The sequence below is a fragment of the Oncorhynchus tshawytscha genome, linkage group LG24, assembly GCF_018296145.1.
Source record: "Oncorhynchus tshawytscha isolate Ot180627B linkage group LG24, Otsh_v2.0, whole genome shotgun sequence".
Taxonomy (NCBI): domain Eukaryota; kingdom Metazoa; phylum Chordata; class Actinopteri; order Salmoniformes; family Salmonidae; genus Oncorhynchus; species Oncorhynchus tshawytscha.
Genome location: NC_056452.1, coordinates 3,988,544 through 4,132,722, shown reverse-complemented (window position 1 = coordinate 4,132,722; position 144,179 = coordinate 3,988,544). Strand labels below are relative to the sequence as shown.

General features: G+C 41.6%; 2 protein-coding genes across 13 annotated transcripts; both read left to right on the top strand.

Moving 5' to 3' along the window:
- Nucleotides 1–2,947: 2,947 nt before the first annotated feature.
- LOC112223320 lies at nucleotides 2,948–8,224 on the top strand. Its single transcript, XM_042305199.1, has 4 exons — nucleotides 2,948–3,093; nucleotides 3,235–3,700; nucleotides 3,804–3,908; nucleotides 4,028–8,224. The coding sequence occupies exon 4, from the start codon at nucleotides 5,545–5,547 to the stop codon at nucleotides 6,919–6,921; it is 1,377 nt and encodes a 458-aa protein (XP_042161133.1). The 5' UTR covers nucleotides 2,948–3,093; nucleotides 3,235–3,700; nucleotides 3,804–3,908; nucleotides 4,028–5,544; the 3' UTR covers nucleotides 6,922–8,224.
- A 41,336-nt stretch (nucleotides 8,225–49,560) lies between these two features.
- On the top strand, nucleotides 49,561–129,697 carry LOC112223839 (eukaryotic translation initiation factor 3 subunit C-like). 12 transcript variants are annotated; one of them, XM_042305187.1, is made up of 27 exons: nucleotides 49,561–49,684; nucleotides 65,331–65,396; nucleotides 66,116–66,218; nucleotides 67,875–68,064; nucleotides 68,154–68,279; nucleotides 70,388–70,439; nucleotides 70,858–70,970; nucleotides 81,571–81,695; nucleotides 82,119–82,281; nucleotides 85,034–85,125; nucleotides 85,470–85,611; nucleotides 85,963–86,091; nucleotides 86,348–86,441; nucleotides 86,693–86,880; nucleotides 88,945–89,169; nucleotides 113,755–113,946; nucleotides 115,343–115,514; nucleotides 118,433–118,592; nucleotides 118,893–118,958; nucleotides 119,689–119,776; nucleotides 119,943–120,108; nucleotides 123,937–123,978; nucleotides 124,493–124,537; nucleotides 124,732–124,779; nucleotides 125,392–125,443; nucleotides 125,924–125,965; nucleotides 129,132–129,697. In XM_042305187.1, exons 4-27 carry the CDS (start codon nucleotides 67,918–67,920, stop codon nucleotides 129,517–129,519), a joined length of 3,057 nt encoding a protein of 1,018 aa, XP_042161121.1. In that variant the 5' UTR covers nucleotides 49,561–49,684; nucleotides 65,331–65,396; nucleotides 66,116–66,218; nucleotides 67,875–67,917; the 3' UTR covers nucleotides 129,520–129,697. The 12 variants fall into 12 exon arrangements, with proteins under 12 accessions (XP_042161121.1, XP_024242864.2, XP_042161119.1 ...); XM_024387096.2 differs by lacking the exon at nucleotides 66,116–66,218 and adding an exon at nucleotides 65,125–65,245 and having other exon boundaries at nucleotides 125,402–125,443; XM_042305185.1 differs by lacking the exon at nucleotides 66,116–66,218 and adding an exon at nucleotides 65,125–65,245.
- Nucleotides 129,698–144,179: the final 14,482 nt, after the last annotated feature.

Below are 144,179 nucleotides of genomic sequence, written 5' to 3'. Positions count from 1 at the left end.
TGGGCCTTTACTACTGTAGGCCGGAGAAACGCATTGAATAACACATTCAGAAATGGCAAAAAAAAATAGTCAAAAAATAAATAATAAGAAACAAGGATTTGAACAATCTTACCCCTTCATTCGGGTAGGATTTGTGTTTCATTCTATCATCTTTCCTCAACTCTCTTGTAGTTTTGTTCATTCAGTAATTATTGATAAACTTCTGTATGAGAAAATGTAAAGTGTAAGTGTGATATATTTAGCTCATTCCCATTCCCTTTCCGATTCTGTCTCAATGTCTCTTTTCTATTTCTGCTCTTTCACTCCATCCATCCTTTCAATATGCAACCAAACACATTTTATTATACATGCAAACCCAACCCACCCTACTCTCTCTCCCTCTACACAGATTTGGCATGCAACATAAGCCCAGTAATTTATCAGATACTTTCAAAACTCTGGCATGGGACTCTTTCCATCTGCGTTTCGATTTGTGGGAGAGGCCACCAGTTGGCCAATTGACCATTACCAACTCAGTGAGATGTATCTCCTTGTCCTGCTTGCCCACAATCCACTGTGTTAAACCAAGTCCCAAGGAGGGGACTGGTTTGTCTTTTAAGAAGACTACATATTCCTGTTTTGCCATAATTAAGCATGTGAATCAGAAAGTGCCATTACAACTCAAAATTCTTCATAAACATGCAGCTGGCGAGCTAATTCCATATGAGCTAAAACAACTGTTTCATTAAGTTATCACATAGCTAACTAGCTAACAAACACACTTTGCAATTTAGGTAGCTAACAGCAGACTTAGAAGCTATAGTTTATTATATGACAAACTTGTATTAAATCATAAACAGCGGATTTGGCCAATATAGATTAGCTGGTCACCTGGCTTGCTACATGTTTAATTACAACCATAGATACATAACTGTTCTAACTAGCTAGCTATGTCAACAACAACCAGTTAGTGGAGCTTGCTAGCTAATGGTATATCTAATGGTATATCTGTTCTGGTTTTTCTGTGGCAATGCTCAGGAGAGAGAATAAAGTAGACGGCACGGGTCAAAGTTATTGATTTATGACCCTGTGTCCATGATGACGTGTACATGTCTAAATATGGGCCTCCGGCCAGGCCATCCTGTTCCTGTGGTCACGTGTTAGAGGGTGTGTGTTATTTTATATCCATATTGCATCCTTTGAAGTAGTCATGCTGATTGATGTCTAGGGGCCTGGTTGAACTGGGGGGGGGTTCAGTGTTTGAACTTTTGAACGTGTATGGCCCCCACCCCCAGTTTTATTGCCCTTATGGTTGTTATCTGATGAAGCAGGAATGTCCGGGGTATTGGCTGTGGCATACGCATTATAAATGTCCAGAACAAGGCCTGCGATTTTTAAAATAAAGCCCAGAATATTAAACATAAAAAATATGTCTCCTAGGCCAATTCTCGGGGTGCTCTGCAGCTCATGTCATGAACCCAATGACAAAAGCCTGGAGGATGTTTTGCGTGAGGCTCCAGAATGTTTTAAAGGAGTTTTGGGTACGAGTGAGGGACATATGTCTTACATATTCCAACCTGAGGAATCTACGGTTAAGATATTCACAGACAGTGGCCCCAAACCCCTTTATCGGGCAGAACCCAGCGCTAAGGATGAGAGAATGGCTTAAAATAAGACTTGCGCTGTGTCAAATTGAACAGGCCCTGAGTGCTTCAAGTCTACCCGGATATGCGTTGGAAGAGCTGGTCTGCGGACGAAATGATCTGATGGCCCTAAGAGTCAATTCAATGGTGTATACCCCGGACTCCAGAGTGACAATTTTAGCATGTGAACAATTTGATAGTGCAAATGCGACGAAAACTGTCAGTTCATATGTATTTTCCAAAGCATGCAAGGATGTAAACTTTTTTCAAATAATGTTCAGTTTTAAATGGCGCGATTACCATATTTTCCGAACACTGATGAATAAGCTGGACAGTCTTTTCGAAAATCGTGAACAATTACAGCGATGGCCGACGTTATCGTTGAGACATACCCAGGGCCCACAAGGCCGAAGGAGGATCTTTCCCTGGAGTGAAAACGTCCGGAGCTTCGATGGCGCGGGCAAGCGACTTTGCGATGGTGAATTGGAAACGGATAATGGTCAGGGCTAACCGGGAGCCTTTATCTGTAAAAAATAGTAAAAAATGTTGAATTATAACGTGTGTTAAAATGTATGTACTAAATATTCTGAATTAAATCATTGGTTTTGAAAATGTATCTCACCATTTAACGAAAGGGGAAGCGGTCTTTTCTCTCACGCCAGGGTTTGTCGCAGAGAAATGTAATGTAATTATAGTCTTTCCTACAATGGTATGTTATAAACATTACTGGTTATTAAAGTTTGTAATAATGTACAACTGCAGGCCTCCAAGGTTTTTACATGAAACACTCATGATGCATGTTTAAATATTAGTCAAATTTGTTAATTAATTCTAACATGTCTTAAAGGTTGTACGAAATATTTTGGAATTCAATAAAAGGAATTTAAAAACTGTATCTCACCCCTTAACTATGGGAAAATGTATTTCACATCATCACCCAGCTCTGTCGCGAAGGAAAAAAGACACGGAAAATCAGGGGGCATGCGTGAGTGTGCGTGTGACGGAGCAGCAGAAGTGTGTGTGCGTTTCAGAAACAAAAAGGGTGTGTGTGTGTTCAACAGGGGACCCAAGCATTCTATCTGTAGAGAATCGTTTGAAACCAATGTTTGCACTATCATGCATACGGAATGTCCAGATATCTGCCGACCGCTCAGGGTTAAACATTGATATCTAATCAGCGCCCGGTGCCCCCACCCCGGTTGTAGACAGAATGTCTCTTTGAATTCACCGCCTTTGTTCTCTAAACCAAATATACAGGGGGGTTGCATACAGGATATCTCCCGAAAAATACCACACCTCCCTTTAAATTCATTCCGTACTTTCGCAAGTTAGGGACAGAACGTGGAGCATATATTTTAACACTGTTAGCACAGCTTTAGCGCAAACCCACAAGCCCGAATATTTAGCTGCCAGGACAGATTAAAAAATATATTCTGAATAAGTGAATCTCTCCTAATGGATATTTCTGGAGGTGAGTAAGTGAAAGATATATTTTAAGTTTTGTTTGAATATTATCGGGATATTATTGTAATATTAAACCCGAGTTATTTGTGTATTTCAGGCCAAATGCCAATATAAGTTAAAAGTGTTAATATTATCTAACGTTTGTTAGGATCCTCAACATTTACGCAGCTTTTACGAGGTTTAACGGATCTGGAACACCATGAGGGGGATTCTCAGTCTCAAAACCCCGGCAGCCAATCGCCATCATCATATTTTCGCGTTAAGTCCTTATAATTAATCACATACCCAAGAATATTTATATATAAAAAAATAGTGTGTACTATTTTAAAAGCTATTTTTTGTATTTACAGCCGACATACAGCCAAGAATGATAAAGGATTCGTTATGGACAACTGACACATCGGGTGACTTGGATGCAATTCTCCCGTTCTGTACGAAAAAAAATTCAAACACACCGCGAATCCCAGGAACCTCCACCCCCTCACGACATATTCCAGACCCCAACAAGCAACGCAAAACTGTGGCCCTAGTGCATTATTCAGAATCCACCCCTCCAGAAAAGTACTACTGGGCAGGGAACTTGCGGCTTCACGAGCCAGCGCTCCATGGACACGGTATGAGACCTTTATACATTTTGTTATTAGTTATATGTCTTTTTATTAGTTATACCTCTTTTGATAGAATATGTTAAAACAAGGACAAATAATGTTTTTTCAGACTGCCAGGAGACCGGCCCTGCAGAATCGGGAACACGAGATGAAAAAAGTCACACCCCCCCGTTTCTGCGATTCGTCAGAACAGCCAGCGCCAAAAAAAGCTGAGGTATTTTAACTATGTATTGTTAATATATAGAATTATACCTGAAATGTATTTGACATTTTATGTATCTAACATATTTTTATATTTTAATAACCTATTTTGTATGTATTATTTTCTATCAGACTCCTCCCCGGCGAAAAACGGCACAGAAGGACACATACATCTAGAGCTGGGGGATTCCGGCGCACCGAACATTCCTAATGTGACAACCAAAGCGGCGGATAGCCCGGTTTTTAATGACATTTCAGATGTTGACGACCAGTTATTCTGTGATGCGGCCAACCTTCTTGACCCCGTCAATTCTATGGCATCAGGATCTGCAATAGAACAAGCAAGGTTTTTCACATTATTTTCCAGGGCTTTGAAATCGAGGAACGTTTTGCTATACAAACGACTGGGGGTTTTAATTGAGAGACAGTACTGAGACAATATGTTATTCTGGCATAGAACAATTCCACGCATGTTAAACAGCAAACCGTAAAAAAAAAACGCAAATACAGGCGCTAAAATCATATATGTAACACGTATCATTCCAGAAATACCGCAAAACGCACATCCTTAATTATCCAAATGGCAGAACCACAGGAACAAGTTGAGACAGTTGAAAGCCTCTTAGCACAGATACCGCCAGAACTCCTAGAAATTATTAAACGTATGAACGAGTCAGGGACGCCCGATGAAAGCATATTATCCCAGATTCCAGCCGAAGCCTTCATAACCTTAATTAATCGGATGAACGAGAGTCAGACATTTTCGGCCCCCGCCACCCCAACAGCGATAGCCCAACCATTAACGCCCATGTCCGTAGAGTCTGAAACACCACATGATGTTTTTGGGGAATTGGAAAATTGTCTAATAAATCTGGAGGGAGATGGTATTGATAGATGGTCTGGGTTGTGTACCGGAATAAATTCAACAATACAGAGATTCGACAGTTTTTCAATTTCCTATGGGTGAATCAGAATCTTGACCATGCTGTGTTTTACGTAATGATAATTGACACTCTGAACGATCTGTTAGACACGGCAAGAGATTATGGCGAACCACGTGATATCTTACAGTTGGAGATTTGTGGAGATGCATAACACAGTATCTCTTATTTTACCCAATGGCGAAGCAGATCTTGAACAATTTATTGCGCTGCTAGAACGCCTTGTTCAGTCAAATTTAGCCGTCATAGCAGATCAGACCCTCGAGCTTGTAGTGCAAATAATACGTCAACCCCAGGGTGGTGGTGGGCAGAGAAGGAAGTTTGAGAGCCTAATGCAGTCAGAAATCATAAGAAATAAAAGGGCCTACCTCATAAACGTTCACAATCCAGGTAATAAGCTATGTTTTGCAATAGGCCTAGCGCATTTACTTAACCCTGGATGTACTGATCTGACGGCATTGCAAAAGGCTAGAGAGCTCCAAACGGCCGTGGGTCTCGGTATACAGGATGCTGTGGCTTTCTCTGACATAGTCAAATTTGAAAACTTTCTGAATATCAAGATTGTGGTTTTGTACCACAGTAGAGCTAATGCAGCTCTCTTGAAGGTCCAAAACAACCCCCAACCGCATCCTCAGATTCTGTACTTTTATGTGCAAAACGAACATTACTACGCCGTTACCAACATCACTGCTTTTTTAGACGCCCCATATGTGTCCATCATGCCATACCGGCTACACCCGAAAGGGGGGGCACTGGTGCCATTATAACTGTTCTGTATGTCAGGATGCAGAGTGCCCAATGCAACCCTTAAATTTGACACCCTGTGAGGATTGCCACCGCACATGTCGTTCGACCTACTGTTACAAAAAACACAAAATTGAAACATGGCACCCCAAGGCATGTAAATCTGTAAGCATTTGTGACATTAACAAGGAATGCCCAAAATGGCTTTGCAATTACAACCTTAAAATAGATAGCCCTAAACCGCATGTGTGTGGAATCATACATTGTCCAATCTGTAAAGGGCCTTTGAAAAGCAGAGACGCTGAAGTGGTTCAAGAAGTGCCACACGAGTGTTATATTCAGCCCTTGGCTGAAGATGAACATTCAGAGAAATATGTGTTCCATGATTTTGAGACAAATCAGCAATCGGAGGATCATTTGCCTATTTTTGTATCTACCATGACATTCAAGGGGGAAACGTGGTCTGCAGAAGGATCCAATTGTGCACTACTCTTTCTAAAACATTTTAGAAAGCCACAGTACAGACACTTCACGTTTATAGCCCACAATGCTAGAGCCCACGACTCTTACCTTCTTCTGAACCCCTTGATACAGCAAGGCGTGGCACCCAGTGTCATAGCTCAAGGTAGTAAAATCTTGTGTTTTGTAGACCCAGCCTTCAACCAGAGATACATTGACAGTTTAAGCTTCTTACCCATGAGATTGGCTCAAATGCCAGAGGCCTTGGGTTTTGAAAACTCTGTGAAAGGCTGGTTCCCCCACTTCTTCACATCTGAGGAGAATCTACATTATGTCGGATCATATCCCAGCCCAGAAATGTACGGGTGTGATCAAATGTCTCCCAAAGAGCATGAGAGATTCATGACGTGGTACGAGACAGTAAGACATGGCACCTTTGATTTCCATAAAGAGATGGAATCATACTGTGACAATGATGTGGTTATACATCGTGAAGGATGCCTCAGATTCAGAGAAGAGGTAATCAAAGATGCAGGCATTGACCCCTGGAGTTGTACAACTATTGCATCGGCATGCATGAAAACCTATCGTACACACTATCTGCCTACATCCTCTATAGCTATCCCCTCGCCTGAGTATATGGCCCAGGATAAAGCCATTTTTATTCAACATGCTTTGAATCGGGGGGAGAAGGCGTTTGGCTCTTACCATGTAGATGGCTACACCCAGATTGACAGGGTTGAGACCGTGTATGAGTACAACGGTTGTTTCTTCCATGGTTGTAAATCTTGCTTTGTGTCCCAGGCCATGTGTGTCCTAACCCAAAAGGGGTCAGGGGCCCTCAAGGAAAACTTTTTTTCCCCTTTGTCGCACCTGCAGTGAAAACAAACAACAAACCCCATGTGATCACTCAGATCAAGAAAGAGCCCTGACAGGGGTGTGGGTCACAGTTGAATTCTCTAAGGCTTTAGAGATGGGATATCGTGTGGCCAAAATCTTTGAAGTGTGGAACCTTTCCAAGAAATCAGACACTATTTTTAAAGAGTACATCAAGACCTTCTTGAGATGCAAGCAAATGGTTTCAGGCTATCCTGCATCGGTCACAGATCAAAAGAGCAAAGACAGGTACATTCAAGACTATCACGACAGAGAAGGCATACTTCTTGACCCTGACAGAAGAGAGGTCAACAAAACCAAACGAAATGTGTCGAAATTGTACTTAAATTCGCTTTGGGGCAAATTATCGCAGAGATGTAATATGCTAACAACGTCGATTATTAAAGACCCCGAAGAATTTTTGGAATTTGTTTTTTCGGACCAATACGAAATTTCACATTTTTCATTCTTGAGTCAAGAAATTGCCCTGGTGCAATGGCGACGTAACAAGAAGTGGGTTCTACCCCCGGGTAATGTAAATGTGTTTCCTGCAGCATTTACCACGGCCTATGGCCGACTTGAACTGTACACGCTCATGGAGCAGCTTCAGAGGCGGGTTCTTTACCACGACACAGACTCTGTGGTCTATGTAAGCAAACCGGGGGATTGGAGCCCCCCACTCAGCAACTATCTGGGTGGCTTAACGAGTGAACTCGAAGAGGGTGACCATATCACAGAATGGTCCTCCTGTGGTCCCAAAAGCTCTGCTTTTAGGACTAAAAAGAATCACGTGGTGTTGAAAGCCAAAGGCGTGACTCAAAACTATGAAAATGCCCCGCGTGTAAAACCTGGAATCAATCACACGCTTGGTCGAGGGGTTCCTAAATGACAGGAATAGTGACTTGGAGATTTTGAGCTCCTACAAAAAGATTGTTAGGGATAAAAAGGGCTTCCATCTGAGGAAGGCCCCACTTACTAAAAGATTCAGGGTAGTCTATGACAAGAGACTGCTTTTGCCTGATGGGACCACATTGCCCTTTGGCTACTGACTTATGCTACAAGCCGCAGTGTGTCATTAAAGCTTAAGATATAATGACTGCTGTAGAAGGTTTTGACACCCGGTTGCAACTACCATTTTCGGCCTTAATCGCAGGGCCGTCTAATAGTGGTAAAACTTGTTTTGTAAAAAGTATTTTAGAGGATTCTGAACATGTGTTATCTCAAAAGCCTGATAATGTTGTGTGGTGTTATTCTTGTTATCAACCTCTGTATGATGAATTGTTGAAGACAATAAAAATCAAGTTTGTTGAAGGAATCCCTGTCTGATGATGAACTTTTACCTCCTCATAAAAACAATCTGCTGGTTTTGGACGATATGCTATTTGCAGGTAGCGAACATCCCGAAATTGCCCAAGCGTTTACCCAATATACTCATCATAGAAACCTGTCCGTGCTTTACTTGGTGCAGAATGTGTTTCACCAAGGTAAAAATAGCTGCACCATCAGTTTGAATGCCAATTACATGGTTTTGTTCAAAAATCCTAGAGACAAACTACAAATTAATACTCTAGCTCAGCAGATGTACCCGGGAAGGAAATCCTACTTTATGGAAAGCTATGAGGACGCTACCAAAGCGCCATTTTCTTATTTAATCGTAGATTTAAAAGCAAATACTCCAGAACACCTGAGGCTACGAACAGGTCTGTTCCCGTGGGAGTCGCCGGCTGCGTACATTCTTAAAAAGTAACCGCTATGTCTCTGCGTTTAAAAAGAAACCTGCCCCTCTTGAGAAGCCTAGTTGTGGCTACATCTAATGAACGGAAGGCCATCTTGGGTCACTGTTCTTCAGATCTCATATTAACCCTATGTGAGATTGCTTTGAATCTTCTCAAAGGACGCATTCCACTCACCCTGACACAATTGAAAAAATTAAAGAGACAAAAGACCGTGATCAAACTCTTCGCCAATGAAAGGGTCAGTCTTCAAAAGAAACGACATAGCATACAACAGTCTGGCGGTTTTATTCTACCTTTACTAAGTATAGCCGTGCCCTTCATCACCAGCCTTATTGCTGCCAGACGTGGGGGTTGAACACAGAGGGTGATGGCCAATAAAATGTATCTGGTGCCACAACAAGAGTTGGATAGACTTAAAAAAACAAGTGTAGGGTCCTGAAAATATCAGACAAACAGCGGAAAATGATTTGGATACGACCATGAAGGATATTTTGAATCAAAAAGGATTATGGTAAGAAAACCCCGATGATAAGGTCCAAAAATACACAAACCTCTTGCAAAGGTATTTGTCCTTGGTGAAACAAGGGGAGAGAGAGACAGGCCATTTAACTATTTTCCTACAGGACCCTTTAAAAGATGACGAGCCTAGCGAGAGCCAAGCCCCTGTAATGCCTGTACCTGTGAGCTTACCATCTGAAGATCAAATGCCTGTTGAAGATAAAGTTATGCATGACTTGTTAACCCATGTTCAGGCACGTAACAGGAAAAATGTTAGATACATTATGAACAAGATAAAAGACTCAAATGGGGCAGCTACTTGGAACGACAAAGGAGAGTTTATCCTTCAGGGTTCTGTTGTCAAGGGTTCACATATGCTTGACTTGCTTAAAAGTACCACATCGGCCCACACGGTTGCTGATGACAGAAGACCTCCAGGGTGGCTTCAGTTTCTTACGGCCCTGGCCATCCTCAACATTCCCCTCTCGGGTGTACCCAACTATAAGCTTCGTCAACAGATTCACTCTTTAAAACACAAACCTTCAATGACATACAGCACCCCTAAAGATGCCCCAACACCCCCGCATCCCTATGAAATGAATGATGATAACCCATTTACCCCCCTGAACGCCTCTGGACCTTTCCCTAATCCCGATCTCTCTGGGTGGTTAGACTTTTGAATGACTTTTGAATGACTATGATTAAATTCAATCAATTTTATTTGAAAAAATAAGCAATTTAACATTTGTGGCATTCTTGAAACATTTGACGTGAGCATACGCCTTGATTACACATTCTTAAAGGATACACATTTGAACACTTTTGATATTTTCTAACAAAACAAGCTACAACGTTATCATTACTTCTTAAATCATCCTTATAAAGAGACATAACATCTTCAAAAGAAACTCTCTGGGCTCTTTGGCATAGGTAGAATACACAGTGTTGACCGCATGTAGTGGAAAGGTTATCTTGCACTTGTTTGATGTTGTAGTATATCTTTGAGCAGTTTTTGGTCAAAAATTCTTTAATAGATTTGGGGAAATGTGAAAAACCCCAAAAAAGTTGAGATTTTTCTTCTAATGTCATTCTTCTAATGTCACAGCTAGCCAATGTTCACCCGGCATGTGTTTAGGATGGGTATTGACAATAAACATGGCAGGCCGCACTGTCCATTTCTCCATAGGTAATTCATCACAAGCCAACACTCCACAAAATTGTTTTCCAATCAGTCGGCTCATGAGCCCTTCCAACTCTTGGGTATTCATGTCTTTGCTCAACGATCCTTAATAATAATCTACTAAAACCTGTCTTCGGCTATTCACTTCCAAGATTGAATCAGAGCATGTATAAACAATCATGCTAACGGCACAGGCTAAAGGTGTACGGAAACGCATTTCCAGCCTGAGGTTACCTTGGGACACCACCGAAAGATTTCCTGAGGTGTCATCATCAGGTGATAAATTGAAAGCATACATTGTGTAACCCTCTGCAAAATCACTTCTGTCAATAGGTAAAGAGAGATCTTTTAGATGCCTCCCGGTAGCCAGGAATAGATTGTACAATTCTCGCACAGATATGTTGTTATTAAATTGTGGTTGGAAAGCCTTAGCAGGGACCTGACGTCCGTCCTGACACAGAGCTACATACTCTGCATTGAAGTGTTGAAAATTAAATGTTTTTTTATTTAAGCTGCCCCTATTGGAGGCGTGATCAACCAAACCTATAACCACGTATCGCGGTTAAGGGCCTAGAAATAGGTTTTCTTGACTGCAGATTCTGCTGCCCACAGGTATGCTAAAGGTTTTCATGGTAGTTCTTTGGAGAGGGTAAAGGGCATTTCCTTTCATCAAAGCCTGTGAGTGACCCAGACGAACTGCCGGAGATACAGACACAGACAAAAAGCGTGGCCCACAACACTTTTAAACTAAAATCCCCGTCCTGTGCAGACATTAGGCAAAACTCATCCTTGGCCCTGGTTAATTTTAGTCTTAAATCAACCGCATTTAAGAGTAAACGTTCTTGAAAGAAAATGTCAGAGTATATAGGGCCTAGCAGATTAAACTCTCGAGATTCTGCACAGTAGCGAGTGCGTGCCTCCAGTCCTTTGTTTGCACCGGTGGATGGGTCTGTCAATTCCATAGAGCCTCCTGCAGTATCCTTGCTAAACAGCCCGGCGCTGAATTGGGTTTTGAGAGTGTCTTCAGAGTAGTTGAGTAAACACTCCATGATGGCCCTGTATGGGTATGTGGCACTGCTTTGACTGATTAGACGTTGCCCCAAAGTCACATCCACTTGGGAGAAGATGGTGGCCACTGGGTAATTAATGAGACTCACTTTGGCATCGTTTGCAATATTAGTACCATCTCTTTTGGTCACTTTTAGACGCAAATGCACCAGGGTGTTGTTGAGGTCCAGATAGTTGTCACCATGGCCTGGTATGAAAAACTCTATGGGACCGTTGTCTGTAATTGCAGAGAGTGGGGCCAACTCCACATAACTGGACCTCTCTACTGAATGTTGGGTTAAGGGGGCCGTGAAAAGATCGAGCTCTGTCTTTATAGCTTCAGAGGACATGCGGTGTAAAAGAGCCATGGTGCTTGTTCTTTTAGAAAATACAGAGTATTCTTTTTACCGTTTTTGGTCCAGACCTCCTCACTTTACCCCGTCTTTGACTAACTGAGTGGGGGGCTCCAATCCCCCTGAGTTTCTTTTAACCGTTAACCTCTGTTTTTTAGGCGCAAGCCTGCGCCTTATACCCGGAGGTCTCTCTTTTGATCTCCGAGACAACATCAGCCCCGAGCCTTCTTGACGCTCGACATCTGGTGACGCCCTTCTGGTCATAGCATTGGCTACAACCTCACTTACAATATTTGTTGCTGCTGATTTGAAATGCGGTTTGGCTATGCTGAGGCCTCTCTTCATAAACGGTAAAACCATCCTAAAGAGGTTACGAAATATACCTCCTATCCCCGAACCATACATGGTGGGGGAACCATAATAGCCGGGTAACCCATTACCCACTTGATCAACATAGTATGAGACAAAACGGTTAGGGTCGAGATGTCGGTGTTCCATAACCCTTTTTAATTTATATGTATTATGTATATAAAATATATAATACTAATATTATATATGTAGAGAGGTTTTGGTGGGTCTAAAGTGGATTTTTACAATCGTTTTACCATAAGTAAATTCAATGTTTTCGTTCTGATCCGTTTTAAGCTCAACAAGAATGTTTTCAATATATTTCTTGCTTACAGGTACGTAGTGTGGCTTGTCGTAGGTGACAATGACTATGTCCCCATCCCTTCCGTCTATATGTACCGTTCTCAGGAGTGGCACACAGTTGTCTCCGACCCTTTGATAGGATATGATGTCGGTATACACAAATATGTTGTAAAATCCTGCATGTATATCCGCGGGGAATAATTTATCTTTCACATACGTCCATTTATTGGGACCCATCCCCAACATGTAGGCTAAATTACCACCGGTCTTTATCCCCCAGGCAGCATCTCCTGAGATTTGTACACGTTTATGTATAGGGTTGTACATCAGGAATATTTCCATATTGTTCAGTGATAGGCATTCATTCAACTCGGAGACGATCCTGTCGACGGTTCTATAGAACCCTTTTTTAACCTTAATAAGTTTTGCAGGTTCCGATAACTTTTTGCAATAAAAATCACGGTCCTTATCTTTGATATTATACCAGCTATGGGGGTATGTAATCTCGCTGAGACCTACTTCCCAGGCCTCTGATAACTCTATAGGCTTTGGAAAATTGGTTGTATAATTCGAACTCTGATTATTACGATATATATGTGCGGACGCATTACTGGGGAGAGTCAGGTAGAAGCTGCTGTGTTCCATTATGCACTCCGGTGTACACACGAATGATGATGTATTTGATCATGCATGTGGGTCACCCCCAATGCCTCCACCACATCCTGCTCTAATACCCAACTGTTGAACTTTTGGGGCCAGTTTTTCCAGCGGACCAGCACCCATTTTTGACCCTTTTCTCTCTTTTGATCTAGAATCTCCTCCACGTGAAACACTTTGTCTTTACCCAACTGTACCTTCTGTAATTCCTTCTCATAAAAAGATCCCTCTATAAGTTCCCCGTCATAATCTTTTAATGTGTAGACCGGGGGTATGCGCGGCAGACATTCTGTAACCGTGAATAGCTCATCACTGAATCCTTGCTCATATTTTTTGTCGAAAACACCCCTCAACTTGGATATACGAACCAAGTCCCCCACAATGAATTTTAAAAAAACAACAATTCTTACGGCGAAGGGGGAACAAACCATACAGATTTTTAAAGACTTGAAAAGAGTTTTCAGAAGAGACCTCGGAGGGTTTCATCCGTATACTCTTATGATAACTATTGTTATACCCAATTACTAAATCTTGAACTATATCGATATATCTATGCGTGTTATGAGCTGTAAAATAGCGCCACATCCGCTCCTTCAGAGTTCTGTTAAAGTGTTCAACAACTGAAGCTTTCAAATCCGAGCCTGTAGCAAAATGTACTATATTGTGCTTCTTCATGAGTTTCTGAAAAGTAAAAAAGTATTTTCCGCCATCAGTCTGCACTTTCTTGTGGGCTCCTCCTTCCTTCAAGATAGAGTCAAAGGCCCGGGTCACCTCTGCCTCACTCTTATTTTTTAAGACCCTGACAAAAGCTATTTTAAAGAAAATATCTATAACCGTTAGCATGTAGCGATTTCCATCATTTTTATCTGTATGTCACATAGATCAGCCTGAAATTGGGACAATGGTTGGGTAGAAAAAACTCTATTTCTTGGAAATTGTTTTCTTACGGGTTTATGTAGAGTGTGCGCATCCTGCTCTGATAGCCACTCATTCACTTTAGCATCGCTTAACCGGCTACCTGTTTCTTCGGCTAAAGCTCTCTGTAAACGTTCCTTACCCCCATAAGACCCATGATTAGAGGGATTATAATAAATGTTTTTCAACATCTGCTCTGCCATCCTTCTTGCCTCTCTGAGGTAGAATAACGTTAATGAGCCACTTTCAAATAACGACAACATTTCATTTTCATTTTTGGGATTTTTATTTTCAAGAAAACATTATGTATTACGTATACAGACAATTCAGAATTCGTTGCAGGATATACATGTCCCCGTTTTCTTAATGATCACATCATGCAAAACCGTGTATATTTGGTTTAGATTAACAAGTTTGTGTCGCTGAATTTTTACAACACACACATCCGCTATAAAAGTATATAAACAACAAATATGATACATGTTACAATTAAATGGCGTTTCAAACAAATAAAGTAAAATCTTAGACAAGGTTGTTTCTAGTTCTTCAGAATCACCACCAAGCCGGGATACCATTTGTGTCCATTGTAGACACTCGCCCGCATGTCGTACATGATTCATGATTTGTTCCATTTTCAACACACGCTCTACATTAGTCCCGTAATTGTGGGTTGTGCTGAACGATACATTGTTCACTTTATTTTCAATAATTTGATGCATAACATTTGTAAGTTCTCTTAAAATGATTTATTTATTTATTCTCTCTAACATCGTATACACATAGGTACCCATTGCTTTACATCTAAATAACAAAACTGTCACTTGGTCTCTTGGGGTTTATTGAGCCAGAAAGTCATCACATCAGCCACCACAGCCTCCCTGTATTTGTTATCGTCCACCAGGGTGTGTCGGATTTCTTTGAGTTTCTCGTGGATGTAGATCGCCTCCTTCAGTTCATGTAGGAAAGCCTCGGTTACCCCGTAAACTCTGGGGATAGACGGCACAAGGCCCATAGACTCCAGGGCTCTGACCAGCGATGGTATAAACCTGCAGGACCAAAGTCTTTTCACCAGCGCCTCAAAACGGTTGAAGAAGTAGTATCTTGGGGGGTCGTATAGGTATGGATGTCTGCGCTGGCTGGGGTGATTAATCTCACAACCGATGCATTTTTCTCGTATATATTCTCCAATCACCACGTCTAAAAGCGTGGCTACAGAGGCCTTGATGGTGTCCACAAAAATAGTACTGACCACCCCATCAAACACGTCTTCAGGCTGTGTACATGTAGGGGGTGTCGCGGGTCTTGCCAGGGGGGAGTAGAATGTTGGGCTGTGAGGCATACAATCCTTAGGGTCGGGCCCCCATGACGTTTCGGAGTTCTGGTATGCGGTAGGAATATCCATGGTTAATGCGTAAGTGAAGAACTGTAGGTTTTAAGGACCCTCCTTTTATTGTTGAACCAGCCCTCTGGGTATCTGGGCGTGGTTAACGCAGCCGCGTACTTAGTTTTCTTCGTGGGGTGACACTTCTGACGATGTACCTTCTTGGGGCTCCTTTGAATCATAATCCTCAGGATTCGTATATATTATGCACTTCTTTAGCCGAACAATGCTCTGTCGCTGTTGGCTCTGTACAAACAGAGCGTCCAACAACTCCAACATTTTCAATTCCATTAAATCACAACTTTTAAAAGGAATAAGCATGCGCAACCTAAAATCACCGACCAAGCCTCCATCACGGATGTTTTGGTTGCGGATTTCCTTGGTGCTGATATAGAACTCCACGTAGCCACAGGGAAGTCCATTCTTTCTCTGTATTTTCACCCGGTGAAATACTCTTCCTGAGGAGTCAGGGGTACCTTTCCAACGGGTCTCGTAGCCTGTGAACAAGCTATACCCCTTGGTGATACGTCTCAGTTCGGGACACAAAACCTAGCGAAAAACCGTCCAGTCTTCAACCCCATAGTCCACCCCTAATGTCTGGTCGGTATATTCTTCTCCTTTGGCTACCGTATAGAGGTTCACTCTACAGGCCAAGTAATCAAACAGATAGCCCCATTGCTGTCCATTAGACATCAGCACTTCATCTTTCAGCGTAGTTGCGGGCGGTATCTGGGTTCTATACACACTTAGAAACCGCTTTTTTGGAGCATCGTATATTGCGGCAGTATACTTTGCCCTTTCTCTATGTTTCAGCCGCGGTCCTGCTTCCGTTTTTACAGTCATCACAGCTTTGCCACTGATTGCAAAATCCATGTTTAAAAATCTTGTTTACGGTTCTGGGATCGCACGCCTTGTTCTGGACATTTATAATGCGTATGCCACAGCCAATACCCTGGACATTCCTGCTGCATCAGATAACAACCATAAGGGCAATAAAACTGGGGGTGGGGGCCATACACGTTCAGGGGTATACACCATTGAAGCGACTCTTAGGGCCATCAGATCATTTCGTCCGCAGACCAGCTCTTCCAACGCATATCCGGGTAGACTTGAAGCACCCAGGGCCTGTTCAATTTGACACAGCGCGAGTCTTATTTTAAGCCATTCTCTCATTCTTAGCGCTGGGTTCTGCCCGATAAAGGGGTTTGGGGCCGCTGTCTGTGAATATCTTAACCGTAGATTCCTCAGGTTGGAATATGTCCCTCACTCGTACCCAAAACTCCTTTAAAACATTCTGGAGCCTCACGCAAAACATCCTCCAGGCTTTTGTCATTGGGTTCATGACATGAGCTGCAGAGCACCCTGAGAATTGGCCTAGGAGACATGTTTTTTATGTTTAATATTCTGGGTTTTATTTTAAAAATCACAGGCCTTGTTCTGGACATTTATAATGTGTATGCCACAGCCAATACCCCGGACATTCCTGCTTTATCAGATAACAACCATAAGGGCAATGAAACTGGGGGTGGGGGCCATACACGTTCAAAAGTTCAAACACTGAACCCCCCCAGTTCAACCAGGCCCCTAGACATCAATCAGCATGACTACTTCAAAGGATGCAATATAGATATAAAATAACACACAGGGTTAACACATAGGGTATAACATATAGGGTATAACACGTGACCACAGGAACAGGATGGCCTGGCCGGAGGCCCATATTTGGACATGCACACGTCATCATGGACACAGGGTCATAAATCAATAACTTTGACCCGTGCCGTCTACTTTATTCTCTCTCTCAGGCATTGGAGACTCGAAGTCAACATCCAAAATCAGATGACTCTTCATCAGCAACGTCGATTTCAAGCTCAATATGCGTTCCTCCATCCTACTCCAAATCATCTAAATTCTGCAGTGCGTCCATTTGTTTGGTTCGCCTTGCCATTGTGAACGACACACATTGTTTGTTGTACTCAGTGTCTGATTTGACTCCCCGAGGGAATTATATACCTTTTCCAGCCTTTCATAATAAAATAATTAGATCCCCCACAACTCCTACAATTCTTCATCATCATTACACTATTGTTCTAAATTCAATCATCCTCTTCACCCTCATCACCCTAATCATTCAGATCAATCAAATTCAATCACCCTATTCACCCTCCTCATCAGTCACATGCACCATTATCAATTTCTATATGTTTTCTATGGCCCATTCATCAACTGACAACAGAATAACATATTTTTATTTTATAATGTTACTGGTTTTTGCTGAGTAGCCAGAGCAATGCTGCCTGCACGAGTGGTCATGTGTTGAATGCATGGACAGCATGGATATTCTTGAAAAAAGTGAAATTTGGAAATAGAGCTGCACCTCCTGAATTCGGAGAGTTATTTAGCAAAGGTAAATGTCATAGAAATTCCAGAATATGCTCTTTCTGATACAATATAGAAATCAATATGTTTTACCTGCATGTGACTGAAAGAATATTTAATAAAGTGATCCTCTTTTCCCTGCATCTGTCAATTGCAAGATGCGCCCATCTGTACTATTTGACAACTGATAGGCCTAACATTGTCACTCATCAGATTATTGTCAATTTAATCTTGTCATAGGCTCTCTTATTATGTGTGAAATTAGTTTATGTATATTGTAGGTGTAGTTTCGATGGGCCTGCTGTGCAGGCTGACTGGCATTGTTTGTTTCCCGCTCACCAACTGGATAGAGTCAAGGATATGTTTTGCATTATTCTAAAGACCTAGAGTGTTTTTGTTTCCCTTGCAATACATTTGATTAGTAATAGAGTTACAGTAAATAAAACAGTCCTGTAACACCTTTTTACAAAGTAAAACGTAAAAGAGAATGGTATCAACCCGCCAAAGCTGGGGCTACCGAGCAACGCTCTAAGGCACAGCATCTCAGTGCTTGAGGCGTCACTACCAACACCCTGGTTTGAATCCAGGCTGTATCACAACTGGCCATGATTGGGAGTCCCATAGGGCGGTGCACAATTGGTCCAGCATCGTCTGGGTTTGGCCGGTGTAGGCCGTCATTGTAAATAAGAATTAGGTCTTAACTGACTTCCCTAGTTAAATAAAGGTTAAATATTTGTATTGTTTAAAATAAAATAGGCATCACAAACTCATTACAATAATTAAATCAACCTCTTCACCCTCATCATTCAGTTAGGCCTAATTTAAATTTGATTATGAAGTAACTTATGAAGCAATTATCGCCCATTCATCCATTTGTCATTCATTCAGTGATGAGAGAGAGTTGCATTAGTGCCTGGCTGGGTATCAACGTACCAACGTGAAAAAAAAACAAGTAAAAAAGGCTCAAAATACTTTTCTATTTGTGATTTCAAAGTTTTGACAAATGAGCACTGTAAAATACAAACATTTAGGAAATGTCAGGAAGGAGCAGGACACAGCTTTTTTGGATGCTGATATTTTTTCTTTGCAAAATCAAACATCAATGGCCGTTGGCTTATGGCGGATTCTAGTGTTAAGAAAGGTAAAAAGGCCCCTATTGTTGGAACTACTTCAGAGGTGTCCTTTATCTTCTTCAACTGTCCCGTATATGAAAAGGATCCCTCACAGATGTTACACTAAATTAAATTTTATATGAGTCTGACAAGTTACAACAACATATCAAGCTGAGACTGAGCTGAGAAAAGACGTGTTGAACAAGATAAAGCTACACAGAATGTTATATGAGAATCCCATGTAGGCCTGTCCCTGACAACAACAAAAAAAATCTTGGTTTACCGAAAGTAGTCTGGCAGAATCTACAAAAGACAGCAGGAGCGGGAGGATTGTTCGAAATTGATTGGCCCAAAATGTTTAGTGTGTATTTTTCCATATGTGATCGACGGCTCAAAATTGGTCTTATGTAGCAAAATTTGAAATTGTGTTTTTAACATTGGATAAAAGTAGAGACACAGAGCTAAAACATGTTATTGAGAGCAGTAGCAACATATTTGCAGTTCTCCATCATTAACGTTTTATCTTTCGAAACTGAAGTAGAAAGGATTATCTAGGTATAACAAGCAGTTAATTTTATAGACACAAGATCCTACACTGCTGACCAATCTCAAACTCATCTCTCGGCATATCCAGCCCACTCATTATCTCAGTCAATCATGGCTAGCGGGAAGGTTCCTGACCTTTTCTTTGGCTGAACCAACTAGGCTCGTAATTTAACAAATGTATCCGTATTTACAGATGGCATTAAAGTTTGTTATTAAGTCACATGAAAGTTCACATGTTCGAGAATACATTTCTGCCCCCAAAAAATGCATTTTGATTTTTCAATTTTAAAAAACAACAACGTTCAAACAGCTCTCCTGTGAAGTCGTGACTTGCGACATGCGCCTAGTTTTCTGAAACGGGTCACACATATACGCACCCTATGTGTTTTAATAAAATCAACTATATTCATTGAGCTTGTCTGAAGATGAAAGCTTATGGTTTGACGAAATAAGACAAATGCCTGAAGAGGGCGCCAGAGATCTAGATAACCAGAAGGAAAAAAACATTTTTAACCTTTATTTAACTAGGCAAGTCAGTTAAGAACAAATTCTTACAATGACGACCTACCCCTGCCAAATCCTCCCCTAGCCCGGATAACGCTGGGCCAATTGTGCGCCGCCCTATGGGACTCCCAATCACGGCCGGTTGTGATACAGCCCAGAATCAAACCAGGGTCTGTAGTGACACCTCTAGCACAGCGATGCAGTGCCTTAGACCACTGCACCACTCAGGAACCTTAACCTGACCCAGCTATTCTCCTCCCGCTCCTGCTGGCTTTTGCAGATTCTGCCATTACCTGAAGTTGCCGGTAATAGGCTACAGGAGGAGTCGACAACCTTTGTCATGTGGAATGCATATTTATCTTACCATTTCTACCGATCTGCGTGCCAGTTATGGTTTTCATATGCACATTTTGGAGAAAGTTTCATTTCATTTATAATAACGTCTTAATATCGCAATCATTCTCATGTTGTTAATCAAATTCTATCCAAATTTAAAAGAAAATTATACAAACCTAAAAAGTCATTTCTATTGCCATTGCCAACTATGTAAATACAGCCTACATAAAGCCAACAAATTAAAACATTGCAGCCTACAGGTAGAAAATATCCTGATTAAAAATAATTATCCTATTCGTCCGGCCCAAAGCTTGTGCTAGAGAACTTGCAACATTGTATAAAATATTCTGGGCCCTCTAAGTTCCAGTGCCAGTGAGCTTGAGACAGACACAGCTGTAGGCTATTTGCGCAAGGGATAAGAAGCAGTGCTCTCTTTGGGCAGGAGCTCACCAAAGCTGAGTACCTGAAATGTCCTATTACTTGAGCTACTGTTGCTCTAATACAGTGGTTCCCAAACTTTTTATAGTCCTGTACCCCTTCAAACATTCAACCTCCAGCTGCATGTCCCCTCTAGCACCAGGGTCAGCGCACTCTCAAATGTTGTTTTTTACCATAATTGTAAGCCTGCCACACACACACATTGTGAATTTCTGTCACAACCTGGCTCGTGGGAAGTGACAAAGAGCTCTTATCGGAGCAGGGCACATATAATAATATAGCAATAATAAATTATTTTTCTCTTTATTTAGCCATCTTACATATAAAACCTTATTTGTTCATCAATAATTGTGAATAACTCACCACAGGTTCATGAGAAAGGTGTGCTTGAAAGGATGCACATAACTCTGCAATGTTGGGTTGTATTGGAGAGAGTCTGTCTTTTAAATAATTTTCTACACACAGTCTGTGCCTGTATTTAGTTTGTATGCTAGTGAGGGCCGAGAATCCACTCTCACATACAGTTGAAGTCGGAAATTTACATACACCTTAGCCAAATACATTTAAACTCAGTTTTCTACAATTCCTGACATTTAATCCTAGTAAAAATTCACAGTTAGGTTCACCACTTTATTTTAAGAATGTGAAATGAATGTGAAATGTCTGAATAATAGTAGAGAGAATTATTTCTTTCAGATTTGATTTCTTTCATCACATTCCCAGTGGGTCAGAAGTTTACATACATTCAACTAGTATTTGGTAGCATTGCCTTTAAATTGTTTAACTTGGGTCAAACATTTCAGGTAGTCTTCCACAAGCTTTCCACAATAAGTTGGGTGAATTTTGGCCCATTCCTCCTGACAGAGCTAGTGTAACTGAGTCAGGTTTGTAGGCCTCCTTGCTCGCACACGCTTTTTCAGTTCTGCCCACAAATTTTCTATAGGATTGAGGTCAGGGCTTTGTGATGGCCACTCCAATTCCTTGATTTTGTTGTCCTTAAGCCATTTTGCCACAACTTTGGAAGTATGCTTGGGGTCATTGTCCATTTTGAAGAACCATTTGCGACCAAGCTTTAACTTTCTGACTGATGTCTTGAGATGTTGCTTCAATATATCCACATAATTTTTTTCTCTCATGATGCCATCAATTTTGTGAGGTGCACCAGTCCTCCTGCACCAAAGCACCCCCACAACATGATGCTGCCACCCTCGTGCTTCACGGTTGGGATGCTGTTCTTCGGCTTGCAAGCCTCTCCCTTTTTCCTCCTAACATAACGATGGTCATTATGGCCAAACAGTTCTATTTTTGTTTCATCAGACCAGAGGACATTTCTCCAGAAAGTACGATCTTTATCCCCATGTGCCAACCATAGTCTGGCTTTTTTATAGTGGTTTTGGGAGCAGTGTCTTCTTCCTTGCTGAGTGGCCTTTCAAGTTATGTCGATATAGGACTCGTTTTACTGTGGATATAGATACTTTTGTACCCGTTTCCCCCAGAATCTTCACAATGTCCATTGCTGCTGTTCTGGGATTGATTTGCACTTTTCGCACCAAAGTACCTTCATCTCTAGGAGACAGAACACGTCTCCCTCCTGAGCGATATTACCGACTGTGCGGTCCCACGGTGTTAATATTTGTATACTATTGTTTGTACAGATGAACATGGTACCTTCAGGCGTTTGGAAATTGCTCCCAAGGATGAACCAGACTTGTGGAGGTATACAATTTTTTTCTGAGGTCTTGGCTTATTTCTTTTGATTTCCCTCAATGTCAAGCAAAGAGGCACTGAGTTTGAAGGTAGGCCTTGAAATACATCCACAGGTACACCTCCAATTGACTCAAATGATGTCAATTAGCCTAGCAGAAGCTTCTAAATCCATTATTCATTTTCTGGAATTTTCCAAGCTGTTTAAAGGCAGAGTCAACTTAGTGTATGTAAACTTATGACCCACTGGAATTGTGATACAGTGAATTATAAGTGAAATAATCTGTCTGTAAACAATTGTTGGTAAAATTACTTGTGTCATGCACAAAGTAGATGTCCTAACCGACTTCCCAAAACTATAGTTTATTAACAAGAAATTTGTGGAGTGGTTGAAAAACGGGTTTTAATGACTCCAACCTAAGTATATGTAAACTTCCGACTTCAACTGTATATACTTCGACAGTGTTTACAAATCTTGGTCCTGGGACATCAATGGTTACACATTATAACTATCCAATAGACTAGAAATATGCTTTAACTAGGTAAAGGCTGATTTGTAATTCATATATACGGAAATAGAATTTTAAAAAACAGTACACTACACTTCCTATGCATCATGTAAATACTCAAACCGGTTCATCTCAATATCAAATTTCCTTCATCTGCATTGATCTGATAAATACAGGAAAGGTGTAGTATTTCATCAAATGAGACTAAATTTCAACAAGTAGAGAATGTGAAACGCTTAATTGAAAGAATTTCATTATCCAAGTGTTATAAATACATAATACATGCATTATAAATATTATAATTTTAATATTATAAATACAAGTTCTATCTGTACTTCAATGCACATCTGGTATGCATTATAAAATCAGAGGAAGAAAGAGGTGGCGAAAGAGGTGTAAAAGACAAAGGGTAAGAGGTAAGAACAGAGGAGCAGAGAAGGCAGCTATGATTAATGAATCATAGTGCTACCCTAATATTCTCTCAGTTCATCACAATTACATAAGTGTCTCGTGGACATAATAGTGTCTCGTGGTGTCTCCTAACCAGCCTTGGGGTCCCATTCGGCCCGGGGTTATCTTAAGAGAGGGTGAGGTGGCGATGACAGGTCTGGGGGTTGGAATCCTCTCTCACATCAAAACATACCTGCAGACAAGAGACAGATGGAGAGAGCGAGAGAGCATGTTTAAGCCATTTTTTTCTAACACTGTCAGTCATCATACTGCTCAGGAGGTGAAATGAAAAACTGACCTTGGACCATTAACTCTGGGACTACTGCATCTCTTTCTGTATTTAAATGTAAAGCATCTCTTTAATAATACTTCCTGTTGACCCATACAGGTGACTTCTCACATCTGATCATGCTGTGCCCTCTATGTAGCCAGTTCTGATGTGGGAGGGGTTCACCAACAAAGCTGATATAACCTAGAGGATTTAGGGAGAAGGGAATGAAGTGAAGGAGAGAGACTCTTATTAACAAAATAAGATAGTTAAAGAGACAGAGTTCAACAGGAATATGTGTGTGTGGCCTCACCTGGTATCCACACTAGTACTTTATGCTGAAAAACATGCACAGACCGGAGTCGGGCCCCGAGACCAACGGGCTACTTTCTGGTGTACACGTGGCATTGCTGATGAATAACGACGATTGGCGGCCAATATGTTTCCATTTTTTATGTTCAACATGGAAACATATTGGCCGCCAATCGCCGTCATTCATCAATATGGGTGACTTAAAATAGCCTGTTTTGTTTTTGTACAGACATCACACTCTTACCTAAACAGCACCCTCACCTGAGAAGTAGAAATCAAAGGGAGAGAAACTGGGAATTGAAAAACTGCAGACATAGCTAAGTAAATAGAAGAATACTCTTATTGCAAAGTGGATGTCTCTCAAAATAGAATTTGGTTGTGCATAGTGTAGTATATGGTGTTGCCAGGGAACAGCACCCTCTTCGAAGAAGTAGGAGGTCAAGATCTCCCGCACATAGATTGCCTCTCTTGCTGGATGGACCCCATCCTTGAAACATCCTGCAGAGCAGCAGACTTCTCCTCTGGCACACGGCGGCGAGCTTCAGATCCCTTCCTGGTCCTCGTGTCCATCTTCATGAAGTTATGCCGGACACAGGTTGCCTTCACACGCCTGAATTTCCTCCAGGAGGCAGTCCCACATGGCCCTGTTCACCCAACCTTGCAGTGCCCTACACGGTAACTGCAGGCAATCGTTTTGAAGGAATCTACAGTTACAAGGTAACTGGGCGCTTACTGGGCTACAGTAACACCAAATGTGCACTGAATTAAAGGGTAACTACATTAACTGCATTGCAATGCTCTACCAAGATGCATGACAAGATTACAAATACTTTGTGAAGCCTCAATTTAAAGTGATTTATAAAAAGTCTTTATTAAGCGGTGCTTATGTCACCCTTTATAAAGCACAGGTTTTTGTTATATTTGACATAGTGGGCTATGCCACATTTGACATTGGTGGTTATGTCACAGTTATGCCACATTTATGAACTCTTTATAGAGCATGACATACAGTTATAGATTATTTGTGACACATTTATGTAGTGTTTATGAAGGCTTTATGAAGCCTTTATAAGCTGCACATCATTTAAAGCGGGACCGAAGTCTTATTGGAGACAGAATATTTTGAAAGCTAACCATACCCTCTTCCCTCGGCTGTGCATGTTTGTAACAGAAAACATCACCTCCAACACTTGGAAGAGCACTTTGAGACCTACTTCTCAATCCATTTGACTGCGATCCTGGCTCAGTTGACATGCCGGTAAGTGAAATTGAATAGCTGATCACGGGTAACTAATCACTACTGAGGAGTTTTGGTTCCTGAATCAAAAGGGAATACCCTGACCTCCCTGCAGCGTTCAAAGCCACTGGGAACTCAGAACTGGGGACTCTGAAATCTTTGACTTCCGACTCGTGCGATCAAGACAACTGGGAACTTGTGAAAAAATTAGCTTTGACTGGGAAAAAAAAAAATCGCTTTGAATGGTCATCCAACTCGGAATTCCAACTCGGAACTCGTGCCACTGTCTAGAGCTCAGATTCTGACCTGAAGATCACTGATGTCATGATTTGACCTTGTATTTTTCAGAGTTCCCAGTTGTCTTGAAAGCACCATACAACTCATGGTACCCTTAGCCAGTTCATATCTGTGTGAAGCTGGATTCAGTGCTCTTCTGCATTAAAACCAAATATCAATCCAGGTTGGATGTGACAGCAGAGATGAGGTGCAAGCCTTTTTCTGTGCTAATATATCTGGCTGTGGTAATGTTAGCTAGCTAGTTAACATTAGCCTCGCGACCATATCTTACTGAAGTGTTGTTGTGGAATATAACTAAATGTGTGTTTTTGGTCAACGTTTGGCTAGCTAACAATGTCAGTGTCTGTAACAGTAGCTAACTAAAGTTAGCTAGCTAGCTACCTTAGTTTGTTTAGTCTGACTCTTCTTCTGGACTGCCTCGGACACTGTTTCACTCATTATCAATCAATCAAATTTATTTATAAAGCCCTTCTTACATCAGCTGATGTCAAAGTGCTGTACAGAAACCCAGCCTAAAACCCCAAACAGCAAGCAATGCAGGTGTAGAAGCACGGTGGCTAGGAAAAACTCCATAGAAAGGCCAGAGCCTAGGAAGAAACCTAGAGAGGAACCAGGCTATGAGGAGTGGCCAGTTCTCTTCTGACTGTGCCGTGTGGAGATTATAACAGAACATGGCCAGGGTCAAATAATAATAATCACAGTGGTTGTCAAGGGTGCAACAGAGGTCAGCATTAGCGATGTTTTCTAAATATTTTTTAATATATTTTTTTTATTGAATGTCCGAAACATACAATATACACTGCTCAAAAAAATTAAAGGGAACACTAAAATAGCACATCCTAGATCTGAATGAATTAAATATTCTTATGAAATACTTTTTCTTTACATAGTTGAATGTGCTGACAACAAAATCACACACAAATTATCAATGGAAATCAAACTTATCAACCCATGGAGGTCTGGATTTGGAGTCACACTCAAAACTAAAGTGGAAAACCACACTACAGGCTGATCCAACTTTGATGTAATGTCCTTAAAACAAGTCAAAATGAGGCTCAGTAGTGTGTGTGGCCTCCACGTGCCTGTATGACCTCCCTACAATGCCAGGGCATGCTCCTGAGGAGGTGGCGCATGGTCTCCTGAGGGATCTCCTCCCAGACCTGGACTAAAGTAGTCTGTGGTGCAACGTGGCGTTGGTGGATGGAGCGAGACATGATGTCCCAGATGTGCTCAATTGGATTCAGGTCTGGGGAACGGGCAGGCCAGTCCATAGCATCAATGCCTTCCTCTTGCAGGAACTGCTGACACACTACAGCCACATGAGGTCTAGCATTGTCTTGCATTAGGAAAAACCCAGGGCCAACCGCACCAGCATATGGTCTCACAAGGGGTCTGAGGATCTCATCTCGGTACCTAATGGCAGTCAGGCTACCTCTGGCGAGCACATGGAGGGCTGTGCGGCCCCCCAAAGAAATGCCATCCCACACCATGACTGACCCACCTCCAAACCGGTCATGCTGGAGGATGTTGCAGGCAGCAGAACGTTCTCCACGGCGTCTCCAGACTCTGTCACGTCTGTCACATGTGCTCAGTGTGAACCTGCTTTCATCTGTGAAGAGCACAGGGCACCAGTGGCGAATTTGCCAATCTTTGTGTTCTCTGGCAAATGCCAAACGTCCTGCACGGTGTTGGGCTGTAAGCACAACCCCCACTTGTGGACGTCGGCCCTCATACCACCCTCATGGAGTCTGTTTCTGACCGTTTGAGCAGACACATGCACATCTGCTGGAGGTAATTTTGCAGGGCTCTGGCAGTGCTCCTCCAGCTCCTCCTTGCACAAAGGCGGAGGTAGCGGTCCTGCTGCTGGGTTGTTGCCCTCCTACGGCCTCCTCCACGTCTCCTGATGTACTGGCCTGTCTCCTGGTAGCGCCTCCATGCTCTGGACACTACGCTGACAGACACAGCAAACCTTCTTGCCACAGCTCGCATTGATGTGCCATCCTGGATGAGCTGCACTACCTGAGCCACTTGTGTGGGTTGTAGACTCCGTCTCATGCTACCACTAGAGTGAAAGCACCGCCAGCATTCAAAAGTGACCAAAACATCAGCCAGGAAGCATAGGAACTGAGAAGTGGTCTGTGGTCACCATCTGCAGAACCACTCCTTTATTGGGGGTGTCTTGCTAATTGCCTATAATTTCCACCTGTTGTCTATTCCATTTGCACAACAGCATGTGAAATTTATTGTCAATCAGTGTTGCTTCCTAAGTGGACAGTTTGATTTCACAGAAGTGTGATTGACTTGGAGTTACATTGTGTTGTTTAAGTTCCCTTTATTTTTTTGAGCAGTGTACTTGCAGTGAAGCCTCTCAACAACTACATCATACCAGTCATCCAACAGACTCCCATTCAGAGCGACACACAGAAGCATCCAGGGTCAATGCCCTGCATAAGGACACGTTGACTGATCTCCCACCGGGCCAAAAACCGGGAACCGGAACCCTCCAAGACCCCTCCCCACAGTTCCCCAATAGCTGTTCCTCAACCATTCGAGAACCCTCCCACAGCCCCCCCAAGAAGAAAAATGTAAATTAAATTAAATATTAAATTACATTCCCCACCCCCAAGAACCCCCCAATGCACCAACAACCAAGAGAATGAACTAAAGAGAAAAAAGAAAAAAAAGAGAAGAAAACAGAAAACAACAATGCAAAAAATAAATCAATAAAAACGACCCTTTTTTTTAAACTAAAACAAAGGACATCAAGGACAACTAAAATCATAACAGCAATGCCAACTGTATATGTTTGTGTGCATGTCTGGCACTATTACATGGATGTTTGTTCTTGTATGTGTTTTTTTGAATGCGAGTGTGTGTATATGCATGTGTACAAACACCTGCACGGCATCAGCCTCAGGCAATCCGGCATTAGTTGTAAAAAGCCCATTCAAACTGACTTTTTATTATGTTTTATTTAGACTTTAAAAAAAACATTTATCTTTGACCATCATTCTATCTCCTGCACAGCAACTCCACACCCCAACCTTCAGCTTCCCTTAGCCCATCCCATCTATCTCTGCTGGCCACCCACTTCGTGTTTCTACGCAACATATAACTTTAAACTATGCTGTGATGTTTAACGTACAATTTCAATCTATCTAATCGAAGAGAATCCATAGATTGTGAGTTGAAGATAAATACTTTTACTAAGAGTATTAATATATTAGTAATTGACTGACCCGGTCTCTCCAGATCTCCTAACAGTACTATTTCTAGGGTCAATTTTAGATCAATGCTATGAATTTTCAGCCGTTCCTGAACCTGAGATCAGAAACAGGCTACCTGAGAGCAATACCAAAATAAATGGTCTATTGATTCTGTATCCTCACAACAAAATCTGCAGAGCTTCGATGATTTTATGCCCCAAATATTCAACATTTTGTTGGTGGCAAGAATTCTACATAATAATTTTAGCTGAAAAGCACGAATCTTGAATCTTGCCTTGTTTTATAAATCAACTCATACCCAACTATTTTGCAATCTGTATGGCACAGTTGTGAACATCCTGGTCCTCAAATGAAACTGGCATACTTTCCTATTTATGCTATTTTTATTCCTCCGACAGTTTTGATCCTTTATATTGGGCAGACAGACCAGTTCCCTACCTCCTCCTGCTGCCACATGCCTCCTCCATTTTTGGGGTAATGCTGTAATCAATTGGTTGTACTCTTGGATTGAGCAGACCTTCCCGTACAATTCTGATAACTCCATGAAGGACATAACTCTACCATTCCAATTTACAATATTATTTAAGAACAAAATACAATTTTCAAAGATCTTTCCCATAAATACAGGTATTTTATCAACCACAACATTTGAGTTCAGCCATAATATTTGTTGTATCTTTTCAGGGGGATGAAATTGAAATTATAGCCAGCTTTGCAATGCTTGTTTGAAAAAGATAAATACTTTTTTCAAAGTATCATTTTCAATTAATTGAAAATGAGACATGGCAATCTGCACAAAGGCAAAAAGGCAATTTTTAAACAATGGAGGAGCTTTTCTTAGTAATCTACTTCAGAACCATTCAGGGTTCATGTAAAACATTTGAATAAGTTAAACTTTTAGAGAGAGGTTTAGTGCTTTTATATTTAATAATCTCAACCCACCCAATTCATATTCATTATTTATATAGGCACGCTATATTTAGTCTTTTTACGCAATTATGACATAACATTGAAGGTGGTGCAATGTAACAGCAATATTTAGACTTAGGGATGCCATCCGTTCCGTATTTCACTGAAATAATAAATGTTTTGTTTTCGAAATGATAGTTTCTAGATTCAACCATATTAATGACCTAAGGCTCGTATTTCTGTGTGTTATTATGTTATAATTAAGTCTATGATTTGATAGAGCAGTCTGACTGAGCGATGAATGCTTACGAGCAGGCTCGTAAGCATGCATTCAAACAGCACTTTCGTGCATTTTGCCAGCAGCTCTTCGCAATGCTTCAAGCTGATGTGAAATGGCTAGCTAGATAGCGGGTGCACGCTAATAGCGTTTCAAACGACACTCGCTCTGAGACTTGGAATAGTAGGACCGCGGCTTTTGTGGAGCGATGGGTAACGCTGCTTCGAGGGTGGCTGTTGTCGATGTGTTCCTGGTTCGAGCCCAGGTAGCGGCGAGGAGAGGGATGGAAGCTATACTGTTACACTGGCAATACTAAAGTGCCTATAAGAACACCCAATAGTCAAAGGTATATGAAATACAAATCGTAGAGAGAACTAGTCCTATAATTCCTATAACTACAACCTAAAACTTCTTACCTGGGAATATTGAAGTCTCATGTTAAAAGGAAAAAAAGGAACCACCAGCTTTCATATGTTCTCATGTTCTGAGCAAGGAACTTAAACGTTAGCTTTCTTACATGGCACATATTGCACTTACTTTCTTCTCCAACACTTTGTTTTTGCATTATTTAAAACAAATTGAACATGTTTCATTATTTATTTGAGGCTAAATTGATTTTATTGATGTATTATATTAAGTTAAAATAAGTGTTCATTCAATAATTGTAATTGTTGTAATTGTCATTATTATAAATACATAAAAAAATTTGGCTGATTAATCGGAATCGGCTTTTTTTTGGTCCTCCAATAATCGGTATCGGCATTGAAAAATCATATTCGGTCGACCTCTAGTTGATACTGTGCTCTGGAGGGGCACCTGGTGTCTGTAGCAGTAATCACAAGTGGCTCAGTCCCTTTCATTCGTCCAAAATCATACTTATCCCTTGCCCATAGGCAATCGGGGACCCCTGCAAGAGGGGTGAGTCCTCACTCAAGAGCATGATGTTTGTGACAAATGAGAGCTGATCAAGTTCATGCTTGGCTCTCCCAACTGTAAACAGGCATTTTGCAGCGAAATGGGTTACAAAACGTTAATGTGCTGGGTGACTAGCTTGACCCATCTGGATGAATTTCCCAATCAACAGCATTCACCATTCCCTTCATCCAAACCCCAGTGTCCGCCCACCCAACTTAGCAAAGGACACAGGTTGTGCGCTATCCTCATACATGTAGAGCTCTTTCTGTGCACGAGTTGGATTAACCCCTAAAGGACAGAAATCCCTGCTACAATACAAACCCTCACACTGTACTAATTCTGATGCTACACTTTCTAACACGCATTTTGTTCTCATATTTCAGGTCTCTTGTCAAAGGTGAAAAATGGGAGGTGTAATGTAAGCCTGCTTCAGACATGAAACTGCCCTCGTGACCCTAATGGGTTTAGGCCATTGAGAAATCACGAGCACCTCATTATCAACGTCCCATGCATAATACCAGTCACAAAACTCAGACATCACCACAAGTTCTATTAATGTCCAATTTGCACAAGAGGCCCCTGCTCATTAGGTTGACTGAGAAGTTGTTGGAGTAAAGAAATTGATGCCGACACTCCTCACAATAGGAGACAGGAAGGTGCATGGTTACATGCTCCCTTAAGGGGAGACCTGAAGCTCCCACTGTCTTGACTGTTTCACTAGACATGGAAGGTTTTTTCATAGCCTTACAGTTATTCACAGACATTTCAGTCCCAGTATCAACAAGAAAAATTATCGACTCACCATTGATGCGAGCTTCCACTGTTGGCTCAATTTGAGGAAAGGTATGACTCTTTAAAATCAAAAGCTCTAGTTGCTCTGACGATTATAACACAACTATCCCCGTCTCCCCTTCATGTCAATATTCCTACTCCTGTTCCTGACCTGGACCTGGATTGTACAGGGACGTCTGTGCCGGTGGCCCCGTCTGCCATTGCACAGTCCTGGAGCTGCTGCTGGCCCATGACCTCTAGCGGCCCCCCTTGGGGCTCCTCTGCCACTTGGTCCACCTCTTCCCCTCGGTTGCTGTGCTGAACAGTTTTCAGCGTAGTGGCCTGTCTTACCACATGAAAAACAGGTTACACCTGGTTGGGCTCTCACACCATCACCTGCACCACCCTCAGTCGCTGCTGGCACCGCTCCTTGATAGAATGTTAGTTGGGAGGCTTGCAGTTTCTGAGTCTTATCAACGTCTGGGCTGGTTGGGAGAGCGCCCTCGAGGAAGGGGTTGCGACTCTTTCTGCCTGTCCATCTCGCTCCTCCAGCCGCACCCTTCTTTTGTGTTTTAGGAGTTGACATCATCCCCACCACCAGCGCCAGATCAGAAACCATTCGATCTATCACAGCCATCATAGGGGAGTCGACATCTGGCGCTGTTTCTGGCATGAACTGTGGTGTTGGGGGAGGTGACGCTGTGGGAAGCAGAGCTCTGGCATCTTGTGGATAGGGTGGATGCGGAGAAAGGAGGTCCACAGCGGCAGCCGCAGCAACGGGCGAGTCAGTGCTGGGTAGAGATTAGGAGGAGAAGAATAGGGAGGTGGGAAATCTCTCTCATTGTCTTTCCTATTCTTTCTCACCGTCTATTGTTCTACTGGTTCTGACGGGGCTTTACACTGAATGGTTCCTTCCTTTGTGTGCACCTGTCTGCCTCCATTTGCTCAATTTAACGCAGTCTATCTTATCTTTCTTGCCTTTCTTAGTCCCTTCATAATCTGTTAGTCTTTCCCTAACTTCGTCTAACAGTGTCACACTCAGTGTCCCTGTCAATGGAAAGCCACCTTCCCTATGTCATAATTGCAACTGACCAAAAATGTCCCTTTCCCACTTATCTGACATAACCTTCAGGGGTCCCGCCAAGGGGTCTGGCAAGGGCTCTGCTCCAGTATGCACCCATGGCTCCTGCTCCATTCACACACACACACACACACACACACACACACACACACACACACACACACACACACACACACACACACACACACACACACACACACACACACACACACACACAGGGGTTGACAAACAAAGAAAACCAGTTAGCACTGTTTATACTTTAGACTCTTTCCAAAAACACAGAGGGAAACCCATACCATTATCAAAATATTATATAGTCGATGGGCCTAGGGCAGAACGTTGCCTCCACACCGGAATATCACCTACTGCAATAACGGTGGTCTATCCAGATATGCAAAACTACCTACAGAGTACCAATGTTTTCCATCTTACTGCGTAACACTGTCCCAAAAATCTTCTAACCTCTTCTAACCTCTACTTCAGGTGAAGTACCAGGAATAACGAAATACTCACAATAACACCTTACAAGTAACCCAGGGCATGCCTGTTAACACACTAAAAAACAAATAACTAACACGTTATAATTAGACTTCGCCAGGGCCAGTGTCGTTTCCGGTGTCACCGAGCGCAGGTCCTTCGTCTAATAGAACCTCGCCAGGACTAGTGCCCCCACAAGGTGTCACCAGGCTCCGGGCCCTCGTTCCAACAAACCTAACCAGTCCTACTGTGATCAATTCAGTACTATGGGCTGGACTTTTGGTTGCCCTCAACTGGCTGATTAACAATCAGGTCCAAGGATACTTCACTTAAGAACACGTATCTACTCAACTCAGTCCTGCTAGTCACCTCAGCTGTGTCCTCTTAAGTAGGACCTCGCTCTGAGCGTACCCTGAACAGGGGCTTCTTAACCTATTGGTAGATTGTCTTGCTCACTTCTCTCAATACTATGTTCGGGATATGGTCTCCACCCATGCCCGCTTCCTCTCAGATCTTGGACTGGTGCAGCTGTTCATTTAGGAGCGTGGTTCCCCTGAGATCCAATTTGGACCCCCTGTGCACAGTTTTACCCAGATCTTCAGGAGCGGCCAACAGGTGAAGTTACTTATCCCATCCTTGTCGCCAAATAATGTGGTGTATATTTTAATCAATAATAAGGAGAGACAAGGTCAATCAGCATATTAACTTTATGAAAAAATGGTAATGGAGCTGGTCACACCACCCACAAAGTGAATAGACTGATAGACCACTGAGTGGAGTGAGCCTCTGGGTTATATACTATCTCAGGATAAGTGCAACCTCAGAGATGATGTATAATGGTTCCAAATACTAAACCCACACATCCTGTGCCAGACCTCTGCCCCAAATACAGAGAACTTTATGTTTTGTTCAGTACTAAGAACTTAAAAGGACATTTGTTGTTACTTAGTCTCCACCCTGCTAAAAAGGGAACCGGGCGAATGAACAATCTCCCCCAAGGAGGCTGTGACTGACGCACAGACATTGTGGAGACCAGTGATTGGTTCCCCATTACTCACACCATACCTTCACATGGTTTGCAATAGGTAAAGAAACATATTCACATATGGAAACGATGTTCCCTTCTGACCTCCTTTGCCCTATTCTGTTTCTGATATGCTGCACCGCAACAGGGACATGTGATGGGAGAAGTCAGGCTTGTCTCTTTCTGGGCCCCATGCGACTGAGGCCCATATGAGGGAGGAAGTGCAGCCGCCAACACCAGAGTCTGAAGGGAGACATAACAGTAATTAAAACACGTAAGCATATTCTGTAAATGAGACACCTTATAGCAATGTTACTTAGCTAATTCTAATTTTCCCCCCCACATACTGCAGCTCCTATTCATTTAGCTCTTTCCTCACTTCCTTGCCTTTGTTCAACCATTTGACTTGGCTTATCAACCCTTATCTCAAAGTATTTAATTTAGAAATGTCCCTTAAAATGTCCCCTAGTGGTTAAGCCTAGCATTTAAGAGCGTTGGGCCTGTAACTGATAGGTTGCTGGTTCGAATCCCAGAGCCAGCAAGGTGGAAAAATCTGCCGCTCTGCGCTTGAGCAAGGCAGTTTTCTCCCAACAACAACAACTGTTCCCCAGGCGCTGAAGACAGGCATATATGTCGATTTAGGCAGCCCCCCTGCACCTCTCTGATTCAGAGGGGTTGGACTAAATGCAGAATACACATTTCGGTTTAATGCATTCAGTTGTGCAACTGATTAGGTACTCCCTTTTACCATCTGTTTTAAAGCGGAAGAGATAGACCAGGAAACACTCTTGTTTTTGGATGACTCATCTATGGTCTTAAGGTAAAGAAGAACATAAAAGCCTTACACACAGTGAGTATTTTTTATACACGAGGGGAGGTCCTCAGACACACACATGTATACATAGCACTGTGGACACACCAAGCGACACAAGGTCTTGCCAGGTACATTGAAAGATGTTTGTATTTTTAAAACCGATTGTTAAAAGAAGCGTATAATTAATTGAATACTTTGTGCTCACAACAGAGTCAAATGTGAGAGGGCAGCCCAGATGACCAAGTGGCTGAACAACATCTGGCTGGCAAACCAGGTTGCAGAGTACATGAAGGAGGCCGCGATCCAGAGGGCTCAGTGGACCAGACAGAACGGGGGAAAGACAGTTGAGATAGTCAGAAAGTATCTGCGTCTGCTGGATACTCCAGGCATGATGGGTTACATTTTACACAAAAACATTAGACTTTTCATTCTGTTTGCTGTGATTAACTAGCCTGGCTGACGTGACTCACAGCACAGGTAGAGCTGTGACTACACTGGTCTGGAAAGGAGGCTGTTTGGTCATGCAATATTAGCTAATAAATTGTGCGACGGTGTTTGATTAGTTCTCTCAAATGTAATTTTTTTCTCAGGGTTGATACCTCTCATTGCTGGATTTGAAAATCTGACCATTGTAATAGTAGGGGGCGGTGCTCAGGGGCTGTGTGTCACATCTACTCCCGGCGTCGCCAGTCTACTAACCACCGGTCCTGGCAACCCCTCATTATGCACACCTGACAACCCACATTATGCACACCTGCGCCCCATCATGAGGCACACCTGGACTCCGTCACTACCCTGATTACTCCCCCTTTGTCCAGCACAACCTAGCAACACTCTTCAGGCGGTATTGGTTATGTTTCCTTGTCAGACATTGCGCTTGGTTTTTATCATTCTACGTTCATTATTATTATTATTAAACTCCCTAACTGCACCTGCTTCCTGACTCGACGTTATAGAATAATGCCTCAACAATAGGAAGCAGCAGTTAATCAGGACATCTCCCAGATGGGGAGCAAACAGGGACACCTACTTGACACCACACTCACTCAAAAGTTCTGCAGGCTCTAGTTTTTGTCCAATCTTGACTATTGTCCAGTTGTGTGGTCCAGTTCTGCAAGGAAAGTCCTAGTTAAGCTGCAGCTGCCCCAGAACAGAGCTGCACATCTTGCTCTACATTGTAATCAGAGGGCTGATATACATACTATGCATGCCAGTCTCTCTTGGCTAAGAGTTGAGGAGAGACTGACTGCATCACTTCCTTTTTGTAAGAAACAGGAATGTGTAACATTCAAAATTGTTTGCGTAGTCAACTTATACACAGCTCTGAAACACACACTTACCCCACTAGAGACATGCCACCATGGGTATTTTCACTGTCTTCAAATCCAGAACAAATTCAAGAAAGTGTACAGTATTATATGGTGCCATTATTGCATTGAACTCTCCATCTGATATTGCTAAAATAAACCGCAAACCTGGTTTCAAAAAACAGATAATGCAACACCTCAGGGCACAACGCCTCTCCCCTATTTGACCTAGATAGTTTCTGTATGTATTTTGCGGTGGCAGGTAGCCTAGTGGTTAGAGTGTTGGGCCAGTAACCGAAAGGTTGCTGGATTGAATCGCTGAGCTGACAAGGTAAAAATATGTTCTGCCCACTGTTCCGTGGTAGGCCATCATTGTAAATAAGAACTGACTTGCCTCGTTAAAAAGTTTAAATAAACAAATATTTTAAAAATTGATATGTAGGCTACGTGTGCACTGGATGCACTAATCTGGAATACCTTCTCCGGGACAGTCGGGACACCCATCGCCTCTCTCCCTCCTTCGTTGACTGTTCAGAGCCTGAACCAATGGAGGTAGGGGCCACGTGCCTCCTCGCGGCTGAGCGATGCTGTCCCTAATGTAACCTGGAGGGGCACCAGCTTTAATGGTGTTCCAACCCAGAATCCACGAGAGCAGAGGGACGGCCCCGTGATCATCCATCTCTTGGGTTAGGTGTGAATAATCCATCATCACTTTCCGCCAAACCTTTTTTAGTATCGATTTCACTAGCTGGCTGTCCCACATATATTGTTTCTACAGCTCTAGCGGATTCCGGTGCTGCTGGGAATTTTATTGACCAGGCTCTTGCCTCCTTCCTGCACATCACCTCATAGCTGCTCTCCTCTCCATTTCCAGTCCAAGTTTAGGATATGCGACAATTGGGATCTGTCACTATTACGCACGTCACAGCTCCACTCACCATCCCCGTGGGACCCAAGCACCAGGAAAACCTTCCCTTCCTCATTACCTCTGCACCCTTGTACAAAGTCATCCTTGGCCTCCCGTGGCTCCAACTCCATAATTCCACCATCTCAGAGGGGAGGATTACCGCCTGGGGACCAGAATGTCAGATTATGTGCTCTCCCTCCCCCTGTGGTTCCACGTTGGTGGAGGGCCCTGTGAGTGTCCGCGAGCCCATTAATCGGTCCTCCTGTATTATTAGCCCCGTGTTTTGGGATGTAGATGCGGGCATCCACCAGGGTCTGGAGAGGGCTCCTGCCACCTGGCCCCCGGAGCGCAGCTACATCTCCACGGGGGTCAGAGATTGGTTGCTGACCTGGTCACACACATCCCTCGCCACTGGACACCCAGGTATCACCCGCACCACTCAATCCCTTTCTGAGAAATACTGGCGGCCCACTTTGACGCAGGACGTTGCATACTATGTCAACTCATGTTCAGTATGTACTCAATCTAAATCTCCCTGGCACGCTCCAGCAGGTAAACTCTGTCCCCTTCTCGTGGCTCAGCAACCCTGGTCTCATCTGTCCGTTGATTTCGTCACCGATTTCCCATCCTCTGATGGTTTCACCACCATTTGTGGTGGTTTTGGACAGATTCTTAAAATCATGCAGTTTCATCCCTCTCTCCAGGTCGTAGGGGCACTGTTCCAGAAGGTCATCCGGCACTATGGCCTTCCGGAGGATATCGTCTCCGATCGTGGCCCCCAATTTACATCACGTGTATGGAAGGTTTTCATGGATAATCTAGGGGTCAAGATCAGCCTCACCATGGCAATCTAACGGGCAGGTGGAGAGGACGAACCAGGAGCGGGGGACGTTCCTGAGTTGTCACTGCCAGGACCGGCAGTGGGAGTGGGCTTGATTCCTTCCATGGGCTGAATACGTCCAGAATTCATTGCGAAACTCCTCCACCGGCTCCGTTGGCTACAAGCCAGACCAACGCTTCTGCAGTGGGCGAGTGGTTCAGGCAAGCAGAAGCGGTATGGGAATGATGCCCTTGTGATCCGCCATCAGAAAGAGCAGGCGGCTCACCACCGCAGTGAGGCTCCCGTGTTCCATCCTGATGTTGACGTCTGGCTCTCCACCAGGAACCTCCCGCTCTCTCTGCCCTGTAAGAAGTGGAGTTCCCGGTTTGTGGGGCCAGTCAAGGTCATACAGAGGGTCAACAAGGTAACAAACAGATTACAACTCCCCACTAACTACCGTATCTCACCATGTTTTCCTTCTCAGGCCGGTGGTTCCTGGTCCTCTGGCTGATGCCGTCCACCATGACACACTTCCGCCTCCCTTAGACAATGAGGGGAGCCCTGCCTATGTCGTCAGATCACTCCTGGATTCCCAACGTCGTAGGGGTTGGCTCCAGTACCAGGTGGACTGGGAGGGGTGCAGTGCTGGGTTCCGGTGGACAACATTCTAGATCCCAACATCATCCGAGAATTCCACCTTCCGGCCCGCTCCCCACCCTCGGGGCTGTCCTCCTGGCCGACGTTGTCCTGTGGCTGGTGCTACGCAGGGGGATACTGTCATGTCTACTCCCTCTCCGGGGCGCAATTTCACCGGTCCTGGCAAATCGTCATTATGCACATTTGGCAACCCTCATTACGCACACCTGCACCCCATCATGAGGCATACCTGGACTCCATCACTACCCTGATTACTCCCCCTTTACCTAGCATCACTCTTCAGACAGTATTGGTTATGTTTCCTTGTCAGACGTTTCTCTTGTTTTGTATTGTTCTATGTTCATTATTATTAAACTCGCTAACTGCACCTGCTTCCTGACTCCCTACGTTGACGTTACGCTGTGGGGTGTTTTGAGTGAGAAAGACTGAGGATAACCAACCAGAGGAGAGCCAACCACAGCCCCCTTCATTAACTACGCATTGTGCCAACAACATCAAAGAGCCATGCCAGACTATGAAGTTAGGTGTTAGCCAGACAAGTGATTAACTACAATGGAAAGTAACTGTTTTTCTGGCTACAACATAACACAATTTGAAGTAATGCGGGGCAGACTCTCACAATAATTAAACATCATTGGGTGTGGATACAGTGAGAATGTGGATCTGAGCAAGTTTGATGCCAAACATTTTATGGATATGTACAGTATGGAAATTATCATGGGAATTCTAACCAATAAGGAGAGTCTTTGTTGTTTCTTAAAACAATCATTTTAATATAAATTAATTATTGCAATAATGGAGCTGGTCAAGGACCACGCATAGGTGATCGTTGAGAGCCCAATGATTCTGAGTTGGGTCTTGCCTTATATAGCCCAACCCTGTTACATTTCCTTTATCCATAAGCTATAAAAAATAGTCGCACACTCCATAAACTCACAGTAATTTATTGGGTAAATCACCAATGTTTCGGCATCACTGTGCCTTCTTCAGGGTGACGAACATTCGGGATTTACCCAATAAATTACTGGGAGTTTATATATGGGGTGTGCGACTCTTTAGCTTATAGTTTGTTCACAGTAACTCAGCACCTCTACATAAAAAGTCTGGGTGTGCGCCAGCTCATGTTTTTTATTTGACATTTCCTTAATCCACAACAACTGTCTCAATGTGTCGGACCAACAAATATCTACTGGATGATGTGGCCAAATGTTCGGAGTCCTCTGTTCTCCTGCAAGTACTAAGAACTGTTTGTTCTTAGAATAGAGGATAAGGAGAGACTTCGTTCGGGAACAGAGACACCTCGTTCCGAAGTTTCAGAGTACAGAGGGTGGGGGTGGGAACACGAGATGTGCACAGCCGTGGTGAATTAGGTAGAGAGTTATGTGAACACAGCAATTTACACAACCAGAGTAACAGGATTGTGCACACCTATAATTTATATAAACCTTAATGTAATGCTAATTAAAAATGTTCCTTACACTCCACTCAAGACACTCAGTTTCTTATATAAAAATGTAAGGGTACAAACATTAAATAATTATTGCTAAACTTCTTATGGCTGGGGGCAGTATTGAGTAGCTTGGATGAATAAGGTGCTCAGAGTAAACTGCCTGCTACTCAGGCCCAGTTGCTAATATATGCATATTATTAGTATTAGATTTGGATAGAAAACACACTGAAGTTTCTAAAACTGTTTGAATGATGTCTGTGAGTATAACAGAACTCATATGGCAGGCAAAAACATGACACAATCCAACCGGGAAGTGGGAAATCTGAGGTTTGTAGTTATTCAAGTCATTGCCTATCGAATATACAATGTTTACGGGGTCATATTGCACTTCCTAAGGCTTCCACTAGATGTCAACAGTCTTTAGAACCTTGCTTGAGGCTTCTACTGTGAAGGAGGGGGGAATGAGAGCTGATTGAGTCAGGGGTCTGCCAGAGTGGCATGAGCTGATCACGCGTGCTCACGTGAGAGCGACCGGCGTTCCATTGCAATTCTAAAGACAAAGGAATTCTCCGGTTGGAACATTATTGAAGATGTATGTTAAAAACATCCTAATGATTGATTCTATACATCGTTTGACATGTTTCTACGAACTGTAATATAATTCTTTGAACTTTTCGTCTGAACTTTCACCTGGACTTGCCCGCGCCTCATGATTTTGGATTTGTTTACTAAACACGCTAACAAAAGGAGGGATCTAAAATTTCATGCATAACAGTTGTATCTTTTATCAATGTTTATTATGAGTATTTCTGTAAATTGATGTCGCTCTCTGCAAAATCACCAGATGTTTTGGAACTACTGAACATAACGCGCCAATGTAAACTGAGATTTTTGGATATAAATATGAACTTTATCGAACAAAAACATACATGCATTGTGTAACATGAAGTCCTATGAGTGTCATCTGATGAAGATCCTCAAAAGGTTAGTGATTCATTTATCTCCATTTCTGCTTTTTGCGACTCCTCTCTTTGGCTGGCTGTGTTTTTCTGTGACTAGGCGGTGACCTAACATAATCGTTTGGTGTGCTTTCGATGTAAAGCCTTTTTGAAATCAGACACTGTGGTGGGATTAAAAAGTTTATCTTTAAAATGGTGTAAAATACTTGTATGTTTGAGGAATTTTAATTTTGAGATTTCTGTTGTTTGAATTTGGCGCCCTGCACTTTCACTGGCTGTTGTCATATCGATACCGATAGCGGGATTTCATCCATAAGAAGTTTTAAGCATACATTTAAACAAACAAAATACATCTTTCTGGTGCCTGACATTGAATCTATGGTCAACAACCTTCCTTTAGGTTGCTGAGTTTAATACCTTATTTATCCAAACACAATCAGGAAAATAATAAACATACTATTTAAATCACACAAGCTTCATTATAGCAAATGGGACAATCATCCTGCTGACAACGAGCGCAGTGGTAGGGGTCAGCGTGATAGAAATGTTCATCTCGTTGAGAACCCTTCCTACACCAGTGTAATTGGCTAAAAAATAACCAAAATAAATTTTGTGATGGCATTGTCAGTGTGCCTCCATGCTTTGCACAAGTCCTTATATTCTAAAATCAAATGATTTCTCTAACAGGTTGGGACCTACATGGTTGAGTACCTGCACCAGGTGGAGGTGACCAGACTCTTCCCATTTGTGTTGGCTCTTGGGGACTGCTCACAGGTGTTTACAGTCATTAGTGGACACCCATTGGATAAGGTACACTGTTTGGAACACTGGATGTGTACTTCAGGCTGTGGTGTGTATTCATGGATGCCAAGGGAAGCTAGGCTTCCCAACAAAAATGTACCAATAAAAAAAATGAAATCATTTCTTTCGTCTACCTTTGTTTCATAACTTTCCTTGAATTCGCAAAAGGAATGTATCTCACAGGAGAAATCATTTGAGCAAGCGAAACAGCACCCCTCTGTCTCCTTACATGTAGGCCATACATCTGATGCTGCCTGGTCCAAACGAGTATGACATTGTTGCTGCCCGTAGCATTGATGGCAAAGGAAGCCAGTGAGCATCTGGCCTCCCATGATAAAAAAAAGTATACAAAATTGACCAATCAGCATTGAGCTAAACTGAGCGAGCTCAACTGTGAATGGTCCTGGTGCACCAAAAAAAAGTGTCAAGGGAAGCCAGCTTGGATTTTGGCATCACTCCTATTAAATCCCATTGAGAGCGTACGTCATTGATATAAAAATTTGAATGGTTGCGTCTCATTGTATTGTTGGCCTCCGGTGGCTAGCTAGCTAGCTAAAACGGCCCCTTCAAGATATAAAATTGCCATGGATGGAGATAGGGATTTGGACTTGTGGTTTTACTTAATTCTTCATACTGGCCAATGATTATAACGGCCATTCTAAGCCAACCATTTATTCATACATTGGATGGAAGTTCAATATGTACAGTAGCTAGATGTAGAAAGCTAATGTTAACTAGCTAACGTTGCCCATTAATGGAAGTTAGGCAAGTGAGCAAGTATTTTAGCCAGTTAGCCTAGGACAACAAAAAATAAAAGTGTGTACTGTATGACAGAGAGATAGACCGTTTCGTCAACATGAAAGAGACGTTTCTCTACAAGTAGGGTGAGTGGCTCGGATGGTTGTTGTCCTTGATTATCTTGTTGGCCTTCCTGTGACATTGGGTGCTGTAGGTGTCCTGGAGGACAGGTAGTTTGCCCCTGGTGAGGAGTTGTGCAGACCGCACCACCCTCTGGAGAGCCCTGCGGTTGAGGGCAGTGCAGTTGTCATATCAGGAGGTGATACAGCCCGACACAATGCTCTCAATTGTGCATCTGTAAAAGTTTGTGAGGGTTTTAGGTGACCAGACAAATTTCTTCAGCCTCCTGAAGTTGAAGAGGCGCTATTGCGCCTTCTTCACCACACTGTCTGTGTGGGTGGATCATTTCAGTTTGTCCGTGATGTGTATGCCGAGTAACATAAAACGTTCCACCTTCTCCACTGCTGTCCCGTCGATGTGGATAGGAGGGTGCTCCCTCTGCTGTTTCCTGAAGTCCTCATCTCCTTTGTTTTGTTGACGTTGAGTGAGAGGTTGTTTTCCTGACACTACACTCTGAGTGTCCTCACCTCCTTCCTATAGGCTGTTGGTGATCAAGCCTACTACAGTTGTGTTGTCTGCAAACTTGATGATCGAGTTGGAAGCGTGCATGGCCACGCAGTCATGGGTGAACAGGGAGTACAGGAGGGGGCTGAGCATGCACCATTGTGGGGCCCCAGTGTTGAGGATCAGCGAAGTGGAGATGTTGTTTCCTACCTTCACCACCTGGCGGCGGCCCATCAGGAAGTCCAGAACCCAATCGCACAGGGCGGGGTTGAGACCCAGGGCTTCAAGCTTAATGATAAGCTTGGAGGGTACTATGGTGTTAAATGCTGAGCTGTAGTCAGTGAACAGAATGTGAGACCTCCAATGGGATAGGGCAGTGTGCAGTGTGGTTGCAATTGCATCGTCTGTGGACCTATTGGGGGCGGTATGCAAATTGCAGTGGATCTAGGATGACAGGTAACGTGGAGGTGGTATGATCCTTGACTAGTCTCTCAAAGCACTTGAAGATGACAGAAGTGAGTGCTACAGGGCGATAGTCATTCAGTTCAGTTACTTTTGCCTTCTTGGGTCCAGAAACAATGGTGGCCATCTTGAAGCATTTGGGCACAGCAGACTGGGGTAGGGAGAGATTGAATATGTCCGTCAACACATCAGCCAGCTGGTATGTGTGCGCGCACACTCACACAGAGAAATCAGAACCATAGATAGCCACATCATATTTAGCTTACGTTGATTGAATTAAAATTGTTTTTGGTATCTTTTAGTTGTCACTGTATTAGACTAAGCAGCTGGACAGAGGTTGCTATCCGGTGATAAAACAAAGGTGTGGTTGAATTTATTTTGCCACTGTGTCTTCTTATTGTCTCGGCCTTAAGGCCTATGTACTGTATCACGGTCGCAAGGCATATGAATTAACAGGTTATAGAGCAAACAACACAATTATTACAACACATAGGTTGTCACCAACACGCCGCTACTGGTTTCAAGTCCTATTATGTGTTTGATATCAACTCTCCCACTGTGCTCCAGCATGGAAATTCCTACACACCACAGTGTATCAGCTGCCAGGAACAGAATACCCTGCAGTAAGACTGTTGCGAGCATGTCTTTTTCCCCCACTGAACAATAGTGGATAAGTATCTGCTCTTGTATGCAGTGTGAGAAGTGACAGGAGGAAGCACAGCCCTCCTGCTGATGTGTTCCTGTGAATTAATAGATCCATGGATGGATGAGTCATGAGTGTCTCATTCCAATGCTAATATGCTCTTTAGGCACTATTTATAGCTCTGTTAAATTGACTTTTAGTTAGTTTTCTAATGCATTTGTGCCTGCATTTTCCGACAGTAAGTTATGTGGCTCGTTCTGGTATTCTTTCATTTTATCACAATTTATTTTAAATACAAATGTTACGTTTTGGGGATTGTGAAGTGCTTTATGAATAAAATTCAAATAAAAGTAAGTCATTAGTTCATATCCTTAGTAGTGACCTTCAAATGGAATATTTTACACTTGTTTTGTGTAACAATGTTTTAACTCGACCCAAATGTAGAACATTATTTTATGGCAAAACAGCATGTTGTGTGTGTGTGTGCTGTCACCTAAGATAGCCGAAGTGTGTCAGTGAATGTGAATATCTATGAATTAGCTCTGGCACGGTCTGATAGACAGATCTGTGTTAATACCACTTAAAACAGACTGTGTCACACACTCGTGCTTTGTGTGCACATCAATTTCAATTGAGGCTTTAGTCTAATGTTTGGATTGTTTGGTTCCTGAAATAATATAAATAAATTCTAATCAATCTTCTGAAATCTTGTCTTGTGAAATAACATATTTAGACAATAAGGCGTTGTTTCAATGTGCTATTTAAACAAATTATATATTCTTGTATATGTTCACTGACGTGATGCATGTTCTGAAACGCACACAATAGAAATTAATGATTTGAAATTCAACATTGTATCGGAAAGGGAGTGGGTGGGATGGTAGAAGGCAAAAATAAGCAACCAAAATTTCAATTAGGATGACACTGAAAATAACCCAAGGATTACATAAATTACCCAGCTACTGGGTCAATCCCCCAACCAAATGTGCTGGGTTTATGTCATAACCCAAAACACTGGGTTGTTTTAACCCAGCAATATAGTCTAATTTACCCAGCAGTTGGGTCAAGGGCTCAATCCAAGGCGCTGGGTTAGAAGCACAACCCAAACCCCTTGGGTTGAATTATGTCAATGCTGTGTTTGAGTAACAATGATTCATTTTGGAAAAATAATATGAATTGCCATATTAGGCATAACTAAATGTCTACCTTTTAAGATGCCAAAATATAAATTGTTTTCAGTATCCTAATTTTGTTCTGATTGTTTCAGTGCATGCACAGGGCCACCATCTTCTCTTCAAAGGTCACTCGAAAAGTCAATTGTTCTGAACTGGGTTTGATTTAGTTTTTGTTGTTTTAATTATTCAAATTTTGTTAATTGTCTTTTAAACTTCCATTGGTTAATCTATTGCTCAGTTATCACTTGGCTCATGTAAATAATGATGTAGTTGTCCCTTTAAATATCCTAAGGTCAACATCCCCATACTGTTCACATTTCTCATGTAAATGTTGCAGCTACATTAAAAGATTTTAAAAAATGTATTTGCGAAATATCCAATCTTTTCTTCATTTCCATGCTGATGATTTGTATTGGATTTATTTTTATCTGTTAGACATTGAAAACATGTTTAGTATATTTACTACATTTAGTATTTTTAGTTTTTTTTCTCTGTGAAGTAAGTTCATTTAAAGTTTTGGTTTAGTTTATGTAGATACATTTCAATGTTTAACACAGTAACCAAAAGCCTGATCTAATTTGCATATTCAAACTGAGTTTGCGGCAAACAGAATGTTTGCCAGAATTGTTTGCCAGAAGTTCACAAGTTGCAGCAAGTTTACTACAACAGTTCCCACGCAAAACTAATTTCCATGTGAAAATATGAGCTTGCAGCAAATTTTCCAAAGCTTTGCCACAACTGTTTGCCAGAAGCCATTTTCCGGTAAGGAGGCCAAACATTTTTGGTAACCACTGCAATACACAATTTATCTTGGTTGATAAAGTTTGAGAGAAAGTTTGTTTGTCTACCGGATCAAGCTCATGTACAGTAAACGTATGAATTATGACTGTGTTGCTTATTGGCTTTTGTGTAAATAATTTGCATACCATGTATCACCCATACTTAGCCTACATCTGTGTTTGGTGTGACGCTACGCTTTGTGGATTCAGTTGACTGTTTTTTCTCTCTCCTTTCTCTCTCCGTACCCACTGTCCTTTTGAATCACAATACCGGCTGTCCATCTCATTCCCTATACTGTCTCCTTCACCTTTCTTCTCTACCTGAAATCCCTGTCCAGGTCCTCATGATAAAATCTTTATGGGGAAATTCTTGAAAGTAATCCTGATGGCTTTTTAAACTGGCATGTTTGCAAGGATATTTATAAACAAAAACACACTTGTCTTGCCCTGTCCAGGTCTGCTACCCTGACCGCCTCACGCTGATCCGCGGCAACCACGAGTCATGGCAGATCACACTGCTGTACAGTTTCTATATGTATTTATTAAGATTCCTCATTAGCTGCTGCCTTCTTACTGGGTCCAAACACATTAAGGCACTTACATTACACATAAAACAAAAGCTAAAACAGTACATTATATAACATTATTACACCACTACATATCTACAATACAAAAAGTTATAATACCACCATACAATATTATTACAATGTACGTGTGTGCTAGCGTGTGTCTGTACCTGTGTGTGTGTCTCTTCACAGAGAGACCATAAGGGTTATTTTTATCTGTTCCATAAGGTGTATTTTTATCTTTTATTTTTTAAAATCTGATACTACTGCTTGCATCAGTTACCTGATGTGGAATAGAGTTCCATGTAGTCATGGCTCTATGTATAACTGTGTGCCTCCCGTAGTCTGTTCTGGACTTCGGGATTGTTAAGAGACCTCTGGTGACATGTCTTGTGGGGTACACATGGGTTTCTGAGCTGTGTGCTAGTAGTTTAAACAGACACCTCAGTGCATTCAGCATGTCAACACATCTTACAAAAACAAGTAGTGATCAATTCAATCTCTCCTCCACTTTGAGCCATGAGAGATTGACATGCATATCATTGATGTTAGCTCTCCGTGTACATTTAAGGGCCAGTCATGCTGCCCTGTTCTGAGACAATTGTAATTTTCCTAAGTCCCTCTTTGTGGCACCTGACCGCACGACTGAACAGTAGTCCAGTTGCAACAAAACTAGGGCCTGTAGGACCTGCCTTGTTGATAGTGTTTTTAAGAAGGCAGAGCAGCGCTTTATGGACAGACTTCTCCACATTTTAGCTACTGTTGTATCAACATGTTTTGACCATGACAGTTTACAATTTAGGGTTACTCCAAGCAGTTTAGTCACCTCAACTTGTTCAATTTCCACATGATTTATTACAAGATTTAGTCGAGGTCTAGGGTTCAGTGAATTATTTGTCCCAAATACAATGCTTATAGTTTTGAAATATTTAGGACTAACTTATTCCTTGACACCCATTCTGAAACTAACTGCAGCTCTTTGTTAAGTGTTGCAGTCATTTGAGTCGCTATAATCGCTAACATGTATAGTGTTGAGTCATCCGCATACATAGACACACTGGCTTTACGCAATGTTGTTAGTAAAGATTGAAAAAAGCAAGGGGCAGCTGCCCGGGGGAATTCCTGATTCTACCTGGATTATGTTGGAAAAACTTCCATTAAAGAACACCCTCTGTGTTCTGTTAGACAGATTTCTCTTCATCCACAATATAGCAGGGGATGGAAAGCCATAACACATATGTTTTTCCAGCAGCAGACTATGATCGATAATGTCAAAAGCCACACTGAAGTCTAACAAAACAGCCCCCACAATCTTTTTTATCATCCATTTCTCTCATCCAATCATCAGTAATTTGTGTAAGTGCTGTGCTTGTTGAATGTCCTTCCTTATAAGTGGGCTGAAAGTCTGTTGTCAATTTGTTTACTGTAAAATAGCATTGTATCTGATCAAGTACCATTTTTTCCCAAAAGTCTACTAAGTGTTGGTAAAAGTCTGATCAGTCGGCTATTTCAGCCAGTAAAGGGGGCTTTACTATTCTTAGGTAACAATTACTTTTGCTTCTCTCCAGGGTTGAGGACACACTTTCTAGTTGGCTTAAATTGAAGATGTAGCAAATAGGAGTGGCTATATTGTCTGCTATCATCCTCAGTAATTTTCCATCCAAGTTGTCTTACCTCGGGTGGCTTGTCATTGTTGATAGACAACAATTATTTGTTCACCTCTTCCACACCCCCATACGGAATTCAAAATGCTTGTCTTTCATAGTTTGGTCAGATATACTTGGATGTGTAGAGTCGGCGTTGTTGCTGGCATGTCTCCTTTGAGCTTTTCTCCTTTGCCAATATAATCCATCCACCTGACAGGTGTGGCATATCAAAAATCTGATTAAAACAGCATGATCATTACACAGGTGCCTCTTGTGCTGGGGACAATAAAAGGCCACTCTAAAATGTGCAGTTTTGTCACACAATACAATGCCACAGATGTCTCAAGTTTTGAGGGAGCGTGCAATTTACATACTAACTGTAGTAATGTCCACCAGAGCTGTTGTCGGGGAATTGAATGGTCCTTTCTCTATCATTTCGCTACACTCGCATTAACATCTGCTAACCATGTGTATGTGACAAATAAAATTTGATTTGATTTGAGCCACCTCCAACGCCATTTTAGAGAATTTGGCAGTACGTCCAACCTCAGAACCGCAGACCATGTGTAACCACGCCAGCCCAGGACCTCCACATCTGGCTTCTTCACCTACAGGATCGTCTGAGACAAGCCACCCGGACAGATGATGAAACTGAGGAGTATTTCTATCTGTAAGAAACCCTACTGTGGGGAAAACGTATTCTGATTGGCTGGGCCTGGCTCCTCAGTGGCTGGGCATCTCCCAGGCCCAACCATGGCTGCACCTCTGCCCAGTCATGTGAAATTCATAGATTGGGGCCTAAATTTATTTATTTAAATTGACTGATTTCCTTATATGAACTGTAACTCAGTAAAATCGTTGAAATTGTTGCATTTATATCTTTGTTCAGTATACTTTTTAGCTACTTTGCAACTAATTAGCATGTTAGCTAACCTAAACTTTTAGCTAACCCGTTCCTTACCCTTAAAACCCTTTTGCCTAACTCCTAACCCGTTCCTCCCCGTCTCTGGCCCACACTCCAGTACAGTAGGTGGCGGTAAGGCACCTTTGGATGTCAACCGCCGAAACACGCCAATGTTTTGTGAATTCTTTCCTCACTTCCTTTCTTGACGCAAGTGCCCGGAAGAGACTTTCCACGCTGTCAATTTTTCCCGTTAAATCGCAAAACTGGATTATAAATCATTCCCAAGTGATCAGACACACCACAGGACGATTTTCAAAAGGACGTAGGTTAGTCCCTCGCAACGATTCCTTTGATCTTAAATGGCGTTTATATTTGCTGGGAAAGTTTGGGCCGAGTGTGTTAACAGCACTCTAGCTAACCTGTCATTGTTTTTGTCGTGAAAAGGAAGCGGTCACCGTTATTTATCTTGTTGGCTAGCTATCCATTTCACAGTGCGAAAAATACGGCATAAATTGTTATTTTACGTGCTACCTCGTTTATCTGAATTAGCTAACGTTAACATGCTCCTCCTCGTCTCTGGGGGGAGCTTGTTTGTTAACTAGCTAGCTACTCTGGCCACAATATGGCCAGGATATTCAGTGGTTTTGGGTATACGACTAAGTGTAATCAATCATACGTAGATTGCTAGCTAACGTTAGGTACTGATATTGTTCACTGGGCTAGTGTTTTGCTACATTGCTAGCTAACTAGTTACTATGTGTTTATTATTGTGCCATGAAATATAAATTGCAACATTAACGTTACTGGCCAGCGCTAGCTAACTTAGGTACTTGAAGTGTGTACGTAAATTCTGTACAGTGTGTTAGAGTGCGCTCTGGGCGTTCGTAAACTTCAGAGCGTTTCGTTCTGGCGGAGGAGTAAAGTTGATGCGAGCGTTCTGACCTCAACGGCAGTCAAGCACCCAAGCTAACAGGCTAGCTTGCTACTTCTACACAAATGAGAGAACCTCACTGACCATTTTACTCACCCTAGCAGAGATTGTAAGGCAGTTTATTATCCATGGCGTTGGCGACTACATGTGCTGCTGGCAACAATTGTTTTTCGACGTTTACTGACACGTGCAATCAGTTATTTGCGCTTTGGCACACTCAGATGAGTGCTATAATAGGTTGGACACATTAAATGTAACTTTTTTTATTATTAAAAAACTAGTTAATTACATCCGCCGTGGAGCTCAGTTTCATAATATTACCATCTGTCCCAACTGCATGCCGTAGTTTAAGTTACCTCGAAAAAAAACCGGCATTATTATAGGGCATTTTCACCCTGCCAGCCCCTATTAGTTCTATTGAGCACCGTCACCGAGGTAAAGACAGTTCCAGGTTGGATATTCAACGGATATTCGCATGTTTTCCTTACGTTCACCAAAAGCAGTTAGGGACCGTTAACAGTGACACATTTCAATAACTCTTTAACCATTACTCCTAACACTTTCAAAACTGGTTGTAGCTAACCTGATGGCATAGACACACATTACACACCCTTTAGTTTGTCCATTTTCATCTCGCATGATTTTACGTGAATTTTTCAAAATGTAGAATTTCAATAGCTCCTTTGTCATGTGACTTCAAACAAGGATCAGAATATCCACTCAGTGGCTCTACACATTTCACATCCTTTAGTTTGTCCATTTCTCGCATGGTTTTAGATGAATTTTAAAAAAAAATGTAGAATTTCAATTGCTCCTTGGGCATGTGACCTAGTGACTTCAAACAAGGTTCAGAATGTGCACTCAGTGGGCCTACACATTGCACACCCTTTAGTTTGTCTTTTAGTAGCGTACCACCTGGCCAACAGCCAGTGAAATTGCAGAGCGCTAAAATTCTAAATGCACCGTTCATAATATTAAACATTCTTGTAAATACATGTCTTGCGTCATTTCAAAGCTTAACATCTTATTAATCCAGCCGCTGTGTCAGATTTCAAAAAGGCTTTACGTCAAAAGCAAACCATGCGATTATCTGAGGAGAGCACCCAGCTAACAAAAGTATTACTAGTATTTTCCACCCAAGCATTAATGTCAGAAATAACAAAATCAATCACTTACCTTTGAAAATATTCCTCTGGTGGCAATGCCAATTGTCCTAGCTCCACAGTGAATGTTAGTTTTGTTTGATTAACATCCATTTTTATAGCCTAACACAAACATTTGTAAACCGCTTGCGTAGTGATTTCCGTCTCATTCAACTTTGGACTAAACATTTGTGGTAAATACACACACTAAACACACATTTATCCATTCATGGTCGGTTTCATTGCAATCCTCTGTTTGTTCTTAACACAATCACACTTTATGTCTCTTTTCCCGGGACGTATTGACCGAAACAAATCAATTTGAAGACACCAATCAATGACCTCATTGCGCACCAATGGTAGGAGCGGTCTATCTTTGACTGTATTTTGGCCCAATGATCACTGATCATCTTGAAATCTAGCTTGGAAGATAGCCAATGAGCTGAGGTAAATGGCAATATGTAATGGTTATACGTTCGAAGACCAGCCTTTGTCGTAAACTCTGGCGTAAAAAGGGTTCATTCGCCATTGAAAATCCTACTTGACGGGGCCACGAGTGTTACGCATAGCAGTACATAGTGAAGAGCATTTTTAGCAATTTTATATATTTAAATTATGGTGAATAAATCAGGAAAAGCTCAAACAAAGTCTAGATATACAGATGTAACCCAAATTATAGAAGAAATTGATAGGATACTACAATGTTCTCCACAAGACCACAAAATGGTACAAGACATTTTTCTATAATTTCATTGACATTGCTGTGGTGAATGCCTTCATCCTCCAGAAGGAAATGGCCAAGAGCTGTGGACAGCCTTTCACAGCTAGCCTTCAGGGAGCTGCTCATCCAGGAGCTTGCTAGCTACAGCACCTTCTGTCCCCTCTACCTCTGTCCCTTCTGCTCAAACCAGTGGTGTTCACCTGCCCAGATTCATCTCTGCAGGGATGAATGTGCCTCAGGGCAAAAAGAGCACAGTAAGGAGATGTCGTTGTGCCCTTTGTCACAGGAAATGCCCCATCACCTGCACCACCTGTTCAGTAAGCCTCTGCTTTACACCAGAAAGAGACTGCTATGGGCCATGGCACCAGCAGCACAATATTGTGTAGAGGACTGAGGGTCTTCACAATATTGTAAATAGAAAATGGGTAAATAGTTACCCTTGTTATTTGATTTATTTATTTTTTATATATATTTTTGTTTGTGTGTGTTAGAATAGCATTTATGTATTTTGTATATAGTTCCTTCCTTCAAAATGTATCACTGTACCAATTTGGCCACTTGACACATGGGTGACTTCATGCTCAATGTCATGTAGCTTGCTCATTTTTGAAGTTATCTGTCTAAAACTTTGCTCAGCTATTGTTTCCATCTTATGTTCTTCATTCAAATCATCCCCAGCATCCTATCTGTATGTTAGGCTGTTCTTGGTCATTTGAAAGATGATGCAGCAACAATAAAAAACAGAAAACGTTTGTTTATTTCCTTGTATTTTCTTCTACCAGATCTATTGTGTTATATTCTCCTACATTCAATTCACATTTCTACAAAATTCATATTGTTTCCTTTCAAATGATACCAAGAATATGCATATCCTTGCTTCTGGGCCTGAGCTACAGGCAGTTAGATTTGGGTATGTGTCATCAGACACAACTTCAATTAAGTACAAAACATTTCAGTGTTAACTTTCTCTTTATCCCTGGTTGAGTACATTTCAGAGCCTCTTCAGTGTGGATGGGCTATAGCAGACATTTTCAACAACAAAGACTGCACTTCCAGTTTGTGTTCTTTACTCAACTCTTTTGTCTTCATTTCTAGGCACAGCACATGGCACAACACCGTTGGCATGCAACACATTCAATCATAACAAAACAAACCGTAACACGTTATATCAATGCAGTATGAAGAATTAGCCATCCATTGTGTTATATCATAAATTGTCTTACATGCTGTCACTGTTGTCAAAAATGTATAAACATACTAACCCAGTCAGTCTTTGGGCCACATCCAGGTGCTTTATCAGTGGCACACATGAAGCAGTTGTTGTCTTTGTTGAACTCATAGACATGAACTGAACATATGGCTGTCCCACACAACTACATAAAAATAAAGAGTTTACATTTATTTTGAATTCTATATCATTACATACCAGACATGTTTTAGGATATCCTCAGCCTTTTCTTTTCGCTGTTGCTCCATGTGTTTTTGAAGGTTCCATATCAATTTGGGAGGGGATGTTGGGAAGTTCTGTGCAACTTCCTTGGCCATTTACACCAAAAATAAAATAGAGTTTTTGACCTAATTGTCACATAACAGCTAACCATTCATTATTGAAAATATAACTATCAAACCTGCATTGCAAAGACCCCACAGCTGAAGGTGTCCTGCTGCATGGCGTGAGTTATTTCCACTCCTTTCCACTTTATGTCCACCCAGTCGTCTTTTCCATGGCAGGGTCTTCTCATTTTGAAGCATTCTCTTTTTTATGTAAAAATAATGGAATTATGATTGGTTATAGGCAAATGAATACACAAGCCAAATTTGTATGCTGTTTTCCATATCACTATAATCAAGTAGTAATTTATGAGTAGAGGTAATTTCCTTTAAGCCCCATTCTAGACACAGCCTAAATTATAGGCACTGAACCATTTACAAGACAATTAAAAGTAGCATATAGGATCCAACCCTATCACAACGTGAATAAATGTAGAGAGTTTGTAGACTAAGAAAAAAAATCTAAGTGACAGTTTCATCAGTACGCCCACCCAATCTATGACAATAGAGAATGAATTGTAAGCACCAAAGTGTGTTGGTCAAAATAATATCTGAAAATGTCAGTTGTTGATCATAATACTTCTATTTGCAATAGCAATTTATGATATATGCAGTTGAGGAATATTCCATGTACCAACACTACATGTAGGACGGACATTCCCACATACAGTATTTTTTTTCTTCACCTTTATTCAACCAGGTAGGCCAGTTTAGAACAAGTTCTCATTTAAAACTGCAACCTGGCCAAGATAAAGCAAAGCACTGTGACACAAACAACACAGTGTTACACATGGAATAAACAAACGTACAGTCAATAACAATACAAAAGCCTATATACAGTGTGTGCAAATTAAGTAAGATTAGGGAGGTAAGGCAATAAATAGGTCGTAGTGGAAAAATAATAACAATTTTGCAAATAAACACGGGAGTGAGATGTGCAGAAGATGAATGTGCAAAGGAGCAAAACAAATAATAATATGGTGATGGGCTATTTAAAGATGGGCTACATACAGGTGCAATGATCTGTAAGCTGCTCTGATAGCTGATGCTGAAAGATAGTGAGGGAGATATGAGTCTCCAGCTTCAGTGACTTTTGCAATTCGTTCCAGTCATTGGCAGCAGAGAACTGGAAGGAAAGCCGGCCAAAGGAGGAATTGGCTTTGGGGGTGACCAGTGAAATATACCTGCTGGAGCGCGTGCTACGGGTAGGTGCTGCTATGGTGACAAGTGAGATGAGATAAGGTGGGGCTTTACCTAGCAAGGACTTATAGATGACCTGGAGCCAATGGGTTTGGCGACGAATATGAAGCGAGGGCCAGCCAACGAGAGCATACAGGTCGCAGTGGTGGGTAGTATATGGGGCTTTGGAGACAAAACGGATGGAACTGTGATAGACTGCATCCAATTTGCTGAGTTGAGTGTTGGAGGCTATTTTGTAAATGACATTGCCGAAGTCAAGGATCGGTAGGATAGTCAGTTTTACGAGGGTATATTTGGCAGCATGAGTGAAGGATGCTTTGTTGCGAAATAGGAAGCCGATTCTAGATTTAATTTTGGATTGGAGATGCTTAATATGAGTCTGGAAGGAGAGTTTACAGTCTAACCAGACACCCAGGTATTTGTCGTTGTCCACATGTTCTAAGTCAGAACTATCCAGAGTAGTGATGCTAGGCGGGTGGGCAGATGCGGGCAGCGATCGGTTGAAGAGCATGCATTTAGTTTTACTTGCATTTTAAGAGCAGTTGGAGGCAACGTAAAGAGTGTTGTAGGCATTGAAGCTCATTTGGAGGTTAGTTAACACACTGTCCAAAGAAGGGCCAGAAGCAAACAGAATGGTGTCGTCTGCGTAGAGGTGGATCAGAGAATCACCAGCCGCAAGAGCGATATCATTGATGTTTTCAGAGAAAAGAGTCGACCCGAGAATTGAAGCCTGTGGCACCCCCATAGAGACTGCCAGAGGTCCGGACAACAGGCCCTCCCATTTAACACACTGAACTCTATCTGAGAAGTAGTTGGTGAACCAGGTGAGGCAGTCATTTGAGAAACCAAGGCTGTTGAGTCTGCCGATAAGAATGCAGTGATTGACAGAGTCAAAAGCCGTGGCCAGGTCAATGGATATGGCTGCACAGCATTGTCTTTTGTCGATTGTGATTATGATATCGTTTAGGACCTTGAGTGTGGCTGAGGAGCACCCATGACCAGCCCGCAAACCAGATTGCATAGCGGAGAAGGTACGGTGGGATTCAAAATGGTCGATGATCGGTTTGTTAAATTGGCTTTCGTAGAGACCTTAGAAAGGCAGAGCAGGGTAGAGAGTATCTCTAGAGTATCTCCCCCTTTGAAGAGGGGGATGACCGCGGCAGCTTTCCAATCTTTGGGGATCTCAGACGATACGAGAGAGAGGTTGAACAGGCTAGTAATAGGGGTTGCAACAATTGCGGCGGATCATTTTAGAAAGAGAGGGTCCAGATTGTCTAGCCCATCTGATTTGTAGGGGTCCAGATTTTGCAGCTCTTTCAGGACATCAGCTATCTGGATTTGGGTGAAGGAGAAATGGGGAAGCTTGGGCAAGTTGCTGTGGGGGGTGCAGAGCTGTTGACCGGGGTAGGGGTAGCCAGGTGGAAAGCAAGGCCAGCCGTAGGAAAATGCTTCTTGAAATTCTCGATAATTGTAGATTTATTGGTGGTGACAGTGTTTCCTAGCCTCAGTGCAGTGGGCAGCTGGGAGGAGGTGCTCTTATTCTCCATGGACTTTACAGTGTCCCAGAACTTTTTGGAGTTTGTGCTACAGGATGCAAAATACTGTTTGCAAAAAAGCCTTTGCTTTCCTAACTTCCTGTGTATATTGGTTCCTAACTTCCCTGAAAAGTTGTATATCGCGTGGGCTATTCGATGCTAATGCAGAACGCCACAGGGTGTTTTTGTGCTGGTCAAGGGCAGTCAGGTCTGGAGTGAACCAAGGGCTATCTATATCTGTTCCTGGTTCTAAATCTTTTGAATGGGGCATGCTTATTTAAGATGGTGAGCACTTTTAAAGAATAACCAGGCATCCTCTACTGACGGAATGAGGTCAATATCTTTTCAGGATACCCGGGCCAGGTCAATTATAAAGGCCTGCTCGCTGAAGTGTTTTAGGGAGCGTTTGACTGTGGTGAGTGGTGGTTGTTTGACCGCGGACCCATTACTGACACAGGCAATGATGCAGTGATCGCTGAGATCCTGGTTGAAGACAGCAGAGGTGTATTTAGAGGACGTGTTGATCAGGATGATATCTATGAAGGTACCCGAGTTTACCGATTTGGACTTTTACCTGGTAGGTTCCATGATAATTTGGATGAAATTGAGGGCATCTAGTTTAGATTGTAGGACGGCCGGGATGTTAAGCATATCCCAGTTTAGGTCACCTAACAGTACAAACTCTGAAGATACATGGGGGGCAATTAATTCACCTATGGGTCCAGGGCGCAGCTGAGGGCTGAGGGGGGTCTGTTACAAGCGGCAACAGTGAGAGACTTACTTCTGGAAAGGTGGATTTTTAAAAGTACAAGCTCAAACTGTTTGGGCACAGACCTGGATAGCATGACAGAACTCTGCAGGCTGTCTCAGCAGTAGATTGCAACTCCACCCCCTTTGGCAGTTCTGTCTTGGCGGAAAATGTATACACATACATAGAGGCATTTTCCAGCTATGACTTTACCACTCAGAATCCAGAATGGATATGACAATGGGGCCAGCACAGGATGTAATACACCCTTACAACAATCTACTTTTTGATCTTCTTGACTTCTTATCTGGTAAACTGCTACTATGTGTCAAGAAAAGAGCCCCAATTAGGGGTTAATGTACTCCAGTAAGAAAGAGCTGGTTTAGATTAAAAACGATTGCCCTGTGTCCCCGTTCAGAGGCATGAGAGACTAGTCAGTGGTAGAATTGAGTTGCCACTTTATTTGCCCAAACACCCATAGACCCACAAGGTTGAGATTACTCATGGACAGTAATTAGTCATATATATTTTTTTGCATTGATGCATTGTGTCTTCTAACTGTCCAAGAATAGTGTTTGGAAATATTTGTTCCCATAAATACAAAGGAGGATGTCTCTCCTCATAGCGCTGGCACTTTAGTCAGACTGTGCACCACAGAGCCAATCAGGAGAGAATACATACAGGTCAACGGTGCCAATTGAAAGTCGAGGGGTGTGTCTGTGCCTTTTTGATTACTCTCTTTACAGAGAACCCCTGTGGTTCAAGTCTGCTCTACGCATGTCTGAAAGTGGCAGAGCCAGCAGCCAAGAGATTTCTTCACAGTATGTCATGAAAAAGTATTACACTTATGAATGTTTGCAAAATGCTAATAAGTATTAGATCCAGTACAATGAAAAAACTAAGACCTGAATTTGAATGCAGCGTGTTCCGATTCCTCCTTCTCTTTCTGTCCAGCAGGGTCAACCAAAAACACTTGGCCTGATGGTTCATGCAGATACTGGTTGAAGCAATATAGAAATGTATTGATCCCTTAAATTATTTTACTATTAAATTAGCCATATCACAACCCTCTTACCTCTTCATAAAAATGTACCTACACTTTTTTTGGAAAAAGGATTTTACTCACAAAAGACGTATGTAATTTATTTTCCCAGTTAGAAATAGTAGGCCATGCATCAAATAACTATTTTCATAAGGGAAAATGAACCCTCAAATGCAATATTGCATTTTGTAAGTTATCTGCAGGTGGCTTGTTGTGAATGCACTCAAATATCAAGTCATTATCAGGTTATGTAAACTGCATTCTAAAACTCAACATAGAAGGATTTGTCTCAATGTACAGTATATGAAAGTGATGCTATGAAAAGGATTCTTTCATGTTATCAAGCTCACTGACTGACAAATCACTGCCTATTACTGTGATTAATAAGAGCACATGAAACATTGTTTTTCATGAGGCCTACCTGTGCGCCATTCTTTAAGCACCTCTGTTTGAACACCTCTCCTGTCCTTGATCCATACCACATACAGCCATTTGCGGATCTTTTCAGTCTCCATGTGAAAGATGGTTATTGCAAGGATGGAACATTTGTTGACTTAAAAAATGTTTTTAACACCCATGTAAAATGAAGGCCTGCAAAGCTTAGACTTAAGTCTAATACCATGAGATGAAAGTAGACAAACATCAGAGTGTGCGATATGAAGGTATAGTCCGTGGACATTCTGAACCTTGTTTGAAGTCACTAGGTCACATGACCAAGGAGCTATTGAAATTCTAAATTTGGAAAAATTCATGTAAAACCATGTGAGATGAAAATGGACAAACTAAAGGGTGTGCTATGTGTAGGCCCACTGAGTGGACATTCTGAACCTTGTTTGAAGTCACTAGGTCACATGACCAAGGAGCTATTGAAATTCTAAATTTGGAAAAATTAATGTAAAACCATGTGAGATGAAAATGGACAAACTAAAGGGTGTGCTATGTGTAGGCCCACTGAGTGGACATTCTGAACCTTGTTTGAAGTCACTAGGTCACACGACCAATGAGCTATTGAAACTTTACATTTTGAAAAATTCATGTAAAATCATGTGAGATGAAAATTGACAAACTATAAAGGGTGTGCAATATAGAAGGGTAGTCAGTGGACATTCTGAACCTTGTTTGAAGTCAGTAAGGTCATATGATCAAGGAGCAATTGAAATTTGAATGTAAAAAAGTTTGTACTTTGTTTACGCTCCCTAACTAATTCAACTTGGAATACAAAATCCTGCTCACATTTCTACATGTTTATTAGCTTTGGAAAGCGAATTAATGTCCAAATCGTGAAAATAAGACCTGTGCAATGTTGTGCACAATTTTTCCAACGTCATGACACTTATTTGGAGTCCGTGGCTCAAGTGGTTTGAAAGCTATTGTGGTTTGAAAGCGCAAATATCCGCCGAATATCCAACTTGAAACTGTCTTTACCTCTGTAGCACCGTGGCACCAACTCGCCTCCTGAACGTTCTATTCCCAGCCCATTGTTCTATGTTACAACGCCTGCTTCGCAACTGGTGGCAATGAGACATGCCCACGTTAAACTCTTATAGGCTGACCACACCGCTCGCGTCGCAAAATAAATGTAGAAATCTATGTTATTCACTTATTGCACCCACACTGCTCGCGCGCGTCAACGAGCGTCTGCGTTGCCAAGGGATAAAATAGAAGTAATTCCTCTTTCGGACAAAAATCGCGTTGCAAGTCCTGCCTCTCCCATCTCTTCATTGGTTTATAGAAGCAGGTCCTGCCTCTCCCATCTCTTCATTGGTTTATAGAAGCAGATACCCACCTGCCATCTCCTCATTGGTTATACCCACGTGGGTGATTGAAAGACGAACTGTTGCCGGTTGTCGTGGTAATACTATGACAGTTTAGATGCCAATCACCATATAAATTAAATGAAGAAAAAGCCTGGAAGGAGGAGAGATGACTAGAAATGATTAGGTTGACTGTTTTTGTGTGGATTAATTGTCAGAGTAGAGGACCTTGTGCATTTCAGGTAAAATAACAACCTAATGTTTATATCCCAGGATAAATTAGCTAGCAACAGCAAGCTAGCTAAATAGGACAAATTAGCTAGCAAGTGCAAGCTAACTAGCTAAATTGCCATAAATGTTTAATGCTTTTTGATCTGTCCCCAAATGAATGTCATTGGTTCAGAGTTTGTTTTGATATTTTAACCTGCGTGTCGTGATCACGTTTGGTGTAGGGGGACAAAATAAATGTATGCACGTCGGTATGGGTTCCGTGTTTCTGCATAGTGCAACTTTAAGCACGGGAGGTATAGATATAACAGGTCTACTGCTTTTTGCACATTATTTCAATGAGATATAACTTGCATGTGCATTTGGTCAGATGTAACAGCTTTAAGTTTAATAGTAAAACATCAGTCTAGCTATATTTTTCTCTCCCTTGAGTATAGAAATGTTTTTGAATTTGTAGTCCTGCTCAACCCTTGCACTTGCCCCACTGCAGTTCATAGCCAGGTTCTGTAGCCAATGTATTAGCCCAAGTCTCCCTCTTTTCCTAAGAGAAAATGTCTAGATTCTAGCCATTAACGTTCAAAAGATATTACTTTTTTTCTATCGTGCATTGGTGCGTCGCTTGGCTGTTCTGAAACTAGGCAACTTGCGGATCGGGCGTTAACCATTTGTTTAGTCTACAACTTGTTCAGTCATGTTACCTCATTAGCTAGTTATAGCTAACAACCTGGGGTGTGTTCAGCAGGACACAATGTTTTGGAACGTTCAGATTAGAGGTCGACCAGTTATGATTTTTCAACACCGTTACCGATTATTGGAGGACCAAAAATACAGATTAATCGGCCGTTTAAAAAATATATATATATTTGTAATGATGACAATTACAACAATACTGAATGAACACTTATTTTAACTTAATATAATACATCAATAAAATAAATTTAGTCTCAAATAAATAATGAAACATGTTCCATGTGGTTTAAATAATGCAAAAACAAAGTGTTGGAGAAGAAAGTAAGTGCAATATGTGCCATGTAAGAAAGCTAACGTTTAAGTTCCTTGCTCAGAACATATGAAAGCTGGTGGTTCCTTTTAACATGAGTCTTCAATTGTTCCCAGGTAAGAAGTTTTAGGTTGTAGTTATTATAGGACTATTTCTCTCTATACCATTTGTATTTCATATACCTTTGACTATTGGATGTTCTAATAGGTACTTTAGTATTGCCAGCCTAATCTCAGGAGATGATAGGCTTGAAGTCATAAACAGTGCAATGCTTCAAGCACAGCGAAGAGCTGCTGGCAAATGCAGGAAAGTGCGGTTTGAATGAATGCTTACGAGCCTGCTGCTGCCAACCACCGCTCAGTCAGACCGCCCTATCAAATCATAGACTTAATTATAATATAATAACACACAGAAATACGAGCCTTAGGTCATTAATATGGTCAAATCCGGAAACTATCATTTCGAAAACAAAACGTTTATTCTTTCAGTGAAATACGGAACCATTCTGTATTTTATCTAACGGGTGGCATCCCTAAGTCTAAATATTGCTGTTAGATTGCACAACCTTCAATGTTATGTCATAATTATGTACAATTCTGGCAAATTAATTACGGTCTTTGTTAGGACGAAATGGTCTTCACACAGTTCGCAACGAGCCAGGCGGCCCAAACTGCTGCATATACCCTGACTCTGCTTGCACAGAACGCAAGAGAAGTGACACAATTTCCCAGGTTAAAAGAAATTCATGTTAGCAGGCAATATTAACTAGAGGTCAATTGATTAATCGGAATGGCCAATTAATTAGGGCCGATTTCAAGTTTTCATAACAATCGGTAATCAATATTTGGAACGGTGGGTTAACTGCCTTGTTCAGGGGCAGAACGACAGATTTTTACCTTGTCGGCTAGGGGATTCATTTTTGCAACCTTCTGGTTACTGGTCCAACGCTCTAACCATCTGCCTTACATTACACTCCACGAGTAGCCTGCATGGCAGGCTGACTACCTGTTACGCGAGGGCAGCAAGAAGCCAAGGTAAGTTGCTAGCTAGCATTAAACTTATCTTATAAAAAACAATCAATCTTAACATAATCACTAGTTAACTACACATGGTTGATGATATTACTAGTTTATCAAGCGTGTCCTGTGTTGCATATAATCAATGCGGTGCCTGTTAATTTCTCATTGAATCACAGCCTACTTCGACAAACGGGTGATGATTTAACAAGCGCATTTGCGACAAAAGCACTGTCGTTGCACCAATGCACATAACCATAAACATCAATGCCTTTATTTAAAATCAATACACAAGTATATATTTTTAAACCTGCATATTTAGTTAATATAACCTGCTAACATGAATTTCTTATAACTAGGGAAATTGTCACTTCTCTTGCATTCCGTGCAAGCAGTCAGGGTATATGCAGCAGTTTGGGCCACCTGGCTCATTGCGAACTGTGTGAAGGCCATTTATTCCTAACAAAGGCCGTACATAATTATGACATAACATTGACGGTTGTACAATGTAACAGCAATATATGAAATATATATGAAATACAAATCGTATATAGAGAAATAGCCTTATAATTCCTATAATAACTACAACCTAAAACTTCTTACCTGGGATTATTGAAGACTCATGTTAAAAGGAACCACCAGCTTTCATATGTGCTCATGTTCTGAGCAAGGAACTTAAACATTAGCTTTCTTACATGGCACATATTGCACTTTTATTTTCTTCTCCAACACTTTGTTTTTGCATTATTTAAACCAAATTGAACATGTTTCATTATTTATTTGAGGCTAAATTTATTTTATTGATGTATTATTTTAAGTTAAAATAAGTGTTCATTTAGTATTGTTGTAATTGTCATTATTACAAATACATTTTAAAAATCGCCCGGTTAATCGGTATCAGCTTTTTTGGTCCTCCAATAATCGGTATCGGTATCGGCGTTGAAAAATCATAATCGGTCGACCTCTAATATTAACTAAATATGCAGGTTTAAAAATATATACTTGTGTATTGATTTTAAGAAAGGCATTGATGTTTATGGTTAGGTACAGTGCTTTTTTTGCGAATGCACTTGTTAAATCACCTGTTTGGCGAAGTAGGCTGTGATTCAATGATAAATTAACAGGCACTGCATCGATTATATGCAACGCAGGACAAGCTAGATAAACTAGTAATATCATCAACCATGTGTAGTTAACCTGTGATTATGTTACGATACGTTTAATGCTAGCTAGCACCTTACCTTGGCTCCTTCTTGCACTCGCATAACAGGTAGTCAGCCTGCCACGCAGTCTCCTCGTGGAGTGCAATGTAACGTAATCGTCCATAATCGGTGTTCAAAAATGCGATTACCGATTGTTATGAAAACTTGAAATCGGCCCTAATTAATTGGCCATTCCGATTAATCGGTCGACCTCTAGTTCAGATATAAATGTATACTCTGTAGAAAAAACATGCCTCTGATATATTTAATAAGGAATAACGTTGGCTCTATTAATGGAATTTCTATTTGCAACGTTCAAAAACTGTTAACATTACAAAACATATGAAAACATTTGGAGGCACAGAAAGAAAGGAAAATGGATAGAAAACAATTTATTGACTAAATCCTTCTTGCCACTACACTATATCACACCTGGTAAATAATTGGAGTTAATAAGGACCCAGTTACTCAAACTTGAGCACTTGGACCAGGACTTGAGCACTTGGACCAGGACTTGAGCACTTGGACAAGGACTTGAGCACATGAACCAGGACTCAAGGTTTAGTGACCAGTTCACCTAAAATATCAGTTCAAAAAGAGCAGTTAGTTCGTGAACAGCTCGTCACTAGCCTACACTTGAGCTGGGACGATAAACTGAAAAATATCAACACCGATCATTTATTTTAGGCATTTTGCTGATATTGTTCATTACGATAAGTAGCCTATACTAGAAATGTGTAGTTTGAAATTAAATGCATATGCTAATATAGGTGATTGTTAATGGGACAATTGATGGCTACAACCATCAAAGCAGCAGTAGTAGTTTAAAGGATCGTTTGAAAAAACATTGCACATTGTTATAAACTTATCGTTCTATTTACTGTTCTTGCATCAGTTCAGGCAGTTTATCGCCCAGCTCTGCTCATTTTAGCATTCACTGGCAAGTCTTCGACAAGGGCATTCGAGTCCTAGGAAAATACAAACAAGGTTTTGTTTTATTTGTCCCGATGCGATACCATGGACATAATTACGTTATATGATTTATGAATAACAAAATGATATAGATTGACTTTGTTCCGTCAGTTCAACACCTTTAATTATACTAGTCAATGCAAGCTGTTCGTCGTCAGTCATCCAACAGTAAATAGCCTATGCGCCTCGATTCCATTGCTGGCTATAGGCCTATGAAACACGCAAAAGAAAATAAATGAATGTGCTACAAAACCATAATTATGTCGATTTCAACTCCTCTTTACCACTTACGTTACACGTGATATGTACATTCACTCACAGGAAACAATGAAGAAGCATCATACTCTCCCTCCTCCGTGAAAATAAATTTGACTGCAGCCAACCACAACGCACAAAATTAACACAGGTGCCGAGAGGCGGGGCAGACTGACGAACCAGCAGTTTTTCCCTGTCATTGCTCGCTTTGTGACTGACAGGCACCTGTCCAATCAATAGATCACTAGAAGATGTATTTGGTTCATTCTATCTAGAAAAGGCTTTGCAGACTTTTCTGACTGGTGAATTGAATCTTTTAAATGAAATGAAGGCTTGTTAATTTATGAAATGGAAATAGCGCTTATGGAAAACACTTGGTTAAGAGAAAATGTTATTTGTCATTTCAAGTTGCTCCTTCGCACCATGTGTTTGAGCCCCATTATAAAATATCATGATTCCACCCCCACAGATTGACGGCAGTCTTCAGCAATGTCACGTTTCTTTGCCACCGGTTCCGACAGCGAGTCTGAGGATTCCTCGTTGTCTGATGAGATCACCCCTAAAGTACCCGGCACTACTTTTACCAAGCAGTCAGTACTACTTTCTCTCTCTGAAACCTCAGTCACTCTGACTGTTTTCACAGCTTTCTCACTTTTCCACATTTGTTCCTCGTAGGTCATTGCTGCTTCGTGACGATGAGGAAGACACCAAGAGAGTGGTGCGTAGTGCCAAGGACAAGAGGTCAGTCATTTACTCTACTTCCATTATCCATAGAACCATCTCCTTAGCCTTGTCCATGTGCTGTATAGCCAACTCCTATGGGGGCTTTTATGTCTGATGATAGGAGTTGGCAATACAGCATAGGCATAAACTGATCTGGGACCAGGCTACCACCCATAGGAGTTGGCTGTGCAACATAAAGATATCTGGGACTAGGCTACCATCCCCTGACTCTGATGCAGTCTTGTATGTGTTGGTATGCCTGCCCTGGACTATGCCATCTGCCCCAGGGGTTCCCAACCTATGGGGGGAGCGTAATACTTTTTTTTTGGTGCAATTCTCAGTTCTTTATACTAATCTAAAACGATGCAGAAATCCGCAATGCTTTAGGCTAGAAACAAGCTGTTTAACACCAGAGGAATATGAGACTGATGCACATGGGAATATCTTTCGTTTGTCTCTGACATTCAGAAGCTGAACTACGAGGAGTCAAAGAAATTAGACTTTTCTTGGGAAGTAAACTTAAACAATGTGTCACCCTGTCACTTTCAATTGATCAACTCACTTTTTGTAAAAGAGAATGTATAATTAAATTGAATGTTCATATAAATTATCATAATAAAACATATTTGGTAGCGGAATAACATTTGTGGAAATCGGATCTAGACTTTATTTTCCTTATCATTAAATAGCCTACCTAAAAGATGTCATGAGTCTATTTAAACTATGTACAATTGCAGGAAATGAGAGTTGGGACTAGAGGTCGACTGATTATGATTTTTCAATACCGATACCGATTATTGGAGGACAAAAAAATCCGATACCGATATGGCGTTGAAACAGGTTGGTGGTATTTTTTGATTTAGCCGTTGCTGACCCCATGCTTACATCTTTATCACAAATAAGACACCTTGCTTTCCCTGGTGCCAATTTCATGTAATAGTCCCACACTGGTGCTCTGCTTTTCTCTGCCATCTGTAAAACACACACACAACTCTGAAGTGACAATGATACTGAAGAGTCTGCTTAGGAGACAAATACTCTTAACTGTTTGAATAAAAATAGTTTAAGTTACCTGTGATGAATGTTGAAAACAAAAACTGTAATTTCTATATGCAGGAAATCCTATTTTAATAATGGACATGGTAAGAATTGACTACCAAAGTGCTAGTCATAATTCCCATAACACCTAGCAAAATTTGAAAAGCAGTTCCGTCATTAATTTATTCCATAGGATATTTTTAGATTCACTGTGTTTCATGTAGGCTTACACCACCTTGCCAATTTTATAACTGTAGATATCCATAGGACAAGGTAACTGATCAATATTGGCTAAATATAAGCAAAGATCTTTTTTTTGTAGAGTGGATTTATGAAAATATGTTGACAAACGTTCTCCTAGTGAGATTTACACGGGTATCAAAACGACGAGGCGGTTTAAGCCTGCACGAAACACAGACCTTATTTGAAGTAGATCAAGACATTCTCTATGGAAGACATGAACAGTAAAATAACGAAGGAACCCCTTTCAAGTTCAGCCGCAAGGTATTACAGGAATTATAACGCGCCGACTATTTCTCTCTAAACCATATACCTTTGACTATTATGAGCCTGCTGCTGCCTACCACCCCTCAGTCAGACTGCTCTATCAAATATCAAATCATAGACTTAACTATAATAGACACACAGAAATACGAGCCTTAGGTCAAATCCGGGAACTATCACCTCGAAAACAAAATGTTTATTCCGTTCCATATTTTATCTAACGGATGGCATCCCTAAGTCTAAATATTGCTGTTACATTGCACAACCTTCAATGTTATGTCATAATTACGTAGAATTCGGGCAAATTAGTTCGCAAAGAGACAGGCGGCCCAAACTGTTGCATATACCCTGACTCTGCGTGCAATGAACGCAAGAGAAGTGACACAATTTCACCTGGTTAATATTGCCTGCTAACCTGGATTTCTTTGAGCTAAATATGCAGGTTTAAAAAGATATACTTGTGTATTGATTTTAAGAAAGGCATTGATGTTTATGGTTAAGTACACATTGGAGCAACGACAGTCGTTGATTGATTGTTTTTTATAAGATAAGTTTAATGCTAGCTAGCAACTTACCTTGGCTTACTGCATTCGCGTAACAGGCAGGCTCCTCGTGAGGCAGGTGGTTAGAGTGTTGACTGTAAGGTTGCAAGATTGGATCCCCCGAGCTGACAAGGTAAAAATCTGTCGTTCTGCCTCGTTCCTAGGCCGTCATTGAAAATAAGAATGTGTTCTTAACTGACTTTCCTAGTAAATAAAGATTAAATAAAGGTGAAAACTTGAAATCGGCCCTAATTAATCGGCTATTCCGATTAATCAGTCGACCTCTAGTTGGGACACACACACACACACACTTATTTTCCTATGTCCCTCAAATTAAACAAAATCAAACTGGTGTTGTATTTAATGTCGGCTATCTCAATAAACAATCATTAAAAAAAAGATGATGTTCTAGGTTCGAGGAGCTAACTAACCTAATCAAGACGATCCGCAACGCCATGAAGATCCGAGATATGTCCAAGTGTCTGGAGGAGTTTGAGCAGCTATGCCGAGCATTCCTCAAAAGCAAGACTATAGTGGATAAGGAAGGGATGCCTCCCTTCTACATCCGTCTTCTGTCCGACCTAGAAGACTTTTTAAATCAGGTAAACATTCACAGTTCACACGGTTTCTATTAAGACACACACTCCTACCACTATGGCTAAGCACGATGATGGTTAATGTTTCCCTACAGCTTTGGGAGGACAAAGAAGGCAAGAAGAAGATGAACAAGAACAACGCCAAAGCACTCAGCACCCTGCGGCAGAAGATCCGCAAGTACAACAGGGACTACGAGACGGAGATTGCCAGCTACAAGGAGGTGAGGCTTTTCGCTATGACAACACAGGATGGTCGATTCTTAGTAATCTGTTGTTGTTGTTTTTTAGCAAATAACACTTACCAATAAGGAACGCACATATAAAGCAACATTAAATAATCCAAATATGCGTTCTGTTTTGGCAACATTTTTGTAACCTTTTTGAGTCAATCACCCGGGGAACGTGGAAATCGAATGCATGAGAGTGAATGAGAGCTTCAACGGTGTCGCGAGCATATAGTGTGTCAAATTAGGAAGCAAGTCTAATGTTCATATCTCTATGCGGAGCAATGCTGGTCAAATTTCCGGATAAATTGTGGTGATCAATAGTTATTTATCGCAATATTATTTTGAAAAATATTATATCGGTACTTTGACTCCAATTATCGATAAATTAATTAAATGCTAGCGTTAGTTGGCTGTACCTGCACCAACACTTGGGTATATTTGATCCTGTACCTTGTTCTCCGTCTTCTTAAATAGTGAGCCATCACGTTTTCAGCAATTTTATTTCCATGGCTGATCAAAACTCATTTTCTTATTCTCTTTCTTGTCTCTGAAGCAGACAAATAGTGAGCAATATGTTTGGAATATCAAATATAATAAATTGTCAGATTATACTGTTTGTGCATTGCTACCTGTGTAATTGTAGATAATAGGCAGAATCTACCACACACCCAAAACCGATAAGTGGAGGTGCTGGAGGCAAAATGCTAAACTGAAAAAATAGGAAAAGGTCTCTGCACACTTCCAGTCCTATTTTACTACTGTCTACATTGTATAATAATAGTGAAGACATCAAAGCAACACACATTTTTATTTATTTTATCTTTATTTTACAAGGCAAGTCAGTTAAGAACAAATTCTTATTTTCAATGACGGCCAGTGGGTTAACTGCCTGTTCAGGGGCAGAACGACAGATTTGTACCTTGTCAGCTCGGGGATTCGAACTTGCAACCTTTCGGTTACTAGTCCAACGCTCTAACCACTAGGCTACCCTGCCGCCCCTACATGGAATCATGTAGTAACCAAAAACGTGTTAAACAAATATTTTATATTTGAGATTATTCAAAGTAGCCACCCATTGCCTTAACTGACAAGAGTGTGCAAAGCTGTCATCTGTAAGGTTCCTTGAGCAAGGAATTTCAAACAGTCAGACACTAGAAACTTTCATTTTTTTCCATAGACACTTTCTTTTATCTACAGGTCTGTTAATAACACACTGTTGTACTATTGTTCAGAGATATTTATATTCAGGAATATTTAACTATTCTGACACATTTTATTCCATAGACACTTTTACATGTCTGTTCTCAGCAGACACTTTTTGCATTGTGGTTTACTTTCAGAAGCAAGAATAAAGGTTTATTTGTGTGCTGAAAAAGCTCTGTTGGCATTTCTTCAAGGTGTTTCAATGCATTCTATTTGAACATCAAGTGCTGACAACATACAGAAGAGCTGTGTGCCACAGATTTTCTTCTACTTGTGTAGTAGTAGTAGTACAGTCTAATCTAATTTACTCCACTCTGAGACATCCCAGAATCTGGTTTCATTTTATTAACAAGATAAATAAACTCTACTGGTTCACAGTGCACACAGAACTGAGTCTGCATCCAAGAATCCTCATCCTTGCAGCCATGATGCCGAATGCATTCTGACTCTCCGACAACGAGAGTGGTAGTTCCAGGTACACCCAGTTTTATTGAGCTGGACACCTGTGAATTCGAGGTAATGAGAATATATGTCATATACAGTGGGGAGAACAAGTATTTGATACACTGCAGATTTTGCAGGTTTTCCTAATTACAAAGCATGTAGAGGTCTGTCATTTTTATCATAGGTACACTTCAACTGTGAGAGACGGAATATAAAACAAAAATCCAGAAAATCACATTGTATGATTTTTAAGTAATTAATTTGTCTAGCCACTTCTACAAAGTGTTGACTCTGGTGTGAATACGTATGTAAATCAGAATTCACTTCGTTGTAAGACGTCCCCCGTGTATTTTCGGCTTAATGCATCTTTCCCAAGACACTCTGAGCCAGTGTGAGATGCTTAGTTCCTACTAATGGCTTCGTGGTATAATAGCAATATTTTCTCTCTCTTTCAGAACCCAATGGTCTCTGCGGATGAGGAGGATGAGAAGGATGAGGTTGAATCGGGTGAGTTTCTTACCATGCCTTTTCATTACACGTCGATCTATGTCTACATTGAATGCCATTAATGAAAGACTCAAACGTCTGCTTAGGTAATTTGGGCTCATAGTAAAGAAAGTAGCCTTGCCAATCCATTAGAGCCAATAGGGCAGGAGCCTCCCTCCTGTTTCGATATAGAGGCAGCTTGATGTACAAGTATACCCCCTGGACAGGAGGCTATTCTATTGCAGGGACTTACCCCCAATCAATCTCTTTAGTGCCGAGTGCCAAGCAGAGACGCATCGGGTCCCATTTTAAGAGTCTTTGGGGATTGACTCTCCACCATTACAATCTCAGGATGACATTGATGCATTCATTCTATGGACTAGCCACTGTTTTAACTGCTGTTTCTTTTAGAATCACCCATCTTCCTTGATGTCTGTAGGGGTGTCGTCAGATAGTGATGACGAGCCGGGAGACGCCAAGAGCTTCCTGAAGAAGAAACCGGCCGCCGAGGCACTTCTGCCGGACAGCAGCAAGTTCCTGATGGGAGCAGCGGTAAGATGGCGGACGCGCTCAGTGGCTCTGTTGTAGTGCACAGTTAACTTACTCAGGGTAGCCTAGTGGTTAGAGCGGTGGACTTGTAACCGAAAGGTTGCAAGTTCAAATCCCCGAGCAGGTAAACCCACTGTTCCTAGGCCGTCATTGAAAATAAGAATTTGTTCTTAACTAGCTTGACTAGTTAAATAAAGGTTAAAAAAAATTATAATAATACGTTTAGTAAGCTAGAAATGTGCCATTTTATCTATTTTTGTCAAGCCTTCTCCCACCGACAGTCAATTTCATTGTCTACCATCACTTTAAAGGGGCAGTGCAGTCTAAAACATGATTTTCATAATTTATGATATTTCCACAATGGGGGAAATAACACTGACATTTAGAATATGATAATGCCCTTTTTGTGTAAAAGTTATGCTTATTTTTTTACATCTCGAATTTCATCCTCTTCAAGTGGAATGTAACTTTTGGCCCACCTCATAACGACACAAGACGATCTGATTATAATAGATCAATGACCATATCCTCCTACTTCTGCCAGTCCCACCCGGTCAAATTGGTATTCCTCATTGTTGACATGCATAGGAGAGGTAGCTAGTTATGCACGGCCAAAAGCAAGGGTTTTTGCAGTAGCTGGCTGCAATGCAGCAAGTATTTCTTTGCACTGTCTTCCATCATAGCAATCACTTCGTCTGATTTGGCTTTGATTTTATTTCACTCACTCAAGTGCCATAGAAATGAAGATCGAACCTGAGCATATGCACCGCACACTTCAAGGTAGCTAGCCAGTGGATTTAGCAGCTTTCATCCTCTATAAAGGGACATAAAGGGCATCCGGCAGTGGCAGCAAGCATTCAAGAAGTCTATTATTCTATCTAGCTATTATCCTTCAATATGACGGTCTTGATATTGTGGCTCTGCTGCTAGTGAGCTAACGTTAGCTAGCTAGCTACTAGCCTCGACCACAACGTGGATAGCTAGCTAGCTAGCTACTGACCTGATGTGACATTTGTATTTACATGGGTACCTTTAGCTAGCTACATAAAAAGTCATGTCAAAATTGCTTTCTGTAAGTAGGCAGACGTTGCATCTGACAAACTATACTGAAAAAAAACATGAACGCAAAAATGTAAATTATTTTACTGAGTTACAGTTCATATAAAAATAAATGAATTAGGCCCTAATCTATGGATTTAAAATGACTTGGAATACAGATATTCATCTGTTGGTCACAGGCGTGCATCAGAAAACCAGTCAGAATCTGGTGTGACCACAATTTGCCTCATGCAGCGCAACACATTGTCACGTTTTATCAAGGTGGGTGGAATCAGGCGCAGAGAGCAGGTTTCAGTGATTCGAACAGTTTATTCTCCGGCGCACAAAAAACACGGTCAACCCAACACACAGGGTGAATAATCCAACACAGGATCAAAATAGACCGGAGAATAAAACACAATTGCTACACCAAATGACACGAATACAAAAACAATCCTGCACAAAACAAGGGCGGGACAACCTACTACATATAAGGACGTTAATTAAACTAAAATACACACAGGTGAAACTAATAAGACAAAACCAACAGACAAACGAAAAAGGGATCGGTAGTGGCTAGTAGGATGGTGACGAAGACCGCCGAGCACCGCCCGAATAGGCAGGAGAGCCAACTTCGGCGGAAGTCGTGACACACATCTCCTTTGCAATGAGTTGATCAGGCTGTTGATTCTGACCTATGGAGTGTTGTCCCACTTCAATGGCTGTGCGAAGTTGCTAGATATTGTCGGGAGCACAGTGTCGTACACGTTGATCCAGAGCATCCCAAACATGCTCAATTGGTGACATATCTAGTGAGTATGCAGGCCCTCGAAGAACTGGGACATTTTCGGCTTCCAAGAATTGTGTACAGATCCTTGCAATGTGGGGCCATGCATTATCATGCTGAAACATCAGGTGATGGCGCGGATGAAAGGCACGACAATGGGCCTCAGGATCTTGTCACGGGAGCTTTGTGCATTCAAATTTCCATCGATAAAATGCAATTGTCCATCGCTTATGCCTTTCAATACCATAACCCCAACGGCGCTATGGGGCAATCTGTTCACAAAGTTGATATCAACTGCTCACCCACACAATGTCATACACGTGATCCATTCTGGGATTTAGCTAGCTAATGTTAGCTAGTAAGTAGCTAGCTTCGACTGCAATTAGCTGGGATACTGACATTGACATTTAGCTATATTTGTGACTCTGGCATTGCTTTGTTATGTACAGGTACCTAGGTGAATGCATGTCACATCAAATTCAAAAATACGCTGAAGGTAGCTTACTGGATCCCCAACCTAGGGATAGTATAGGCTGACAGTTTATGCTGCAAAGTTTACATTGTTGGAGGCAAAAGAAGCTCTGCATAAAATATTAATGCATTGCTAAGTTTATAGAACCGTGGTTACGTGCGTAACTTCCGATAGCCCCTAAATGCGGTTGTGATAAACAGTGCTCTACGTTTTTCTTCTGCAATGTGTCTCTAACTTCTGCTTTTTGGAGCTACAGTGGGGCAAAAAAGTATTTAGTCAGCCACCAATGCAAGTTCTCCCACTTAAAAAGATGAGAGTCCTGTAATTTTCATCATAGTTACACTTCAACTATGACAGACAAAATGAGATTTTTTTTCTCCAGAAAATCACATTGTAAGATTTTTAATTAATTAATTTGCAAATTATGGTGGAACATAAGTATTTGGTCACCTACAAACAAGCAAGATTCCTGGCTCTCACAGACCTGTAAACTTCTTTAAGAGGCTCCTCTTTCCTCCATTCGTTACCTGTATTAATGGCACCTGTTTGAACTTGTTATCAGTATAAAAGACACCTGTCCACAACCTCAAACAGTCACACTTCAAACTCCACTATGGCCAATTAGCAATAACAATTTTTATGCCTCCACATTCTATAATCTAAAGGTAAGTGTGCAGTGAATATTCTGTTTCAATCTAGCACATTTTGGTATGGATATGAAAGTGATTCAATGTGATGCATCTCATATTTTGGACGGGTTCCCTGGTTACCCCAGAACTCGTGGTGGATCCGAAGGATCCTACAGCCCTGATAGCCCCAGAACTATCTGACTAAGCTCCTTTATAGGCCAGATGCCTGTAATGACTACCAATGTCTTCTATTAATCATACAGCCAATCACAGAGACGAGTAGCCCCTGTACATTAATAATTCCTACTGTCTTTCAAAGGGCATGGTTTAGCCACAATGTGTACTGAAAAAGTTATATTGCACATTTCTGTCAATTTTGCTGCGAACTAACCAACTCTCGGTTAACAAATGGTTACATTTGTTCTAAATAGATTAAAATAACGTAACTAGGGCTGTTGCGGTGACTGTATTACCGCCACACTGGCGTTCACGAGTCATGAAGGCAGTCAAATTCGGGCTCCCGAATGGTGCAGCTGTCTAAGGCACTGCATCTGTGCTAGAGGCGTCACTACAGACAATTGCTCGATTCCAGGTTGTATCACAACTGGCTGTGATTGGGAGTCCCATAGGGCAGCGCACAATTGGCCCAGCGTCATCCGGGTTAGGGTTTTGCCGGGGTAGGCCGTCATTATAAATTACAATTTGCCTAGTTAAATAAAATTGTAAAAATCCATGCGACCGTTTAGTCATAGTAATTAGACTTCTCCAAGCTCTGATACTGCTGATGGTCAATAGTAGCCTACCAAACTGCACCACTCTATTGTCCCTCTAATCGCTCTGAAATCAATGCAAATGTAATCGAAAATCAAAACAATTCATGAAAGCCCATGAGCGCATGTTACGCAACATTTTTATACTGCCCGATCAAGCAAAAAGGCAGTAACTGCTCATTTGGTTGAAAATTTGTTGTCATTTTTTTCTACAATAAAAACATGCTTAATCAGGTGGACAAGTATCCTACCTCAGTGTTTTGGAGAAAATGGGGGTCATGTTAAAAGTAACAGCATAAAGTTACTGTGAAACCAATGTAAATGAAAGCCATTTTTCTCAATCCAACGTTATGAGCAGTTACTGCGTTTTTGCATGGTAGAGCAGTATAGGCTATGCAATTGCGCAAGAGTGATGGCCTCTATTAAAAAGAAGATCCCATCAGCAATCTATAGGCTAGGCCTACTATTTATTAATCAACTTTCCTAATATTAAGCACATTGCTTATCTTTACAACAGGAGTATAGCCTACACGGTTGGCATGAACATGTACCACGGGAAAAGCATCATCCAGTCGCTATTTAAGTGCATAGATGACATGTATTTTTTCCCCCGCTGCCCCTGTTTCGGGACAGATGCATGATAATGGTCCATTCTAAATCAAAATAAATTTCACACATTATTTAGTATGTGTAAAGACAAGATTAAATAAAGAGTAGTCTGGTGACAATATTAGCCAATTAACCAACAATGCAGTTTTAAGAAAATACCTTTAAAAAAAAAAGTAACAAGTAACTAAAGAGCTGCAGTATAAAAAAAATAGCGAGGCTATATACAGGGGGTACCGGTTAGTCGGGGCAATTAATATGTACATGTAGGTAGAGTTATTAAAGTGACTATGCATAGATGATAACAGAGTAGCAGCATAAAAGAGGGCGGGGGGGCAATGCATATAATCTGGGTAGCCATTTGATTAGATGTTCAGGAGTCTTACTGGCTTGTGGAAACTATTTTAGAAGCCTCTTGTACCTAGGCTTGGCGCTCCAGTACCGCTTTCTGTGCGGTAGCAGAGAGAACAGTCTATGACTAAGGTGGCTGGAGTCTTTGACCATTTTTAGGGCCTTCCTCTGACACCGCCTGGTATACAGGTCCTGGATGGCAGGAAGCTTGGCTCCTGTGATGTACTGGGCTGTACGCACTACCCTCTGTAGTGCCTTGCGGTCGGATGGCAAGCAGTTGCCATACCAGGGAGGGATGCAACCAGCCAGGATGCTCTCGATGGTGCAGCAGTAGAAGCTTTTGAGGATCTGAGGACCCCTGACAAATCTTTTCATTCTCCTGAGGGGGAATAGGTTTTGTCGTGCTGTCTTCAACTTTCTTGGTGTGCTTGTACCATGTTAGTTTGTTGGTGATGTGGACACCAAACTTGATGCTCTCAACCTGCTCCACTGCAGCCCCGTCAATGAGAATGGGGGTGTGCTCAGTCCTCCTTTTCCTGTAGTTGACAATCATCTCATTTGTCTTGATCACGTTGAGTGGGAGGTTGTTGTCCTTGCACCACACAGTCCCTATAGGCTGTCTTGCCGGTGATCAGGCCTACCACTGTTGTCACTGTGAAAGGGCAGTGTGGAGTGCAATAGAGATTGCATCACCTGTGGATCTGTTAGGGCGGTATGCAAATTGGAGTGGGTCTAGGGTTTCTGGGATAATAGTGTTGATGTGAGCCAGCCTTTCAAAGTACTTCATGGCTACAGATGTGAGAGCTATGGCTCAGTAGTAATTTAATCAGGTTACCTTAGTGTTCTTGGGCACAGGGCCTATGGTGGTCTGCTTGAAACATGTTGGTATAACAGACTCAGACAGGGAGTTGTTGAAATTGTCAGTGAAGACACTTGCCAGTTGGTCAGCGCATGCTCAGGGTACACGTCCTGGTAATCTGTCTGGCCCTGCAGCCTTGTGAATGTTGACCTGTTTTACGGTCTTACTCACATCGGCTGCGGAGAGCGTGATCACACAGTCGTCCATAACAGCTGATGCTCTCATGCATGTTTCAGTATTACTTGCCTCACAGGGAGCAAAGAAGTGATTTAGTTTGTCTGGTTGACTTGTGTCACTTAGCAGCTCTCGGCTGAGCTTCCCTTTGTAGTCTAATCGTTTGCAAGCCCTGCCACATTTGCCGAGCGTCGGAGCTGGTTGGAGTATGTACGTACAGTCACTGTGGGGCTGACGTCATTGATGCACTTATTGATGAAGCCAGTGACTGATGTGGTGTACTCCTCATTGGCATCGTAAGAATCACAGAACATATTCCAGTCTGTGCTAGCAAAGCAGTCCTATAGTTTAGCATCTGCTTCATCTGACCACTTTTTTTACAGACCGAGTCACTGGTGCTTCCTGCTTTAATTTTTGCTTGTAAGCAGGAATCGGGAGGATCGAAAAATGGTCAGATTGCCAAATGGAGGGGAGAGCATTGTTCGTGTCTCTGTGTATGGAGTAAAGATGCTCTTGATTTTTTTCCCCCTCTGGTTGCTCATTTAACATGCTGGTAAAAATGAGCTAAAACTGATTTGAGTTTCTCTGCATTAAAGTCCCCGGGCCGCTAGGAGCGCAGCCTCTGGATGAGTGTTTTCCTGTTTACTTATGGCCGTATACGGCTCATTGAGAGCGGTCTTAGTGCCAGCATCGGTTTGTGGTGGTAAATGGACAGCTACGAAAAATACAGATAAACTCTCTAGGAAGACAGTGTGGTCTACAGCTTATCAGGAGATACTCTACCTCAGGCGAGCAAAACCTTGAGACTTCCTTTGATATTGTGCTCCAGCTGTTGTTTACAAACATAAATAGACTGCCACCCCTTGCCTTACCAGAGGCTGCTTTTCTGTCCTGCCGGTACAGTGTATAACCCGCCAGCTGTATGTTATTTATGTCATCGTTCAGCCACAACTCTGTGAAGCATAAGATATTCGTTTTTAATGTCCCATTGGTAGGATATATATGCTTTTAGTTTGTCTGTTTTATTATCCAGCGATTGTACGTTGCCCAATAATACCGATGGCAAAGTCAGATTAGCCACTCTTCGCCTGATCCTCACAAGGCAACCCAATTTCCTTCCACAAAACCTCACAAGGCAACCCAATCTCCTTCCACAAAACCTCTGTCTCTTTCTCCTGCAAATTACGGGGATGAGGGCCTGTTAGGGTGTTTGGAGGAAATCCGTCTCGTCCAACTCATTAAAGAAAAATTATTAGTCCAATTCAAGGTGAGTAATCGCTGTTCTGATGTCCAGAAGCTCTTTTCTGTCATAAGAGATGGAAGCAGTAACATTATGTACAAAATCATTTAAAAACGATGCGGAAAAAACAAACACAATAGCACGGTTGGTTAAGAGCCCATAAAATGGCAGCCATCCTCTCTGGCGCCATTATTGTGAATGATGCCCGATATAAGGCCAGAAACAACGCCTTTTTTGAATCATAGTCGCACACCTCATGTAGCCTAGCTCATAGGCCTATGTTTTAATAAGGTTTGTATCGTAAACTAAAGTGGCCAAATAACTTCTTAAATGTAAGCACGTTAATCCACTTTAGAAGGGGTGTAAGCGCCTAACTGGCAAACATAAGCAGCATGTGAGTTTCAAGTTTGGGGAAGATATTTTTCACCATAAAAACCTTTATAATAAAAGCATTACACCTTTTTATAATAAAAGCATTACATGCATAGTTGCATTTGCTGTCACTTTTGATAATGGTGTTTTCTGCTAATGGAACATTCGTGTTTATAGCCTACTGCCATGTGCACATTGCTTCTTTTATAATGTGAAGAAATTGCCTAATAGTTTATCAACGTTTAAAGCTGAACGTTCTGATCTGTTGCGTCAGCCACATTGTGTAAAAAAAAATATTTAAAAAATTGATGCTAGTGGTTGTATTAATGTGGGATCTTTCACATCCCACAACTGTCCCAGACTTTGGAATATTTATTTCTCGCACAGAATAGGTCAACTTTTGTACTATGGGGGATAGTAGATTGACATAGGCTAGTGCTTTTGCTGTTCCTTAGGCCTACTAATCTTGTTGGCTGACCAAAAGTAAATGTGCGCAATTCTTCCAATATCTTCAGAATGTACCTCAGAATTAGATAAGGACGTGCGCTGTTGCGTCCCCGAAGTGTCTGTCTTCACTTGTAGCCTGTGAGAAAACCCAAACACTTGATGGAAAGCCATGTGAGTGAGAGGTGCTTCGGAGCACGCAGCGCTCAGGGAAAAGGGCATAACACAGCACTCCAGGCCAAGGGCATAACACAGCACTCCAGGCCAAGGGCACAACGGCCACACAATTCGAGGCATTTTCAAGTGCTTGTCAAATTGTGAATGAGAGAATATTGGCGTGTGTACAGCCTGCGTAAAAAAACAAAGCAGAGCTCATGCCTTTCAAGCAACTTTTTTCAAAATGTCAGAGTCGCATCATGCAGCCTTACAATGTATTAAAAATCACATATAGCCCAATGTTTGTAGAACACTGTTCTATACATCAATAAATCTAAATGAAGCATATAGCACTATCTATTTCTTTGTTAACCGCTCAACACAGAATAGCCTCATCTGCGCACGCCCTCAAATCATTTGAGAATATCCTTTCTTTTTTTATCCAGCTTTGTTCAATTGTATTCTTCATACTAGAAAATAATGCCACGGAATTCTAAGCAAATCTTGTCTGCTAAATGAACTAGTGTAGCCCACAGCCATTTGGCTATTGTTCTTCTGTAATAGACTATATTTTCTTCATATCATGCTTCTTTAGACCTGTCTAAATTAATAGATTTATTGTGAAGGTGTAGGCTATTTTACATGGATTTTTAAAATGTAGATGTTCGAAGTCTGCATCAGTGGCTTGTAGGCTATGTATGGAAGCCAGGAGATGCTAAATGTGTTTGCTAATTAACGGTCAATTACCGTGAGACCGACAGTTTATTTGCTTGACAATCACCGGCTGACTAAATTTTGTGACCTCCACAGCCCTCCCAAGGTCCCCGCAGGAGGCCTTTTGGTAGGCCGTCATTGTAAATAAGAATTTGTTCATAACTAACTGACTTGCCTAGTTAAATAAAGGTTCCATTTAAAAAAGCCCTAAACGTGACCAACAGAAAATATGATGCGTGCATACAAGGAACTGACATTGAAACATGCAACAGTAGCAAGCCAATCCTCTCACAGCCCCCCCAAAATGCTATGTTATTGAACATACTTCTCTAATGAAGCAACCAATATAAAACATAATTTCAAACATTTTTCCAAAATGCTATTCCCGGGAAAATACCATTCTAAATAGCGCACCTGATGCATGTGGTTCCATGTGTGACAGAGCTGAAAATCTCCAACGTAGAAAGAGGAGGAGTCTAAAGATTAGGTGGTGGGTGATGCGCTCGTAGCCTTGCCTATTGTATTGCCCATGCACTTCAATTAATAAAAATAGTAGCAATATCAAGCTGAGATCCTCCTATTTGTTAATTGTGGCAATCAAAACTATGTTTTTAACATGCGATTGTATTTAGTATTGTTGCGCAATGACTGTGCTTATAAGAACACGTTTCACTCCAGCAGCATCCAGCTGTTTGAGAGCTGCGTTGTCCAACAGGTGATATCGTTCTGCTCATAGCCTACTAGGCTCTGTAGCATATCCTGTGTGTGTTTGATAAATGAGCTGTATGACGAACTAACGAATATACACGCACCAATTGAATTCCACTCCATTTTGCTAATTCACCCATTGTCCGATAAGCATGAGCGGTCAACAGTTAATCGTCAACATCCCTAATACAGACCCACGGTTGTTCTGCTATGGGGGCAAAAGTTCTATATTACCTTTATATTTATATCTATATTACCTCAGAGAGCGTAGTAGTTGAACCATGACCTATAACCGATTTTTAGTAGGAATTGCCAATGGGTAGGGGCTATGGGTCTATCTGCAATTGACTGTATGACTACTTGAAAACACATTTGTAGTGTGTGTAGGGGCAGTGGTCAACAACCATCCTCCTGGAGATCTATTCTCCGGTAGATTTTCACCCAACCATCACAAATCACAACAGATTCTGCCAAACAAGTTGTTGTTGAGAAGCTACTTGTAATTGTGTGTTTGCAATACTAACTCTTCCGCCTTTCCTGTCATGGGATGAGGTTATAGTAATGTCAGTGTTCGAGCATGCTGGTGAGGACAATGTAAATTAAACCACTACTTTTTTACTTCATACCATCGAGGACAACTATGCTGCTGCTCTACATTTTAGACCTATCTGATTATGTTTAGCTAACACCCTCTTGCTTTCTCTATGGTCTTTCCTCTCACAGGGACACCTTCCAGAGCTTGAGCACATCTAAAACAATAACTGGAAAAGACACTTGCATGCTATGATTTATGATTTAGACTTTCTTTATAACCTTGTCTACGATCTGGTCCTGCATCTTCTGGCGACCCACTGCATCTTCTGACGACCTATTGAAAACAGTACAACAATGATACTGCAAATTAAGATGCATGATATATGCCTTTTTTAGTTTTGATGACAAAATTAATCCTACATGTTTGTCGAAGTTCGTCGCTTTCTGGGTCCAACTCCAACTGACAGGTTGAATACCATGTGCCTTTGTTGAAGGGGTAAGGGGTTGGGCTTTAGATTATTATATTAGCCAATCAGGCCTGTATATGTAAATCTCTTCAAATTTGTATCAATCTGACTGAAGATTTCAGTGGCCCAAGGAGGTTCAGGGAAATAAATTATTGCAAATATATTGGTGTTGTTTCCAATAAATTAATAGTGATTGATTAGATATACAGGGATGATTTAAAAATGACATTAAGACTGCATAATCTAACTCATGTATGTAATAACAGTATATGTCTTCAACAGGATGAGGAGTCTTCCAGCAGCAGTGATGTGGATGACGAAGACTGGGACTCAGACACAGCGGAAAGCGGCAGTGGTAGTGAAGACGAAGAGGGCAATAACGCCATTGCCAAAATCTTCCTCAAGAAGTCAGTCCCTGTCCTTTGTACCTTGTGTGTTAGGATGGAATTATTGTGGATTGAGTCTAGAGTCAATACCACTGCCTCTGTAACCGAACATTCCTCGAAGTCTAAACATCCTGCCTCTGACTTTCATTCACTATATCTCACTCTGTATGTTAAACGATACTCTAGAGCAGTGCTCGGCAACAGACAGCCTGAGAGACACATTTGGCCCCAAAGCGATTTTTTTTCGGGCCCCTCAATGTTTTCTTAGTTAATAAAGAAATGTATATAATAATGTCCCGGCCCCGCAACCTGCTGCGCATTAAAAAATTGTCTGACCACTGAATGTAGTTGCCTACCCCCTGCTTTAGAGACTCGTCTCTGACATCAGATTAGTTTTACACACTGACCAAAATTTATTCACAACACCTCATTCTGTCTTGCCAGGTCTGGTAGTGAGGTCGAGCGACACACCAGTGAGAAGAAAAAGGAGGATAGGAAGAAGAGACACAAGCGGAAGGAGCGTGTGGAGGAAGAGGCAGAGGAAGAGGCCCAAGAGGAGGACGAAGGAGAATGGGAGAAGGTGAAGGGAGGAGTGCCCCTCGTTAAGGTGGGTAATCAAGTTATGGCACTCCACTTATCTGTATGTATAGTTTGTGTTCATTAACCACCAAATGTAAGAATTGACAAACGGAGAGAGACCACCTGACCTTTACTAATAAGAAACACATTTTTAGTTTTTCATTGCACAATGTTTTAAAGCATTTTCTCTCTAGTCCCCAAATTAACACAACCCAATGGTCCTATATGGTCATAACGCGTCTCAGAGTAGAAGTGCTGCTAATCTAGGATCATTTCTGCCTCTTAGATTGTAATGACCTGATCCTAGATCAGCACTGCTACTCTGAAATGCTTTGAGTACAGAGCCAAACCTGCCAGTGAATGTGGATAGTGCTAATTGCTTTTCCCGACAGGAGAAGTTTAAAGGTTAGATAGCATGAACGTAACCACATTTAACATATGGTTAGTATATGCATCAAAAGTCCCAATGCAAAGTTTCACCTCACTTTTTAATTTTTTCGTGTTATTACATCAAATCAAATTTATTTATATAGCCCTTCGTACATCAGCTGATATCTCAAAGTGCTGTACAGAAACCCAGCCTAAAACCCCAAACAGCAAGCAATGCAGGTGTAGAAGCACGGTGGCTAGGAAAAACTCCCTAGAAAGGCCAAAACCTAGGAAGAAACCTAGAGAGAGGAACCAGGCTATGTGGGGTGGCCAGTCCTCTTCTGGCTGTGCCGGGTGGAGATTATAACAGAACATGGCCAATATGTTCAAATGTTCATAAATGACCAGCATGGTCGAATAATAATAAGGCAGAACAGTTGAAACTGGAGCAGCAGCACGGTCAGGTGGACTGGGGACAGCAAGGAGTCATCATGTCAGGTAGTCCTGGGGCATGGTCCTAGGGCTCAGGTCCTCCGAGAGAGAGAAAGAAAGAGAGAATTAGAGAGAGCATATGTGGGGTGGCCAGTCCCCTTCTGGCTGTGCCGGGTGGAGATTATAACAGAACATGGCCAAGATGTTCAAATGTTCATAAATTACCGGCATGGTCGAATAATAATAAGGCAGAACAGTTGAAACTGGAGCAGCAGCACAGCCAGGTGGACTGGGGACAGCAAGGAGTCATCGTGTCAGGTAGTCCTGGGGCATGGTCCTAGGGCTCAGGTCCTCCGAGAGAGAGAAGGAGAGAATTAGAGAACGCACACTTAGATTCACACAGGACACCGAATAGGACAGGAGAAGTACTCCAGATATAACAAACTAACCCTAGCCCCCCGACACATAAACTACTGCAGCATAAATACTGGAGGCTGAGACAGGAGGGGTCAGGAGACACTGTGGCCCCATCCGAGGACACCCCCGGACAGGGCCAAACAGGAAGGATATAACCCCACCCACTTTGCCAAAGCACAGCCCCCAACCACCAACTTACCATCCTGAGACAAGGCTGACAAGGCTAACTTACCATCCTAACATAAAACCTATCAGAATGCTGTTTTCATGCCAGAAAATGTTTTTGCGGGTCTGATGTAATATGGAGGACCAGGCAAGCCAGCCTATTCCCTATAATGTGAACTCCAACAGAAATAACTTCAAATTCAACCAAATAATTTGCACTCAATTACATTTTCAGCTCTTACAAGCAAATACTTTATGAATTTATTGTTGCAAGCTGATTTGTTGAGGTTGCTAGCCAACCAGCCTGCAAACGTTATGTTAGCACTGCATGGGTCAGCCAGTTGCTATAAACACCTAGCTTACAGCTACATTAAAGTAAACCAAGGTTTTGGAAATGCATAACGCTATCTCACCAGTTATCAAACAATGTTGCCGGTATATGCAGTTCTTAGCCAGCCAGCTACGGTTTGTTATTTTAGCCAGCTAACTAGGCTAGCTAGCCAACCACCACGGGCGACATAACTGAATAGTAAGCCAAAAAACAACACCACCTGGTCTAGCACAGGAACCCAAAGAACACACACAAAAAAGCCGTCAGATATAAAGTACAGAGAGTGGAGACTTATATACGGCTGAGTTGGCTACCAAAGAATGGCCAAGGACAGAGGCACTTCAAAGGGAGAGGCCATTTCACCGCCAGAGGGGAGAGTCAGCTAATCCTATAGTGAGGCAAATCTAAAGTAGATTCCAGAGATAATAATCCAGAGTCGGCATTGGGCACAGGGGACGAGGGGAAGAGACAACAATAAAACGTTGATCTGAGGAAGGCTCCAGGCAGATTGAAGTTATCACAACAGCACAGTCAGTCAGCTACTGTAGGGCGCTAGTACTAAGCTAAGGTTGAAAAACTCAAAACACGTCAAAAAGTTGACCAAATAAATTGTAGGACAAAAACGAAGAACAGACGAGGTACTAAACAATTAGAGCAGGCAGAAATTATTTTCCACTTTCCTTTTGCACCAGAGGCAAGTCAGAGCCGCATGAAGCAGGCGAGAGGGATCATGCGCCCCCCAGGTGTGGGGAATTTGATTGGCTGTTTACATCACACCACCTCGTGATTGGTAAATTGTAGCTCATCACTGCCAGCAGCCTGTCTGCATGGCTAGTGGCTAACATTAGCCAGCTTGAGCTAGCTAACGCAGAGTAGATTCTCCATATGACTTTGAGAAAATAGTTAATTGTGGTTATACAGAAATAAGTGAATGAATATGTTAAAAAAAGCAGAACTGTTTGCATTTATAGCTAACCAGATCGTGCCTTCAACTAAGTTGCTAAGTCTTTGACCACAGTGTGTTGTTACTTTAGTGATTAAAAACTCATGCTTCCCACCCTTTAAGATGTTTGCCAAGGGAACAGAAATCAACACAACAGTTGTTGTAAAGAAACTCAACGAGATTCTGCAGGCCCGTGGAAAGAAGGGAACAGACAGGTACGACTCATTTGACGACATTGACATAAATACTCGGTCCCAAAATGTGCCCCTAGTCGATGGCCCTTTGTCGCTCTGAAAACCATGCTGAAGTAAACAATATGGTATCGGTTGTACCTAAGGCTATGTGAAATTTTTGCCTTTCACAGATATAGCACTTTCATGTCTACAAGGGGACATCAGGTATGGTTTTGGGGTTTCTTTTGCTACCAGATAAAAACGCCATTCAGTAAATGCTCTGGCCGATATGACTCCAAAGCCTGAAAATACCCTAAACTAACTTAGCACTGTCTCTACACCCGTTATTCTCTCTACCTCCCTCCTCTACCTTATGCTTTGTTCAGAGCTGCCCAGATCGAGCTTCTCCACGCCCTGGCCAACATCTCCAATGAGAACATTCTGGGCGAGGGCATCCTGGTCAAGATCAAGTTTAACATCATCGCCTCCCTGTACGACTACAACCCTAACCTGGCCGCCTTCATGAAGGTCAGACTCACTGGCGTTAAATGCTAAGTTGCTAAATTCCAAATGGTTAAATGCTTAAATTGCTAAATGCTAAAACTTTCCTGTTTTCTTTACCGTCCATCTGCCCACTCCACAGATGTGTGGCTATGCTAACGGAATAGACTGTCCATCATAGTCTGAAGGGATTGAGCCTGAGCGGTCTTAATTCTGCTACCTCAATATGAAATGACAACACATTTGAGGAGGAAAAAAATAGGAATATTTCATGTGTGTTTTCGCCCTGGATTCTCCCGTATCCGGCCCGAGTGTGACACCAAATCACGCTAATATCTCCTCATCCATTTTTCCTGTCCCGCCCCACCCCTCTCCCAGGCTGATATGTGGAAGAAGTGTCTGGACTGCATTGACGAGCTGCTGGACATCCTCTTTAACAACAACAACATCTTTATCGGCGAGAACATTGCCGAGGACAGCGAGAACCTGGCCATTATTGACTCACAGGTAATTCTCTCACATAAAAAAAACTCTTAGTGGTTGATTGAGTTTCTTTCAGTGAATGAATGATTGATTGGTTCATTTATTTGAACTACTCCAAATGAGTAGTTCCCCACAGGAAAATTAAAGTTCTAATATTTTTTACTTATTGCCATTGTGGTCTTTTTGGCAAGAAGACAGGCATGGCAATACACTTCATGTGACAGGCTGCAGTTTGCAGTAGATGGTACAAATACATTCAGTTTCTCTATCCGTTCCTCAGCCATTCAGGGTGCGCGGCTGCATTCTGACCTTGGTGGAGAGGATGGACGAGGAGTTCACCAAGATCATGCAGAACACTGACCCCCACTCTCAAGGTGAGGCCCTCTCATAGTGTTCTCGCTATTTTAGATCCACACCCGCATTTTCGCATTATCCAAGTCACTTGTGCGTCTGACAATGACCAACTGAATTGATACTCAATCACTATAGACGCATATGACATAACACACATTATTGGGATCACTTTTTTTTTTTACATATGAAAACCCATACCCTGATCTCTTTTTCACACCAACTTTAAATTTCACACGATGATATTTAATCACTCACTCTCTCCCTCCCCCAGAGTACGTGGACAACTTGAAGGACGAGGGGCGTGTGTGCGGCATCATCGACCGCCTGCTGGGCTACCTGGAGACCAAGGGCAGCACGGAGGAGGTGTGCCGCGTCTACCTACGCCGCATCATGCACACCTACTACAAGTTTGACTACAAGGCTCACCGCCGTGCCCTGGGCCTCCAGGGAGAGACCAAGGTAAGGAAATGGACCCATCATGAACACAAAATTACTTTCAGGTTATGGGTACACTCAATATGGTAGCCGGTGCACCAATCATAGAACTTGAATGGGAATGTATGTTTTAGTAATTATATTTGGTCTCTTTCTCGTTTTAAGTTGCAGGATGGGAGAGATGTAAGCAATGTGGCGGATACTTACTAGGAATTTGTGTAAAACGTTTGAACAAAGAATCATAAAAGGACATGAATTCACAAATTTCTGAACATTAAAAATCCCAATTTCTTTTCAACGTTTTAACATCACACCCCTAGTCATAACCCAACCTTGTCCTCACCTAGTGTCGTTACGATACCAGGCCTAGTATCACAATGCCATAATTTTTAAAAATCCTAGCGGTAGAAAAAAAAGTGGCCTAGCATCCTGTTCGCCCTGTCCCCTGAACGCTTGGTTACGTTTTTTAAACGTTCTCCAAAAACCTGTCGCTGAAATTCACACTTCTACTCAATACAACGCATTGAGTTTAACTCCACACTGTTAAGTGAAAAATGGAATACTGCATAGAATGGCTAATTTGCTCATCTTTGCAAAGGCCTACCTGTGATTTGGTGGGAGGAAAGAAAAAAACATGCATCATAATCTGCATGTCATTGTGTCAGTAAGGGGAAAACACTGCATGAAACCGTTGCTCTTCAGTTAACACACACACACACACACACTCTCCCTCCCTTCCTCACATACTCTCCCTCCCCCTCTCTCCCACAAACACACATACTGCTCCTATCTTTTAAAACATTAGGCACCAAACAGAATTTAAGGAGCACAAGAAATAGATTTTTGAAATAGTTTAGGCTTACTATTATGTCTATATGAATCCTATCTTTTTGAAGCACATCTCATGAGTAGCAGACCCTTTTTACTTTCTGCCTATGTCAATCAAATTTGCCTAAACTATGTTGTTACTCCCACTCGTTCTATTCTGGTTAGAGACAGTTTGTACTGTTCTGTGAAGGGAGTAGTACACAGTGTTATACGAGATCTTCAGTTTCTTGGCAATTTCTCGTATGGAATAGCCTTCATTTCTCAGAACGAGAATAGACTGATGAGTTTCAGAAGAAAGTGCTTTGTTTCTGGCCATTTTGAGCCTGTAATCGAACCCACAAATGCTGATGCTCCAGATACTCAACTAGCCTAAAGAAGGCCAGTTTTATTGCTTCTTTAATCAGAACAAAACATTTCAGCTGTACTAACATAATTACAAAAGGGTTTTCTAATGTTGAATTAGCCTTTTAAATTATTAACTTGCCATTGGAACACAGGAGTGATGGTTGCTGATAATGAGCCGCTGTACATCCATGTAGATATTCCATTAAAAATCATCCATTTCAAGCAACAATGGTCATGTACAACATTAACAATGTCTACACTTTCTGATCAATTTGATGTTATTTTAATGGACAAAAAATGTCTTTATTTTTTAAAGAAAATCTCATCTTTAAGTGACCCCAAACTTTTGAACGGAAGTGTGTATTATTTAAACTGACAGAGGAATAGATGTGGCAGGGTAGCCTAGTGGTTAGAGCGTTGGACTAGTAACCGAAAGGTTGCAAGTTCGAATCCCCGAGCTGACAAGGTACAAATCTGTCATTCTGCCCCTGAACAGGCAGTTAACCCACTGTTCCTAGGCTGTCATTGAAAATAAGAATTTGTTCTTAACTGACTTGCATAGTTAAATAAAGGTATAAAAAAATGGAAGTGGGTGGAGAGAAGCTGGTAGGGGTTGCTGATGGCTGATTCCAGGTGCCATATGTGGTATGCACTTGAAAAGTGAAGTGGATATTATTGGACCTGTGCGTACAAGAGACTAGTAACTGTTGCTGACTTTATAAACATTTTATAACAGGCAGGCGCCAGTAGGTTCTTTAGATCGGTAGGGCTGAAAAGGTCGGTTATTATTATATGAAACGATACCATGACATTTTGATTTCGTGGTACCGGTACACCGTGCAACACTATACTCGCCTACTATTGAATTGTCACTTTTATCCCTCTCCCCCTGCTCTCTTTGTATTTCCTCCCTAGTCTGAGCAGGATGCGGAGGAGAGTGAAGGCGAGGACAGTGCCTTCATCATGGACCGCCTGTGCAAGTTCATCTACGCTAAGGACCGCACAGACCGCATCCGCACATGTGCCATCCTGTGCCACATCTACCACCACGCACTTCACTCGCGCTGGTATCAAGCCCGTGACCTGATGCTCATGAGCCACCTGCAGGATAATATTCAGCACGCTGACCCGCCTGTACAGGTATGAGCACGTGAGTGTGGGCACACACACACATACACACAACAGGGCAGCACCCAGTATGCCAAGCTGTTCATACATGTAGGGGAACACACACCTGCTGGGCAACATCCGGCAGGCTACAGGGCTCCAGACTAACTCTTTCCCTGGGTGGCACTGGTGCCAGTGCCACTAAAACACACAATTACCATTGGACAAAGGAACTTAATGATATATTTAAGGAAGCTGATCTACAAAGCATATTTAGAAACAAGTTACGATGCAATGTCAACTTGATCAAACACAAGTTAACCCTTAGCTACAAAGCAAAATGGGCAATTGATATATGGCTAGGATACTGCCTCTGGCAATTAAAAAAGGTAGCTTCAATGCCATAAATGAAGATGATTTGCTTGGTACAGCCTGCGATTTAAGGGAGATTATACATTTGAGTAACCCTGTTTGCAGAAAATGCAACGGAAACCAAAACTAATGAGGAAAAACTTGAATGACTATTCAGAAAAGGTTTCATATTTTGTACTGAACAAAAGTAGAAACGCAACGTGCAACAATTTCAACGATTTTACTGAGTTACAGTTCATATGAGGAAAGCAGTCAATTGAAATAATTTCATTTGGCCCTAATCTATGGATTTCACATGACTGGGCAGTGGTGCAGCCATGGGTGGGCCTGGGAGGGCATAGGCCCACCCACTGAGGAGCCAGGCCAAGCCAATCAGAATGAGTTTTACCCCACACACACACGCCCTCAGACAATCCCACAGGTGAAGAAGCCGGATGTGGAAGTCCTGGGCTGGCGTGGTTACACGTGGTCTGTGGTTGTGAGGCCGGTTGGACGCACTGCCAAATTCTCTAAAACGACATTGGATGCAACTTATGGTAGAGAAATGAACATTAACTTCTCGGGCAACAGCTCTGTTGGGCATTCCTGCAGTCAGCATGCCAACTGCGCACTCCCTCAACTTCAAACATTGTGTTGTGACACAACTGTACATTTTAAAGTGGCATTTTATTGTCCCCAGCACATGGTGCACCTGTGTAATTAGCTTCTTGATGTGCTACACCTTTCAGGTGGATGGATTATCTTGGCAAAGGAGAAATTCTCCCCAACAGAAATATAAAGAAATTTGTGCACAAAATTTTAGAGAAATAATATTTTTGTGTGAAATGGAACATTTCTGAGTATTTTTTTCAGCTCATGAAACATGGAACCAACACTTAACATGTTGCGTTTATTTTTGTTCTGTGTATTTCCAAAGCTTGATAAGTTGTATAACGGAAAGGTTTTTGTTTTGTTTCAATCTTTGTACACTGACTGCACAAAACATTAGGAACACCGGCTCTTTCCATGACATACTACCCAGGTAAATCCAGGAGAAATCTATTATCCCCTATTGATGTCACCTATTATATCCACTTAAATCAGTGTAGATGAAGGGGAGGAGACATGTTTAAGGCGGATTTTTAAGCCTTGAGACAATTGAGACATGGATTGCGTGAGTGGCCCATTGAGGGTGAATGGGCAAGCCAAATATTTAAGTGCCTTTGAACGATTATGGTCCACCACCCAAAGGACTTTCAGCCAACTTCACACAACTGTGGGAAGCATTGGAGTCAACATGGGTCAGCATCCCTGTGGAATGCTTTCGACACCTTGTAGAGTCCAATGTGAGGCTGTTTAGAGGGCAAAAAGGGGATGCAACTCAATATTAGGAAGGTGTTCCTAATATTTGTATAGAGATCAATCGAAAATCGGCCAAGCCGGTATTAACCTTTTCTAGGCTATCAGCCCTTTTATATCGGGTTTGCCGATAGTCCCTCTACATAACAAAGCTGCTGCCACTCACCACCTGAGCCACGAGCACTGCACAATGCCGAGGAAGGTCTAACAGAGAAAATAATCATCAGCAGCAAGCTCAACAGAATGGTGCAGTTTTGAGAAAAGGATGAATTGAACATAGTGACCAAAATCGAACTCCTGTTGCAAATACTAGTTTAGTTAATTCACTAATAATCAGGATTGTGTCAACATGCCTTGACCTGCATGCAATCAAATTGTATTTTTTACATACACATGGTTAGCAGATTTGATTGCTAGTGTAGCGAAGTGCTTGTGACCTAGCTTAGCATAGCTAAATGCAGGCAAAGATGACGATAACTAACCCTTTCATCTGTGGTGTTGGCTAGCTAACTATATTACCTACTATGTTAGCTAGATAGGAACTAATAGCCAACATAGCTAGCTAATGTTAGCTGGTTATCATTTTGAACATGTACCTTTTTCTGCAACGAACCATCTGACTTACGGTCTAATGTTAGCTATTTACTGGTGTGCTGATCTGACCAGCCGCCAAAAATTGTCACAAAACAAGCAAGTATAGTGTAGAGAATCATTTTATCATCTAAACCGCTGTGAAATATGTTTTCCATAACCAAAAATATTGTATTTTCAGCTGTTTGAAGCTTGTGTACAAAACCGAAAGTACAGTGCATTTGCAAAGTAATCAGACCCCTTTTTCCCACATTTTGTTACGGTACAGCCTTATTCTAAAATAGATGAAGTTTTTTTTTTTTTTTTTAATCTACACAGAGAAAATCACATTTACATAAGTATTCAGACCCTTTCCTCTGAAGCACCTTTGGCAGCGCTTACAGCCTTGAGTCTTTTGGGGTATGACACTACAAGCTTGGCACACCTGTATTTGGCGGGTTTCACACCTTCTCTGCAGATCCTCTCAAGCTCTGTCAGAGTGGATGGGGAGAGTCGCTGCACAGCTATTTTCAGGTCTCTCCAGATGTTTGATCGGTTTCAAGTCCGGACTCTGGCTGGGCCACTCAAGGACATTCAGAGACTTGTCCTGAAGCCACTCCTGCGTTGTCTTGGCTGTGTGCTTAGGGTCATTTTCCAGTTGGAAGGTGAACGTACTCCAATCTGAGGTCCTGAGCGCTCTGGAGGTTTTCATCAAGGATCTCTCTGTACTTTGCTCTGTTCATCATTCCCTCGATCCTGACTAGTCTTCCAGTCCCTGCTGCTAAAAAACATCCCCACAATATGAGGCTGCCACCACCATGCTTCAGCGTAGGGATGATGCCAGGTTTCCTCCAGGCATGACGCTTGGCATTCAGGCCAAAGAGTTCAATCTTTGTTTCATCAGACCAGAGAGTCTTGTTTCTGATGGTCAGTCCTTTAGGTGTCTTTTGGCAAACTCCAAGCAGGCTCTCATGTGCCTTTTACATAAAGGCCTGATTGGTGGAATGCTGCAGAGATGGTTGTCCTTCTGGAAAGTTCTTCCATCTCCACAGAGGAACTGGAGCTCTATCAGAGTGACCATCAGGTTCTTGATCACCTCCCTGACCAAGGCCCTTCTCCCCAGATTGCACAGTTTGGATGTGTGGCCTGCTCTAGGAAGAGTATTGGTGGTTCCAAACTTCTTCCATTTAAGAATGATAAAGGCCCGTGTGTTCTTGGGAACCTTCAATGATGCAGACATTTTTTTGGTACCCTTCCCCAGATCTGTGCCTCGACACAATCCTGTCTCGGAGCTCTACGGACAATTCCTTCGACCTCATGACTTGGTTTTTGCTCAGACATGCACGGTCAACTGTGGGACCTTATATAGACAAGTGTGTGCCTTTTCAAATCATGTCCAATCAATTGAATTTACCACAGGTGGACTCCAATCAAATTGTAAAAACATTCCATGATCAATGGAAACAGGGTGCACCTGAGCTCAATTTCGAGACTCATAGCAAAGGGTCTGAATACTTATTGGGCCCACCCAATAAGGTATTACTGTTTATTTTTAATTAATTAGCAAAAATGTCTAAACCTATTTTCGCTTTGTCATTAAGGTATTGTGTGTAGATTGATTAGGAAAATGCACTGTATAACACCTCTTCGCCAGGCCAAATATGTACACTCCTTTCTTGAGACATCAATATCTTAACAGCCTTCATTTCTATTATAGACATGTTTGCGCAGTGACAAACCTATAAGCCTTCAGTGCACTCAGGTAGGAGAGTCCACTTTTTATAAAACACAAAGGGCTATTGGTATAGTGAAGGGTGTAAGTGTAAACCCAGTGGGCATTATTTATACTCACTACTTAACCCCTACTGATGCGTATAAAAGTAATGTAGTGGAGGTATATGACTTAAGTATGTAGTACAAAAGAGAGATCGTGCACATAAAATATAGTCACATGCTCGCTGTGCACACAGCTTAGTTTCAGCAGAATATCATCTGCAGGGAGTAAGAGTGTGCAGCTCTCAGCTGGTTTTGGCATGGAGCAGCTCACAGAAGAATGACATCGGTAGCCGGTAGGGTAGAAAAGATGTTTCAACTTATATCTACAGTAAATTCTAACTAAAGCAACAATGGGTATGCAAAGCAGGTATTGAAAAAGTTTAGTCCGGTGTGTTGGTTAGTGGACAATTTGTGATGCGCAGTTGTCAGGATGCCTGTTTACATCAGGAGCATAGACATGGATGGACCTGGGTGGACAGAGGTCCATCCACTGGGGAGCCAGGCCCACCCAATCAGATTGTGGTTTAAGCATTGTTGTTGACTTTTTCTATATAAAAAAAAAAGTGTGATTTGAGAGTGAACAATCTATACGAAAACTGTGGATTTTACACACCGGGTGCCATTCATTCACTGGGTGGTCCGTTTGGGAACTTTTTGGCAAAATTTGAGTATACCCACTTCAGGCACCACGACACCACTGCATAGGGCCGATGGAAAGACAGCATTCACACACAGCATGATGTTAAAGGATAAGCAGTGCATAAACTAGGACATAATAAGCCAGGAGGTCCCAATCATAAGAATACAAAAACACAACCATTTCCCTGTTGAAATGTACAACTAAACTCAGCAAAAAAAAGAAATGTCCTCACTGTCAACTGCGTTAATTCTCAGCAAACTTAACATGTGTAAATATTTGTATGAACATAACACGATTCAACGACTGAGACATGAACTGAAAAAGTTCCACAGACATGTGACTAACATAAATGGGATAATGTGTCCCTGAACAAAGTTGGGGGTCAAATCAAAAGTAACAGTCAGTATCTGATATAGCCACCAGCTGCATTAAGTACTGCAGGGCATCTCCTCCTCATGGACTGCACCAGATTTGCAGTTCTTGCTGTGAGATGTTACCCCACTCTTCCACCAAGGCACCTGCAAGTTCCCGGACATTTCTGGGGGGAATGGCCCTAGCCTTCACCCTCCAATCCAACAGGTCCCAGGCGTGCTCAATGGGATTGAGATCCGGGTCTTCGCTGGCCATGGCAGAACACTGATCACCGACAACGACGAGACAGCCTATAGGGAGGAGGTCCGACACCTGGTTGTGTGATTCCAGGACAGCAACCTCTCCCTCAACGTAATCAAGACAAAGGAGATTATTGTGGACTACAAGAAAAAGAGGATAGAGCACACCCCCATTCTCATTGACGGGGCTGCAGTGGAGCAGGTTGAGAGCTTCAAGTTCCTTGGTGTCCACATCACCAACAAACTAACATGGTCCAAGCACATCAAGACAGTCGTAAAGAAGGCATGACAAAACCTATTACCCTTCAGGAGACTGAAAAGATTTGGCATGGGTCCTCAGATCCTCAAAAGTTTCTACAGCTGCACCATTGAGAGCATCCTGACTGGTTGCATCACTGCCTGGTATGGCAACTGCTGCCTGGTATGGCAACTGCTCGGCCGACCGCAAGGCACTACAGAGGGTAGTGCGATCGGCCCAGTACATCACAGGGGCCAAGCTTCCTGCCCTCCAGGACCTCTTTACCAGGCTGTGTCAGAGGAAGGCCCTAAAAATGGTCAGACTCCAGCCACCCTATTCATAGACTGTTCTTTCTGCTACCTCTCGGCAAGCGGTACTGGAGCACCAAGTCTACATACATACATACATGTATCACTAGCCACTTTAACTATGCCACTTGGTTTACATACTTATCTCATATGTATATACTGTACTCGATATCATCTACTGTATCTTGCCTATGCTGCTCTGTACCATCACTCATTCATATATCCTTATGTACATATTCTTTATCCCCTTACACTGTGTATGACAGTAGTTTTTTTTTTTTTGGAATTGTTAGTTAGATTACTTGCTCGTTATTACTGCATTGTCGGAACTAGAAGCACAAGCATTTCGCTACACTCGCATTAACATCTGCTAACCATGTGTATGTGACAAATAAAATTTGATTTGATTTGATTTGATTTGATTTGAAGTCTAGGTCCAAGAGGCTTCTAAACAGCTTCTACCCCCAAGCCACAGCTTCTACCCCTGAACATCTAATCAAATGGCTACCCAGACTATTTGCATTGCCCCCCTCTTTTACACTGCTGCTACTCTCTGTTATCTATGCAGAGTCACTTTAATAACTCTATCAACATGTACATATTACATCAACTAACCGGTGCCCCCCTGTATATTGTCTCGCTATTGTTATTTTACTGCTGCTCTTTAATTACTTTTATTTCTTAGTCTTATCCATGTTTTTTTTAACTGCGTTGTTGGTTAGGGGCTCATAAGTGAGCATTTGACTAAGGTCTGCACCTGTTGTATTCGTTGCATGTGACTAATAAAATGTTATAAACATAACGACAGCCTTTACCCAATATTTGTGCAGATGGGTAATGTTAGCATTGAGGAGCAAGATTTAGCATTGATGAATAACCGTGAATAGATGGCTAAGTTGGTGCTGTTGCAACTAATAGTTATCTCACAGTTTTCAAAAGGTAGCAAACATCTTAGCTGTTGTAGTTGACCAATTGTCTCACCTTATTTGGTCCCTGATGGTCTTCAAAAAAAATGTTGTTCCTTTAAAAAAAAAAACATTTTGGCGACCATACTGCAGTTCCCTGGGGCTGTGACCCTGACTTTTAATACCACTGGCGTAACTTAACCAATGTAAGGAGCACTGTAAAGAATCCTCTCACTAATGAATTGTGATACCAGGTTAAAAAAAATCCACACACAAACAGCCATGCTGGGAATCCAACAGTAGTACGAGAAAGATCTCTTTCCCCTCCCTCTTCATGTTTCATTGCTGTTTCTGCTTGTAAAGGTGTCAGAGAGGATTTAGATGCCTTCTCTTTGTGGATGTCTCTCTCTGATGTAACCTAGCAGTATTGCAGTACTTGACACACTCAAACCGGTGCGCCTGGCACCTACTACCATACCCCGTTCAAAGGCACTTAAATATTTTGTCTTGTCCATTCACCCTCTGAATGACACACACACAATCCATGTCTCAAGACTTTTAAAAATCCTTCTTTAACCAGTCTCCTCCCCTTTATCTACACTGATTGAAGCGGATTTAACAGGTGACATCAATAAGGGATCTTAGCTTCAACCTGGATTCACCTGGTCAGTCATTTAAAGAGTTCCTAATGTTTTGTACACTCAGTGTTTAAGAAAACAAAATGCCTAACTATCTAGATGGCAAGTGAGTAAACATTGAATGTGATGTCAAGCATAAATCAGTGTTGTGACGTATTATCGATAATGTGAAGACATTCTATTTATTGAATAATTAACTATGTTTTATAATAACGTTACATTAATCAGGTAACCGTTAACTCCGTAGCCTCGGACACCACGGGATAAGTTTTTTAAATGATTTAACTCAAAGAATATCAACGTCATTAGTCACTAATTAATTTCATCAGTCTCATTCGGAACGTCACATAATTTGTAAATCTGCACAAGCCCAGGTCTCGCAATCATTCCGTGCCACAAATTGAGTCGATTTATTTATTTATTTACTAACTAATACTACTACTACTAAATGATAACATAAGATACACACACAGTCTAGTCTATTGATTAGACCTACAATGGCAACAGGTCCCTAGCGGACCAACACAATATGACATGTGTTACACAAGATGGAGATTTAAAGAGAGAGAGAGCGTGCACGAGAGAAAAGCACACTTGGATACATTTGTAAACTATGCTTAGTTTAGCCCTAACACCTTGCCCCGAACTGCTGCTCTTATGGGTCAGAATTATAATTTATGTATTAATGTGTTGAAGGTCTCCGTTGGGTAACTCTTCGTAGACCGAGTTCCACTTAGTGGGATAGGTTTGGCCCACGCTCTTTTCTTTTGATGGCCTTGTCTCCTTCGTTACCGGGTGTAAGTCTCTGTCCACATGTCACAATGTTCTTTCTCTTGGTTGTCTGTTTCCTTGCACTCGTTCTGTGAGAATAGTCTTCTTAGGAGGCTAATCAGCCATGTTGATGCTCCCAGCTTGGGTAGGAGGGCCGTGTAGACAACCGATAATTTGAAGAGAATAACCGGATTGTCCTTCTTGAATTCACCTTCTTAGATACAGAATAGCTACTCCACCATGATTTTCTTTGTCTTCAACCTCGTGTTGCGTTTCGGGGTCACGACTAGTCGTTAACCTCGGCTGCAGCGCTTGGTAAACTTATATTGCATGTAAATTCTTAACTCACATGTTTTATACCCTTGGGTCACAAAGGGGAGTTTCCGTCTTTATGATGTGTTGCCTGGGGTGTAGCCCGTTACAAGGCAAGGTATTAGAACTTACTAAGATCTCGTTTAGACAACTAAAATCACAGTTCATCGTGCTGCTAGGTGACCTAAACTGGGACATGCTTAACACCCCGGCCATCCTACAATCTAAGCTTAATGCCCTCAATCTCACACAAATTATCAAGGAACCTACCAGGTACAACCCCAAATCCGTAAACACGGGCACCCTCATAGATGTCATCCTAACTAACTCGCCCTCTAAATACACCTCTGCTGTTTTCAACCAAGATCTCAGCGATCACTGCCTCATTGCCTGCATCCGTAATGGGTCTGTGGTCAAATGACCAAATGACCAAATGATCAAATGCTCCCTAAAACACTTCAGCGAACAGGCCTTTATAATCGACCTGGCCAGGGTATCCTGGAATGACATTGACCTCATCCCGTCAGTAGAGGATGCCTGGTTATTCTTTAAAAGTCCCTTCCTCACCATATTAAATAAGCATGCTCCATTCAAAAAATGTAGAACCAGGAATAGATATAGCCCTTGGTTCACTCCAGACCTGTCTGCCCTTGACCAGCACAAAAACATCCTGTTGCGTTCTGCATTAGCATCGAATAGCCCCTGTAATATGCAAGTTAGGAACCAATATACACAGGCAGTTAGGAAAGCAAAGGCTAGCTTTTTCAAACAGAAATTTGCATCCTGTAGGACAAACTCAATGTTATGGGACACTGTAAAGTCCATGGAGAATCAGAGCACCTCCTCCCAGCTGCCCACTGCACTGAGGCTAGGAAACACTGTCACTACCGATAAATCCACTATAATTGAGAATGTCAATAAGCATTTCTCTACGGCTGGCCATGCTTTCCACCTGGCTACCCCTACCCCGGTCAACTGCCCGGCACCCTCCACAGCAACCCGCCCAAGCTCCTACCATTTCTCCTTCACCCAACCAGTATTACTCAACCTCTCTTTCATATCGTCTGAGATTCCCAAAGATTGGAAAGCTGCTGCGGTTATCCCCCTCTTCAAAGGGGGAGACACTCTAGACCCAAACTGCTACACACCTATGTCTATCCTACCCTGCCTTTCTAAGGTCTTTGAAAGCCAAGTTAACAAACAGATTACCGACCATTTCGAATCCCACCGTACCTTCTCGCTATGCAATCTGGTTTCTGAGCTGGTCATGGGTGCACCTCTGCTACGCTCAAGGTCTTAAACAATATCATAACTGCCATCGATAAGAGACATTACTGGGCAGCCATATTCATCGACCTGGCCAAGGCTTTCGACTCTGTCAATCACCGCAATCTAATCGGCAGACTCAGCCTTGGTTTCTCAAATGACTGCCTCGCCTGGTTCACCAACTACTTCTCAGAGTTCAGTGTGTCAATTCGGAGGGCCTGTTGTCCGGACCTATGGCAGTCTCTGTGGGGGTGCCACAGGGTTCAATTCTCGTGCCGACTCTCTTCTCTGTATATATCAATGATGCCGCTCTTGTTGCTGGTGATTCTCTGGTCCACCTCTACACAGACAACACCATTCTGTATACTTCTGGCTCTTCTTTGGACACTGTGTTAACTTCTTGATGCACCCATCCCGTTAGCGGGATCATTTTCGTCAACCACCGCTGAATTGCAGAGCGCAAAATTCAAATTAAATTACTAAAAATATTTAATTTTCATGAAATCACAAGTGCAATATAGCAAAACACAGTTTAGCTTGTTGTTTGTTAATCCACCTGGTGTGTCAGATTTCATTAATGCTTTTCGGCGAAAGCATACCAAGCGTTTATGTAAGCACATCTCTCTCAGTAGACAAAATATTACAAACAGCTAGCAGCCAAGTAGATTGGTCACGAAAGTCAGAAAAGCAATAAATTAAATCGCTTACCTTTGATGATCTTCGGATGTTTGCACTCACTCCCAGTTACACAATAAATGTTCATTTTGTTCCATAAAGATTAATTTTATATCCAAAATACCTCCATTTGTTTGGTGCGTTATGTTCAGAAATCCACAGGCTCGAGCGGTCACGACATCGCAGACGAAAATTCCAAATAGCATCCGTAATGTTCGTAGAAACCTTTCATATGTTTTTTTAATCAATCCTCAGGTTGTTTTTACAATATATAATCGATAATATATCAACCGGGAATGTAGCTTCTTCAATAGTAGAGAGAGAGAAAATGGCTGCACCAAGCTGTTGCGCATACAAAACACTGCTGGCACCCAGCCATACAATGACGCTATGTGATTTTTCTCGCTCATTTTTCAAAATAAAAGCCTGAAACTATGTCTAAAGACTGTTTACACCATGGGGAAGCCATAGGAAAATGAATCTGGTTGATATCCTTTTAAATGGAGCGAAGGCAGGCTATGGACCATGGAGCTTTCAAAATAGAAGCCACTTCCTGGTTTGATTTTCCTCAGGATTTCGCCTGCAATATCAGTTCTGTTATACTCACAGACTATATTTTACTTTAGAGTGTTTTCTATCATAATCTGACAATTATATGCATATTCTAGATTCTGGGCCTGAGAAATAGGCAGTTTAATATGGGTACGTTTTTCATCCAAACATCAAAATACTGCCCCCTACACTCAAGAGGTTAACTAACCTCCAGACGAGCTTCAATGCCATACAACTCTTCTTCCGTGGCCTCCAACTGCTCTTAAATGCAAGTAAAACTAAATACATGCTCTTCAACCGATCATTGCCCACACCTGCCCGCCCACCCAGCATCACTACTCTGGACGGTTCTGATTTACAATATGTGGACAACTACAAATACCTAGGTGTTTGGTTAGACTGTAAACTCTCCTTCCAGACTCACATTAAGCATCTCCAATCCAAAATCTAGTATCGGCTTCCTATTTTGCAACAAAGCACCCTTCACTCATGCTGCCAAGCATACCCTCTAAAAACTGACCATCCTACCGATCCTCGACTTCGGCGATGTCATTTACAAAATAGCCCCCAACACTCTACTCAACAAATTGGATGCAGTCTATCACAATGCCATCCGTTTTGTCACCAAAGCCCCATATACTACCCACAACTGCGACCTACGCTCTCGTTGGCTGGCCCTCGCTTCATATTTGTCGCCAAACCCACTGTCTTCAGGTCATCTACAAGTCACCATAGCAGCACCCACCTGTAGCACGCACTCCAGCAGGTATATCTCTCTTGTCACCCCCAACGCCAATTCCCCCTTTGGCTGCCTTTCCTGCCAGTTCTCTGCTGCCAATGACCGGAATGAAGCTGGAGACTCTTACCTCCCTCACTAGCTTTAAGCACCAGCTGTCTGAGCAGCTCACTGATCACTGCACCTGTACATAGCCCATCTGTAAATAGCTCATCCCCATACTGTATTTATTTATTTATTTATCTTGCTCCTTTGCACCCCTGCATCTCTCCTTGCACATTCATCTCCTGCACATCAATCACTCTAGTATCTAATTGGTATATTGTAATTACTTCGCCACCATGGCCTATTTATTGCCTTACCTGCCTTTTCTTACCTCATTTGCACACACTGTATATAGATTTTCTTCAACTGTATTATTGACTGTATGTTTTGTTTATTCTATATGTAACTCTGTGTTGTTGTGTGTCAAACTGCTTTGCTTTATTCTTGGCCAGGTCGCAGTTGTAAATGAGAACTTGTTCTCAACTTGCCTACCTGGCTAAATTAAGGTGAAGTAAAAAAAATAAACATTCTCTTTAATCTGGATATTTTCTACACAACGCACAGTATGTAATCGTCATGTACATATTATGATATCATATCATATTATTCATTTTACTTTTAATTACATACCAAAAATGACATTTTCATATTCCATCAATCATTGATACCACCATTTTGGCTGATGAAATATAACGTGTCCATAGTCCATTTTATTGCATGTTACAGTTCTAAGGTAGATTCTCCATGAGGCACACGCATTCTAGTCTCTTACATTAGAGACTAGGAAGGAGTTGGGCTACTGCCTTATAAATTACGATGGGCGTGAGGTCATAAACCCCCCCCAATCAATCCCTCTATACCGCTCCCTCTCTGCGGGAGGTAGGGATATCTCTGTAGAACCGTGATTCATTGTAACCTGATCCTCACAGGCCCCTCATGACATCAGTGTCTTGTATTTATATGCATTGACAATTCTATTGAGTAGCAACATTTGCAACAGACAGTGCTTTACAGCAATCAAAGGTTATTTAAGCAAACCACTGCACTGGACAGTTAGAAAAACAAGCGTTACATGTTGACCACACTGCTCACTTTGCAAAATAAATGTACACATGTTTTTAATCATTGCACCCACACTGCTCGCGCTCATCAACGAGCGTCTGCGTAGCCATGCGGTAAAATAGAACTTAGTTCCATTTGTGATGCTTGATGCGTTCCAAGTCCCGCCTCTCCCATAGTTTTTAGGAGCATATACCCACGTGGGGATTGAAAGATGAACTGAGGTCCACACTCCAGTTGACGGTAGTACGTCATCTTAAAGTTTGTTGCCAATCACCGTATAAAGTCCAAAGAAGAAGAAGCCTGAAGGAGGAGAGATCACTAGAAACAAACTGAGTTTACCCTTTTATCTGTGGATTCATTTGTCGGAGTAGGGGACCTTGTACATTTCAGGTAAAATAACCACCCAATGTTTATATCCCAGGGCAAATTAGCTAGCAACAGCAAAGAGTTAGTTTTGATATTTCAACCTGCGTGTCCTGATCGCGTGCGCGCGTTGACGTGGTCTGGTCAGCATGTTAGTGTAGCTAATGTTAGCCACGTTGTTGCCGGCTAATGACTCATGCAACCTACAATGAAACCAAAGTAAGAAACTATTCTTGCAACTTGTTACAAAGTGTTTCCCACAAATCTGATGGTTAATCGTAGGCTGCCAGTCATTTGCCGTTTTTCCTTTGTTTACCAAACACCACCGCTGGAAAGGAGCAACCGTTTGTAGAGTAGCTTAATCAGGATCTTCTTGTTTTGAGCTTGTTTATCCAAGCTTCTTTGACTTTTCACAATTTATTATTTCCCTATGGCGAATCGATAAAACCCTGTTATACTCACAGACTATATTTTACTTTAGAGTGTTTTCTATCATAATCTGACAATTATATGCATATTCTAGATTCTGGGCCTGAGAAATAGGCAGTTTAATATGGGTACGTTTTTCATCCAAACATCAAAATACTGCCCCCTACACTCAAGAGGTTAACTAACCTCCAGACGAGCTTCAATGCCATACAACTCTTCTTCCGTGGCCTCCAACTGCTCTTAAATGCAAGTAAAACTAAATACATGCTCTTCAACCGATCATTGCCCACACCTGCCCGCCCACCCAGCATCACTACTCTGGACGGTTCTGATTTACAATATGTGGACAACTACAAATACCTAGGTGTTTGGTTAGACTGTAAACTCTCCTTCCAGACTCACATTAAGCATCTCCAATCCAAAATCTAGTATCGGCTTCCTATTTTGCAACAAAGCACCCTTCACTCATGCTGCCAAGCATACCCTCTAAAAACTGACCATCCTACCGATCCTCGACTTCGGCGATGTCATTTACAAAATAGCCCCCAACACTCTACTCAACAAATTGGATGCAGTCTATCACAATGCCATCCGTTTTGTCACCAAAGCCCCATATACTACCCACAACTGCGACCTACGCTCTCGTTGGCTGGCCCTCGCTTCATATTTGTCGCCAAACCCACTGTCTTCAGGTCATCTACAAGTCACCATAGCAGCACCCACCTGTAGCACGCACTCCAGCAGGTATATCTCTCTTGTCACCCCCAACGCCAATTCCCCCTTTGGCTGCCTTTCCTTCCAGTTCTCTGCTGCCAATGACCGGAATGAAGCTGGAGACTCTTACCTCCCTCACTAGCTTTAAGCACCAGCTGTCTGAGCAGCTCACTGATCACTGCACCTGTACATAGCCCATCTGTAAATAGCTCATCCCCATACTGTATTTATTTATTTATTTATCTTGCTCCTTTGCACCCCTGCATCTCTCCTTGCACATTCATCTCCTGCACATCAATCACTCTAGTATCTAATTGGTATATTGTAATTACTTCGCCACCATGGCCTATTTATTGCCTTACCTGCCTTTTCTTACCTCATTTGCACACACTGTATATAGATTTTCTTCAACTGTATTATTGACTGTATGTTTTGTTTATTCTATATGTAACTCTGTGTTGTTGTGTGTCAAACTGCTTTGCTTTATTCTTGGCCAGGTCGCAGTTGTAAATGAGAACTTGTTCTCAACTTGCCTACCTGGCCTGAAATTAAGGTGAAGTAAAAAAATAAACATTCTCTTTAATCTGGATATTTTCTACACAACGCACAGTATGTAATCGTCATGTACATATTATGATATCATATTATTCATTTTACTTTTAATTACATTACCAAAAATGACATTTTCATATTCCATCAATCATTGATACCACCATTTTGGCTGATGAAATATAACGTGTCCATAGTCCATTTTATTGCATGTTACAGTTCTAAGGTAGATTCTCCATGAGGCACACGCATTCTAGTCTCTTACATTAGAGACTAGGAAGGAGTTGGGCTACTGCCTTATAAATTACGATGGGCGTGAGGTCATAAACCCCCCCCAATCAATCCCTCTATACCGCTCCCTCTCTGCGGGAGGTAGGGATATCTCTGTAGAACCGTGATTCATTGTAACCTGATCCTCACAGGCCCCTCATGACATCAGTGTCTTGTATTTATATGCATTGACAATTCTATTGAGTAGCAACATTTGCAACAGACAGTGCTTTACAGCAATCAAAGGTTATTTAAGCAAACCACTGCACTGGACAGTTAGAAAAACAAGCGTTACATGTTGACCACACTGCTCACTTTGCAAAATAAATGTACACATGTTTTTTAATCATTGCACCCACACTGCTCGCGCTCATCAACGAGCGTCTGCGTAGCCATGCGGTAAAATAGAACTTAGTTCCATTTGTGATGCTTGATGCGTTCCAAGTCCCGCCTCTCCCATAGTTTTTTAGGAGCATATACCCACGTGGGGGATTGAAAGATGAACTGAGGTCCACACTCCAGTTGACGGTAGTACGTCATCTTAAAGTTTGTTGCCAATCACCGTATAAAGTCCAAAGAAGAAGAAGCCTGAAGGAGGAGAGATCACTAGAAACAAACTGAGTTTACCCTTTTATCTGTGGATTCATTTGTCGGAGTAGGGGACCTTGTACATTTCAGGTAAAATAACCACCCAATGTTTATATCCCAGGGCAAATTAGCTAGCAACAGCAAAGAGTTAGTTTTGATATTTCAACCTGCGTGTCCTGATCGCGTGCGCGCGTTGACGTGGTCTGGTCAGCATGTTAGTGTAGCTAATGTTAGCCACGTTGTTGCCGGCTAATGACTCATGCAACCTACAATGAAACCAAAGTAAGAAACTATTCTTGCAACTTGTTACAAAGTGTTTCCCACAAATCTGATGGTTAATCGTAGGCTGCCAGTCATTTGCCGTTTTTCCTTTGTTTACCAAACACCACCGCTGGAAAGGAGCAACCGTTTGTAGAGTAGCTTAATCAGGATCTTCTTGTTTTGAGCTTGTTTATCCAAGCTTCTTTGACTTTTCACAATTTATTATTTCCCTATGGCGAATCGATAAAACCCTGTTATACTCACAGACTATATTTTACTTTAGAGTGTTTTCTATCATAATCTGACAATTATATGCATATTCTAGATTCTGGGCCTGAGAAATAGGCAGTTTAATATGGGTACGTTTTTCATCCAAACATCAAAATACTGCCCCCTACACTCAAGAGGTTAACTAACCTCCAGACGAGCTTCAATGCCATACAACTCTTCTTCCGTGGCCTCCAACTGCTCTTAAATGCAAGTAAAACTAAATACATGCTCTTCAACCGATCATTGCCCACACCTGCCCGCCCACCCAGCATCACTACTCTGGACGGTTCTGATTTACAATATGTGGACAACTACAAATACCTAGGTGTTTGGTTAGACTGTAAACTCTCCTTCCAGACTCACATTAAGCATCTCCAATCCAAAATCTAGTATCGGCTTCCTATTTTGCAACAAAGCACCCTTCACTCATGCTGCCAAGCATACCCTCTAAAAACTGACCATCCTACCGATCCTCGACTTCGGCGATGTCATTTACAAAATAGCCCCCAACACTCTACTCAACAAATTGGATGCAGTCTATCACAATGCCATCCGTTTTGTCACCAAAGCCCCATATACTACCCACAACTGCGACCTACGCTCTCGTTGGCTGGCCCTCGCTTCATATTTGTCGCCAAACCCACTGTCTTCAGGTCATCTACAAGTCACCATAGCAGCACCCACCTGTAGCACGCACTCCAGCAGGTATATCTCTCTTGTCACCCCCAACGCCAATTCCCCCTTTGGCTGCCTTTCCTTCCAGTTCTCTGCTGCCAATGACCGGAATGAAGCTGGAGACTCTTACCTCCCTCACTAGCTTTAAGCACCAGCTGTCTGAGCAGCTCACTGATCACTGCACCTGTACATAGCCCATCTGTAAATAGCTCATCCCCATACTGTATTTATTTATTTATTTATCTTGCTCCTTTGCACCCCTGCATCTCTCCTTGCACATTCATCTCCTGCACATCAATCACTCTAGTATCTAATTGGTATATTGTAATTACTTCGCCACCATGGCCTATTTATTGCCTTACCTGCCTTTTCTTACCTCATTTGCACACACTGTATATAGATTTTCTTCAACTGTATTATTGACTGTATGTTTTGTTTATTCTATATGTAACTCTGTGTTGTTGTGTGTCAAACTGCTTTGCTTTATTCTTGGCCAGGTCGCAGTTGTAAATGAGAACTTGTTCTCAACTTGCCTACCTGGCTAAATTAAGGTGAAGTAAAAAAAATAAACATTCTCTTTAATCTGGATATTTTCTACACAACGCACAGTATGTAATCGTCATGTACATATTATGATATCATATCATATTATTCATTTTACTTTTAATTACATACCAAAAATGACATTTTCATATTCCATCAATCATTGATACCACCATTTTGGCTGATGAAATATAACGTGTCCATAGTCCATTTTATTGCATGTTACAGTTCTAAGGTAGATTCTCCATGAGGCACACGCATTCCAGTCTCTTACATTAGAGACTAGGAAGGAGTTGGGCTACTGCCTTATAAATTACGATGGGCGTGAGGTCATAAACCCCCCCCCCCAATCAATCCCTCTATACCGCTCCCTCTCTGCGGGAGGTAGGGATATCTCTGTAGAACCGTGATTCATTGTAACCTGATCCTCACAGGCCCCTCATGACATCAGTGTCTTGTATTTATATGCATTGACAATTCTATTGAGTAGCAACATTTGCAACAGACAGTGCTTTACAGCAATCAAAGGTTATTTAAGCAAACCACTGCACTGGACAGTTAGAAAAACAAGCGTTACATGTTGACCACACTGCTCACTTTGCAAAATAAATGTACACATGTTTTTTAATCATTGCACCCACACTGCTCGCGCTCATCAACGAGCGTCTGCGTAGCCATGCGGTAAAATAGAACTTAGTTCCATTTGTGATGCTTGATGCGTTCCAAGTCCCGCCTCTCCCATAGTTTTTTAGGAGCATATACCCACGTGGGGGATTGAAAGATGAACTGAGGTCCACACTCCAGTTGACGGTAGTACGTCATCTTAAAGTTTGTTGCCAATCACCGTATAAAGTCCAAAGAAGAAGAAGCCTGAAGGAGGAGAGATCACTAGAAACAAACTGAGTTTACCCTTTTATCTGTGGATTCATTTGTCGGAGTAGGGGACCTTGTACATTTCAGGTAAAATAACCACCCAATGTTTATATCCCAGGGCAAATTAGCTAGCAACAGCAAAGAGTTAGTTTTGATATTTCAACCTGCGTGTCCTGATCGCGTGCGCGCGTTGACGTGGTCTGGTCAGCATGTTAGTGTAGCTAATGTTAGCCACGTTGTTGCCGGCTAATGACTCATGCAACCTACAATGAAACCAAAGTAAGAAACTATTCTTGCAACTTGTTACAAAGTGTTTCCCACAAATCTGATGGTTAATCGTAGGCTGCCAGTCATTTGCCGTTTTTCCTTTGTTTACCAAACACCACCGCTGGAAAGGAGCAACCGTTTGTAGAGTAGCTTAATCAGGATCTTCTTGTTTTGAGCTTGTTTATCCAAGCTTCTTTGACTTTTCACAATTTATTATTTCCCTATGGCGAATCGATAAAACCCTAATCCCCCCCCTCTTTTTGAAAATACGGCCTTGCACCCCCAAACACAGCATGATTTTGGGGTTATGTAGAAATTAAAATTGTCAGTTCAGGTCTACCAATCTTTTTTACATTTTTTTTTTCTTAATATTGCAGAAAGATTGTTGCTTCCATCAATGTAATTGTCTGCATCATTTCCAATCCGCCATATTTTTGGGGGAGTAAATATATATATCCATATATATACACGCATGCATACATATACACATATATACATACACATACCTATATAGATATAAATACTTTTTTTTTTAAGAATATACCTTTATTATTCCCCGCAAACCCTAGCACCCATCCCCCAATTGGAGTAAACTAATAAACACTTAGGCTTCTACCTGCAGTTTATACATTTTATACACATTTGACATACACAATCTATTTTACAATAGTTATATTTTGTTTGTTTTTAGGCCTTCCTCTATTTCTGATGTCCATCCAGTTTGATTTCTATTTGTAACTGTGCTATTTCACAACATTTCGGAACCTATATACATTTTACAGACCCCGTATGTTTTACATTGGTTATCTTGTTATTAGTCCCTCTCTTCAGCTCCATTCAACCCCTCCCATCTATCTTTCAACATCATCCATATTGGATTTCTATTTGCCATATATTTTTCAACTGTGCTGTGATGCTTCACAATAGTACTGAACCTTTCTATTCTCATAGCTTCTACAGATTGTAAATTCAAAATAAACATTTTTGGTAAAATAATTATTATATTATTGATTGACTATGGCTTTTCAAATCACCCAGTATTGCTATCTGCAGCGTTAGTTCTAGGCAAATGTTGCAATTCTTCAGCTATTCCTGGACCTGTGACCAAAAACGAGCTACATATGGACAATACCAAAATAAAAAATCTAATGACTCTGCCTCCTCACAGCAGATTGTATCCCCCATATATATAACATTCTATTGGTTGCAAGAGTTTTGTATAGTAATTTAACTTGAAAAATTAGACGTTTTGAATCCGCCGTTGTTTTGCGTATCAATTCATAAACCATGTGCCATGGAATGGGTACATCGAAAATCTCTCATCGAAAATCCCAACTATTTTGCATTTTATATGGCACAGCTGTCAGTTTTTTGGTCCTTAAATTAAATTGGTATATGTTTTTATTTATCACACTTTTCTTTAACCATTTATGTTCTTTAATACAGGGCCGACATACAAGTTCCTTACTTTTTCACCCCTTCTACTTGCCTCTTCCATTTTTGTGGTAATGCTGCAATTAATTGGTTGTAAATTTGGGTAGAGCAGCCATTTTTCTGTGTTAGCTGCATGTGTGACAACGCCACCAATCCTATTTATGTCATTCACTAAAATTATACCTTTTTTTTAACATTTCTTTGAAAAAAGTTTTTTTTTTTAAATCAATTAGTATATTTGAGTTTAACCACAATATTTGTTGTATTATTTGTTCTGTCTTTTCAGGTGGATTAAACTGAAATTGCAACCAACTTTCTAAGGCTTGTTTAAAAAATAACGATATTTTGGAGGTTATCTCCTTTTAAAACAACCGGAAGTGAGTAGGTGTAATCTGAATAAAGGAAAAAAGGCCATTCTTGAACACAGGATGAGACATTCCTTCCAATTTACTATAGAACAAGTTTGGATTTAAGTATAACTTTTGTATGACTGATGCTTCAATGAGAGGTCTAATGTTTTAATATTTAATCATTTCTGCCCTCTGAATTCATATTCGTTATATACAAATTCCCTTTTAATTTTGTCTGGCTTGCCGTTCCAAATAAAATTGAATATTGTTTTGTTCATATAATTTAAAAAGTAGGTCACTAGGTGTAGGCAAAACCATAAGCAAATAGGTAAACTGTGATATGACTAAAGAGTTAATCAGGGTGATTTTTCCACAAATGTATTTTCCTTTACATGGTAGCAAGATCTTATCTATTTTTGCTAACTTTCTATAAAAATTTATTGGAGAGATAATTTCTTTCTTGTGGGATTTGTATACCGAGTATGTCGACATCTCCGTCAGACCATTTGATTGGTAAACTACGTGGTAAAAAATTAGCATTTTTTTGTGATCCAATACATAATAATAATAACAACAGTTACATGTAGGGGAGTTACTTTTAGTCATTTCCATATTAATTCAACATTTACCAATAATCTTTTTGGCAACATCCATATATATGTAATTTTCATTCATGTTATAATATATTAACATTAAGATTCCTATGTAAACACTTATCATAATTTGGTTTTAATCCAGAGAGGATAGCAAAAGTATCTAGATCTTCTATGAGGCCGTGGAGAGATTCTAATTGTGGTTTTTAAAGGAAACATGAATCATCAGCGTACAATGACACCTTAGTTTTAAGCCACGGATTTCTAATCCCTTAATATTATTGTTTGATTTAATTTTAACAGCTAACATTTCGATGGCAATAATAAATAGATATGGACAACCTTGTTTTACTCCTCTAGATAGTTTAAAACATTCTGAGATGTAGCCATTATTGACTATTTTACACCTAGGGTTACTATACATCATTTTAACCCATTTTATTAGAGATTCTCCAAAATTGAATATTCTAGGCATTTATATATAAACTCCAGTCATACTTTATCAAAAGCCTTTTCAAAATCAGGTATGAAAACCAGGCCTGGTGTCCCCGATATTTCATAGTATTCTATTGTTTCCAGTACTTGTCTTATATTATCTCCAATGTATCGTCCATGTAAAAAAGCTGTCTGATTAGGATGAATAATATTTGACAATAATTTTTAATTCTATGCACCAAGCATTTTGCTAGGATTTTTGCATCACAACACTGAAGTGTAAGAGGTCTCCAATTTTTTAAATGGACTGGATCTTTATATATACCACTTAGGTCCTGTTTCAGTAATAATGATATCAGACCTCAGGCCCCAATTGCATCAAGAAGTTCCTCCTCTGTAATTTGGCCTTCACATGAGTCTTTCTGTACAAATGTTCATTTTACATTATTATACATACAATTATTTGCAGTTAGTGGAGATGGAGGAGACTGAAACGAAAACATATTCTTAAAGTACTTCCTCTTTCAAAATATAATTCAGTGAATCATGCGTGACTCCATTTGTAACCAGGTTTAATACTTTTTTTTGTAGCATTTCTATATTGAAGATTGAAAAATAATTTGGTTCATTTTTTACCCATATTCCATCCAGTTCGCTTTATTTTTATGATATATTACACTGGATCTTTCTTGAATAAGTTCCTCCATTTTTGCTTTTGGCCATTTTTGCTCCACTTTTGCATGGCCTCTAAAGGCACACTTAAAAGTGTCCCATACAATAAGGGGATCTGCTGTACCTACAGTGAGGAGAACAAGTATTTGATACACTGCTGATTTTGCAGGTTTTCCTACTTACGACGCATGTAGAGGTCTGTAATTTTTATCATAGGTACACTTCAACTGTGAGAGACGGAATCTAAAACAAAAATCCAGAAAATCACATTGTATGATTTTTAAATAATGAATTAGCATTTTATTGCATGACATAAGTATTTGATCACCTACCAACCAGTAAGAATTCCAGCTCTCATAGACCTGTTAGTTTTTCTTTAACCTGTTATGGCTGCATCCCTTTGTTCTCAATTTCCGCCTGAAGACATACCCAAATCTAACTGCCTGTAGCTCAGCCCCAGAGGCAAGGATATGCATATTTTTGGTATCATTTGAATGGAAACATTCTGAAGTTTGTGGAAATGTTAATTTAATGTAGGAGAATATATCACACAGTAGATCTGGTGGAAGAAAAGAGAAAGAAAGAGCATACGTTTTCTGTTTTTATTGTTGTAGTATCATCTTTCACATGTACTAGAATAGGATGCTGGAGATAATTTTGATGGATAACACAAGAGGGCAACTGTAGGTGTGCAAAGTTTCAGACTGATAACTTCAGGAATGGGTGAGCTACATGACATTTAGCATGAAGTCACCCAGGTGTCCCACACAAGTTGCCCAAATATACCCAAGTGGCCGAATTGGTGAAATGACCTATAACTATATACAGCAGTGCAAATAACTATATACAACACATCAAAAAGCAATTCTTACACACACACAAAAAATAATAATGTTTAAAAAAATATTAGAAAATATATATATATTTTTTTTAAACAGTACACCCCTTGGAAGTCCTCGTCACAGTATTTTGCTGCCTGTGCCATGTCCCATAGCAGTCTCTTTCTGATGTAAAGCAGAGGCAAACTGAACAAGTGGTACATTTCATGCGACACAGAACACAACAACACCTTCATGCTGTGCCCTTTTGGCCCTGAGGCACAGTCATGCCTGCAGTAATGAACTGTGGCATATGAACACCACTGGGGGCACAGGTAGAGCGGGCAGCTTGGCACCGGGGGCTCCCAGTCGGAGTCGCTATCACTGTGAAAGAAAACATTTAAAAAATATTTGTATTGTATGAGCCTTTTATCATCACATAAAATAAACAGATATGTATTGTATAGAGCAGAGGGAACAGTCCCTAAGGTGAAGTGCTGTTCCATTCAACTCCGGCCATTGTTGTAATATATATATATCCCAACTCATCCCGAGTTGGGTTGTCATCCCAATTTCCCTTGCAGACCACCTCCGACCCTCCGTATCCCTTAGCCCTGAAGAGACTGAGATCCATCCTTCGAAAAGAGCACACAGTGCCTTTTACAGAACAGAAGTAGATCAAATGCATTTCCATCGCCCTTTGTATTATATATAGTCATCAAAAAATATAGATTTTAATCATCCTTATTTTCCATAATTAGCTATTCATATTTGTAGCAATTTATGAAAAGGATTTTACCTCCCACCAGTCTTGCCATTACCAAAATTACATTATTACAAGCAATTATTATATTAGCAAACAATTGTTGTGAATCATCCTCTATTGTCCCTAACATATTTTACTCCATCGTAACAGTTGTGGGATACGCACATACACACTAAACCCTTTACCCCCACATGACCATAGGCTCACATGCTCAACAGTTGCACTATCCCAGAGCCCAACTCAAGAAAGGTCTTGATTTACAAATGCATATACAGTTGCAGCTGTATTAGAAGGCCGGCAAGACCGTGAAAACAAATGGGCAGAAATGGAGAGATGTTATTAACCATTGTCAACGTCCTAGATGATGGAGGTCAAATGTACACCTTTTCCCTGAAACACCCACAACACAGTCCCCCGTTTTGACCATATTCCCAAGCATCTCCATGTCAGAATTTTGATTTGGTGCCACCAGGGCCACAGTAATATACCAATCTTAATGCGTTCACCTTCTTCCGAATTCCGACAGTTACAACAACCCAAAACTAACATAGCAGCCTTTGTTGTAAAAAAGTGCCTAAAATCTCTTTCTGAGAGTTCAGAAATCCATTTTTATGTCTACACAAGCTGTCTACTCGAAGTGCCCAGTGGGAGGGAGGGACTGGCTCCCGCTAGTGAAATTTTCAGGCCAGACACTTTGAGTGCAGGGATTAAGATAAGCCTGTTTGACCAAATCCTCAAAGTTAAAGCCGCTCCAAAAACCGAAAGCTGAGTGAAGTGACCGACTAGAATTTCCAGCTGGCACTGATGTGACCAAGCAAACATTAAACTTGCACAGCCAAGTCAAAGAGACGCAAAATGTGATTTAAATGGTCCCACTCTAGAGCCAGCCATGTGTGTGTGACCATGTCTCCCCCAACTCTCTCCCCCCTCCAGATCCTGTACAACAGAACCATGGTGCAGCTGGGGATCTGTGCCTTCCGCCAGGGCATGATCAAGGATGCCCACAATGCCCTGCTGGACATCCAATCGAGTGGCCGCGCCAAGGAGCTGCTGGGCCAGGGCCTGCTCATGAGGAACATGCAGGAGAGGAACGCCGAGCAGGAGAAAATCGAGAAGAGGCGACAGGTAAGCTACGGCTCAGCTAAACTAAACTCCGCGAAGAGACCACTGGTTGGTTACGGCTAGGCTAAATCCAGCAGAAAAGACCAGAGGTAACCTGAGGATGGGCTGATTGAAGCCAGCAGAACAGTAGAGGATTGAGAAGAGACTACCTGTACGCTAGGCTAATCAAAAACAACAGAGGAGACAATAGGTAGACAAGGCTAAACCCAGCAGAACTAATGACTGGTAGGCTAGGCTAAACCAAGCAGAAGACGCAACATGTATGCTAGGGTTAGGCTAGGCAAGGCTAAACCAGCCGAACAGGAAAGGATCGAGACGACAGGTAGGCCAAGCTCGGCTAGACTAAATATGTAGACTAGGCTAAACGTAGGCTAGGTGAAACCCATGTGCACGTCGGGATCAGCGACCACTTCCACATAAGTTCTGAGCTGTAAAGCCTTTGTCAATTTGAAATTGGCTCAAATTAAGCGCTGTTGTTGCAAAATGGTAAATTGGTTCATTATCCAATATAAAAATGGCATACAAAGAACAGCATACAAAAAAACAAATGGAGAGCATACGATCATAGATTCATTTCAGACTACACAAGGTTACAAACAATTACAATGGCAAAGTCACAATCACAAGAATGGCTTCAGATCAAAGTCTCCGTTGAGACCGAAGGGAGCAAGGGTCTTTAAGTTAAAGATCCAGGCAGCCTCTTTTTAACAATAAATTATCAAGGTCACCCCCTCTCCTAAGGAGGGTGACATGTTCGATGCCAATATTACGCAGAGACGAAATCGAGTGGTTTTCTTCCAAAAAGTGGGCCGCAACTGGGTAAGTCAAGTTTTTTTATATTTGGGAATTAACCAATGATATTAGGCCACACTTGGCCATGATTACAGACACCTGTGTGTCTTTTGACACTATATAAACGAGTCATCCCGCAGTGTTTGTGATTATACCCTGATGAAGACAGCTTGGCTGTCGAAACGTTGGATATTACATTTTTGCATCTGAGCTCCTAGAGTGTACGGCTCTCCTTTATTTTCAAACTTGGATTAGTTAACACGTGCCATTGGAACACAGGAGTGATGGTTGCTGAAAATGTGCCTCTGTACGCCTATGTAGATATTCCATAAAAAAATCTGCCGTTTCCAGCTACAATAGTGATTTACAACATTAACAATGTCTACGCTGTATTTCTGATAAATTTGATGTTATTTTTAAGGGCAAAAAAATTTGCTTTTCTTTCAAAAACAAGGACATTTCTAAGTGACCCCAAACTTTTGAACGGTAGTGTGTGTATATATAGTGTACTAGAGCCTCCTTTATGAATATTGTACAGTATTACACTGATATACCACACTGACTGTGATTAGTTTACAACATGACATTGTTATCCATCTTGTTCCAGGTGCCCTTCCACATGCACATCAACCTGGAGCTGCTGGAGTGCGTGTACCTGGTGTCTGCCATGCTGCTGGAGATCCCCTACATGGCGGCCCACGAGTTTGACGCCCGCCGCAGGATGATCAGCAAGCAGTTCCACCACCAGCTGAGGGTGGGCGAGAGGCAGCCCCTTCTGGGTACGTACAGTAGGCTGTGAAGACAAAGCAGGATTGTGTTCATTAGGCACCAATTGGATGAAAAATGCTGAAACTAGGAGGAACTACCAAGACCTGTCCAATAATAAATGTTCTTTTTTTTTCTTTTCTTTTTTTAAAAATTGAGTGCCCTAATGTACACAGCCTAGTTTTAGACCAAAATGTGGGCGGGTACAAGTAACTCATACCTAGATAAGAGACGGACAGTATTTAAAGTGGCAGTGCAGTCAAACAAACAAATCTATTTCCACCCTGAGTTTGGAATAATAGTGTGAAATTTATGATAATGCATTTTAGTGTTAAATAAAAAGGTAAACATTTTTATTTTTTAAACTAGGCAAATCAGTTAAGAACGGCCTACCCTGGCAAAACCCTCCCCTAAACCAGTCGACGCTGGGCCAATTGTGCGCCGCCCTATGGGACTCCCAATCACGGCCGGTTGTGATACAGCCCGGGATCGAACCAAGGTCTGTAGTGACACCTCTAGCACTGAGAAGCAGTGCCTTAGACCACTGCGCCACTCGGGAGCCACAAAAGAGCTGCATGAAAAGACAGCCTGACATTTCAATTTGTTAGGCTGGGTGGGGTGATGGACTGCCTGGTGACCACCAGGCGGTATAAGTTAATAGACCAATAAGAGTTTGTCCTTCTCTCTACCAATAATACCAGTATTGCCCCTCTCTGACCACTCCGACTCCCAGAATTATTGCTTGAGAAATAGCATTTTTCTAAGAAGCTGTTTTTCTTTTTGACCATTTTAATTTAAAACAATCACAGGAAAGTACTTCATTGTTAACCAGAAATGATTTGATATTAGGATTAAATACGGCTGCATTGGACCTAAGGATCAAGCCCTTTTCAATTTCCACCTAAAATGACATACCCAAATCTAACTGCCTGTAGCTCAGGATCTGAAGCAAGGATATGCATGTTCTTGATACCATTTGAAAGGAAACACTTTGAAGTTTGTGGAAATGTGAAATGAATTTAGGGGAACATAACACAATAGATCTGGTAAAAGATAAAACAAACAAGAAAAATAAAAGCCATACATTCAGATAGGATGCTGGAGATAATTTAGATGGTGTCCACAAGAGGGCAACAGTATATGTGCAAAGTTTCAGACTGATAACTTCAAGAGCTACATGACATTTAGTATGAAGTCACCCAGGTGTCCCTCACGAGTTGCCCAAATGTAACCAAGTGGCCGAATTGGTAAATGGATACATTTTCAAGAAAATAACTATATAGAGAACATACAAAAATGCTATGCTAATAAAAAAATACAAGTTTACCCCCAGGAATGTCATACATGATGGATCACTAGCTTCCCTACACAACAAGAATGCTGATCCAATGACTCCAAACACAGAACCATCCTCTCATCTATGGACAGGTTTTTGGTCAGGCTGAAAGTGGGTCTTGCAGGCCTCAACCATGCTGGGGTAGAGAGGCTCTGCAAAATCAAACCGATCAAAGCTTGCTGTGCCTCTCTTCTTGTCATTGTCAGCTTGTGGGTCACTGATATGAAACGCCCGCGAGTTAGAAACCTTTTAGTAGATATGACAGTGGTGGGAAAAGGCAGTTGGTAGAGTGTTGAGCTTCTCCAGTAGTCCTTCAGGTTTTTCAACTTCACAAGCCCCATCCATGTAAATGACCAGTGAGATGTAACAGTACAGGTCTTGGATGGAAATTGGCTTCCATGCCTCTTTCTTGCCTGCTTGCTTTTTAGCCCCATACTTGTTGGTATTAGACACCAGCGAATCAAGAACTGACAAGGAGAAACACATCTGTAAACGATGAAGGAGGCTGTACTTTCTAGTTATGTCCAGCCGAGGTTCTGTCTGCCTTTTCGGTCAAAATGTTGGTGGAAGTGGCTCCAAATCATCATCTAGCACAGTGTGCCAACGGTCCCCTGCCTCTTCGGTTACAGCTGTTGCATTTCCCCTCCTCTGCTTCTTGGCTGGCCTCTTCACACCTCTTAGATGACCAGGCGGGGGTCGGTGTGGAGCAGGAGACAGCAAGGGTCAGACTGGATGAACCAGCTTCAACATCTGAATGAGTGGGCGATGGACACCTTGACTTTGGGGGTTCCCATTGTTCATCTGAGTCCCTGGCACGATGGAAGAAAAAAGAAATCTGTAAGAATACTTTTACGGATGGGCCCTGTATCAATACATAAAATAAACACATCTATAAACATATTTATTATAGAGTGGGGGGGACACAATCACTGTGGTGAAGTGTGTGTACCAATGGTAAATACGGCTGGTGAGGGATTGTGTTAGGATATAGAAATTGATTTTATCAAACAAAACTACATTTTATCTCTGGGACCCTCAGGGTGACAAATCAGAGCAAGATTACAGTATGTAAGTACATTATTTACCTTTAGATATGAATGTATCAAACCTGTCGCGGTGATAAGTGTTTTGTTGTTGTGCACTCTCCTCAAACAATAGCATGGTATTTTTTCACTGTAATAGCTGCTGTAAATTGGACAATGCAGTTAGATAAACAAGAATTTAAGCTTTCTGCCTGTATAAGATGTACCGGAAAATTGGTGGTTGTTTACAAAGTCGTTCTAGTCACATTTTGCATTTTGAGCAACAACTGTCCCGTTAACAGGACACCGATCCAGCAGAGATTAAGTAAGACATATGGGCTTTCTTTTCTTCTTTTTTTCCCCAATTGGCCTTTATGTTATCCAGTAATCCCGAGATGTCAACACACAATGTACATTAAACAAAAATGTACTTTGAGGAAAGTGGGTGGCTAAGAATGTCATTAAGCCTTACTATAAGATTGTACAGCTGATACAGACCAGTACCAATACAGATACAGCAATGGGCATACCATAAAACACTAAACAAATCCATCCCTCTCCGTGGCCCTTCCAGGACCCCCAGAGAGCATGCGTGAGCACGTGGTCGCGGCCAGCAAGTCCATGAAGATGGGCGACTGGCGCACCTGCCACTCATTCATCATCAACGAGAAGATGAACAGCAAGGTTTGGGATCTATTCCCTGAGACGCAGTGCGTGCGAGAGATGCTTGTCAGGTTAGTGTGTCAAAAATGGATGATATTAAAGGTCTGCTTTCACCCCTTTTATGCAACTGTCCCTCGTTTTATCAGTAGTCGTGTTTCAGTAGGTAGTATCAACGAATCGCAGCATGGAATGGTCGAATAAAATTAATTCAATCAAGTCCATAGAAGGACTAATAAAACAACCCTTTAGAAAAATAAAGTTGCACACTAGTACACAAGTAGTTTGTAATTTCATGACTGAACTTTTGGCAACACAATGCCTCCTTCAGAGGTAGCACTCCTGTAACTTTTCTTGATGGTTTGTGGTTGCAGGAAGATCCAGGAGGAGTCTCTGAGGACTTACCTGTTCACCTACAGCAGTGTTTATGACTCCATCAGGTAATAACTTTTAAAACTAACTAAACGGTTTCCCAGTTACAAACTAAGCCTAGTCCTGGACTAAAAATAACTTTCAATTGAGATTCTCTATTCAATGTTCTATTTTTAACTACTGTAGCCTGGTCCCCAACTGTTTGTTATTGCCAACTGCTATGGCATGACAACAGCCATAGGGATTACTATAGGCTTATTCCCGTGTAGTCAACCTTCCAAAATCCCATCTTGTTCACTCAGCTATTGGATGTCTGGTGAACTTCATGTTTGGATTTCTGGTGACACCAGAAACTCGCATTTGATTGGCTCTGAGTAAAAATGGCGTTTCCCCTCTGGAGAGGCATTTCCTTGTCTTTCATTTATTTGGCCATATCTCGGTTTTAGTTGCCTATGCGGCATTAGTTTTGTATCTTATGCATGCCAACTTGTTGCAAATCAACATTTGTTTTTGAAATACAACATATATACAACATGCAAAATCTTTGATTGGCTTGATAAGTGTCAACCCGTCACTGGTTTCCATCTAGACTACCGAACTCAACCAAAGCAAGAATACTTCCTGAGGAGTTACTTCCCCAGGCTTACTAACTACTGTGAGAAGCCTGGGATTCTGCTACCATTTGGTTATACAGCACAAAAGGATCTGGGACCAGGCTACATCTACTGTGCCTCATATAATTAGCTCGCCTGGTTGAATGGATAAATACAATCTTTCTCCTTCCCCTTTGTGTCTCAGTATGGAGACACTGAAGGAGATGTTTGAGCTGGAGCTGCCCATGGTGCACAGCATCATCAGCAAGATGATCATCAACGAAGAGCTCATGGTAAAACCCACGGCATCAATGTGTCATGTGTAGACCGTTCAGCACCATAGACTTAATAAAGCTAGATAATGACATTGTTTTATGAACCTGGAGCTGTAACATGTTTGTGTGTGTGTGTCGGTCTGTCCGTATGTCATCTGTGTCTCGTCTGTCTTTCCTCCCCCAGGCATCCCTGGACCAGCCCACCCAGACGGTGGTGATGCACCGCACAGAGCCCACCTCCCTGCAGAACATGGCCCTGCAGCTGGCAGAGAAGCTGGGTGGCCTGGTGGAGAATAACGAGCGCGTCTTTGACCTCAAGCAGGGAGTCTACGGCGGCTACTTCAACAGAGGTTAGTGGAGCAGCACATACATGCCAACCGCAGAGACTGGGTTTCGATCCCTGTGTCCACCATTCATATGGTCATCCCTTCTAGGGCTGGCATGGTAATTGTATAACCGTGTTAACTGACGATTATGGCTGAAGACCATAAATAAAATAACCATCATAACCGTTCATTTTTATTGTATTTTTAAGTAAATATGCCCAATAGCTGTAGTGTACATTAATGATTATAGTTTGACGGATTATCTCATTCTCCTCCCTCTATGCTGTCTCTCCTTAAAAATGTGCTCCTTTTGACAATATGATCTGTATCTACCTTATGTGCTCTGGCTATACGTTTTATCTGGTTTGTAAAGATGCTAAAAGACACCATTTCTGCTGAAATGAACTACCAAATGTGATTCTTGGTGAGTGTGGACCTTTATAAGGGAATGTGAATCTGAGACGGTGATGAAATTGTTTTTGTCTAGATGTTAGCATGTTAGCATTTCCGCAGCAGTTTAGGATAGAAGGTTAGGATAATTAGTTTAAGGTTATGAAAAGGGTTAGGGTTAGATCAAATGACCCCCCCCAAAATATTTTGACGTTAATTTGACTATCTCTTCTAGCCATGACCGATGAAAACCGAAGTTGAAATCCATGCTAGACTAGCAAACGTGAAGTATGTGTGCAACAGCTGCACACTGCAACTGCATGATCACTGCTTCAAATATTTGTAATAATAACCCAAGAAAGACCACAGCCTGTCGTTTCCAATGGGAACGCACATCAATCATAGTGGGCAGAACAAGCAAGGTGGTGGGCAGAGCCAAGCACGCGTAAGCAAGATCCTATTGGTGTGGTCTAGCATGTATTTGCATATTTCCGTTAGTGCTGGTGTGCAATAACTAAATTTGCCCTTGCACTCCTTTTGATAAACGCAATTTTTAGAAACATCTGGTTCATTGTTCTATCTGTGACTATGTGATAGACTTGTTTACTGCAGTTGCTAGGCAATGGAAATAGAATGAATAGATCAGGTTTTGAAGCTCTAACCCTGGCAATTTGACTGATAAACTCATGGGTACACTCGCAATGTCTGCCTGGCATTGTGATGCAATAATGTTCATGGTCATTTTGGATGTTCTATCAACTGATGCTCGATTGCCATGGTAACTTGGAATGTTCATTTAAAATTATGCTTACTGATATGGCTCATGCAATGGAAGGTATTTTTTGTTGCGTTTACTCAATAAATCACAGAACAGATTGAAGGGTTATTTTACTTCCTGGCATGGGTACTTCTTGCCAGTCCACCCATGATGCCATCATTGACTTGAATGGGAACGGCCGTTCTATTCTTTATATTTCTGTGGTGTTACTGCTTTTGCTAGAAGCGGCGCAGCAGAAAGAGATGAGCGGAGAAAATAACACAACAGGTGAGACAAAACCGCGACTCATCAGTGATGAGCACTTTTTGTCAGTCCTGTCTGGTCCAGCGATGTTGGGTTTGTGCCCATAGGCAACGTTGTCTGGTAAGGACCTGCCTTACAACAGGCCTACAAGCCCTCAGTCCAGCCTCTCTCAGCCTATTGCGGACAGTCTGAGCACTGATGGAGGGATTGTTCGTTCCTGGTGTAACTCGGGCAGTTGTTGTTGCCATCCTGTACCTGTCCTGCAGGTGTGATGTTCGGATGTACCGATCCGTGCAGGTGTTGTTACACGTGGTCTGCCACTGCAAGGACGATCAGCTGTCCGTCCTGTATCCCTGTAGTGCTGTCTTAGGCGTCTCACAGTACGGACATTGCAATTTATTGCCCTGGCCACATCTGCAGTCCTCATGCCTCCTTGCAGCATGTCTAAGGCACGTTCATGCAGATGAACAGGGAACCCATGCATCTTTCTTTTGGTGTTTTTCAGAGTCCGTAGAAAGGCCTCTTTAGTGTCCTAAGTTTTCAGAACTGTGACCTTAATTGCCTACCGTCTGTAATCTGTTAGTGTCTTAACGACCCTTCCACAGGTGCATGTTCATGGTTCATTGAATAAGCATGGGAAACAGCATTTAAACCCTTTACAATGAAGATCTGTACATTTATTTGGATTTTTACAAATTATCTTTGAAAGACTGGGTTTTGAAAAGGGGGGCGTTTCTTTTTTTGCTGAGTTTATATATATTTAAATATATATATATTTAGTCCCTCATGTGGGACTAAAACTCACAACCATTGAACCAAGAGCCAACTGTTTTAGCAGACTGTGCCACCAATTAGTCATAGGTTTTGGGGGAAAAAGCTAGTTGACTATAATAGCCTCCACTTTTCTGGGAAGGCTTATCACTAGATGTTGGAACATTGCAGCCGGGACTTGCTTTCACAAGCATTAGTGAGGTCGGGCACTGATTGATGTTGGGAGATTTGGCCTGGCTCACAGTCGGCGTTCCAACTCATCCTAAAGGTGTCAGAGGGGCTCTGTGCGGGCCAGTCTAGTTCTTACACACCGATCTCGACAAACCATTTCTGTATGGACCTCACTTTGTGCACGGGGGCATTGTCTTACTGAAACAGGAAAAGGCATTCCCCAAACTGTTGCCACAAAGTTGGAAGCACAGAATTGTCTAGAATGTCATTGTATGCTGTAGCGTTTAGACTTCTCTTCACTGGAACTAAGGGGCCTAGCCCGAACTATGAAAATCCCCCAGATCATTATTCCTCCTCCACCAAACTTTACAGTTGGCACTGTGCATTCGAGCAGGTACGTTTTCCTGGCATCTACCAAACCCAGATTTTTCCATTGGATTGCCAGATGGTGAAGCGTGATTCATCACTCCCGAGCACGCGTTTCCACTGCTCCAGATATGCTGAGCACTTGTTGGCTGCTTTTCCTTCACTCTGCGCTCTAACTCATCCCAAACCATCTCACTTGGGTTGAGGTCCTGCGATTGTGGAGGCCAGCTCATCTGATGCAGCACTCCTTCACTCTCCTTCTTGGTCAAATAGCCCTTACACAGCCTGGAGGTGTGTTGGGTCATTGTCCTGTTGAAAAACAAATGATAGTCCCACTAAGCCCAAACCAGATGGGATGGCGTATTGCTGCAGAATGCTGTGGTGGCCATGTTGGTAAAGTGTGCCTTGAATTCTAAATAAATTAGACGGTGTCACCAGCAAAGTACCATCACAGCACCTCTATGCTTCACGGTGGGTACCACCCATGCGGAGATCATCCGTTCACCTACCCTGCGTCTCAGAAAGACAGTGTTTAGAACCAAAAATCTCAAATTTGGACACATCAGACCAAACAATTCTGGACTTGGCCCAAACAATTCTCTTCTTATTGGTGTCCTTTAGTAGTGGTTTCTTTGCAGCAATTAAATCATGAAGGCCTGATTCACGCAGTCTCCTCTGAACAGTTGATGCTGAGATGTCTGTTACTTGAACTCTGAAGCATTTATTTGGGCTGCAATCTGAGGTGCAGTTAACTCCTATTATTCTACTTATCCTCTGCAGCAGAGGTAGCTCTGGATCTTCCTTTCCTGTGGCGGTCCTCATGAGAGCCAGTTTCATCATAGCGCTTGGTGGTTTTTGCAACTGCAATTGAAATTTTCCGGATTGACTGACCTTCATGTCATAAAGTAATGCTGGAATGTCGTTCCTTTGCTTATTTGAGCTGTTCTTGACATAATATGGACTTGGTCTTTTACCAAATAGGGCTATCTTCTGTATTCCAGCCCTTATTCCAGCCCTTAGCACTTAATTGAATCCTCTTGGTGCCTTGGGACACACAAAGCACCACATACAAGTAACACTGACTAAGTGATTTTAACGTGTGTTTGTGTGTTTGTTTGTTGTTTGTTTGACAGATCAAAAAGGCTACCAGCAGAAGCAGGGTGGCTACAACAGAGGTAAGTGCCAATCTTGTACACACACGTCCGCCTTAGGGTGTGTGTTTCCGTACCACTGACCATAATATTATCCTTAGCAAACCTGCACCAACGCAGGAGGTCGCTTCTGAATGTTGTAATGATGTTTTTTTTCTCCTAATGCATTGAGCGCTAATTAATATGCATGTTTTATTTAATATGTGTGATTGTGGTGGTGTGTATTGCCCATTTCTCACTATTGAGCCAAGTTGGGCAGAGCTGTACTGCACTGGCCTGGTTATACATCCACCATAAATACTGGAACTGTGCCAAAGAGGACAATGTGAAAATAAAATATTACGGTAGCACAATGAGATTGTGGCTGGCACGATTAGTGTGAAAAGGGTATTGGTGCCTGTAGGCAATAGGCATATATTGTGTGGGGAAAAAACAGGAAGATTAAAAAAATAAAAAATGTATCCTTATGTGTGTATGCCCACGCTCATTACGTGCCGCAGCTGTGCGTTTCTAAACTGTTTTCACTGTACGGTTTCAGACCAGAGAGGCAGTTACCAACAGAAGCAAGGCGGTTACAACCGAGGTGTTTAAAATAATTGATTTAAATGCATGCTTGTCTGAATCTTATAAGATAGCGACTGTGTATGTGTCTTATTTCAGTTTGTATGTGAGAGAGAGACAGACATTTTTATTATATGTAGTAAAACGTGTTTTTTTTCGCTCACATGACATGTCACAGCTGTGTGTGTGTAAACGGTTTTCATTGTACGTTTTCAGACAGTCAGAGAGGCGGCTACCAACAGAAGCAAGGAGGTTACAACAGAGGTGCTTATGAACACATTTCTACTGCCTTTATTTTCTAAAGAATGTCTTTATTAAAAAAATTAAATGCTTAGAATATTTTTAAAGCCACTATGAGTGAGCTGCAGACCCCTCTTATCATTCTGTCGTGCCAGAGCCGCTGGACATGGTTGTCACTAGTCTAGAACCATCAGGATGTGGTTGTGTTTAGGCGGTTTTCGAGAAACATTAGGATACTGTAAGTTAGAATTTCTAAGAACACAATGTATTCATGGGTTTACTGTTCTGTAAATACTATAACTGTTTAAAGGAAAATGTGTCTTTGGGAAAAAAAAAAAACAGCAATTAAATGTTTAATCCATTTTATTTAAGGATTGCTCTAGCTTAAACTATGAAACAGAAAGAACATGTAATTGAACCCAGTAACAGCTTCTTGCTATGAGAAATATTTGACCGAAACCCGCATGCAAGATGTAAGGTCAATTGATGAAAGTGTAGCTGAACAACTACTCGATAAAAAAAAAAAGTGTGAACAAGCACAAATGTGTAGACATTATTAAACTGCACAAGTCATTTGTGGATTATAATTGGATAATCAGTTGTGGCCTCGCTCGTGCTTACAGTTTATGGTTACAGTTGGTTTCAGACAGAGGCGGTTACCAACAGAGGCAAGGCGGTTACAACCGAGGTGCTTATGAACCATTTTATACCACCTTTATTTTCTTATGAATGTCTGAATTTTTCTTTTTCTTCTTAAAGCCACTGTCAGTGAGCTTGCAGTCCCCTCTTTTCCCATTTCGCAATGCCCAAGCCTTGGACAGTAGTAGTCTAGAATGGGATTTGACACCTATAAACAGAATTATCCTTTTAAGTGTACTAATTTCAGTTTATATATATACCATCGTAAAAACAATGCATTGGTTGTGTTTAGGTAGGTCTAAAGAAACCGGTATTTCAAACATACTATCAACTTCATATTTAGTTAGAGAAAAAAAAAATTGTTTTGTTTGATCAAGAAAAGTACCCTAAACCCACAATGCAAATGATGAAAGCGTAACTAACCACCGCATAAGCACCCAATGCAAACAAGCAAAAATGTCATTTTTAGAATATATTGGACACATTAGTTGTGGTCTGGCACATGCTTACCGTTTGTGGTTGGTTTCAGACGGAGGAGATTACCAACCGAGGCAAGGCAGTTACAACCGAGGTGCATATTAATTTATACCACCTTTATCCTCTAAATGTCTGAATTTTACTTCTCTTTTTTCTTAAATCCAGTCTGTGACCTGCAGTCCCCCTTATCATCCCTTCATGCCAGAACCTCTGGCCACTAAAAACATCCCCCAACATTTCATTCTCTCTGTCTTTCACTTCTGTTCTTCGCACAACTTGTTAGCATTAGCCCACACATAGTACAATGCATTTGGAAAGTATTCAGACCCCTTGACTTTTTTCCACATTTGTTATGTTACAGCCTCATTCTAAAATTGATTGCATTGTTTTTTTTCTCTCATCATACTACACACAATACCCTATAATGACAAAGCAAAAACAGGTTTTTAGAAATGTATAAAATATATAAAAAATATATCTTTTTTTTTTTTTTTACATAAGTATTCAGACCCTTTGCTATGAGACTCAATTGACCTCAGGTGCATCCTGTTTCCATTGATCATCCTTGATTTTCTACAACTTGATTGGAGTCCACCTGTGGTAAATTCAATTGATTGGACATGATTTGGAAAGGCACACAGCGGACTACAGTGCATTCGAAAAGTGTTCAGACCTCTTGACTTTTTCCACATTTTGTTACAGTACAGCCTTATTCTACAAATTATTAAATTGTTTTTTCCCCTCGATCTACACACAATACCACTTAATGACGAAGCAAAAACAGGTTTATAGAAATTTGAGCTAATTTATTACAAATGGATGACATTTACATAGGTATTCAGACCCTTTACTCAGTACTTTGTTGAAGCGCCTTTGGCAGCGATTACAGCCTTGACTCTACTTGGGTATGACACTACAAGGAGTTTCTCCCATTCTTCTCTGCAGATCCTCTCAAGCTCTGTCAGGTTGGATGGGGAGCATCGCTGCACAGCTATTTTCAGGTCTCTCTAGAGATGTTAGATTGGGTTCAGGTCCGAGCTCTAGTTGGGCCACTCAAGGACATTCAGAGACTTGTCCCGAAGCCACTCCTGCATTGTCTTGGCTGTATGAACCTTCGCACCACCTTAGTGCTCTGGAGCAGGTTTTCATCAAGTATCTCTCTGTAACTTGCTCAGCTCATCTTTCCCTCGATCCTGGACTAGTCTCCCTGCCACTGACAAACATTGCCACCACCATGCTTCACCGTAGGGATGGTACCAGGTTTCCGCCAGATGTGACGCTAGGTACTAGCCACTTTAAACTATGCCACTTTGTTTACATACTCATCTCATATGTATATACTGTACTCAATACCGTCTACTACATCTTGCCTATGCCGCTCTGTACCATCACTCATTCATATATCTTTATGTACATATTCTTTATCCCTTTACACTTGTGTGGATAAGGTAGTAGTTTTGGAATTGTTAGTTAGATTACTCGTTGGTTATTACTGCATTGTCGGAACTAGAAGCACAAGCATTTCGCTACACTCGCATTAACATCTGCTAACCATGTGTATGTGACAAATAGAATTTGATTTGATTTAGGTATTCAGGCCAAAGAGTTACATTGGTGTCATCAGACCAGATAATCTTGTTTCTCATGGTCTTTGGGTGACTTTTGGCAAACTCCAAGCAGGCTGTCTTCCCTTTAACTGAGAAGTGGCTTCCGTCTCACCACTCTACCATAAAGGCCTGATTGGTGGAGTGCTACAGAGATGGTTGTCCTTCTGGAAGATTCTCCCACCTCCACAGAGGAACTCTGGAGCTCTGTCAAAGTGACCAACGGGTTATTCTTCATCTCCCGATTGCTCAGTTTGACAGTGGCCGGCTCTAGGAAAAGTCTTGGCGGTTCCAAACTTCTTGCATTTAAGAATGATTGAGGCCACTGTGTTCTTGGGGACCTTCAATGCTGCAGACATTTTTTGGTGCCCTTCCCCAGATATGTGCCTTGACACAATCCTGTCTCCGAGTTCTACGGACAATTCCTTCAACCTCATGGCTTGGTTTTTGCTCTGACATGCACTGTCAGTTGTTGGACCTTATACAGGCAAGTGTGTGTGCCTTTCCAAATCATGTCCAATCAATTTAATTTACCACAGGTGGACTCCAATCAAGTTGTAGAAGCATCTCAAGGATAATCAATGGAAACAGGATGCACATGTGCTCAACTTTAAGTCTGATAGCAAAGGGTCTGAATATTTGTAATGTAACAAAATATGGAAGAAGTCAAGGGATCTGAATACTTAACAAATACACTGTTTATAAGGTCCCGCAATTGACAGTGCATTTCAGACCAAAAACCAAGCCATGAGGTTGAAGGAATTGTCCGTAGAGCTCAGAGACAGGATTGTGTCGAGGCACAGATCTGGGGAAAGGCACCCCTACGGTAAAGCATGGCTGTGGCAGCATCATGCTGTGGGGATGTTTTTCAGCGGCAGGGACTGGGAAACTAATCAGGATCGAGGGAAAGATGAACGGAGCAAAGTACAGAGCGAGATCCTTGATGGAAACCTGCTCAGGACCTCTGACTGGGGCGAAGGTTTACCTTCCAACATCACAACTATCCTAAGCACACAGCCAGCCAATGCAGGAGTGGATTCGGGAGAAATCTCAATGTCCTTTAAGTGGCCCAGCCAGAGCCCGGACTTAAACCTGATCAAACATCTCTAGAGAGACCTGAAAAAAGCTGTGTAGCGACGCTCCCCATCCAATCTGACAGAGCTTGAGAAGATTTGTAGAGAAGAATGGCAGAAACTACCCAAATGCAGTTGTGCCAAGCTTGTAGCGTCATGCTGTAATCGCTGCCAAAGCTGCTTCAACAGATTACTGAGTAAAGGGTCTGAATAATGGTGTAAATGTAATTTTGTTTTTATTTGTAATAAATTTGCAAACATTTCTATAATCCTACGCAAGAAGGCTCGAGACTTATCTCTGCCAAATGTGCTCCAGCAATGTACTGAGGAAACAGTGTGAATACTTTTTTATATATATTTGCAAAAATGTCTAAAAACCTGTTTTTGCTTTGTCATTATGGGGTATTGTGTGTATATTGGGGGGGGGAGAAAACAATTTAATCCATTTTAGAATAAGGCTGTAATGTAACAAAATGTCTCGGTCTTTTCAGCTCTTTTTGTCTGGACGTTTTACTTTTCTGTTCACATTTTCCTCATTTAATTGTTCTTTTCTTTCTTTCTCCATCTTTGTTTCTCTTCACAGATGGAAACCGAGGCGGTGGTGGCTACCAGGGGCAGAACAGGGGGGGCTATCAGGGTGGTGGTGGCGGCTATCAGGGTGGTGGTGGCGGCTATCAGGGTGGTGGTGGCGGCTACCAGGGTGGTGGTGGCGGCTACAGGGGAGGCTACCAAAACCAGGACAGGAGAGACTACTGAGCCAGAGGAGCTGCCCTCGGAACCTGGTCCAACAGAGCCAGCCCGTCTTCATTCCAAAACAATATCATCTTGGGTTGTATCACTTGACATTGCAGCTCTACTACGCTTTTCTCCCTTTGTACAACATTGATCAGCTTTCCCTCTACATGACAGGTTTGAAAACCGTTGTACTCATTCAAGTCAGTTTCCCTATATATTTAAACTTTGTAGTATAATATCTGAATTGCCTATGCTTTTTGTCGAGTGTGAATGTGTTTAGACTAATGGTGTTGAATAATTGTGTGTGACGAGATGAATGCAATTGCAGTGTGTTTGGCAGTTGTATCAGGGTCAGAGACATGTCAAGTAAAGTATTTTCAGTTGTAACCTCTGAAATAAACATTATTGAAACAATATATGGTTTTGTCTGATTCTTTCAAGTCCATTAAAACATTGTTTTTTGGAGACGAATCAAAACATTGTTGCCCTCTAATGATATCTACAGCAAAATCAATCTGGCACCTGACACACATCTCCTATCCAGCGACACTAGACTAAAGCTGTACTCAGGAGAGCTAATGAGCTCTATGGGCATCTTTGAGACCGACACAAAAACAAGTTGCAACTTGAGATCCTGAAAACCAGTCAACATCTTCTTTCAGGCTCTACATGCAAACGCCTGGGACTGATGCAGTTCACTGTACCAAATGACCTGCACATTGTGGATCATGTCCAGTATGGACCCCTGTCTAAAGAACATCTACTCATCAGATATGACAATGTATTCAACAGGCCCGTTGAATTAGTACCTGGGGAGGTACTACACATTGAATTGGATGAGAGTGTCACTCCTGTCCAGTGTGCTCCGCGCTGTGTGCCCATTGCAATGAAAGTGGCTGTGAAGGCCCAGCTGGACAAGTATGAAGCCGATGTCCACGTGACTGAACCAACTGACTGGATCAGCAATATGGTCATAGTGAAAAAGTCAAGAGAAGCTGAGAGTCTGCATCGACCCAAAGCATCTGAACCAAGCACTATAACTCTCTCTCTACATCATGCCGGCACTGGAGGATGTCCTCTACAAGCTTCCCAAGACCAGGATTTTCACCTTGGTGGACACCCGAGATGCATTCCTGCAATGCAAAATGGCAGAAGAAAGCAGTTTCATGACTACCTTCTGGACCCCCTAGGGTCGGAAACGCTGGCTCAAGCTCCCGTTTGGTGTTTCCGTGGAGCCTGATGTATACCAACGGAAGCAGCAGGCGTTACTGGCTGGGCTCAAGGGCATTGAACCCATCGCTGATGATGTCCTCATCACGACCTCGAGGTGAAGCTCCTGGCACTGATGGAGCACTGCCAATCAGTTAAGCTGCGCCTTGGCCTGAAAAAGATGCAGTTCGAAGTGAGACGTTCACTACCATGGTCACATTCTCTCGGCCAAAGGCCAGACACAGACAAAGTCAGCGTGATCCTCGACATGCCAAACCTGTCTGATGTAAAAGGGGTGCACCGTCTCATCGGCTTTGCAACTATCTTGCAAAGTTCATGCCACACATATCAGCAGTCTGTGAGCCTCTGCGCCGGCTGCTAGACAATGACACACCATGGCACTGGCTACCCAAACAAAAGGCCTTGGTGAAGGAGATTGAATCTCTGGCTTCATCCATGCCAGTGTTGTGCTACTACGACGTTACGAAGCCTGTCACAATCCAGAGCGACTCCAGCCAAAGTGGATTTGGATGTTGCCTTATGCAGAAAGGCTATCCCATTGCGTTTGCCTCGAGAGCACTCAACCCCACCGCAGCTCTCAACCCCATGGTCGAGAGCTGGTCACCGCTGAAACTGACCACAAACCACTCATTGCCATATTTAATAAACCTCTCCTCAACACACCCAAGAGGCTTCAAAGCATGCTCCTGACTCTGCAAAACTACAGCCTGAAGGTCGTCTATAAGCCAGGACCAGAGATGTACATCAGCGACACATTGAGAAGGGCAACAGCACAATATACAGGCAGAGGCACTGTCTATCAGCGGCATGCTATCTGTTTGCTATAGCAGGAACAACAAGATGTTCAACAGATCAATCAGTCAGACTACTTAAACGTCACAGATCACTGCTTAGCCCCGATCAGGCAAGACAAGGACAAATACCTACAGTGTTTGGGTCCCAAACCCAACAGCAGTCCCGCAATGTTATTTTAGTGTGTGACGCAGCTCACTTGCCAGCCATGGTCCCAGCAATGTTGTGCCCTATAGGCAATATCAAATGCGCAAAAATAACTTAAAAATAGCTTATTTAGGAGGTACATTTCCTTAGAAAGATAACTGTCCCATGCTTCTCCGCCCATGTATACATAGGCTATAGCCTTCTCGATTTAAGTAGACCACACGAGCACCTGATCTACTGAACAGAAAGCAGCAATAATGATGACAGCAACACTTGCTACTACGTTTTGCATAGTCCTATAGGACATAGCTTACCTTTTCGGAGAAGGATTTGCAGGCAGAGACAAATGGGTAATTCACATTAATTGAAAATGACAATGCGTAATGCTCGCACACCATAGTGCCTTTCATTTTCATCATGATTACATTTTTTAGCTAGGCGGTCTGGCTGAAATTTGATATAGAGGATGTCTTAAGAAAATACAAAGTTGTCTTTGTACTTTCTGTAAAAGTTGTTCACTGTTTAGGCTATTGGTTAAAATGTGCAACACAATATTGATATTTGAATTATCATGGATCTAGTTTAGTCTTTTCAATCGAAAAAATATGTTTAATAATCTTACCTAGCTTGATGACTGGCATTTTTGCTTACTTTTTGTTCTAAATAGAGACGCCAAGAAGGGCCTTGGGTCATATTAGATTGTGTAGAAATGCAGGAAATGTGCTTTAGATGCCCCCAAAAATGGGAGGACCCCCTGCCAAGTTATGTACCCCTCTGCAAATAGCACTGCTGGGTGATTTAGAAAGTCATAGTCAATCTATCAATGATATAATAATGCTCTTAACAAAATGTTTATTTTTAATTTACAGAATTTTCAGAACTGTTGTGAAACATCACAGCACTGTTGAAAAAAATATGGAAATAGAACTCAACTGCATGCTGTTCTGAGATAGATGGGAGGTGTTAAGTGGATCTGAAGGATGGGACTAAAAACAAACAAAAGATAACTAATTGTAAAATATACTGTGTCCGTGAAATGTATATAGTATGTATAAAATGGAAGTAGAAACCTAAGTGTTGTTGTCCATTAGTTTACTCCAATTAGGGGGGGGTTAGGGGGAAATTATAAAGGAAAATATTTACAAAAAGCCTATTTTTTATTTTCTAAGTAAAGGATTAGGTAGAAGGGATTAGTCTTAATGTTTGTTTATTAATTTAGTCTGTAAAAGTGTGTATAAAATAGCGACAAAGAACATGGCTGACGTTTTACATACATAAAAAAATATATAAAAAACTTTTTGTGTAACTTATTTTTTAACTTATTGTGTACATAATGTTGCTGCTACCATCTCTTATGACTGAAAATAACTTCTGGACATCAGAAAAGTGATTACTCACTGCGGACTGGAATAAACTTTTTCCTTTAAAACTTCTTAGGGCTGCAATCCCGTTAACGGGATCGATATGACAACAGCCAGTGAAAGTTCAGGGCGACAAATTCAAAACAACAGAAATCTCATAATTAAAATTCCTCAAACATACAAGTATTTTATACCGTTTTAAAGGTAATCTTTTTGTTAATCCCACCGCAGTGTCCGATTTCAAATAGGCTTTACAGCGAAAGCACCACAAACGATTATGTTAGGTCACCACCAACTCACAGAAAGACACAGCCATTTTTCCAGATAAAGAAAGGAGTCACAAAAAGCACAAATAGAGATCAAAATTAATCACTAACCTTTGACGATCTTCATCAGATGACACTCATAGGACTTCATGTTACACAATACATGTATGTTTTGTTTGATAAAGGTCATATTTGTATGAAACAATCTCAGTATACATTGGCGCGTTACGTTCACTAGTTCCAAAAACATCCGGTGATATTGCAGAGAGCCACACAATTTTACAGAAATACTCATTATCAATGTCGATGATAATACAATTGATAGACATGGAAATATAGATATACCTCTCCTTACTGCAACCGCTGTGTCAGATTTCAAAAAAACTTTACGGAAAAAGCAAACCATGCAATAATCTGAGAATGTGGTACGGATCTGCTATTTTTATTCCTTATAACTGGAACTTCCATCAGGATCTAGCCAGCTAACTAGTCTTTGTTAGCCACGGCTAACGGTCTTCACCTTTTTCTAGGGCACCAGCAAGCCTTAGCTCGGACATCACTTGCCATCCTGCACAGCACGATATCAATCCAAAGCATATTGGACTGCTTCTCTCTACCACATCACCGGATTCCTGCCGCTCCGGATCATTACACCGGATCATTGCAGCTACCTAGCTGCAAACTTGTGGCTACTGTTAGCTAACGCCGCTGTCCCAAAGCAAGCACCAGCTAGCCTCGAGCTAGGCCCACATACCAGCTAATTCTAGGGCTACAATACCTCCTGTGCCAATTGGCCTGGACCCTTTATTGTCGACACGGAGCCCCGCCAATCCATCACGACTGGACTGCCGACGTGATCGCCCACTGTGTTCTCAACAGGCTATTCTGTTACAAAGAACCATCTACTAGCCCTGGCCCGCTAGCTTTTCTGAACGCTGTGTCCTCTGCTCACCTTGCGTAGTAACGACTACCGAACGGCACCCTGACTCACCTATTGCTGCTCTTTTGACCCTATGATCACTCGGCTGCACAGCTGATGCTCCCTGGACTGTTTCAATAGCACGGTACCTCATTTTGTTTACCTGTCAGCCCCAGCCTCAAACTCCGGTCCTGTATGTACCTAACTGACCCGCTCTGCACATTCATCACCATTTACCCGTTGTTGTCTTGGCTCTCCTGATCAACACCTGTGACTGCTTTATGCCTCTCTCTAATGTCAATATGTCTTGTCTACTGCTGTCTTGGCTAGTTCTTATTGTTTTATTTCACTGTAGAGCCTTCAGTCGCACTCAAAATGCCTTGGATAGCTATTTTGTCCCACCCCAAACACATGCGGAGACCTCACCTGGTTTAACTGGTGCCTCCAGAGATGCAACCTCATCGTCACTCAACGCCTAAGTTTACCTCCACGGTATTCACATCCTACCATACCATTGTCTGTACATTATGCCCTGAATCTATTCTACCACGCCCAGAAATCTGCTCCTCATTCTCTGTCCCCAAACCACTAGATGACCAGTTCTTATAGCCTTCAGCCATACCCTTACCCTACTCCCCCTCTGTTCCTCTGGTGATGTAGTGGTTAACCCAGGCCCTGTAGCCCCGTGTTCCACTCCTATTCCCCAGGCGCTCTCATTTGTTGACTTCTGTAACTGTAAAAGCCTTGGTTTCATGCATGTTAACATCAGAAGCCTCCTCCCTAAGTTTGTTTTATTCTCTGCTTTAGCACACTCTGCCAACCCTGATGTACTAGCCGTGTCTGAATCCTGACTTAGGAAAGCCGCCAAAAATTCGGAAATTTCCAACTCCAACATTTTCCGCTAAGATAGAACTGCCACACAGGGTGGAGTTAGTCTGCAGAGTTCTGCCATGCTATCCAGGTCTGCACCCAAACAGATCGAGCATCTTCTTTTAAAAATGCACCTTTCCAGAAATAAGTCTCTCACTGTTACCGCTTGTTACAGACCCCACTCAGCCCCCAGCTGTACCTGGCTACCCCTACCCCGGTCAGCAGCACTGTGCCACTCACAGCAACTTGCCCAAGCCTCCCCCATTTCTCCTTCACCCATATCCAGATAGTTGATGTTCTGAAAGAGATGAAAAATCTGGACCACTGCAAATCAGCTGGGCAAGACAATCTGGACCCTCTCTTAAATAATTTTCTGCTGCAATTGTTGCAACCCCTATTACTAGCCTGTTCAACCTCTCTTTCGTATCGTCTGAGATCCCTAAAGATTGGAAAGCTGACGTGGTCATCCCCCTTTACAAAGGGGGATAGACTCTCTACCCAAACTGTTACCAACCTATATCTATCCTACCCTGCTTTTCTAAAGTCTTTGAAAGCCAAGTTAACAAACAGATCACCGACCATTTCGAATCCCACTGTACCTTCTCCGCTATGCAATCTGGTTTCTGAGCTGGTCATGGGTGCACCTCAGCCATGCTCAAGGTCCTAAACGATATCATAACCGCCATCAAATAAAATACAATACTGTGCAGACGTATTTATCGACCTGGCCAAGGCTTTGACTCTGTCAATCACCGCATTCTTATCAGCAGACTCAACAGCCTTGGTTTCTCAAATGACCGCCTGGTTCACCAACTACTTCTCAGATAGAGTTCAGTGTGTCAAATCAGAGGGCCTGTTGTCCGGACCTCTGACAGTCTCTATGGGGGTGCCACAATTCTCGGGCAGACTCTTTTCTCTGTATACATCAATGATGTCGCTCTTGCTGCTGGTGATTCTCTGATCCACCTCTACGCAGACGACACCATTCTGTATACTTCTGGCCCTTCTTTGAACATTGTGTTAACAAACCTCCAGACGATCTTCATTGCCATACAAACACTCCTTCCGTGGCCTCCAACTGCTCTTAAATGCAAGTAGAACTAAATGCATGCTCTTCATCCGATTGCTGCCTTTGCTGCCATACAGGACCGCCCGTCTAGCATCACTAGATACTCTAGACGGTTCTAACTTAGAATATGTGGACCACGACAAATAACTAGGTGTCTGGTTAGAATGTAAACTCTCCTTCGAGACTCACATTAAGCATCTCCAATCCAAAAGTAAATCTAGAATTGGCTTCCTTTTTCGCAACAAAGCATCTTTCACTCATGTTGCCAAACATACCCTCGTAAAACTGACTATCCTACCGATCCTTGACTTCGGCGATGTCATTTACAAAATAGCCTCCAACACTCTACTCAGCAAATTGGATATAGTCTATCACAGTGCCATCCGTTTTGTCACCAAAGCCCCATATACTACCCACCACTGCGACCTGTATGCTCTTGTTGGCTGACCCTAGCTTCATATTCATTGCCAAACCCACTGGCTTCAGGTCATCTATAAGTCTTTGCTAGGTAAAGCCCCGCCTCATCTCAGCTCACTGGTCACCATAGCAGCACCCACCCGTAGCACGCGTTCCAGCAGGTATATTTCACTGGTCATCCCCAAAGCCAACTCCCCCTTTGGCTCCCTTTCCTTCCAGTTCTCTGCTGCCAATGACTGGAACGAATTGAAAAAATCCCTGAAGCTGGAGTCTGATATCTTTAAGCGTCAGCTGTCAGAGCAGCTTACCGATCATTGCACCCGTGCACGGCCCGTCTGTAAAGAGCCCACCCAACTTCCTCGTCCCCATATTGTTATTTATTTTTTTGCTCCTTTGCACCCCAGTATCTGTACTTGCACATTCATCTTCTGCACATCTATCACTCCAGTGTTTAATTGCTAAATTGTAATTATTTCACCTCTGTTGCCTATTTATTGCCTTACCTCCCTAATCTTACTACATTTGCACACACTGTATATAGATTTTTCTATTGTGCTATTGACTGTACATTTGTTTATCCCATGTGTAACTCTGTGTTGTTGTTTGTGTCGCACTGCTTTGCTTTATCTTGGCCAGGTCGCAGTTGTAAATGAGAACTTGTTCTCAACTGGCCTACCTGGTTAAATAAAGGTGAAATTAAATGTAAAACTAAAAAAGACTTGGGTACACTCCCAACAGATGCGTTAAAGAAGTCAATGGAAAGCAGATGTTCCATTGACCAGATTGGCACATGTTCAACAAATCTAATCTAACAAAGTGAATATTTGTCAAATCCGTCATGATATATGCGTTTTAACATGCCCACTGTGCTTACTTATGTCCGATTTGGATATATTTGGCTGTTTTCACTGCATAACATGTAGAAGTTGTCCCTTTTCAGTTTTAAAAGTGACTGCTAACTCCCATTAGTATAAACTCGCTAGCATACAGAAATCGTTGATGGTAGTCAGTCGTTTAACTGTAATGCAATTGATTGGTGAGGATGACATGAACATGTGTTTGGGTTGACATCCATACAATCATTATACTCTGATTTTTACCTCAACATAGTATAAAATAAACATAAATAATAGCCGAAATGTAGACATTTTACTGGGGGGCAGTGAGGAGACCATCTTTCCCCCACGTTTACATAGCAATTCCATTGTTTTGGTCAAGTTGAATTGACCGCTTTACTGCATCTGTGGCTGCCTAGTATTGTGATGCAATAATTGCCATTGTATTTTTAAATGTTCTATCAACTGATGCTGGGTTGCCATGGTAATGTAGAATGTTCATTCAAATTATGCTAACTGATATGGCTCATGCAATGGAATGGGTATGCGTTCTATGGAAAATAATCAACTAGATGTGTTCTACTAACCTTCCACGGAGTTGCGTTATTTTCAAGGGAACACATAGAGCCCCGAGTTGATTATCCCTTTCACACCATGGCTATAATTTAACACATTTGCTGCTAATAATGTGTTAATTTGACATTAGAAACGTGTTCAACATCATAGAAAATGAATGAATAAATCGGACTTAGAAGCTCTAACGCTGGCAATTTGACTGGTAAAGTCATGGGTACACTTGCAATGGCTGCCTGGTATTGTGATGCAATCATTTCCATGGTATTTTGTAATGTTCTGCTGGATTTCCATGGTAAAGTAGAATGTATATTCAAATTATGCTAACTGATGTTGATTATGCAATGGAATGTATTTTTTTGTAATGTTCAGTTGACTCAACAAAACACAGAACAGATTGAAGGGTACACTTCCTGCTTTTTCTTTCTGGCAATGGGTACACTCAACATGTCTATCAGTCCCAGTGGTGATTTTAGCATGTAAATCATGGGATACATGCCAGCAAAGCCACTACACAACACTGAACAATACATTAATTGCACTATCACGGTGACAAACGGTGCCCACAAACTGTTAGGGCCTATATAAACCTGTCCCAACAGCAGAGTCCCAACACTTTGCCACTGCTACACGTGGCTATCAGCGGAGCCTTGTCTAGCAGCGAAACCGCTCTTTCAGCCTCATTTACTGCCTTTTAAAAATACATAGCTGACGTGGCTGACTTGATTAAACAAATGTGGTTTCTAATGACAATTGAGATGGACAAACTATGTCATAAGGGGACGACAAATGGATAAGAGGCAATCCGTAAATACGATTAAGACATTAATGAGCGAGCTAGGACGTCCGTAGTCAATATAACTATTTGTTCAGCACTTTTGAAATGTACAGCGACAGAATTCAGAACATGGGCACCAAGTCAGAATCGTAGGACAAATAAAGGGGGCATATAAGCAGACAATGAAAGCTCTTACAATATTCATTGATTCCATTTTTCAAAAACAGGTTAAAGGCTACATGGGCACCACCAAGTCAGAACAGTAGGCAAAATTAAGAGGTAAAAATATACCAAATCATTAGGGTGAGGGAAATGGGCTACTAACACCTTACTACACAACATACACGTATTACTTTCTTAGATACACTATACATATCTCCCTGGCATATTAAATCATTTATGCAGCAGCATACAAGACATTTTTTGGACTCACCTTGTTGTGCTGTGCTCACTTGAACAGGAAGGTGGGGCGGCGGTCCTTCGTGGGCAAATTGTCATCAAAGTCTGTCATTCTCTGGATTTATGGTGCTTTCAAGACAACTGAGAACTCTGGTGGGTGGAAAAAAAAGGTTAAATCGTGATGACTTTAGTGATCTTCAAGTCGTAGCTCTAGAAAGAGGCCTGAGTTTTGAACTTTCATCAAACTTATTTTCCCAGTCGTAGCTCGTTTTTTCAGAGTTCCCAGTTGTCTTGAACTCAGAGCCCCTTAATCCCAGATTTGGGACCACACAGCCACTCCACTGAATAGCAGGTGTGGTAGCAGAATCAGAATCCTTTAGGTAACATTTAAAAAATAAGATGTTTTATTAATATTCATAAGTATGCTTATGTGAGAAAGGATACTTTTTCCATTGGGGAGAGGTTAGGCTTGTCTTCTTATGGGAATGTGTCTAACTATTTACATGTCCCCTCTGAGGTTGCCCTTATCTTGATTTATTATATGGCCTAGGAGGCTCACTGTCTCCGTGAGCTTGTCCAGGAGGGGTTGTATTTGAGATGGGAGTATCTAAAATGACAATTGATATATACCATTGGATGAGGTAATGTCTTGGTACTATGTCGTACCAAGAACGAGATAAGAGCTTCGTTTTAGGAGAGCAAACTGAACAATAATTTATAGCTAATGCTGTCTGGCTATGGGATACTCCTCTGACTAGTAAATCTTCCTTTGTGTGTTCCTAAGCTATAAATGATACTAAGAACTGTTTTGTAGGCACTCTCAGAGAATTCATTTATAGACACTGAATTGATCTGAGAGTCACAGGGCTATGGTGAAGCTCATATAATTAAAGATGGACTTTATGATAACTCTGACTTGCGTGTGGTTTGCTCTCTCATGATTTGGTAATACAGGAAATTTCCACGACACAGGCTAATGATTGCTTTGCAATGCTTGCAGTTAGCCACTGATTCCTTCCAAACCCCTCACTGTTGAATTTGCGATTTCCAACTTCTTGTGTAATGTTTATGTCCAATGGCTGATGAGCACAGATACGTTTTATCTAAATCAATTCTAAATATGACAAGGATTTGCCAGTAGATTGTCGACTTGATTAATGACTGCTAAGATTTTGGAAGTCCAATCATGTAGATATAATGTGATTTGATGTTATTTTATCTGTGGCCAATGACCTTGAGCCTATTTGGATGGGCACTTCTAATGTAACTCTAGACATACTTGGTATTCACATCTCAAAAAATATAAATGAACTTACCACAATTTCAATAAAGTTAGCAAAAATAGATAAGATTCTGCAACCATGGAGAGGTAAATACTTGTCTATTTATGGAAAAATCACAATTTACTTTACTTAACTAATGGCACTGCCTACTCCAGATGACTCTTTTATAAATCATATGAGATATGTTGAATATGAGTTTGGGGGCAAAAATTATTAAATATTAAAGCTTTAAACGTCTCACTAAAAGCTTCACTCATATATAAGTTACACTTAAATGGTTCTCCAGTAGATTATTAAAGGCTCATCCTTTGTTAAAAAATTGCCTTTTTGCCTTCATGCAGATCACAACTTCTCATATCCGACTAATTGAAAATTAGATTTGGTTTAAAGTATCGCCCTTTCTTAAACAAGCCATACAAAGCTGGTTACAATATGATTCATCCTCCAGAAAAGTATTGCAACAAATGTTATGGTTAAACACAAATATACTGATTAATAACAAAACATTCTTTATGGATTTATTTTATTGTATTATATTTATTAATGATATTATGAATAGAAATAGAGGAGTTATGTCACATATGCTGTTATTGAAAACATATGGGAATATCTGCTCAAATCCAAATTTACAACCAACTGATTGCAGCACTACCACAAAAATTAAAGCGGCAAGTGGAAAAGGAAGAAGGTAGGGAACTTGTTTGCCTGCCATATATTAAAGATACATATTGGTTGAAAGGAACTGGCAAAAATAGAAAAATATACCAGTTTCATCTGAGGACAAAAATGTTGACAGCTGCGCCCAAGAGGTTGCAAAATAAATGGGAGGAGATTTTCGATGTACCAATTCCATGGTTTATGAACTGGTACAAAAAACTACACTTGATTCAACACTTAGTTTTTCAATTTAAATTATTATATAAAATTCTTGCCACCAACAGAACTCTATATATATGGGGCATACAACAATCTCAGCTCTGCAGATTTTGCTGCAAAGAGACATAATCAATAAAACATGTATTCTGATATTATCCCTATGTAGCTTGTTTCTGGTCACAGGTTCAGGAATGGTTAAAAAATCACATGCACTTAAAATGACCTTGCAAATAGCAGTGTTGGTCGATTTGGAAAGCCATTGTCAGTCAATAAAAAATATAATACTCGTGGGAAAGGTTTTCGTCTTTAGCTCACAATCTGTGGATAGCATACGATTAGAAAGGTTCAAATTTTGTAAAACATGGAAACCAAACGAGGGTGGTCTATGGTGATAGATGGGATGGGCTGAGAGTGGCTGAGGGTTGGGATTAAAGAGCTTATGTTTGGTAATGTATTATTGTTATGTGACTGCTTTATATAAAAGTACCATGTATGTCAAATGTGTATGTATATGTGGCAAAAAAACTGTAAAATGAAGATATTTGTCCTCCGAAGAGGGGGAGGGTGGTGGAGGGGTTAATGAAATTTTAAAAAATGAGAAACGAGCATTCAACAATGACATGGTAAACATTTTTTGTAATGTCAGTTCAATTGACTCGACAAATCACAGCACAGGTTGAAGAGTACACTTCCTGTTTTTACTTTCTGGCATAGGTACACTCAAAATGGCATCCAATCCACCCATTATGCCATCATTGACATTCTATTAATTCATTTTTCTATGAGTTTTGCATAGGCAAGTGAATACCATACTGTAATGTAAGGACAGCCGAGGTCAGGAGTTGGCGGTCACTAAGTTTCATCAGCCGGTGATGGTCAAGCAAATAACTGTTGGTCTCAAGATAATTGTCTGTTATTTAACATAAACACATTTAGCATCTCCTGGCTTTCACACAAGCCACGGATGCAGACCTTTGGAACATCTATATTTTAAAAAGTCTAATAAATCCATGTAATATAGCCTACACTTAATAATAAATCAATTTATTTTAGACCTGTCGAAAGAAACATGATATGAAGAAAATGTAGTCTATTTCAGAAGAACAGAATAGCATACTCTGAGTTGTCCTGATCTGGCTATGCCATATGGCTGTGGGCTACACTAGTTAATTTAGCAGAGAAGATTTACTTAGAATTCCGTGGCATTATTATATATAATGAAGAACACAATTGAACAAAGCTGAATAAAATAGAAAACAATATTTTATCCAAACGATTTGATGGCGTGCGCACATGCGTATATTCTGTGTTGAGCGGTAAACAAAGAAATTCAGTTGAAGTCGGAAGCTTACATACACCTTAGCCAAATACATTTGAACTCCGCTTTTCACAATTCCTGACATTTAATCCAAGTAAAAACACCCTGTCTTAGGTCAGTTAGGATCACCACTTTATTTTAAGAATTTGAAATGTCAGAATAATAGTTAAGAGTTATTTCAGCTTTTATTTCTTTCATCACATATCCAGTGGGTCAGAGGTTTACATACACCCAATTAGTATTTGGTAGCATTGCCTTTAAATTGTTTAACTTGGGTCAAACGTTTCGGGTAGCCTTCCACAAGCTTCCCACAATAATTTGGGTGAATTTTGGCCCGTTCCTCCTGACAGAGCTGGTATAACTGAGTCAGGTTTATAGGCCTCCTTCCTCGCACATGCTTTTTCAGTTCTGCCAACAAATTTTCTATAGGATTGAGGTCAGGGCTTTGTGATGGCCACTCCAAAACCTTGACTTTGTTGTCCTTAAGCCATTTTGCCACAACTTTGGAAGTATGCTTGGGGTCATTGTCCATTTGGAAGACCAATTTGCGACCAATGTTTAACTTCCTTACAGAAGTCTTGAGATGTTGCTTCAATATATCCACATAATTTTTTTCCCTCATGATGCCATCTATTTTGTGAAGTGCACCAGTCCCTCCTGCAGCAAAGCACCCCAACAACATGATGCTGCCACCCCTGTGCTTCACGGTTGGGACGGTGTTCTTCGGCTTGCAAGCCTCCCCCTTTTTCCTCCAAACACATGGATGGTCATTATGGCCAAACAGTTCTACTTTTGTTTCATCAGACGAGAGGACATTTCTCCAAAAAGTACGATCTTTGTCCCAATGTGCAATTGCAAACCGTAGTCTGTCTTTTTTATGGCGGCTTCTTCTTTGCTGAGTGGCCTTTCAGGTTATGTCAATATAGGACTCATTTTACTGTGGATATAGATACTTTTGTACCTGTTTCCTCCAGCATCTTCACAAGGTCCTTTGCTGTTGTACTGGGATTGAGTGGCCTTTTCGCACCAAAGTATGTTAACCTCTAAGAGACAGAACGCATCTCCTTCCTGAGCGGTACGACGGCTGCGTGGTCCCATGGTGATTATACTTGCGTACTATTGTTTGTACAGATGAACATGGTACCTTCAGGCATTTGGAAATTGCTCCCAAGGATGAACTAGACTGGTGGAAGTCTACAATTTTATTCTGAGGTCTTTTCTGATTTCTTTTGATTTTCCCATGATGTCAAACAAAGAGGCACTGAGTTTGAAGGTAGGCCTTGAAATACATCCGCAGGTACACCTGCAATTTATTCAAATTATGTAAATTAGCCTATCAAGAAGCTTCTAAAGCCATGACATAATTTTCTGGAATTTTCCAAGCTGTTTAAAGGCACAGTCATCTTAGTGTATGTAAAATTATGACCCACTGGAATTGAGATACAGTGAATAATAAGTTAAATAATCTGTCTGTAAACAATTGTTGGAAAATTACTTGTGTCATGCAAAGTAGATGTCCTAACCGACTTGCCAAAACTATAGTTTGTTAACAAGAAATTTGTGGAGTGGTTGAAAAATGAGTTTTAATGACTCCAACCTAAGTGTATGTAAACTTCCAACTTCAACAGTAGGTACTCCTAAATGCTGAACATTAGTTCTACAAACGTTGAGCTATGTGTTTTGATTTTTAATACATGGTAAGACTGCATGATGCGACTGATGATTTTGAAAAAAGTCACTTGAAAGGCATGAACTCTGTTTT

Coding starts and splice junctions, on each gene's coding strand:
- LOC112223320 (XM_042305199.1), top strand. CDS start 5,545: ATGTGTCCATCATGCCATACCGGCTACACCCGAAAGGGGGGGCACTGG.
- LOC112223839 (XM_042305185.1), top strand. CDS start 65,145: ATGTCACGTTTCTTTGCCACCGGTTCCGACAGCGAGTCTGAGGATTCC. Junction 81,696..82,118: donor GCCAAAATCTTCCTCAAGAA/GTCAGTCCCTGT, acceptor CTGTCTTGCCAG/GTCTGGTAGTGAGGTCGAGC. Junction 118,593..118,892: donor GTGCGAGAGATGCTTGTCAG/GTTAGTGTGTCA, acceptor TTGTGGTTGCAG/GAAGATCCAGGAGGAGTCTC.